The sequence below is a fragment of the Mytilus edulis genome, chromosome 13 (assembly GCF_963676685.1).
Source record: "Mytilus edulis chromosome 13, xbMytEdul2.2, whole genome shotgun sequence".
In the NCBI taxonomy this organism is placed as follows: domain Eukaryota; kingdom Metazoa; phylum Mollusca; class Bivalvia; order Mytilida; family Mytilidae; genus Mytilus; species Mytilus edulis.
The window spans coordinates 39,713,926-39,858,104 of NC_092356.1; the positions used below are offsets into that span (position 1 = coordinate 39,713,926).

Below are 144,179 nucleotides of genomic sequence, written 5' to 3' on the forward strand. Positions count from 1 at the left end.
ATACTGCGCATTGCAGAATACTGCGCAATTGAAAATTTCTTGCTATTGCACAATACTTAGTATAATAATTTTTGACCCCGATTTGGACCAACTTGAAAACTGGGCCCATAATCAAAAATATAAGTACATGTTCAGACTCACCATATCAAAGAACCCCAAAAATTCAATTTTTATTAAAATCAAGCTTATTTTAATTTTGGACCTTTTGTACTTTAATGTAGACCAATTAGAAAACAGGACCTAAAATTAAGAATTTGGACATGGTTAGATTTGGCACATCAAAGAAGCAAAATACCGTAATTCATTTTTTTGATGAAATCAAACAAAGTTTAATTTTGGCCCCTTATTCCTTGGGACCAAAACTCCAAAATTAATCCAAACCTTCCTTTTGTGGTCATAAACCTTTATAGATTTCTATTAACTTATACTAAAGTTATTGTTCAAAAACCAAGAAAAATGCTTATTTGGGGCCTGTTTTTGACCCCTAAATCCTACACTGTTGGAACTAAAATTACCAAAATCTATCCCAACCCTCCTTATGTGGCCATAGACCTTATGTTAAAATATCGTAGATTTCTGTTTACTAATACTTAAGTTATCTTGTGTCTAAATTTCATATATTTCTATTTTACTTTTACTGAAGTTAGAGTGCGAAAACCGAATGTCTTTGGATGAAGACGATGATGCCAACGTGATACCAATGTACAACCAAAAAGTTTTCAATTTTTGCGGTTGTATAAAAATGATCTCAAATCAAATTTTTAATGGAGTTTGCAACAGTAACAGTATTCAACTACTCATTTCAATACATCATAAAGTATTAAAGTGTAAATGTCATACAGTCATGGTGATGATGCCTCCGCTAGCATATAACATTATAAAGGTACATAAATCAAGAACTGTAAAAGTGAAGCTGCTAAAAATTGAACTTAAACCAAGTTTAGAGGTACCGGTAATACATGTAAGCATTGTATACACATTTCACTAAATTTAGTTGAGACAAACTTGAGAAATTTTTCCATTTGTGAAAGGGGATAACCCTAGAATGATAATCAAAGTGCTTGTAATCACTGAATGGCTATTAAAGACTGCTTAAATTTATCAGTTGGTAGTAAAGTGAATTTTGCATTGTATATTGTATATATAGCATTATTTTAAGTCGATTCAACTACTATTCTGGACAGAGAAAGATAACTCCAATTTTCAAAGAAGATTTCATAAAGCAATGGTTTTAGGTAATATTAATTCAACAACCATTCTGGACAAAGAAAGATAACTCCAATTTATTGTCTTGAATCTACAAAAATGTTTGTTTTTGGCCCTAAATTCCTCGACTGTTTGCCCAATAACCCACAAAATTATATAAAAATTTCAAATATGTACAATGAAATATAGTTTTAGAAATTGATAAGCCTAGATAGGCCTTATATTTTTTTCCCCACATAGTTGAAGGACCATATACACTCAGGACAGAGTCATAAGTAGGCAGTAGTCTACAGATGTATTAAAACAACCTAGCATCATATTGCTAGTACAAATATAGTGGGAGTAGCATTCTCGGGTAAATTTGTTCTTTTTTTTAATATAAATATGTTTGGTTCAAATCAAAATAGAATGCTTTTATCTCCCTAATACTTACATTGTAAATAGAGGTGGTACTACTTTGACAAATCCTTGTACATGAGAGTTTTCTGTCAAATCTTTATTTCACAAAGAATGAATTGCATAACAATGAACTGAGCTCAAAGCAAAGTACTTTAATAATACACTTAGACAAAGAGCTAAATCCAGTGATATACTTTGTACTACAGGTCCTTCATTAACATCCATTGACCAAAACCATATCTCAACAACATTCCATACTACATGGTTGGATTTGGAAGTCCTGAAAAAGACATGATTTTTTTTAACATATTTTAAGTATATATACACAGGTTAAAACTTTCTTGTTGTATAATCATTCCGTATCTAGCAACTATCAATTTACTTAATGCACATATTGATATATGTTGAGTGTACCTCTGTTGGAAATAAGAACACACAAACCTCCACCTAGTTTTAGTCAATGGACAAAACATTCAAAACTATAAAATATTATAGATCTAAGACTTGTCAGTGTCTATTTACCATTGCCACTGAATCAGTGATATATGTATTGTACACATAATTATATACATGCAAGACTAAAATTATAAAGTACATACATGTTTGTATATAAGACTAAAACTGACATTCAGTCTTTACAACATCTTCATTCCCAGAGTCATTTTCAAATCTGACTTCATGGTAAAATAAGATTCCATATCTACAACCAATTAAAAGGAAAAATCCTTCTGATAGACTAGCATTTAAATCCAATTTCTGAAATGGAAGCTAGGTCACCTTGGAACTTAGAACTAAAAAAAATCGAACAATATATCTGATATATTTCAAATGCATGTACATGAAATAATATAAATCTCTAAAATTCACCATATTGTTCCCTTTTTCATCTTCTGTTAGATACTGTATATCCAGTGGCGGATCCAGAAATTTTCTTAAGTGGGGGCCCACTGACTGACCTAAGAGGGGGCTCGTCATGATTCAGTAATTCCCTATATAAGCAACCGAATTTTTTCTCAAAAAGCAGGACCCCCCCCCCCCCTAAATCTGCCTCTGATATCAACCTCTAGATGTCTTTCAATTACATTCAGTTTAGTGTGGGTTGATCTTTGATTGTTGTACATGTTACAACCAGATTCCCGGCAGGGGGCAACTTTGTAAGACCGCAGAGGTTCAAGCTTAGATTTTGAAATAAGGGGAAAATGTAACCTTTTCAATTGATAAAACAGGCTCAACATCATTTCTATACATATATAAACATATTCTAAATTGTGGACACACCTTCATTAAATATTCTACTTCAATTAGTGGAGGAGATCAAATTAAAAAGTTGCAATGGTTAAATACTCCAATCACAGTCTTTCCTGCTAAAATCTCATGTGTAGAATGTGATAGACGGTTTTTGGGTCTATATATTGTCCTTGATATTGAGGTTATTTTGACACAGCAAAATATAAAGAAAATGTAAACTATGATCTGGAAATTGACTTCGTTTTCACAAAATAAGCCCACTTAAACTGAACTTTAAATGCAAAAGACCTCTAAATGGCCAACAGATATTGCTATATAAAAGAATAGTCCATGATTATACATGTACATGATATTAAAGAATTCATGAAATTTACACTGATTCTGTCAGTTGAATGGACTAGAATGAGATAAGTTATAAACATGTACATGATAGACATAAAGGTTTTTTCCAACAGTTGTGGTGTAAATCATTGGCTCTTCAACCAATGATATTTTACAATATCGATTATTTGTTTATTTTTCTATTGTTGGTATTTTTCAGCATACTAAAAATGTTTTAACACAACACGAGCGCAAGCTTGATAGGGTGTCCTCACACAGGGTTTCCACTGGCGGTCGCCATTTTCCCAATTTGCGAAAAAATAATACTTGTGGCGGTAAAAATTCGTCATTTGCTGAAGAATTTGGCGAAAGAAATATATAGAAAGATTTATTTTCCTCCTTGTTTATTTACTTTTTTCGAGTTTCTCGGACTTTAACTTATCAGACAATACTCGGAATTCACCTTGACCTCATTAAGATTTTGACAGAAAATCAATTATCAGCTATCGAATGGGGGGGGGGGGGGGGGGGGGGGGGGAATGCTTTCTGGCGTCACAATTTCAAATGACATAGGATAACATATGATCTGTCCATATACATGTATGAGGGTAGAAATGGGGGTATCTTATTGAAGTATTCTTGCCAAATGAAGATTAAACAGTAATTCTTAGACATGACCATAAAAGAGGGGGGATAGGACCTTTATCGGGACTCCGGGATCGGGTGTTTTTAAGCTCGGGATTATCCCCCCTCATAAAATGTACACTTTTTTCCAGACAATTAAAAAATCAGCTGAATTTGACAAATCACACTATTTGTTTTCCAAAAATAACCGTAATTGGATGGGGGTTCTGTGTATTCACATTATATATAATAGACTACTGACATATAGATACGTAGTTGACTACGTATTGACGACAAACAATATTCCTACAACTTTTGCAATTTGGGAAATCTCAACTACTTGTCTTTAGAGATTTTCGGCGATTAAATATTTCATACATTTGTTCTTTGACATCTTAGTAATGTAAATGGACTATAAGTATGACTTTTGAGCAAATTTAAAGGGAAATGACAAATTAGCGTTCAAGGGGAGCAAATGCTTTTTAAATTGGTAAGCGGGTTTTAATATATAGACGGAAAGTGGAGTCATCTTTTTAGACTTTAGTTACATGTAAATATAACTTATGTAGACTTACCTTCTAATTCTATAGGCTATCAAAAAAAAAACAAAAAAAAAACTCGGAACTACAATTCACTTGGACTACTGATATGCAAACCTAAAAACAAAAATATCATAAAATAGTGATTGAAAGAGTCATAACACTTTGAAAGGATAATTCAGACACGTGTTACACGGGGAGCATGTTTGTTTACAAATAATAATGTCACGTGATCGCGCACTGACCTCGCATGCTGCATCGCCCTTACAATTCACTAATACATGTACATAACCATTTTCATGCAAACATGCAACGTGAATGTGATTGGTTATCAAATTATACAAAAATAATGCATGAACCGTTGAAGAAGAAATTATTTCATCATACAGATTGGATTTTTCATTTCGACACGAATAGGTCGAGTTGACATTCCTGTCATCGGACATAGTATTGAGATAAATGGGATAAAACGGACCGTCAAACAGGTCTAGAGAAGCACATCAGTAGAACCTTAACATAAATAAGTAATACTTACCAAAATTTCTCTAATTGATAACCTATCGAACTGAAATTTCACAATAATTTTGTTCATTGTGATGCTGGTTAAATAAATATTCTTACTCCTATTGCTTCATGTAAAAAAAATGTATAGAATTGAATTCGACTACAGTTCAGCATAAAAAAACGTGAATATGTAAAAGCCAGGTAATATGTTAATTATAAAGTGTGTATAAATTTCCGTAAACGAAGTTACCCGTATACTTCACCAAGAATTACATTTGAGCGCAAAGTTCTGTATATGTGTGATTTGGTTGATTTATGTAACATTAATTTAGACTGGGATCCTGGCTAATCTTGACCTTACGACGCGCAGCTAGATTGGGCCGGATCCCAGGCTAATGTAACATCGTAGAACTCAGGATAACGGAATTTTTTGCGTTGCTATTAGATCATTGAGGCCATCTATTTTTATTGCGGGTTCCACATATTTAAATCGGAATTATAGAAAAAATGGAATGTTGTGAGCAGAATCAAAACAGAAATGATGAAAACTGCAACATTTCCAGCAAAATATAAATAGGATGGAGGATCTGTGTATTCACATTATTTGTAAAACTCTCCTTATTCATGTGAAGCGTGTGCTTTACATCGAGGCTTATTCTTTACATCGAGGCTTATTATGCTAATCCTCGACGCCACAGTACTTCAACCAATCAGACAATGTTTATTTGGGGCATTCGATCGATTTTAACTCAGATTTTGGAATATTTCAATCGAAATTATAGAAAAATGGAATGTTGTTAGTACATATAAAATAGAAAATGATGAATACTTTTAGCTAAAGATAATTTGGATGGGAGTTCTGTGTATTCTCATTATTTGCACAACTCTCCTTACTGATGCCATATTTTGGAATTTCCGTGACCTAAATGGTTCGCGAAAAACAACAACTCAAAACCCTTCTGGAAATATGTAAAATCAAGAAAACAGGACAACATAGGAATAGCACCCCTTAAAAGCAATGGACACCTAATCAATGACAGCAAAGGGAAAGCAGAATTACTGATTAAACAATTCAGTTCAGTATTCACAAGAGATAAAGACAAAATCTGCCAACAACATCAAAGCATATAAAAAGCACAATACCTCCTTTAGACATAAAAACAGATGGAGTCGAAAAGCTGCTGAAAAAATTGAATACATCCAAGGCATCAGGTCCAGACGGCATACCAAACCGTATATTGAAAGAATGCTCAAAACAACTAGCACCTGGACTTACAATGATATTCCAGAAATCCATCAACACTGGTACATTACCAAGAGACTGGCTAAATGCAAATATATCAAGTGTCTTCAAAAAGGGAGATAAACATGCACCAGAAAACTACAGACCAGTGTCACTAACATCTGTACCGTGCAGGCTACTGGAACATATTATCTGTAGACATATACTTAAACATCTAGAGAAGCACAGAGTACTTACATCACTAAACCATGGCTTCAGGTCAGGCTATTCCTGTGAAACCCAACTGCTAGTCACACTACATGACTTCATGAAAGCCTTTGACGCAGGAAAACAAATTGATGTAGCTATCCTGGACTTCTCCAAAGCGTTTGACACTGTGCCACACAACAAACTACTGCACAAAATGAATGAATACGGTATAAAAGGACCACTAAACAAATGGTTGGAGATGTTCCTAACCCAAAGGAAAATGAAAGCCGTCGTAGATGGGGAGGAATCAGAAGAAGCTTCAGTTGACTCCGGTGTACCACAAGGTACAGTACTAGGACCCCTTCTCTTCCTCTGCCACATTAACGACCTTCCAGATTCAGTACAATCATCTGTCAGACTTTTCGCAGATGACTGCCTCCTGTACAGGAACATAAATAGTCAACATGACCACACACTCCTACAGAGAGACCTCCAAAACCTAGAAGTATGGGCCAAAAACTGGGGCATGCGCTTCAATGCAAAGAAGTGCTATATACTTAGCATCAAGAACAAAAGCCAGAAGATGTACAGCCTAGACGGACATGTACTACAACAAGTCCAACACAACCCATATCTAGGCTTACAAATATCAGAAGACCTAAAATGGACCACGCACATCTCAAATGTAGCCAAGAAAGCCAATTCGACACTCGGCTTTCTGAGGAGAAATCTACGCTTCTGCCCAAAAGATTGCAAAAAGACCGCATATATATCATTAGTACGATCAACTATGGAATATGGTGCCATAATATGGGACCCATATACACAACATGATATAAATCAATTAGAAAGAATACAACGCAGAGCAGCTAGATTCATTACAGGCGACTATAGGTCTAGAGAGGAGGGGTCAGTCACCAAAATGCTAGCCGAGTTAGAACTAGACAACCTACAAATGAGAAGAACAAGTCAACGGCTGGTATTTCTGTACAAAGTGGTTGAGGGGTTGGTCCCAGCTATTAATCCCGACGATTTTCTTGTTAAAAGTAAACCTAAGAGGAAAATCAAACCCAAAACATTTGACAATTTTGTAAGTGCCAATGTAGTGACAAATTCAGTGAAGAACAATTATAAGGCACTAGAAACTATTCCTAGCAACACCGATCCATATAAGAACTCCTTCTTCGTCAAGAGTATCCTACACTGGAACCAACTGGAAGACCGTATTGTATGCGCAGATACAGTTGAGAGCTTCAAGGCTGCTCTCCAACACCGCCAATAGGTGTCTCTCTCTTCCGTTGAGTAAAAGCCAGAATTGGTATCTTCAACGTATACATACAGATACAGATAAAAATGTTTTCTTCAAAAAAGGTTGACCGGACGGAATTCACATTCGACGATATATACATGCTTTAATTGTATTGAAATGATCGACACAAATGTTAATATCTCTTTCCTTTTACAATATTTGTCCTTGAAATTAAGGAATTTGGGAGATTTATAAATATATGCTATACGAAAATATAAACTTTATAGTAAAAAAAAAAAGTTTTTTCTCAAAATAAGTTGACCGGACGGAATTCACAGTTCTACATCTACATCTACATCGTACGACGATCCATCAGCACGTGCACATTGATCACGATACGTCGGCGCATCGCAAACAGACACTTAATAAAAATATCAATCTAATGAGTGCATTATTCAAAAATTAAATTTGTGCAAAAAAACAAAACAAAATAACTCATTTACATATGTACAAACAGGGTGGATGACTAAATATACTGACTTTTTATTTTATACTGATCCAAAGAGTTTACACTAATGATGTTTTGTGGTAGTGAATTCCAGAGTACAACTGTGTATGGAAAAAGCTGTACTTAAAGTAATCTGTTCTGGTGCTGAAAGTTTGATATTGTAGTGAATTGGTGAATCTGGTGATTTTGACTGGCTGTAGTGAGAGGTAAAGGTTTGGGTCGACTGCTATAAGTTGGTGTGTGATCTTATGCCGATATATGCTTTAAATATATTGAACTGATCGACACATGTTAAATATCTCTCCATGAAATTAAGGAATCTGTGAGATTAATAAATATATTATACAAAAATATATACTTTATATAAAAAAAACTTTGAGCCCAAAATGTTGACTTGAGTATGTTCACCAGCACACTAGAAGACCTGATATTTAAAATATTTATTATTTAATAAGATTACTATCTGTGACATCTGTCGAAATCACCAATCAAGACATTAATCATGTCATTTAAGTTTTCACACCTGAGACATCAAATATATTCAATTGAATTATCTTATATCATCAGTTGGCAATCAGAATCCCATCAAAGATTACAGAGAATTGAACTTTTTATTAAAGAATACTAAACTCAGTCTGGCTGTCTCTTTTTTGTAGATAAAACTAGATAGGTGACATGAATTAAATTAAAGTGAAAAGGAGTAAATTTGCATAAAGTCGTGTTAAGTTCCTTTATAATAGAAAATAAAGGAACATGGAGAAACCTTATACGGGCATCGAACACAAAGTTACTCAACGTGTACATCGTCGAATGTGAACACCGTCCGGTCAAATTTTTTGGCAGAAAACATTTTTGTTTATCATGAAGTTTATATTTTCGTATAATATATTTATTGATCTCATAGATTCCTAAATATTGTAAAGCAAAATAGATATTAACACTTGTGTTGATCATTTCAATATATTTAAAGCATATATCGGCGAATGTGAATACCATCCGGTCAACTTTTTTAGCAATAAAACATTTTTTTTTTACTAAAAATTTATATTTTCGCATAATTCATTTATAAATCTCACAGATTCCTGAATTTCTTGAACAAATATTGTAAAACAAAAGAGATATAAACATTTGTTGCCGTTCATCGTACGCAATTACGACTAAACACAATTACGAACGATTTTCAATTTTTGCTCTCTGAAATCATATTTATCTATATTAATCAATAAATTTTCCTATAAATAAAAACCCTAGTAAAATTCCCTTGTTTTCATGATAATACAATTCATGTGCACTTGGTGAATGTTGATGACAAAATCGTTTTGAAAATATTTTAAGAACAACAATCTGGCCTACAAATTATATTGAAAAAAACATAAAGATAAGCCTTATTTTGTTAATATATAGAAAGAAAAATATCTCCTGGTTCTGTTCTTGTCTTGTAAAACGATGTCACGCAAATCTTACTAAATTATCCTAAAATGAATGGAAAATTGGATGGGGATATGATGCAAAAGGAAAGCCTTCATGCATACAACTTCAATTCTAACGTATAAACATTTCAAGAAAAGTAGTCTACATAAATAAATATTAATCACAGTTCAGAAATCGTTCGTAATTGTGTGCGGTCTGAGGTGTCCGGTAGCGTATAAAGGCGAGTGTGAATATCGTACGGTCAACTTTATTTTCTCCAAAATATATTTTTTTTTTTTTTTTTGATTTTCATTAAACATATTTTAATATCTTTAAGGTCTACACATATTAAACAAATCTACCGAATAACAAAAAAGAAATGACTATTTATATGTAGTCCGGTCTACCGTCCTGTCACTAGTGCAACCCTTTTTTAAATTCGCTTTGTTGAAAGCTCCGCAATATTAGTCCGTCACTTCCGATTTCCAAGGGCACATGTAAACAATGAAATGAAAGAAGGCAAAAAATGAGAAAAAGATGATTATTTACGTTGAAAATAAGGCTTTCCCTGTATGTAAACAAATTTTAATTATATATTTCAATTTAAAGATTAATTATTAGACCTATCCTAATGATTTTAAAGCATTTACGAACTATTTTCATTCCCTTAGATAAATTATTTGCTTCTTTTCCTTTGGCGTTTATCCAAATTTGTATGATATATAATATATTTTTTTCATAGTATTTACTATTATAAAGTCTAAATGACTTGCATGAATAACATTTTATTTGCCAGTCGTCATACTGGAGGGGGAGGGGGTTATCTCTAAAGGTTCCATCATAACAAAGAGACAAATATGGCCGTATTTTCACCTCAAAAACTACTCTGTGTACAGACTTACCTGTGCAATTTGAAAGTTTTAATGTCTAGCATCCACTAGATATATAAAAGTTAAATGCATTTTGTGTTTAAAAAAGATATAATCTCTCTTGGTTTTTGATGGGCATTTTTTTTCCTTTCTGCAGAAGGTGTAAAAAAAAACAAACACCTGAATTACTTTGATACTGTCCACTCATAATGTGAATGGTTGCAATAAAATTAGTATTAGATTATGTAAGCAGAATTGAAAACAAAACATTAATTGAAGAAGTAAAAATATTTTCGGACAGTCAAACAGCAATTGGAATTTTAACATTAAATTGGAAAATTGAAAATAACACCCAGCAGGCACACAACGTTGATTTAACATTGAATCAATGTTTATTTTCTATGTTGAATCAATGTTGAATTATTATTAGATTTTGCAAATTTGTATCAACGTTGAAATCCTATGTTGAATCAACGTTGATGTTCAACATTGAATCTATATAGAATAATAGTTGCTTCAACATTGTTTCAACCAATAGCTTAATTTGAATTCAGATTGAATTCAGGGTGAATACAATACTAGTATTCAACACGGAATCAAAATTGGTTAGTGATTGTGTTCAACTGTGTTTCCACCTAAACTAATGTGTTTCATTCATCCTGTATTTTCTTTGTCTTGCAGTCCATAATTTTATACTGTAGCAATGTTCAAGCTATTGTCTTCTCTAGGCGCTCAATATGCAAACCTGATCCAATAACTGCTCCATTAGACCCAAGTTTGAAAAATAATCTCAAAACAAAATTGATTATCTTTGAATAAAGTCATTGTCTGGTTATATTTGACATGGTGTGTTCTTTAGTTCATTGTTGAAGACTGTATGGTAACGCAAAGATATATAAAAAATGTTCTCTGGTTGATGGTTGTCTTGTTAACAATAGGTACAACAATAAAAAGTGTTTGGGTGCACAAAACTTTTAATACAATGTAGATGCCATTGACTGCCAATTACTTGTAAAATATCAGTAATTTTCAACAATAAAACTGAGTGACCACATTCGTGTGATGAGAGCATGGCTTGACAATGATGATGATAACAACCAATCAGCTGAATAACAAATATGGGTGTTGAGGGATATCCTACGAACCATAATTTAACCACCAAGATTTTTTTAACATTTAACAACATGCTTACAACAACACAAATTATCATCCAAGAGAATTATTGATTTCGAAAGCGCACCACCCTTAATACACAAATTTTGCTCAATGTCTATTTGAAATATCGAGTGGTCAAAATATAAAACAAAGTTTGCTGTTCGGACACTTCCTATCCTATGTATTATAATGTCCAACCACTGATTATAGAGAAATATTCAATACGATAAAATTCAAATAAAATTATTTATTTATACTGAAACTTTTTATTTATTAATAGTGCAACTTCAACTTCTTTTTTCTCACACCTTGTCTTTTTGGAGCCCGTTTTAGAAAGTTTATTGTTTTTTCAGACACTTGAATTGCTGTTCCGTGATTCCATCTAGGTCTTCATGATGACATCTACAAAATCAAAAGTTATAACATTGTAAAGTTGTATTCTGTTCAACACATTTAACTATTTTAACTTCATAATGATATTACTTTAAAGTATAAATAAAAAGCATAAGAACCGGTGAAAACTAAAGTAAATAACAGTTGTCCTTTGAAGTCTCAACTACATTTCCTTTTAGATAGACTAGAAGGACTTAGGTATAATCTGCAAGAAAATCCTAACTACTACATTTTAATTTGAACAAATTGAAGGTTTATCCACTTATGTCTTTTTCTGTATTACTTGTGCTGCGGCATGTATATGTGACTAATTGACATATTCGAGGATGGTAAAGGGGGTTCTTAACACAGAAACATGTGAAATAAAATAAAAAAAAACACTGCACTGAAAATAAAAATTTGGTTAAAGGAAACACGAAAAATTAAATCATGAATTTTATTAAGGAAAAAAGTACTAGAAGTTAATACTCAGTCGTTATTGGAGATCACACAGTCATGATAATGGACACGAAGACCCTGCAGTCACCTTTTCGCTTCCGCTTGTTGCATCCGAATCGTGGAAAAGATAACTTGATCGCAATTAATATCCTGGGAACACATAATTTAAAACAATCTCCCGACTGGACTTCGAATTTAGTCCTGGTTTACTTTTTTTTTTATCTTGAATGTTGGACTAGCACGAGAAATTAAAGAGTACCCAGACGAAACACGGAAAATAAATAAGAGGAAACAAAAATAATGCATGTCGAAACCAATTACGAGAAATAAAACGCTAAAACACGTGAAATAAAAAGGCCATAAATGCAAATAACTTTTTACCACCCTCATATACCCTTTATGTTTAATCACCTTGTCCAAACTCTACCTCAATTTTGACAGTAAAATTAAAGGTTCAACTTGGTGAGTCATATATAGCTTCTGACCTTTCCATCCCAAAGTTGTAAACAAGCCCCCCCTTTTTATGCGATTAAAATTTCTTTTCACTTTTGATTCAATCATATGATTTCAAATAGTCAATGATAAAAATTCAAGAGACGTTGCAAGATATCTTGGGAATGGTAACATGCTATCCTGATCCTGATCCTAAGGTCAATCCATAGATTGTCCTAAACATCCCCCTTTTTCACGTGTAAAATTTCAACTTTTCAGTACTGTACAGTTTCATAACGACATGATATGTTCACATTTCTAAAATACGATAACGTAATCACAACAATTGATATAAATACTTACTATAAAAATGTAAAAGCTGTATAGAGGAAAGATATTGATAAAAACTCTGCACAAATCACTTGTGGTCACGTTGGCGGATATTCAAACTTTGGCAACAAAAACAACTGCGCATGCGCATACCTGAAGTCTTAAAATAGAAATGTTACAATGCCGCGAAAATTTAAATCGTTATTTAAATAGATCTATCCGTTGTTTATATTTCAAGTTGTCAACCATTGTTTATGTACTGATGTATACGTCTTTCTCTTTGAATTAATAAAAAGAATAGAAAAAAAAAGAAATGAAAACAAGATATTTGACATCAGAAGTCAAGGAAAAAGGTGGAGGGATCTTTTAAGGGGAAGGAGTTATTCACAAATATTTAATTTTATATTTACTGTATGATCCTGTATACACGCTGGTTCTTTTGTTATGTTTTGGGGTGGGGTGAATTTTTTAAATTTTGTATTATTTCAATATTTGGGGTGCGAAGTTCATGATTAATTAGTAAATTAATGCTTATATATACACTGCTAATTGTTTTATGTGTTATTCTATAATCACCACAACAATTACTGATAAATCTACTAAATATTTTATTTAATGTGAATATCGTTTTCAATTTGAAAATAATTGTGATGTGTCAAATACTTCTTTTTTGACAATTCTGGTATCCACAACTACTGGGTTTTATATATTGTTTAGCCAACGTTGATTCAGTGTTGGTATTTCAACACAATGTCAATTCAACGTTGAAACAATGTACTAATTTCAACGTTGCATTGTCAACGTTGAATCAATGTTGAATATTTGTTGATCAATGTATAACCTTAAATCAACAAAGATTCAACGTTGATTCAACAAAGTGTGCCTGCAGGGCAGATCCACTTCACATGAAATTATTTCCCTTATTAAATGTATCCAAAAACACCATGGAATAAGAATTAATTTTGATTGGACCCCAGGACATGCAGATGTTAGAGGAAATGAAATAGCTGATAAACTAGCTAAAGAGGCAGCTAAAGAGGCAAATCAAATTCAGAAAGAAGCCCATATTACAGTAACTAAACAAGATATTAAAACAGCAGCAAGAATTTTAGTAAATAAAAAGTGGCAACATAGATGGGATAATAGTGATACAGGAAGATTTTATTATAACTTTCATCAGACTGTCAGCAATAAATCGACATTTAATTATCCAGATCACAAAACAGCAAAAATTATTAGAAATTTAAGATCCGGATACTACCTAAAAAATTATCAAAACAAAATCAATCAAAATATAGACCCCAAGTGTGAATGCGGTCAATTAGAAACTGTGGAACATTATTTACTATTTTGTGAAAATTATGAAGAGGCAAGACAGAAACTTATACACGAGATATACTTCAACACAGGATCGTTACATATTGATTTGGAACTTTTATTGTCAATAGAAAAAAACGACAATGTCTCCGTCTCTAATGAAACACTAATGCGATTGTTGGGTGACTTTATTTGCGAGTCGCGCCGGTTTGATTAATGTATAAATGTTAGATTTTTTTGATTTTTTTTCTTTATTTTTTTTTCTTTCTTTTCCTTTAAATTTTCATGTTAATTAATAAATGTAGATATATTTTTTAATTTTTGGAAAAATATGTTAAGCACAGTTGCCACCTAATAGTATGTATTTTAAAGTACAAGTGAGTTGTTTACCAGAGTGAAATATAAATACACGCGAGATTTAAATAATTACAAGGGAGACAATCCAGTGTCAACAGCGACACCTACAGAATACAGAATACAGAATCTCCCAACGGGAGTACAATAATCCCGTTTTCAGGGGTCTCCTCCCGTCCTCCCGTTTAGGAGAAAATACTCCAGTGTATGAAATATTTTGTGTTTCAGAAAGATAATTTCTCTTGGATTTTGATGGGCATTTTTTTTCCTTCATGCAAAAGGTCTGAAAATTAACTAAGTTGTGGTACAACTATGAGATGCTCCCTCAGGTAAAAAACCGGTTTGTATTGTTTTGATTGTCCTTAATTGACATGGACAAGAGGTATCTTCACAACTACAGGTGAGTTAAAGAGTTCATCTGAGTCAGTGAGTGGACAGTATCAAAGTAATTCAGTTGTTTGTTTATTTTTACACCTTCTGCAGAAAGGAAAAAAAATGCCCATCAAAAACCAAAAAAGATTTTATCTTTTAATACAAAATGCATTTAATTTTTATATATCTGGTGGATGTTAGACATTAAAACTTTCCAAACAGCACAGGTAAGTCTGTACACAGAGTAGTTTTTGAGGTGAAAATACGGCCATATATGTCCATTTGTTATGATGAACTTTAAATAGCAGGCTATTTGGTAGAGAGTTTCAGTTAGCAAAAATCTGTATCATACAGTACGCCCAGAGAGTTTGTAATCGCGAACTTTTATCACCGATTTCCGAGTGTAGCGGTGTGACACCGCGAATCACGGATTCTACTCCCAATTTCCTCCAAAGATTCTCTCCCAACACCGCGTGGCTGTTAATTGGTTTATTGCCCAACTGAAAATTAATGACGCGTGACAACATAATCGGATTAGCCAGATTTATTACCTTTGTACATTTATTCGATCTTGATTGCACCTGTGTACTTTAAAATACGTTATTTAAATGTCCATTCATTGTCAGATAAAAGTGTGACATTTTTATTTAAAATAAGATAATTATTCTTGTATGTATATGCCCATGTCATTGTCATATTAAATAAAACGTAAAAACGTATAAAAATACGAATAAAACACTTATTTAGTATTTTCATTATAGTCCGATCAGGTCATAATTTTTGTTTTTTCAACAAAGTTTCAACAAAGATGATTTTACCACAATTAGAACCTTTTATGACCTACTCAGTGAATATCCGGTTCATTAAAAGTTCAATATTATATAATTAATATCAACTGGCTTAAAACAAAATGATGTTTTACGGTAATTTGTCCAATCTAAATCAAACCCTAGAGTTAATTTATCGGACCAACAAGTGAACTCTGTTACTTTCAATTTATTTTGAAATGTAAAATATTATGTTTCACTACCTCGGTAGATTACCGACTTGAAATATTTGAATTTAAAAAAGAAACTGTAAAGTGACAAATAGTTTTGTATGCAATGTGGCAGCCCTATATTCATAAATACTGAGATAATTCCCCGCCCAGACACAACACAATCATCACAACCTTATTTAATTATATGAAGAAATAAAATCATGTGTTTTTTATCTGTTATGATCTGTTATTGATCTTTTATTATTTAAAATAAAAAATTGGATTGGCGCAATCCGTATTTTACTGCTCGTTAAAAGTCGTCCGCGAAATATAAAAAGAAGTATTTCAACAATTTATACAATAGAATATTAAAATGAAATTATATCGTACAAGAAAGAAATATGTAAAAAAAAATGTGGATCGGATTTTTACGATCGACACATTTTCACAGAGGATCTCTACCAACGCCCATCAGGAACTGAACGACATGCATCCTGTTTTCATCTACCATTAATGTATAGTGTTGACTATGGAAGTATAAATAATGTCCAGGTTTATGTCCTCTGTTGACTGAGAAACGTATAAATAAAAGGCTGATGTTCGTTTATTCAGAAAAGGAATAAAATTTAGAATCCGGTTAATCAATTGTAAAAGGACCTTCTAGAGCCTCAATCTTAACGCACACAAATGTCAATCATTACATGAATTTTCCCACGGTTATCCAGAAAGGTCACCTGAGTTTACTGTTACATGATACTATTTCCCGCCAAATAAAAATCTCGTGGACAAAATTGATGTCACTATTTTTAGCATTCAATATTGTGAGCGAAGTCAAGTTCAAGTTCAACCACGCACTGTTGATCACTGAGATGCGTGTCGTCTTCCCACGGCAATTAATTGTTTTAAAAATATTTAAAGATAACTGTTCTAAATACAACACAAAGGTTTACATTCATTGTGCGTAAATGAATATTATTTAATGCAGCTATAGAAGTATTCCTGTTGTAGCCGAAATGTATTATATCCTAAAGTAATGCTAATCGTGAAGAGAAAATGCCGTAGACTTATTAAGCATAACGAATGGTGAATAGTATTTTCTTTTTTACTTGCATATACAAGTTTTAAGACACGTAATTTTCTTTAAACTCACTGCTCACATTTTATACCTTCAGCGTTAGTTTCCGTTTATTTTCACGCAAGTAAGTCTCTTTTCGTAAGTTATATCAATTACCGATAAATAAAAAACGAGGTCATAATCAAGAATAGATTTTTTTTATAAAACTTTAATGCAATTGAAAGCATTAACAACAACGTTTTGGATTTTAAAACTTTTATTTTGTAATCGTAAAATGGAAATGGCGTAGAATTATTAGCATAACAGATAAGGAATAATATTTTCTTTTTTACTTGTAGAATAAAAAACTTTGAGACGTGGAATTTTTCTTTAAACTGCCCTCATTTATTCAGCGTTAGTCTCCGTTTATTGTTGCACAATTATATCTCTTTTAGTAAATTAAATATTTATTTACTGATAAAAAAACGGAAGTCAAAATCAAATATAGTTGTTTAAAAACTTGATTAAAATGTACAGAGTAATTAATTAACAACAACGTTTTGCTTTTTATTTTAATCTTTCATTTGTTTCAAGCAATCAGATATAACCTAATAATCAATAGACAGGAAATACAATTGTTTAATTACATTAGAAATCTCACATACCTTGACTGTCTCGTGCCGGCATAGATCAGACGGATTAGGGCAATTAATTACCTGGTGTCACACCGCGTCACACCAGACTGGGAGAGATGTCGCTAATACAATAAACAAAAGGTAGCGGATTTACGCGGAAGTCGGAGGGAATACTCCCAAATTTCTCCGAGAATTTTGGGAGGGATGTCGGAGTTTCCTGGTGTTACACCAGGAAAAATATCGGAGTATGGAGTTTGGGATTACAAACTCCTTGGGCGTACTGTAATAAATAATAAAATATGGACGTATTTTTAAATATTCTGTGTAAAGACTTATCTGTGCAGTTTGGAAGTTTTAAGGCCTGGCATCCACTAGATCATTTTGTAGATATAAACGAGTTAAATTTATTTTTCCATTCGTCTCAACTCAGCTGATTCTGTACCCTCGATCTAAACTCATCCGTAATATGTAGGTTTCCATTACTGATTTTCTGTAAAGGAGGGGAATAAAAAAGTATTAAAAATATTAGCACTAGCAGTAAATCGTTCAGCTTCCAGCAAAGAAATGTAAGGCGTAGACACATGTCACATACCGTATTACAGCCAGGGATGGCTCTATGAACACATTCAAGGCCACATAAATAGGTCACCCTTTTGGTTTGTTTATAATAGAATTCAGAAAACTAGTACCATAAATTAACTGCTAGTACATCTGCAAAAAAAATGTACTGGAAATAGAGGCAGGTACATTTTATTACCAAGGAAAAAACTGCTGATGTAGGTACTGCAACCTACTTTTTTATATCGGTCTTTGGGACCGCCACTATCCTAAAAAAAACTTGTCTAACCCTCATTCAAGTATTTTTTTGTTCAAAGTTTAATTACTGTCTAACTGTTTAATTTCCTTTGAAAATTTTCAGCATTGAATTTTTAAAGAACTGTTTAACATGTTTAATGATGTGATTTTTTTCAAGTTTCGCACATTTGTGACTCTAGTGGATCCTACAGATAAGATAGCCAGAGTCAGAGCCCACCTTCTACATTCCCTTCATGAGATTGGACGAGAGGACCATCAGTTCAGACTAAGATTCAAAGGTCAATATCTGCGTGATGCATTTTATCTGGAGGATTATGACATCGGTGAAAATGCTGTCATCAAAATGGTCCCCATGTCAAAGAGGAACGATGTAAGTGATTCATAAAAATGTTATTAACAAAACCATATATGGCAAAATAAGAAATCAACACTTTATCAACTATACAGAACAGAACATATTTTATTTCCAATTAAGGGCCCACAAGGGGCATACAGAGCATACATGAATAAGGCAAAAGAATATTGATTTGCATAGATACATAGATACAAACAATTTTTTTACATACAGTTACAATACAATTACTAACTCATATTCACTTTAATAAATTTACCAACAGCATTAAGGACCTGATTGTCTTCACAGTTTAATAAATAAATAAATTTTTGCTGATTATCAAGTATAGAAATACTATATGAGTCTGAAGACCTTTTCTTGATTTATTTTCATCAGGAATACTCAAAGCCAAATATTTTAATCCAATGATGTTTAAAAACTTAAACAGTTGAAAAGCTATATGATCAAAAAGGACATTAAAAAATTCAACTTTGCCTTATGGAGTTGAATTCATTAGCATTCTATGGCTTTTATTTTTTTTTTAATGGTGTTAATGTTTTTGGAGAACTCACTGTATGTATGAAGTTGCATTAAGCATGTTTAGCAATGTTTAGTAAAACAAATTAGGAAATTTATACCAAAAGACAGAAAAGTAAAGTCTGAACAAGAATTATTTCAAATGTATTTTATAATTTTGCCATATGTGTATGTATATATAATTGTTAATATATAGATTTGCCTCAAGTGTTTTATATTTAAAAAAACATCCAAGTGCATTTGTACTTGAAAGCTGTAATCAATTTGGACATATTTTACTTCACACACTTAGACTATTCTTATCTTTTATCAGTCTGTGTACGATCTTAAATCCTTAACCAGCAGTACAACATTGAATCTTGACCTTGGACCAGGACAAACAGAAGATGTGAAGTCAGCATTATACAGAGAACTGAAAGGCTTCTGTTTTAGAGAAAAGCTTATCAGTGATTTTTCTGTAAGTTTTCCAATAATATCTTATTGTGATGATTAAAACCATGGTACCAATTTTGTAATAAATATAAAAAAGAAGATGTGGTATGATTGCCAATGAGAAAACTATCCACAAAAGACCAAAATGACACAGACATTAACAACTATAGTTCACCGTACAGCCTTCAACAATGAGCAAAGCCCATAGTCAGCTATAAAGCATATCTGTACATACAGTGTATATACATGCATAGCAATCTGAATAAAATATATATAAGTACCACGCCTCAATAACAAGGATCTGACTAAGTTCTGTTCTGCAGTGAACCTTCTTGGTCCTTCTTTTTATGCCCCACCTACTATAGAAGAGGGACATTATGTTTTCTGGTCTTTGTGTTTGTTCATCCTCTGTCCTGCTTCAGGTTAAAGTTTTTGGTCAAGGTAGTTTTTGATGCAGTTAAAGTCAAATCAACTTGAAACTTAGTATACATGTACATGTTCCTTATGATATGATCTTTCTAATTTTAAGTCAGTGAGAGTTTTGACCAAAATTTCAAGGTCCACTGAACATTGAAAATGATATATTTTTTAAATATTGCAATTTTCAACTTCTATGGTAAAGGATGGCATGATTTATTTTTAAGAAGTGTCCTTTTCCATAAAACCACAATTTACTCTGTTTCTAACAAAATAAAGTATCTTCAAAAAATAATATTTACTCAAGTATGGAAACATAGATTTTTAAGTCCACAAATCATTGGGTTGGATGAAATCCAGTACCGGTATTTTTCATATTGTATCCTGGAACAAAAGTACCTAAACTGTATGTATTTTCACCTTAGAGTTGTAACATTTGTTGTCTTGTCGCTGTTGTAACAATACAGTATATATATTTTGAATCAAGCTTCATTTGCTACATGCATTTTTATGGCTACATAATGTGTTTTTAATTACAGGGTTTGATGTACATGCACTTCCTGACAGCCTGTCTAACACTGCTGACAGTTTACTGGTACTCTTTCTCCTGGACCTTTCCACTGTTCCTTATTGGAGTTATCTTCTGTCCACAATTTACCAGGATTGGTGGTTATGTTGGAAACTATACTCACTGGTAAGTACATCTGAACAGTAAAATCAAGATAAAGCTGAACAACATTGAGTTGAGGCATATGTTAACTAGAGGCTCTAAAGAGCCTGTGTCGCTCACCTTGGTCTATGTGAATATTAAACAAAGGAAGAAGATGGATTCATGACAAAATTGTGTTTTGGTGATGATAATGTGTTTGTACATCTTACTTTACTGAACATTCTTGCTGCTTACAATTATCTCTATCTATAATGAACTTGGCCCAGTAGTTTCAGTAAAAAATGTTTGTAAAAATTTACAAATTTTATGAAAATTGTTAAAAATTGACTATAAAGGACAATAACTCCTTAGGGGGTCAATTGACCATTTCAGTCATGTTGACTTATTTGTAAATCTTACTTTGCTGTACATTATTGCTGTTTAAAGTTTATCTCTATCTATAATAATATTCAAGATGACAACCCAAAACAGTAAAATTTCCTTAAAATTACCAATTTAGGGGCAGCAACCCAACAACGGGTTGTCCGATTCATCCAAAATTTCAGGGCAGATAGATTTTGACCTGATAAACAATTCAACCCAATGTCAGATTTGCTCTAAATGCTTTGGTTTTTGAGTTATAAGCCAAAAACTGCATTTTACCCCTATGTTTTATTTTTAGCTATGGCAGCCATCTTGGTTGGATGGCCAGGTCACCGGACACATTTTTTAAACTAGATACCCCAAAGATGATTGTGGCCAAGTTTGGATTAATTTGGCCCAGTAGTTTCAGAGAAGAAGATTTTTGTAATAGATTACTAAGATTTACGAAAAATGGTTAAAAATTGACTATAAAGGGCAATAACTCCATTTCGGTCAAGTTCACTTATTTGTAAATCTTACTTTGCTGAACATTATTGCTGTTTACAGTTTATCTCTATCTATAATAATATTCAAGATAATAACCAAAAACAGTAAAATTTCCTTAAAATTACCAATTTAGGGGCAGCAACCCAACAACGGGTTGTCGGATTCATCTGAAAATTTGAGGGCAGATAGATCTTGACCTGATAAACAATTTTACCCATTGTCAGATTTGCTCTAAATGCTTTGGTTTTTGAGTTATAAGCCAAAAACTGCATTTTACCCCTATGTTCTATTTTTAGCCATGGCGGCCATCTTGGTTGGTTGGCCGGGTCACGCCACACATTTTTTAAACTAGATATCCCAAAGATGATTATGGCCAAGTTTGGATTAATTTGGCCCAGTAGTTTCAGAGGAGAAGATTTTTGTAAAAGATTACTAAGATTTACGAAAAATGGTTAAAAATTGACTATAAAGGTCAATAACTCCTAAAGGGGTCAACTGACCATTTTGGTCATGTTGACTTATTTGTAAATCTTATTTTGTTGAACATTATTGCTGTTTACAGTTTATCTCTATCTATAATAATATTCAAGATAATAGCCAAAAACAGCAAAAATTCCCAAAAATTACCAGTTCAGGGGCAGCAACCCAATAACGGGTTGTCGCATTCATTTGAAAATTTGAGGGCAGATAGATCTTGACCTGATAAACAATTTTACCCCATGTCAGATTTGCTCTAAATGCTTTGGTTTTTGAGTTATAAGCCAAAAACTGCATTTTACCCCTCTGTTCTATTTTTAGCCATGGCGGCCATCTTGGTTGGTTGGCCGGGTCACGCCACACATTTTTTAAACAAGTTACCCCTATGATGATTGTGGCCAAGTTTAGTTTAATTTGGCCCAGTAGTTTCAGAGAAGAAGATTTTTGTAAAAGATTACTAAGATTTACGAAAAAATGGTTAAAAATTGACTATAAAGGGCAATAACTCCTAAAGGGGTCAACTGACCATTTTGGTCATGCTGACTTATTTGTAAATCTTACTTTGCTGAACATTATTGCTGTTTACAGTTTATCTCTATCTATAATAATATTCAAGATAATAACCAAAAACAGCAAAATTTCCTTAAAATTACCAATTCAGGGGCAGCAACCCAACAACAGGTTGTCCGATTCATCTGAAAATTTCAGGACAGATAGATCTTGACCTTATAAACACTTTTACCGCATGTCAGATTTGCTCTAAATGCTTTGGTTTTTGAGTTATAAGCCAAAAACTGCATTTTACCCCTATGTTCTTTTTTTAGCCATGGCGGCCATCTTGGTTGGTTTGCCGGGTCACGCCACACATTTTTTAAACTAGATATCCCAAAGATGATTATGGCCAAGTTTGGATTAATTTGGCCCAGTAGTTTCAGAGGAGAAGATTTTTGTAAAAGATTACTAAGATTTACGAAAAATGGTTAAAAATTGACTATAAAGGTCAATAACTCCTAAAGGGGTCAACTGACCATTTTGGTCATGTTGACTTATTTGTAAATCTTATTTTGTTGAACATTATTGCTGTTTACAGTTTATCTCTATCTATAATAATATTCAAGATAATAGCCAAAAACAGCAAAAATTCCCAAAAATTACCAGTTCAGGGGCAGCAACCCAATAACGGGTTGTCGCATTCATTTGAAAATTTGAGGGCAGATAGATCTTGACCTGATAAACAATTTTACCCCATGTCAGATTTGCTCTAAATGCTTTGGTTTTTGAGTTATAAGCCAAAAACTGCATTTTACCCCTCTGTTCTATTTTTAGCCATGGCGGCCATCTTGGTTGGTTGGCCGGGTCACGCCACACATTTTTTAAACTAGATACCCCAATGATGATTGTAACCACGTTTGGTTTAATTTGGCCCAGTAGTTTCAGAGGAGAAGATTTTTGTAAAAGTTAACGACGACGGACGACGACGGACGACGACGGACGCCGGACGCCAAGTGATGGGAAAAGCTCACTTGGCCCTTCGGGCCAGGTGAGCTAAAAAAGGAAAATTCTTGCTCCTTTACATAATCTTATAATAAATTATAACTTTGATCTACTAAGTATCATTTATTAGATGTGCCAAAACCACATATTTAAATTTGGTTAATCAATTTAGAAATTTCACCAGTTTGACCTCCAACATTTAGTAATGATATATTCATTCTTTTTCAATTGTTGTGCAAACCCAAAGGTGAGAAGAATTAAGTGATCATAGCAAATTGGCAATTTAAATCCTATAATACTGCAATCTTAAAAAATAACATTTGTACTAGCATTTTATACTGTTGCTATTTAGCCTATTCAATAATCTTAACAATACCAATGAATATATTTTTTTTATATTAATTTAGATTCTTTAAAGGGGAGTTACCTGCAATAATGAAGCTTGCTACAAAAGTAATTAAATGTATTTGGTAATGATTTTGGTATATGTTGTTTTAGGAAGTTTGTGTTTTGTGTAGTATATGCAGTAGGAGCCATGGCAACATTAGGAGTCTCTCTGTATTATTCTGCTGTCCAATGGATGAGTATTGTGGTAAGATATAAAACAGATGTACTCTTAGTATCTTCTTCAAATAACAAGAGGTTTACCCGGAATGGGATGACACTTTGTACCATGCCTACATGTTTTAGTTAAATCTATTTGTCTTAAAGCTCCCTATATTTCTTAAGGTAATTTTCTTCAATAGATATTTAATAAAAAAAATTAGTATGTTCTTCTATTAAATAAAAAGATAATTCATTGTTTACAAATTCTCAGGTGACATTAAACTTAGAAATACATTTAAAATATACACAAAAATTAAAAGTACAATGTAGTAAAAACACAAGTATGCTAATTTTTCAAACACACAGAAAGTTACTGCTTATTCAGGGGCAGATCCAAAAGGATCCAAAGGGGGGTTACAACTATATGTCCCCATTCAAATGCATTGATCTGCCAAAAAAAAGGGGGGTTCCAACCCCGGAACCCCCCTGGATCCGCCAATGTTATTACAATATCCACTACTGTGGATACCAATTATTGTGGATTGAGGAAAAATTGTTTTATGGTGGATATTTGAATCTATAGTTTTACTCAATCTATAAAATTTGTTGATCATTTAAATTTGTTGCTTTTCTATACCCACAAAATTCCCTATTTCCCTATATCCAGGAATATTGGTATCCCATGAATAAGAATAAATCCATAGTAAAAATAACTTAAGGTTAAACTGTATATGACATTTATTGATTCAAGTTGAATGAATGTATTTATTTAGATAGATTTAAAATTGTCTCATATTTTTTAATTTTAGAATCATGGTTGTAAAGACTGGGTGTTTGTAGATGAGTGTTCCCACAAACATGTGTTTACAGCAATCTTCTTCAGTTTTAATGCCCTCCTGTTACTTGGAGCTGCCATTATAGTCGCCATTTTGTTCTTTAACTTCAGACTGCAGGTTTGTGAAAGTTTTATTTTGTGTTTGCAGACAATTGCTTATCATCTTAGATATTTCAAAAAAATGTAGGACTTCAAATCGAAACTAGTGATATGTTTTGTTTGAAATTATAACTTGCTTGTAGCAAGAAATTAAAACAAGACAAATTTATGTAATGTAAATGTAAATAAGGAGGTGTGTTATGATTGCCAATGAGATGGATATGAGATGGATATCAACCAGAGTTCTAATGAAGTGGATATAAGCAATGATAAGTTCCTGTACACCTTCAACAATGCAAAAAACATAAATAAAGTTTGCTTTAAAAGGCCCTGACATTAAAAATTTGAATAATTTAAAGCAGAACACTAACAGTTTATATCTGGGATAAACTTGTTATTTTATTTTTACTAGACATTCAAAATCATAATTTTATATGTAAATATATATGAACCGTGGAAGTTAATAGAAAAGAATATATTGACGATGAAAGTATTAAGTAAGTGTTGTTCTATATGTCCTATATGAATATAAAGTTGAGCTTATATTAAAAAAAATCTGTTTTTCTTATTTATGAAAATACTTCCATATTTATCAAAGAAGTGATATGGAACTATTTTTTTTATCCGAAACCAAGAATGTTGTTTAAGTCATATGAAACATGTGACTGGTGAAAAATAATGTTTATCCAATTCTTGAACTTCGCATGTATTTATCATAAAATTAGACTTCTGTGTACGATTTTATCACTTTTTACTCATCCATATCATATATGAAATAAAAAAAAATCTCTAGGACTGTAAGGATATGAAAATATGGCAGCTAATAATTGTGGTATTTTGAAGCCATAGTTTACTGTTTGTCACCCTATAAGGTATATTTAGTATACATCAACAAAGAAACATGGGTATTGAGCATGTGTATAACATGTATACTAAGATAATAGTTTATTTCAATGGCAGATACATGCATATTGCAGTTACCAGATTTTTACAAGAAAGGTCACACTGAGTTCACTGCATACAGAAAACATATCGGCGAATTTCTTAATTTGGACAAATTGAAGAATTTCTTGCAAAAAAGTATATGTTGTTTAATAAAAAGTTACAAAAAACATGTGCATCATATTTTTTATGCCCCACCTACGATAGTAGAGGGGCATTATGTTTTCTCGTCTGTGCGTCCATTCGTCCGTCTGTCCCACTTCAGGTTAAAGTTTTTGGTCAAGGTAGTTTTTGATGAAGATGAAGTCCAATCAACTTGAAACTTAGTTCTAATGATAAAATCTTTCTAATTTTAAAGCCAAATTAAACTTTTAACCCCAATTTCACGGTCCACTGAACATAGAAAATGAAAATGAAAGGTGCAAGTTTCAGGTTAAATTTTTTGATCAAGATAGTTTTTGATGAAGTTGAAGTCCAATCAACTTGAAACTTAGTTCACATGTTCCCTATGGTAGGATCGTTCTAATTTTAATGCCTTATTAGAGATTTTACCCAATTTTACTGTCCATTGAACATGGAAAATGATCGTGCGAATGGAGCATCTGTGTACTTTGGGCACATTCTTGTTTAAGTTTCAAATGATTTTAAATGTTTTTTGCCTAGTTTTTGCTTTAATGAGTTATTTCCTATTCTGTAGATAGGAGATTACATAGAGAAATTCTTGGTACAAGAGAGAGATATTGAAGATGTGATGAAGGCTGCTAGGAATGGAAAGTAAGATTATTATACAAATAAGTATTAATTGCTTAAATAATAGAGGATCAGATTATGATTTTTCAGTGTTTTTCCATGAAATGTTTATGATGTAAAGATATCTTTTTTTACATACCAGACATGACTGATTTACTATGAACTCTGTTTGTCATTCTTTCTATCAATGAAATCATGTAATATGGTTTATTTGTCATGACTGACTCTGGTAAAGTTAAATTGGCATTACAGTTTGTTATGTCTATGATATTGGTATGCATGCATTTGTATTAGCATTTGCACATATCAATAATAAAAAGTCATGAAATTGAAAATATCAATTGAAGTTTGAAGTAAACATATTTTCTGAAGACTTCTATATTATTTGTTTTAAATTAGTAACTGAGAATTTTGATTTTAAAGATTGAAAGAGAAGAGAACAGCAGCTTATGAGCTAGCGGCCATGGCAGCTTCAGGAGATGACAACAAGTTCAGGATTGTTGCTGAAGATGGGTTAGTATAGTATAGATATATTATCCTATTATAACCACTCAAATTAAACAAATAATCCTTTAGATTCACAACCTCAAATTTTTGGGAAATCTATATAAAATTACTGACATTTACTGATATTGTTATATGAGTTGTGTTTATTCAATGAAAGGTTAAAGTTTAAATGAGCCACTGCATCAGTTAAATTATGATGGGGATTTTTAACGACATTGACTACCCATGAGGATTTTGCACAGTTGGATCAGTTAAATAAATGAATAATAATTATTAAGCTTCTCAATGATCAAAATTAGTGTTTGTCAAACTCCTAAATAGCCATTGAAAATTTTGTGATAAAGTGTGTGGTTCAAGATTTTTGAAATTTTATATTTTTGTCAAAGGGTCAAATAAATATTTTGTCAAAATTTTATGAAAATTAAACAAGCCAAATTAATTTAAGTCAATGTGTTTGGGACCACCTTTCTCTGCAAGTATATGAAATAACTTTGTGAGTAAATAATATAATCTAATTAGATATTCTATCCAACTTCAGTTTCAAAAATCTGTCTAGTATTTTCACTTTCATGACCTTTTATTTATGCCATTGTAGACTTGATGTTCTGTTGTCACTGGCTCTAAGCTCTGATGACTCTACACAGGAGCATGCTGTAGAGGCTATTGAAGAACTACTCATTATCCCATCAATACAGGTAAGGATCATGCCAGCAGATAACAGCAGATAAATGTCAACATTTGCATAATCAAAATTACAAAAAGGGCGAGACATATCTTTGTGATAACAGTTTATGAGTCTTAATAGCTGTCCTAAAATGTCATATAATCTAGAAAAATATTCTTAGTATAATATATAAATATAACTTAAAATAGGGCCAAAGTAAGCTAATAAAATATTCAGTGTACCTACTATGATTATTTTTTATTTCTTTAATTAGCACTCAATTTTTTTGATAGGGTGAGGAAAGATCAATGAAAAGACAATAAAACATACAACAATTTTATTATGTATTTCTGAAACAAATTGTTGCTATTTCTTGCTTTTAATGAAGGAAGTCAATATTTAAACTTGCATATTTATTAGTTAGTCACTGAATAGTGTACAATGTGTACATAAGATTGAAATAACAAGGTGTGGTATGATTTGGACAAATTATTATGGACCAATTAAAGTTCATTAGTTGATATTTTATTAATAATGTATTGACTTCAATGTTTCTGCTTTCAGGACAACTTTGTTGAGATGGGTGGAGTTAAAACACTTACTGCCTTGCTACGATCTGAGAATTCCAAAGTGATGCAAGAAGCTGCAAGTGCTCTTTACACAATTGTGTCTGAGTCTGATGAGCACAATGAGCATAAAGGTTCAAACCAAAGTGCTGTGGTTGCTGATCATGGGTAAATTTTCGTAACAAAAAAACAAATGAAAATGCTTAAGTTTATGTAGTATTTATAAAACACTGCTTATTAAATTTTAACAGCCATGAATATTCTTACACAATAGTTAAAATAATTGGAAAGTGGAATTTTGGACCACTTAAATTCTAGGAGAACGGGGTGGGAATCAGGAACCCCAAATCCACCTTTTCAAATCTCCAGAATTAGTATTTTTATACATGTATTTCAGAAAGCTAAAATAGATGTGTTTAGATTATTTTAAAGAACCCTTTGTTGCAAGCTTAACTTAAAAACTTGGTTTTTGAAATATTTTGTTTTAATTAGTATTAAAGCACTCATCAAGGTAAAATATTAAATTTGATGCTTGTTGGTTTTCCAGCATTGATGACCTGGCCTATGCTTCAAACCAAGGAACAATATACTGTCAGAGAACAGTGGCTAGTATCTTCTTAGAACTAGCATTTAACAGAGACATCAGAGCACAACTCGCTTCAAGAAATATTCCAGGTATGTTATAAAGTACAAAAACTAAATCAGGAAATTAAGAAAATGGAATAGATTGAAAAAATCTTTGTACATTTGTTAAATAGTGATTTGTGTTAGATTATTTTTTTCTCCAGTCAAATGGCTTATCAGCTAGCTTAAGCGCTGTTGATTGAAACTTTACATTTCATTGGATTAGTTTGGGAAATTGTAATAAAATAAGCGTTTAAGAATCAATGTGATTATAGAAAGAAAAAAAAATAAGATTCAAGGGAAATAATTCTAACCTATTTTATTATTTTCATAGTTAATTTCTTTGGAATAATATGGATGTGATATTGTTTTTTCAGCTCAAGCCATGACACATTTGTGTCGTAGTAATGATCCAGAAACACAGAGATATGCCCTACAGACACTGGAATTACTTGCAATAGAGAGTTCAGATATGATTTGTGCTCAGGTTTGTCATACTAATGCCACAAAACTTTATTATTTTATCTATATTTTTTTCATTTCTGAGAAACATTTGTTAAAGTTCATTTATTGAATAAATAAAAGTTTATTTGAAAAAAAAGTGTATTATTTCAGACAACCTACACAGTTATTTACTCTCATAGTCACACATCATCTTTTTAAAAATCAAATATATAAAAAGAATGCATCGTATGCATACATGCTTTGTAAATCTTATATTGTTATAAATTGTTCATTGGAGAGAATTGTATAAGCTTGATTAATTTGTGTCTCATCCCTTTTGCATATTTAAATAAATAATAAAATTGAGAATGGAAATGGGGAATATGTCAAGGGAACAACAATCTGACCAACAAGCAGATAACAGTGGATCAACACAGCGAGAAAATCTGGCACCCGATGGTGGTCCTCAGCTGACCCCTAAATAATAATAATAATAATTCCTACTTCAGTGAAAATTGACGTCATATTAAACTCCAAAACATATAAATGTTTGTTTAAACCAAATACAGGCGCGTAGCTGCCTATACGCTAACACGCAGTTGCGTGCACATCGATTCGGCATGCAAAAAAAAAAAAATGGCAAAATAAAAATTTATAGATTGAATGTTAAAGGAAACACCTATGTTGTCACTTTTTGAATTGATGAAATATCATTAAATAACGGCATTTGGTTTCAAAATAAAAGTTTCATTGGAGATTATGACAAAATCGGACAGTAACTTGTATCTTTTACTAGATTTGAATTTGTAATACTCAGTCTAAGACATGTAGTTTTTGGAGCACATATTACAATGCATCATCAGTTTGGAATGAGATGTACCAATCGGCATAAGAGTTATCAGAACCCCTCGATATCGTTGAAAATATGCCGAGGCGTTGTGGTCGACAGACTACCAGATCCAATCACCCTGCAAAGACGCCAAAACAGTATTGGAAAGTCTCATTATTTTTTGCGTTCATAAACCATATGATATGATAAGGGAACTAGAGAGTGGAGTCGCGTCTAGTATTATCAGAAAATCGCACTTTTGCGCTGTATCTGCTCCATCGTGTTGTAAGAAATATAACAAACGAAAAAATCTCAACATTACCTGAGACATACGAAACTGACCTGGCATGTGATTTTGACGAATTTAATTGGGAGGTCGCTCGATGCTGAACACGTACGCTGGTTCTGATGATAACATCTCGCGAGTGCTACCATGGAGATCTATCAGTGTACTAAGTATGTCGAAAACAAATATACGATCAACAATGAACGACAGTTACTAGCATTACTGCATATTCATCGGGATTTCAGTGTGAATATTGACAATTAAAGTAATACAGAAGTTTGTTTCTGCCTAGACCCGAATAGCAGATTTTGGACAATTTTGAGTAAATTCTGTATCACAAATATGTGTTGTTTATGTATTACTCTATTCAGAAGATTTATTAATAGTTTTACATTCATAATTTTTTATAAGTCCTATCTACATATAGCTCCTCTTTTAACAGTCTTATGACCGAAACCCGAAAAAAAACCCCATTTTTCTGCATAAAAGGGTCCCAAAATTTTATCGCCTCGCTCCGCTTGCACATCGTTTCTATCTAGCTACGCCCCTGAAATAACTTGAAAATTTGGCATGAATGTATATTTTTTGTGATTAATTGTTATTTTATTTAACAGGAAGAGCTTTTGGATATACTGCTTGAATTACCACTGAAGACAATGGATGAGAAACTTTATCTTATCGCAGGAAAGATTCTGTTATACTATGCTGAAAATAAAGATGTAAGACTATGTATTAACTCTCTAATATACTTTCTAAAATTCTGCACAAATTTATACCTTGTATTTCCCTTTTTTTTGGGGGTCTGAAATTTTCATTATTTTACATTTCATGTATATGATCTTAGATATTTGGCTTTTGAAATTTCTGCAACATCTTGAAAAAAGAAACCACATCTGATAACATCCTGCAAAAGTCACAACAATTCTATTATAGAAAAGGAAGAAAGTCTTTGACAAATTATTGTGTTAACTGAAATAGAACCATTCTTTAACAAAAATTCATTGAATTTTACTCTTTCATATTTTCATCTTGACACTTTGTAACATAAGATAATGATTATTTTAATAAAGTGTCAGATATTGATCATACAAATAAATGTACCAGTTCAATACACAGAACAGTTAATACAAAGATCAATACCCAGCCTACATAGACTTACAAGACACTAAATATACAATAGTAAGTAGTGAACCAAATGTAAACAGTTATTTATTTTTTATTATCCTTGTTTTTTAAATTCCAATAGGGAACATACTTTTTATAATTGTATAAATAAACCAATTTTTCAAGACGTTTCGGCCATTGACCTTCTTCAGTTTTTTATTTTTCCTCTAAACTACATGGCTGACATTTTTTTTTCAATCATTGAAAAGATGTTATAGATAAATGTCCTTGGAATATTTTTGTTAAGTCTTTAATATCAATATTGAAATAACCAAACTTTGCATAGAAAGGCTTATATATTATTTTGTATATTTTCAGACTTGCAAGCAGTTAGTAGAGAATCCAAGCTTGAAGGAATCTCTGACCATCTTTGCCAGAACACAGAATGCTGTATTACAGAAAGTTGTAGCTAAAGTTATATTCTGTACAACAGAACATAAAGGAATCAAGTTAGTTATTCTTTTAATATCTTATGATCTGTTAGGCATTATTTTGATATGTATTAGATGATTCTTTGAATATTTGCTTTGTTGATAATTTTTGCATTTAAAAAAAAAAGATTACTCTTTGTTATTGCAAACCCTTATTAAGTGTCTAATTTGTGATAGAAATTAAAGGGGTTTGGTTCATAATAAAATCTGAATGAGCTCCACTGTTTAATAGCTGATCCTAAATTTCTTATCATAAATCTTTAGATTAATTTATATGAGGCATTGTTAAGTTATTGAAATGACATTTATAACTACAGGTCAAAATCTCTTTGTTATTTCAAACCCTGAAGTGTCTCATTGGTGAGAGAAATTTTTAAGGGGTTGAGCATGAAATCAAAACTGAATGAGCTCCACTGTTTGATAGCTTTGGTTATCCTAAATCTCTGATCATAAGTTTAAAGATTATTTAATATGAGGTCTTGTTAAGTTATAGAAATAACTTTTATCATTACAGGTCAAAGGCTAAACAGATTCGATTGGATAAAGTACTGGGGTACATCAGGGATAATGCAGCTGACAGAGAAGCATGGGATATGGCTGATCAAGGTTGGTTAATTAAGTTCAAGATTCATGTGGAATCAGCTTAAGCTATATTGAAAGTTTCAAAATTACATATCCGTTTGACAATAGTTTTTTTATACCCCGGCTTTGAAAAAGGAGGGGGGAATGTTTTACCTCTGTGTGTCAGTCCATCCGTCACATGAATGTTTTAGTCACATTTTTCTCAGGAACTACAATACAAGGATTACTGAAATTTGGTTTCAAGGTTTATATAAGTCTGCTATATATACCCTGTGATATGTTTTCAGATTCATCACACGACAACTTCCTGTTAACAGAACACTTGTATTATTTTACACATGATAGCCAAGTTGAAAATTTTCATCACATTTTTCTTAGGAACTACAATACAAGGATTTCTGAAATTTGGTTTTAGTGTTTATATAAGTCAGCTATACCGTGTGATGCATTTTCAGATTCATCACTTGACAACTTCCTGTTTACCGAACACTTGCATATTTTTATACTATTAAAATTATCCACTTATGGCAGGGGTATCATCAAGGAACAAATTTATCAATGTTAAATGTCTTAATGGTCAAAATTCACAAATGCAGTTTTAATGGTTTTTATGTTCTATCTAGATATAGTTTAGAAAAACACCATTGCACTTCATTTGAGAAACAATTTTTTAATATACTGAAATTTCACAAAATTCTTTATAGTGATTGGATTTTAAACAGCCTATAACAAGATAATTTATCATTATTATTTGCATAGTAAACTTGAAGGGATAAAAATCATTAATACAATTCCTATTTTTCATTCCCTGTTTAGGTCTACAAGCAATGAATTGTGATGATGATAACCTGTCTACTCTACCAACACTCAGTACCCTGGAGAAGCTGAACAAGATGGGATCCAAGGAACAGTTTGGTTCTAAAACCTCACTGGGATCTGATGTTAAACCATCTGGTAGTTCATCAGACTGAACACTTAACATTTATACTTATATTTTAGCAATAGACTGTGATTATTCTCTCTTCTTTTGCAATCAAATATTTTGTCCTTGACATTTGTTTTGTTATCTGTATTTACTCCATATCTTATTTCAAACCTCTGTTTAGATAAAGTTCAGGTTTTTATTTTAAGAATTAAGATTTACACATTACCTATACTTTGTTAACACATGAATATTTTTTTCTAATTTGTGGAGAAGATATAAATCAGATCAATATATATATTAACTGTAATAAATATTGTAAATTTTGTGACAAGTTAAAAAAAAATTTTTTTTACGATATTTAAAGTTATGGCTTTTTGATATCATTTGTATTTTTTTTATTTTTTTAGTAGATACTAACATATTAATTTGATTCAAATAAAATCTGGTAATTGTATATAATTATACTTTAAATATAAGTGAATAATTTGTTGAAAATTTAAGTTTTTTATCTAAATTTATGCTATGTCTCATTCCGTCCACTTTTAAGCCTGTTGTGATATACTTGTCTTCATCTATTATTTTTCGTTAAGATTGATCATGTTAAATTAGGTACATTAATGAGTGGAAAAAATCATGTTAATGAATTCTATACTTTTTTTTTATAAAGTGCAATATTATTAAATGATAAACAAAAGACAAAATACAGTATGTGAGTTTCGTATATCAATTATATTAGACAGAAGCTGTTGATCAGCCTTTATATTGTAAGTTCTGAAATATTTTTGAATATGAAAATAACTTCTTGCTGTTAAAAATATTTTATATGTCAGTTTGAATGGAATATTTCAATACCAGTTTTCTCCTATTCTGTGATATCCAAGATATAAAAATTTGTCTTTAATTACAGAACTTTAATACTTTATATTTAATACTTAATATATTATAAAATTTATTTGAAAAGACTTGCTTTAACTACAGTTTACCATTGACTAGGATATTTAGTCATCATTTTTCAAGTAAAATTTGAAGATTTCTTTTTCCTCAACCTGAATATGTTAAATATTTTAAAGGAGTACACTTGAAATAAGGGAAATAACTCATTTATTGCAATATCACAAAGTCACAGAAATGACTCATAAATGAAAAATAAAATAACATCTATTTCAGGTTAATACTTGCAAGATTTTTTTTTATAGATTGACAACACTTTTAAGGCATTCTATCAACATTTAATTATAAAGAAATCTTTTTAATTAGATATACTGGTATTTATTCTGAATAAATTATGGGGATTTTTTTTCTTGGTATTGGAAATTTCTTATTAAGGATGTTCACTGCTGAAAATTTTATTATTTGAAATATAGAGGACAGAACTTTGTTCTTAAAATCTCAATACGGGCACAGAATTAAGCCGTGAAATTTTAATCTGATTATCTTTAAATCACAGGTTTTTGTAGAACAAGGAAATACGTGATCAGTTACCAATTTGTAATATATATATTTTTTATTTTATATAATTAGATTATTAATTTTTTCACATTTTATTGGACCCTTGGAAGGCTGGACCTCCATATTGTTATTTTTATTATATTGAATAAATTCCAATAACCAAATCAAAAGGTTTTATTATTGAAATAATTAAGTATGAGAAATATCATTAGCCTGCTATTCAATCACACTCAATAAGAAATGCCCAAACTATTTTTTTTTTTCCCCCTTTGATAAGCTTTGCTGTGTTAATGTTACAATCAGTGTAGAATTACTTGATTGTCAGGTATTGATGTCTTTCCTCTGCCTCATCAAAGTCTCAATAAGTTTGAAAATATTTGAACTATGTCTTTCTTTAGCTTCATTACAGTCACACCTTAGTTTCATTTATTAAGCCACAAAAGTATGAAATTTCCCAATTGTGTGTGTCCCTTCGTCGCATTAAAGTCACTTTGGCCAGTTTAGGGGCCAGCTAAAGCATGCCTCTGGATGCAGGAGTTTCTAGCTGCATTGAAGACCCATTGATGGCCTTTGGCTGTAATCTGCTGTTTGGTCGGGTTGTTGACTCTTTGACACATTCCTCATTTCCATTCTCAATTTAACAATTGGTCAAATTTCCTATTTGTCTAGGTTGTCTTTTTGACTTCACTATGCCATCATGATAGTATTTTTAATATATTTCCAATGCTTATGATGGTTAAGGAATTTTTTTTTGCTCCTACTGATCATGCAAAGTTTCAGATTTAGTTTCAGAAAGCAGAAAAAGATAGCATACAAGCATCTATACACTTGGCAACAAATGATAGAAATTGTAAGAAGAAATCAAAAGCTATATCCAAACCCCAAGACAAATTTGTGGAGTATATAGGAATCAACCTGTCTGTCAATCTGTCCCTGTCCAACATGTTAAAGGGGAGATAATTGAATTATAAAATATTGTCTCATAAGTGCAACACCTCAAAACAGACAGTGATGAAAAGTTACACAGATCATAGTAAAAACACTACCAGGGGATGTGCATATCAATCCTTGTGGAACATGTTAAACAGAAGACAATTGACTTTTATTTCAATGCTGCAATACATGTTAACGGCTCTCGTAAGCACAACTCCTAAACAGCTAAAACTATGTTCAACTTGTGAGGTCTTAGTCTAGAATATAATTGCGTGTCTGATATTATCTGACTGCGTAGTTTGGTATCATGGAACTATAAGAAAATACATGGATAATAAACAAAGAAAATCTTCATTTTTTTTAATCATTAATACCCCAAACATAACACTAAACAGAATGAGCAATCAAACATGTATATACACTTTCTTTTATAAACAGATGTTCTTGTAGACTTATCATATACAACATGAAGAAATATATTTACTTTCTTACAATGTAACTTTCATCAGTAAGTACACTTGTTATCTAGATTAGTGTTATCAAACAAAAACACATCTCTCCTTTATTTACTAATTTGTAAATGGGGCTGATATGGCAGTGTGAGTAGAATAAGTAGAATAATTGTCACAAGTAATAGGAATAGATTAGGTCATCTGTCTGTCACAACAAATGTAATGTTTCTCTTTAAGGTATGATAATTTAATGTTGGATGTTACGCGTCTTCTGATTGGCTGACGTTATTTTGTTATCAGCCCATAGACATAATTTAGTCATGTGATCGTGACGTCATCAACGTTTTTTCGTGGTTTTTTACGGTTTAAAATGGAATTTAGAATTAAATTATAAGAAATGACTGTAATATTTTTTCTGTCTATTCGAAATAACATAAAAAATGTGGTGCACACTGTTAAATAACTCGCTACATGCATTATTCAGTGTGCATCACATTTTTTATGTTATTTCTTCATAGACAGAAAAAATATTAAAGTCATTCCTTAATTATCAAAATGTAAAATTGAAAAATAACAATTCATGATGTAGATTTAATGCCGGACAAAAGCACAAATAACATGGACTAAAACCAAATACTTTGATCGAAAGATAACAATTTGATTTTAACTTATTGTAGCTTAAATTTCTTACTAATTTAATTTTGGATGTAACACTCCACTCCTGATTGGCTAAAAGTTTTTTGTCAATCAGCTCATTTACATTATATTGTCATGTGACAAATACAACATTAATGTTTTTTCATGAGTTACTCCTTAAAAATGGAATTCAAAATTAAAATATATGGAAGACTTATATTTTTCTGTCTATTAGAAATAATCTTAAAAAATTGATGGACATTATACATAACACTTTAAATGGGTTATACAGTGTTCATCATATATTTGTTGTAATTTATTTATAGACAGAAAAAAATTACAGTCATTCCTTAAATAAAAAATCTTGAACTAAAAAAATTTATACTAAAATACTGTAAAATGATATGTTAATGTTATACAACATGACAAAGACACTATAACCATGCATTAAAGCAACACTAGACCTTTAATTTTACTTAAAGCCATATTTACATGAAAATCCATCAATGTAAGTTCTTTTCCAATTAACAAGTGCAACTATATTTTACATTATTACAATACAATATCAAATTTCCTAACTTTAACAAATATTTTACAATTCGTTATGTTCAGCGTTCACAATATGTGTTAGCATACAACTATTTCCAAGTTAATGTACATTTAAATAAAATAAATTGTGAGAATTAAAATATAAGTGGTATAAATACCTTTTTACAACCTGAAATGAATTTAACTGTGCATTGTTTAAAATGCTGAAAGAAATTAAGTTGTAATGTTGAGGTAATGTGGTACATTAAAGCATTTTGGAATGCATATTATGTTGGCCTATTATATAAATTACAAGTACATATGAAATTAAAGTAAAATTGTCCTTAATCCACAAAAAATATTATCTTTTCATGTCCTTGCAGATTCTATTCATTGCCTTCAACACATATCGGTGTACAATGGGACAACAACAATAAAATAGTAATATAAATATAATACAACAGTTGGCGAGACAGAACAGTCGTAATACAATTTCATACTGTTGTATATATAGATAGCATCTTAAGATATTAACCAAAGTATATATGCCATGCATCATATGAACATTGCTCTATTTACATTTCATCTTAAGTTTAGTCCTTACATTTACACAACAAATTTGTTCAAGATTTATGATTATAATACATATAAGTAAAGATTTTTAAAAAAATGGCTATAAAATCTTTCCAAACATAAAATGAACCCTTGTATAATATGAGACATATGACAAGGTTTGTCATATATTTCTATAACTGTATAGTATTTAATTTGCATCATTCAATCAAAGAGCAGATTGCTCTGAGGGATATGATTGCCATTGTTTTCATTGACACATGAATATATGTAGCTGGATAATATTATTTCCAAATCTTATTCAACTGCACATGTAAAACGTAATTTACATAATCTGAATATTACAAAATAGCCAATGCTGGTTAAAAGTGTATGAACAATGTACAGTGTACTTAGGCCTGTTGTGTTTTATTTTTGTACTATCAATTCCAAGTTTACTTTCCACAGCATTCAGAGACTCAGAGTGAGAGAAGTATTTCACTTCGATTCTTATCACCTATTTTCCACGTTGATTCTAGGAGGAACCCCATTCCTAACTCTTTAAATATTTAATTTCCTTTGGGTCAGTGATCATAACTCCTTTCCGTACACATTCCTCGGTTAAAATTGCAATCATTTTTAATATAATACGACGTTTATCGACAGAACGAGTTAATTTTTCTCAACACCTTGTTTTGATTCAGAATTCACGGAAGTGACTTCCGGAAGGGAGACAACTCGAAACGATAATATGGAAGTCTGAAGGTGTGTTGAAAGAAAACTTTTACGATGTGGACTACAATTATTTTAATTTAAACGATGCATATGATTTAAAATTATGCAACAACAATAACTCTCAATAGCAGACATATATAGAAAGGATCCCTTGAGTTTAAAATTTATCAATTGAGTGGGGAATCCAGAGCAAACATTTAACCTAGTACCCCTTGAAGTCAAGGAAACTATACGCATGCACATAATTACCTAAACAAACCCTGGAGTAAGAACGTATATTACACCTAATTGGTTCTCTATTTTTAATGGAAGTACAATATCAAAAATCAGTTTAATAATGGGACACATTAGTAAAATGCCACTTCAGTTCTTATATGACAGAAATAGATTTATCGGAATTCAGAGATCTCTCGCATTTTTATCACCTCTGACATGTTTCTAAATTTATAAAAAGACTAAATAAAAATACTGCTTGATTCTGATTTTCCGTGTTGTTAAAAACACGCATATAAGTCAAGGGAAATTTCAAACATGAAGATTATGAAAAGAACATTATAGGAAAGTTGTTTAAGTTCAATCCCTTTGTTTGTTTTTACCTTTTAAACCAAGACAATCATAAGAATCTGAGATGGTCCTTAATGTTTAGAATAAAACGTTTGACGTGAGGGCATTGTCCTAAGCCACTGGTATTAGTCTACAGCTTGCTTGAAGGCAATCGTATCCCAAAAACAGCACTTTTATTGTGTCGTAGTTCTCTTATATTTGATTCAGTTTTAGTTTGTAACCCGGATTTGTTTTTTCTCTATCGATTTATGAATTTTGAACAGCGGTATACTACTGTTGTCTTTATTAAACTGACTTTTTTTTTAATAAAAAAAATTAGAAAGGATAATCAAAGCAATTTTAAAGTATATCAATTCTTTTTTCAGTTAATATATACCTTCTAAGATGCCATTACATTTTGGTAATACTATTTCCTGTGAAAACTTAACCTAAAACCTAATTGGTTGTTTTGAAAATCTAAATTTATAATTTGGGGTAAAAATCAACGAATCAACATATGCATGCAAAATGGAAAGATATCAAAAAGTATTATGCATGTTTAGATTTCTGAAATTATGCTTTAATCATCCATTATCAAACATAAATGAGTTGTTTTGTGTTTGTATTGTGTTTGTAATTGGTATTTCAAATGCTTGACCTGAAGTGAACATACAGCACCTTTTTGGGCAGGCCTTATTGGCCTACATTTGATTTTTGGTTAATTTGATTGAGAAATTAGTTCTTTCCCTTAAAAAAAATCAAGAATTCATGACTTGCTTCAATGTTCATTAAAATTGTAAACTAATTTCATAAATCACTCCAATAGAGGTTGGAAAAGGGGTGTAAAATATATGTGTATCAAAGTTATTTGTATCAAAAAGAACATGAAGAAGGTCTTAAACAAACTTGTTTACTGAACAGTTAGTCTGAAAGTCTTAAGTATAAACACAAACAGCAGTCTTTATCTAACATGTCTAAAGTAAAGCAATATTACCAAAAATCACATTTTTAAAGTAAAGCAATATTTCCAACAATCGTATTTTTTAATCATACGAATACTGTATATTTTTTCTTAAAATCTCCACATAAAGAACTGTACTTTGACCTTTAATAGAACGATTATTACATGTACATGACCTCATGTTTATTTTCCTTTTCTGCTTAGATTGTCATACTATAAAGCATAAAAATACCCATCCCAACACACATTACAAATAATTTTGTAAAGCCTACTTCTACAATGCAATGTTCTATGAGTAATGCCCTTGGTAACCAGTAATAAATGGTAAACCAGTTCTTACATTCTTCTTGTAATCTACATAATCTTCTCCAAAAAAGTTCAATAAATAGATTTCTTCTTCTTGAATTCTCTCATTAAAGAATTTCCATGAAACTACTGTATAAGCCACCAAACACAGAGGGTTACATAAAATCAGCTGAAAATATATAATTATTATATATTTAGAATTTTAATATGTTTATTTTCTTTGAGCTATTCTACAATTCATGAAACACAATTAACTTTGCAATTATTTTACATAGAAGGAATGAGAACCATGCATTAATTTCATTTTATCAGTCCATAATTTATAAAATTGAGAATGGAAATGGGGAATGTGTCAAAGAGATCTAGACAAGACAAGCAAAAAGCAGCCAATGCATGATATGATAATTCTAATTCAAATTTTATTTGTTTTCACATTTGACAATCAGATTTCTACAATCATTTGGCCTTTAATGTTCCCATGTGGATATAAGCTTCATTGCCCAATTTCTGTAACTACATGCAACGTACATAATGGTGTTTTAAAAATCATCAAAACTGTGAATAAGTTCCTTATTAAAAGGCTGTTCAATTATAACATACAGGGTATGCATGGTATGGTACCCACGAAAGGCATTTCAAAAAATGGGTTAACCACAGTTAGTGGCAAATTAAAATTTTACTTGAATACAATAAAATCAACTTTGAAAAAAATAAATTTGACTCCCACCCATAGTTGAGATTTGAAAGTGTTCCCTGGGTCCCATGAAACAGACCTAAATTGAAATACCTACAATCAGATTACTGAGGTATTAGATATTTTCTTAATATTGCTCACCTGTGTTCCTATACTCCAATAAAACCAGCCCACATAGGCAGGATGTCTACACCATGAGTATATACCATTAGTAACTAACTCGTGCCCAGGTCTTCTCACATACTGTACGTAATGATTAAAGTTTGATTTGGCTGTGAACATACTTCCTTTACGCACTAATTCACCAAACACCACTAACATTAAACCTATTATGCTTATTACATGGATATGCTTCAAACCTGAAATTTAAAAAAAATCATCTCGTTTTTTCTAAACTATCAACTATACATGTAAGGTAAGAATTTATTTCAGCTGACTATGGGATATATGGGCTTTGCTCATTGTTGAAGGCCATACAGTGACCTATAGCTGTTAATTTCTGTGTCATTTGGTTGCTTGTGGAGAGTTGTCTCATTGGCAATCACACCACACCCTTTTTATATTTAATAGTAAAATTGTTCATTATATTATTAAAATAATTAATGGTAATATTGTGCATATTAATGTAATAATAACACTACTTGTAAGTTTCATTAGAATCTATATTTTTGATTATCTGACAGCAATCGCAAGGCACTGTAATATCATATTTTAGTTCCATATAAAATACGGTATCCGGTCGTTCCGGCCCCAAACCGATCTGGCCCCAAGTCAATCCGGCCCAAAGTCAATCCGGCCCAAAGTCGATCCGGCCCAAGTCGATCCGGCCCACGTCGATCCGGCCCCAAGTCGATCCGGCCCCATAATAAAATATGAATAAACTATATTCACTATATGGATCCACTTGGGCCGGATCGACGTGGGACCGGATCGACCCAAAAGCTAAAATACAACAGCTTTAACTGTATGTGCTTATCTGGAACAATTATAAAACTATGCATAGAAAAACATAGACTATGCTGCATGGCATTTGCTCTTTGTTGTTTGATGTACAGTGCCCTACAGTTGATAATTTCTGTATCATTGTGAAGAGTTGTCTCATTGGCAAACATAACACATGTATCTTCTTTTTTATATTCAAAATATCACAGCACTAGCTGTTTGTAGACTATAACTTAAATCATTATCATTTACCTGGGAAAAAATACAGTTCAATCATAAACTCAACCCAACTAGCAACAGCTGCCATAGTGTATTCCCTGCTATGGTCCAACAAGAATGAGGCTAGAGTAAGTGACTTTGGATTAGCTACTGCTGTTGTAAAATATTCTGAGAAATGGAAAAATGTCAGTGCCATAAAATAATATCCAAAATACATGAACGTCTCACTTGATGTCAGATGGAAACCTATTCCGAAGGCAAACCCCAGTGCTCCTCCTCTTATTGCAACCTGAAAGTAGAATATGTATCATCATTTTTAGCCAACTTTAGTCATCCTGGCTGGGATTAAAAATTAATAAAATATTTTATTGTGTTTTAGAGGAATTTTTGTGGGTGTACATGTTCTTTGTCAATGTTTCTACAAAGAGCTCGCACTAGCAGGTGACTGGGCGACGAAGACGCTTTCCTGTATGTCACTTCGCTTTGCCTGACCGTCAAAAAGCCATATCTAGTTGCCCTGTTGTTCACCAAACTTGATTTCAGTCCCTTTCATCAATGAAACATCACATTTTCATTTATACAAATGTAAGTAAAGAAATTCAAAGAGTTAAAGACATAAACAATTTATTTTCTTTAGAAAAGAGGTTAAAGCATTGAATTCAAAGTTTGTTGCATTTCATTTCATCTTTAAAATTACTTCCGTTACTTGAGAGCATACATGTACATCAAATCATTTCAACTTTTTGAAAAATAAGTTCATAACTTCATTAGAACATGATGGAAGTTGCCTTTAGTAAATGTTTACCATTACATGTATAATCATAACTGTCATATTTCTTTCCAAATAGCTTGTCAAACATTATAGTACGTCATTTTGATCATGTTCATTCTCAACTGAAAAAGTTGGTTTGAAATCTCCAAAGCACATTAATAGTTGGAACATTTCACATTACCTGCTTTTTCCTGATTATTTATAATTATTTCAACTAGTTTGTACCAAATGAATATAAACATTGGAGGCTTTATTCATAAAGTCAAACATTGTGGTAATTGTTTTTATCATGTTTATTAACCCTTTTGGTGAACTTATTTCATATACATTTTTGTAGCTGCACTTAGTGTGACAGACAATAGGATAGCTGGACATCTGGAATGCCCAACAATAGAGCAGTTCCAGGATAGGGTAGTTAGTTGAATCTCTCATGTGCCTTCCATCACCATGTGACAAAAATGCAGGCAACACATGTTTAGCAAACGGGTGAAAAAAATAAGATATTTGGGAAATTTAAATCCAATAAGATGGTCACCCTCCTTTAGTCATTATAACTGGGAATTAAGATTTTGTACCTTCATGTACATTTTTACAGAACATAAACTGTTTCTATACTACATGTACCCTACAGACATTGACAGAATGAACATTCTGAAAGTGCTGGAGACTTTGAATAGTGCAGGGATACAGGCATCCTTTCTATTTGGTGAATGACATCATAAAGGTGTGCGAAATTGATGATCTTGTCCATGTTGTTCAGTGAAAAACATTATTCCAGAAATGACGCATGTCATTCTACATACATGGCATTATATGAATCTAATGACTTTACATTGGGGACCAATTAAAAAAAATAATTACACAGTAAACATGGTAAAATCTATGTTTTTTTAGTTTTTTTTTTTTTATCTAAAACAGACACAACAAAAATTAGAAACTTGCATATAAACATTGGGGGGGGGGGGGTAGGAGTGGTCCTGATCCCAAACTTAAAAACATGAACTCCTGAGGTCCCAAATTTAAATAAACGTAAATGAAATCCCAACATCCCGAAATTCGAAAAAAAGAATTCCTGGATCCCGAAAGGGTCAATCCCTAAATCCCGATAAAGGTCCTATCCCCCCTCAAACATTCTAAGTATCAACAAACAGGAATATATTGTTGGACACATACAATAAACACATGCACTCATCACTGTCAACTTGTCAAGCTGTGACCAAACATGAAGTCATTCTGTTCATCACTGACATTATCTGGAGGAAAAATGAAAGAAACATGAAAGAAATGAATGAAAGGTTTGAACATATGGACCACAGGCACTTGCTTCTATCAATTGGAAGACCCACTATCAAGTAAATGTACGTTGATAGTTGGTCTTCCAATGGATATAAACAAGTGCCTGTGATATGGACATCAGGACAAGATGATTGTTGTTTTGCTTCCCCTCTGGTTTAGGTATTGTATGACTTACATGAAACAGGCTATATAAAGTGTCAAACGTATATGTATCTTTCTATATATCTAAACTAAATTCACCTCAAAATATTTCTTTTCTTTTATTGTTAGATACAGTCCTGTAAAAAACAGAGCGCCGACAATGGAACAGACAAGCAACCATGTTGTTAAGGAAATATTTAGAAATCCAAATATATACACGCACAAAAATTTCAAAAATACTGTGCTTGAACCCAGGGAAAAAGCAAGAATACTGGTTTCGGCATATTTGTTCGTCATTGTTACTTTTTAAGAGGGATTAATACGACAGGGGAAAGGGACGACTATATAAGTAACGAGTATTAGGGTTACACTAATGACTGGACCGAATGACAGGACCGAATGACAGGACCAAATGAAAAATGCTAATAACTTTTCATTTCTCAAAGGATTGAACTCAAATTTGAAATATAATAAGATTTCATCATTTGATAAATAGATTTTAGAAAAAAAAATAAAAAAAATTGTAAGAAACTTTAGAAAACGTGACATGACCAACTCTGATAATGACAGGACCAACATCGAGAATGACAGGACCAAATAAAAATGCTAATAACTTTTTTATTTTTCAAAGGAATTATCTCAGATTTGAAATATAAAATGGTATGTCATATTTTGAAACTAAAATGTTATAAAAAATATAAATTTATTTTCAAAAATTTCGAAAACGTGACATGACCATCGCTGACTGCCAGGACCAATCTCGACAATGACAGGACCAGATGAAATTGCTAATTTCTCTTTTATTTCTCAAAATATTTTTCTGAAATTTGAAATATAATAAGATTTCATCATTTTATACATAGATTTAAGAAAAAAAATTAAAAAAAAATGTAAGAAACTTTAGAAAACGTGACATGACCAACTCTGATAATGACAGGACCAACATCGAGAATGACAGGACCAAATAAAAATGCTAATAACTTTTTTATTTTTCAAAGGAATTATCTCAGATTTGAAACATAAAATGGTATGTCATATTTTGAAACATTTATGTTATAAAAAATAATTTATTTATATCTCTGTCATTGTCGAGATTGGTCCTGGCAGTCAGCGATGGTCATGTCACGTTTTACTGCAGACTGTATGTCATGTTAACTGGAAGAAAATCTAAGTCCATTTAAAAGTAAAATACGGAAAAAATGGATTTATCTTTTTACAAAATTTACTTCTTGATACTATCTTATGATCATAAATAAGCTTCTGTCCAAGTTTGGTACAAACCCAGCATGCCCAGGATAGTTTGAGAAAGTTATTAAAATTCTAAAAACTATAACCACAGAGTAAATGTAATGTTTCCCTGCAGAAAAAAATAAGTCCATTTAAAAGTAAAATACGGAAAAAAATAGAATTTTATTTTTACAAAATTTACTTCTGGATACTATCTTATGATCATTGGTATCTTGTAGAGAGTTGTCTTATTAACAATTATACCACATCTTAAGATCAAATGGTCACTTTTAGAAATTTCTTTATAGTTAACCAACAACATTCAAACTTGATCTCTGTTTTGTGGTAATAAGCATTGTGTATACATGTTTCATAAGATTTGATTGAGGCAAACTATAATTGCAAAATAGAAACCAACTTTGTGACGACTAATGTACTGACAGACATGGATTAAACCTACTACAACGCCCCCTCCCCCCTCCCAAATTGCGGCGCGGCCATAAAAGTGTTTATTTTAGTTTTTGCCATTGTACCTTGAATCGATCAAATGTGTGCACAACGCGTGGGACATCAGAAATTTATTCTTTTTTTACACATGAGACACTAAAGTCTTGTATTCATGAATGATTACAACTTGTTGGGACTAGAAAACATTGATAATTACAAAGAAAAATAACATTGGTATGTACTGCGCTGGTTCTAGTGTTGCATTTAATTAAATAAGACCATGTGTGGAATTTGTCTTCAAATTATTACTGTTATTAATCTTGTATTTATGCAAATATTCTCAGCTTAGTGGTTTCATTCCAAATCTCGGGATCAATGCAGTCTTTTATAAAGGTTACAGAGACAGATACAGAAAATAGGGGCGTAATTCATGTAAAGGTTAAAAAAACGTTGAGAATAGCAAAATATTTTTTTTGAAATTTGAACCTAAAACAAGATGCTCCGCAGGGAGCAGCTTTATACGACCGCAGAGTTCGAACCCTGAACATTGGGGCAAGTATGGACACAACATTCAAGCTTGATACAGCTCTGAATTTGGATTGTGATTAAATAGTTGACACAACAAAGGTTTCTGACACATAATGAATGTGGTCTCAGAACTTAAACTTAAAAGCTTTAAATTTTAAATTGGACATTACCTATTATGGTCCAATATCCAAAATCAAAATACATGGTTAGATTCAGCATATCAAAGAACCCCAAGAATTCATTTTTTTATGAAATCAAATAAAGTTCAATTTTGGACCCTTTAGACCTCAATGTGGACCAATTTGATAACCGGTCCCAAACATCAAAAATCTAAATACATGATTAGATTAAGCATATATCAAAGAACCCCAAATATACAATTTTGTTGAAATCAAACAAAGTTTAATTTTGAACCCCAATTTGGACCAACTTGAAAACTGGGCCTATAATCAAAAATCTAAGTACATGTTTAGATTCAGCATATCAAAGAACCACAAAGATTCAATTTTTGTTGATATCAAACAAAGTTAAATTTTGGACAACAATTTGGACAAATTGGAAAACTGGGCCCATAACGAAAAATCTAAGTACATGTTTAGATTCAGCATAATTATCAAAGAACCCCAAGGATTCAATTTTTGTTAAAATCAAACTTAGTTTAATTTTGGACCCTTTGGACCTTAATGTAGATCAATTTGAAAATGGGACCAAAAATAAGAACCCAAAGGATTCAATTTTTGATGAAATCAAACAAAGTTTAATTTTGGACCCTTTGGGCCCCTTATTCCTAAACCGTTTGGACCAAAACTCCCAAAATCAATCCCAACCTTCCTTTTATGGTCATAAACCTTGTGTTTAAATTTCATAGATTTCTATTTACTTATACAGAAGTTAGGGTGCGAAAACCAAGAAAAATGCTTATTTGGGCCCCTCTTTGGCCCCTTATTCCTAAACTGTTGGGACCTCAACTCCCAAAATCAATCCCAACCTTCCTTTTGTGGTCATAAACCTTGTGTTTAAGTTTTATTGATTTCTATTCACTTAATATACTAATATTATTATGCGAAAACCAAGAATAATGCTTATTTGGGCCCTTTTTTGGCCCCTAATTCCTAAACTGTTGGAACCAAAACTCCCTAAATCAATCCCAACCTTCCTTTTGTAGTCACAAACCTTGTGTAAAAATTTCATAGATTTCTATTTACTTAAACTAAAGTTATAGTGCGAAAACCAAGAAAATGCTTATTTGGGCCCTTTTTGGCCCTTAATTCCTAAACTGTTGTGACCAACACTCCAAAAATCACATACACACACACACACACACACACACACACACACACACACAAGATATAATGTTATCGGAATCTTGAACTTATGAGATGTATGTATATGTTCCGGACCATATGAGTATTTGGACCATACGCGTATGGTCATGACCATATGGGTATATACTCATATGGTCCGACCATATGCGTATGGTCGGACCATACGCGTATGGTCGGGGTAATTAACACTCTGTTACAGTTTACTTTTAATACTTCTAAACTCTTCATATGGTATGACCGTTCATTCAAAATACGCTATCATATAGGTAATTCTATCATTATATTATAATAAAAAGATAAGCTAAATAAAAATAAGAAGTTTCACATAGTTAATTTTACTTAATTGTCAAATTTAAAGTAAACACATTTTATACCGATGGTCATTACCGATTAGTTATTACGAGTGATTGGCAATATGTCGACTAAAAAATTAAATTCCAAAAAATTTCACATAAGAAGTCACTGGAAAGTAGCATACTATTAGTTTATGCAAGTTGGGTTGTGAAGATGGTGTATTGCAGTCATTTTACGATATTTGAGATCTAGAGCTTCTCACTCGCAAACAAAATGTGTAAATGAAAAAGATCGTGCACAAATTTCTTGCAAATGCAAAAAAGCTATGATACCGTGTGGAAGTGAATGTCATCCAAACCTACATGCACGAATGTAACTAGCGATGAAAACTAACTATGTCATCAATATTAAATTTTTACGTAGTTTTTTGGATTATAAAATTTAAAAAAATGTCATGTTTTAAACCATCACTGTTTTTTAAGATGAAGTTTTTGTATTATTGAAACGTTTATAATGTAATTTGAAAAAATATATATACCTATATGGTCCAAATACTCATATGGTCTGGCCCGTTAATAACCAAACGAGTATTATACTCATATGGTCCGACCATACGCGTACGGTCGGACCATATGAGTATACGCATACGGTCATGACCATACGCGTATGGTCCAAATACTCATATGGTCCGGAACACACACACACACACACACACACACACACACACACACACACACACACACACACACACACACACACACACACACACACAAAAAAAACAAGATATAATGTTATCGGAATCTTGAACTTATGAGATGTATGTAGAACGACGCATAGTAAGGAATAATTCATAATTGATACAATTATTTTGCTTGATAATTTTGATATGATATTCTTGCCGATAATAGCATAATTATTTTACCGAGATTAGCACAATTCCAACTTAGCAGATGTATTCTATTTGTCTATCTCAGAGATACTGAATTTTAATTACAGGATAGTAGTACAAAGGAGTTATTAATGATATGTTAATAGCTACATGTATATTTAAAGAGGATTCCATTATACTGGACTTCTGATATTAGCGATCAACAATTGACTATTATTATTTTTTTTAAGTCACCACCAACTTAAAATGTGTTCAATTTGCCTATCCGTCTATCCGTCTGTCCATCACACTTAAGTTTCAGTTTAGAAATGCTTTGACCAAATGATTCTATTATTGGTTTGTTTATATTATGTTACAGGTCAATTTTGTGATTTATGCTGGAATAACATCTTAGACGGGTGTGTGCCATAAAAAAATAAGAATTTTCTTACAATTGTTAGGGCCATATCACAAACAGGCTATTGTTAGGGCCATAAGCCAGGTTGGCCCAGTTATTGTAAACCCATGAAGTTCATCATCTGCTAACTTCCAAAAATTGATAATCAGATGATGAACTCGGAACAAAGTCCGACCAAATGCAATTATCTTTTTAAGTATCTACTTGTATGCAACATTTAAAAAAATCAACATACCCCCTACACCCTCCCCCCCCCTCCATTCCCAATGTTACATTATATATTACATTTATTGAACAATCTGAAGGAAAAAAAAACCGGACAAGACTTTGAGTGAAGCAAAGAATGAAGCCATATTCCAATTTGAAAATAAACACCCTCTACTTATGTATTTTTTTACATAAATTTCTATTTTTGCAGTTTTTAAGTGGATGTTGTTATGGATAATATGTGTTTCCGTGGTAACAATTGAAGTCAACAACACTTGACGATAGTAATTTAAAGTTTGAGTTGGCTTTTATGTATTTTCTTATTGGTTATAAAACAATTCAGGACATTTAAGCTCTAAAACTGCAATATTCTGCAAATAAAACTCTGTTTCCAAGGAAAAAATCGGTTGCTATGGTGATAAAACTAAAAAAAATCCCACGCATTTTTCTATTTAATTTGGTAAAGTAGTATCCAAACTTCATTACTACAGTGCTAACTATTCTGTACACATTTGCACTTTTTTAAAAAACACCTGAGAAAATTTGATAATTTCGAAAAAATCCCAATTTCAGAAATGTTGAAAATATGCATTTTTTCGCAAAATTTTTCAAAAAATATACAAACTTGGTTGACATGCAATCTTCACTAAAATGAAGCTTAAACCAAGTTGTATAAATATTACATATGAACATTAATGATAAATGCATGATTCTATTCATAATCAGGCTCTAAAATGTGGTGATTTAGCTGATTTTTTAATGATTTTACAATGCTTAACAACCCAAAAATAGTGTGTCTGTTACCATGGCAACCACTCATATTTTCACACTCAAAATTATTTTTTGAGCTTTATTCATTTATTGCTTCTATTAGTCCAATTATAGATAAAATCTGGAACCCCCCATATATCACATGTATATGGCACTCTGCCTGGTTCTTATAAAGAGCTGTACTTAAATAGTTACATAGTTTTACTGTCAGAGATTTCGAATGAGCTTGTAATAAATTATCTAACTTGTGCCGATTTGGCCAAGAACAGTAGAATAAAGGTAAAAATTCTATACGCACAGATCTATACGCTGGACATGATAAAACAAAATGATACTCGTCCTCTAAAACATTCATATTACAACACATACAAATTCTGTTTTCTCTTTGAGTATTTAGATAACGACCAACTTCAACATTTAATTTAAGTGTGCCGCTACGTAGTTTTGTTAATATAGATACATTACAATGAAAATCTAAGTATTTTTCAAAACCAAATTCTAGTTTATATCGTTTATAAATACAAAGTTTATTACATTCTTCTAAAGCTGTATTCCAGCTTTGTAAAAGTTGATCTTTAATACGTGTTTTTATACAATCAAATAATAATTTACTAGTATCTTGTGAAATCCATACATCATAAAATCCAAGGTTACATAACAATTTTTTTACGTTAGACGCCCAATTAATTTTACCATTATTTGCATCTTTGTACAAAAGTTTATAAACTTCATATACAATATGAGGTTTATTAGTTACAATATGAATCCAATATTTCAGGATTTTATATTTTCTCAAAATATGCAATGGCAGGTGCCCAAGTTCACCATATAAAAAATTTGTAGGGACTTTTTTACCAAGTTTCAAAATAAATCTACAAAATCTATTATATATAAGCTCTATATCACCAGCACGATGAAAACCCCATATTTCCGACCCATAACTTAAAACGGATCCAACCATACTATCGAATAGGAAAATTTGTTGTTCAGTAGTCACATATATTTGTTTCAATGAATTTATTAGTGAAGATAAAGCTCTTGATCCTTGTTGAGATAAACGCTTTAGTTTGTATAATATTTTTCATTTTTGTTTTATTTATATGAATCAATACTAGTTTATTATTCTGACTTGGTAAATGTTCTTAATGCTAAGTTTGATATGACATGTAATTAATGTCTTTCTTAATGGGTCTTAATCATGTTTATATAGCGGATTTATTTAATATTTCTAATATTAATCCAAATTTGACGCATTTGAGGATCTTTGAAGTTATGCTAAAATCTTATATTTTCAATGACTTGGTGGGATTTTGTTTCAATTCATCGCCCTTAATATTCACGAATTATATGTAATTGCAGGCACGTTAAAAGTAAGATCACAAAAATACTGAACTCCGATGTAAATTCCAAACAGAAAGTCCATAATCAAATGGCAAATTCAAAAGCTGAAACACATCAAACAAATGAATAACTACCGTCATATCCCTAACTTGGTAGTGTCATCAACGCGACAATTTCTAGTTGCTCTAAAATATTATCCTATTTTTAAGCCTGGTTGTATATTGTCCATTTTTTTATGCCGGAATATTTTTTTAACCTCTTATTAGTACTTTCTATTGGAACTAATGTCTAATGAGTCAGGCGTATAATTTTTGAAATCATGATTGTTTTATGATGTCTACCTACTACTATTATGTAAAGATAAATACAACTTTCATTGATGAGAGTATATATGTTTAAATTGTCATTTGTTTCGAGATATCTTATGCAACCTTTTTGTGTTTGTGATATCATATAATGTATATAATTCATCTCTTTTTGATCCTTTTTAATCGGTAGACGATACAGGCGGTATATCTTTATTGACATAATAATACCCGTACACCATGTTTACGTTTAGCCAAGTTTTGGTGATGGTTAATATCATTGGTTGAAGATAGGCGTTGGTATACTAACATTGGTCCAACGTTTGTTTAAAGGTTGAAGTGTAGGTCGAATTTAGGCGTTGACGTATTAACTTTGGCCCAACATTTTCCCCGATACTCGAGCTGATGAATTATCTTTCTGGTGATCTATATTTCAGAGTGGAAACTCTGTAGTCCCACTGTCTGAAGTATTTAATTGCCGAAGATATAAAAACTGTGTGAACATAAAAAAGTAAAAAAATAACAAAAATACCGAAATCCGAGGAAACTTCAAAACGGAATTTTTAAGGTCCGTTATCAAATGGCAAAATCAAAAGCTCAAACACATCAAACGAATAGATAGCAACTATCATATTCCTTACTTGATACATGGATCTTTTTATGAAGAGAACGATGGATTAAACCTAGTTTTGTAGCTAGCTAAACCTCTCACTCACAAATATATATCAGTAGAGCAACGTTACGTGCGATGACATCTTGGACTCAACGATATCATGACATTGCCATACGTCTCTCTTCATGATCTGTTGTTGAAGTTAATTATGGGAAACGCTATGTTAAAGGGGCACTAGCTGCCAAATTCCTGTTCACCGATTTGACTCAAATTCTCATATTTTATTTATAACAATGAATTTTTTTTTTTCCAAACTATCAAAAATATGAAATAAACAATTTACAGGAGATGGTCTCAATAAGATGTAGCTTCGTTTCGTTTGAAATTTAGCCAAGACGCCATCTAATTAACTATCGAGTTGACCTTCTATGACCATATAAGCGATGTTAACATAAACATAGATATAAATAGATTAAGCATCTCGTGCAATTGGAATTTTATAGTTTTATTAAACTTTGTATTATAGATTGAAAATTCATGTTTATCGTCGTGCTTACCTTTAAAAGAATAATTTGTGTGGATCGAATCAGTTAATCAAATTATTCACCTTTGTTTCACTTTCAATGTTGACATTCTTTTCCTTTACATACCAGTACACGGATAATACATGCGTTATTCTATCACTTTCTGCAGGGTTAAATTAGAGTTCACATGCATACGGATTTAATGAGGTCGAATTAGTCACTTGCAAGTGAATAATTCATTTTCAATGTTGATTAGCTTAATTTGACAAAATTGAAAAATTTTAGCTGATAAAAGAAAATTATTATTTCACTATTTCACTTCCATTAATGATTGAACAAAAAAAATCATACTTTTGAATTTTTATATATCTAAAAGCTAGTGACCCTTCAATGTAATAACTATACCAGCTAATTTTTGTTTTGTTAAAATATTTTTTGTTTATTCTATGCATCTCTGTGCTGTTGTTTAACATTTTGCTTTAATTTATTATATCGCTTGAATTTAATTTCCTTAAAGGGACAATGAGATGGAATTTATTTAGTTTCACTTTAAAAACAAGCATATTGAGTGTAGTGTTACAAAGTATTGAACGGAACGGATATGATCTCTGCGCCGGAGATTGGCAATATCATTGATAATGTGACAACGCTCCACCAGATACAAAATGTCCACCAGAGAGACAAACTGTCCTCATATGTTACTCTATTTTTGCTCTATAAAGACAATCGGATTTGTATTACGTTTGAATTATGTCATTGCACCACTTCTTAAGAACACGTTAATGCATTGTAATGTTGCTTTAGTGTTTTTCTTTTGTAAGATTTAAAAGGCAACAAAAAGTAAATTACAAGATGTCAATGAGTGATTTTTTCCAAAACAAAATGTCAATCAGTAGATCCTATACCCATTTGGTATAAAATGTCGTAAACAATGCCAAGATATAAATCTCGATATGATTGAGAACCATTCATGTTTACACCTTCATATTAATTGGTAAATATTAGAATCAAAATGTTAGTACCGATAAAGACAATATTCAATAAGATTTTGCTGCATTGAATAAGTTTACCCTCTAAGATTGTTCCAGGTATTCAAAGAATTTGAATTTGAATTTGATATCCCAATTGCGTTTTAAGGTTTATACAGGTATAGCCAAAGTTCCGAACCCAATCTTTGTAACAGCATTATCGTTGGTTAGAGAATGATGACTGCTTATATTGTTTGTATTCATGTCCAATGGCAAGAGGCTGTAATATTAAGTAATTTTCGGTTGTATCTGTCTGCTTTTTTTGTTGTTGTTGTTGATTATTTTAGCATAAGTTGTTTTTTCGTTTTTTGAATTGTTTCTCATTTTGTTATTCCAATTGTAATTGCTAGAAAACCACTTTGATCTGAAACGATCATTTTGATCTGAACTGACCTTAGTTGACTAAACAATGAAATTATAAGTCTTTATCAACTCATTCAGTCCATTTTCAGACTTTCTACTGCATTAAATTCATGACTATTGAGACTACTGTGGCTTCAATTATTTTTGTAGATTAAGGAAAATAACATGACCTGTTGATACAATTTGTAATGTTTTTTTGTCATTTACTGTTTACTTATTCAATGTTATATGTCGTCTCTCTATTTTTAATACATACCAGCTTTGACAATTGTTTGGCATGACTTTAAATTTCAACTCCTGTTATCGTGTTATGAACACCAAAAAAATATCTTTCATAAAAAATATCTCTGTTCTCCATTACTGTATACAATATTATTCTATTATTATTGTTTTCCCGTTTGAATGGTTTTACACTAGTAATTTTTAGGGCCCTTTATAGCTTGCTGTTCGCTGTGAGTCAAGTCTCCGTGTTGAAGACCGTACTTTGACCTATAATAGTTTACTTTTACAAATTGTGACTTGGATTGAGAGTTGTCTCATTGGCACTCATGCCAATCTTCTTATATCTATGTGCATATTTAATTCGGGGTTTTGACAAACTTTGCACACAAGTATAACGTAAATTTATTGTTCGTTGAACACTTAATTCCGTGTTTCACCTGTTCCCACGAAATCCTTGAAAATTGATATCCAATAGTTTTATCTTGCAACCAATTAAGATCTTATCAGACTATGTTCAGAGTTTTCAGTAGTTGTTATTTACCCGAATACATAAACATCCTAATGAATTGTCTAGAAAGCTACGGAAAGAGTACTGAAATAACCACAAGCAAATTATCTTATCAGAACCAAATTCAATGCTCTGCAACTTTGTAATTGTTTGGCTTTTTAAATATTTTGATCTGAGCGTCACTGATGAGTCTTATGTAAACGAAACGAGTGTCTGGCGTATTAAATTATAAGCCTGGTACCTTTGATAACTATTTACCTCAGTGGATAAGTCAGACAATTGACCAAAAGACTGAACATGACCGTTTGTGGTGGATGGTACTTTTGATGTCTTTCACCTCCTTTTTAAGACTCATTTTGTTTTACTAGTGAACTAATCACCACATGAATGTGTTATAAACATAGTGACCATGACCATGATGACATGTTGACAGGATATATATCCTCTGCTGTGTAAAATATGATGATGGTGAATGACTGAAAATTAAGACAACAATGCACAAAAGACTAACTGACGTAGATACTATATAAGCAACTAAAGGTCACCGGACCGTATTCAACAATAAACGAAATCACAACTAAATTAAAGAACGAACTGTAAATTACTTTACTCATCAGATAACATTCGTATGTATGCATTTGACCCTCAAATTATTTCATGATAATATTCTGTAGGGTAAAAGATTGCAAATTTTGAACCAGGAACATGACAAATCAAGTAAAAATTCAAAGCTGAAGAAGAGAAGAAGTGGAATTTATGACCTAAACGTAATTCTTTTATTCATCTATCTAACTGTATATAACATACGACATGGTGGGATCATCATGAACATGACTGGTGTCATTAAATAAAGGGCATTTCAAATTCCACAAGCTGCGCATTGGTTTGAGTTTATTTCTGCTCCAAGTTATTGTTTTTATATTATATATATATCTAATGTTTTCCCTCACATTGTTTACTTTTTGTTTTGACATTTGTCATTTGTAATGTGTTTTTTTTTATTCGTTTTTATACGACCGCAAAATTTGAAAAAATTTTCGTCGTATATTGCTATCACGTTGGCGTCGTCGTCTGCGTCGTCGTCGTCCGAATACTTTTAGTTTTCGCACTCTAACTTTAGTAAAAGTGAATAGAAATCTATGAAATTTTAACACAAGGTTTATGACCACAAAAGGAAGGTTGGGATTGATTTTGGGAGTTTTGGTTCAAACAGTTTAGGAATTAGGGGCCAAAAAAGGGCCCAAATAAGCATTATTCTTGGTTTTCGCACAATAACTTTAGTTTAAGTATATAGAAACCAATGAAATTTAAACACAATGTTTATGACCACAAAAGGAAGGTTGGTATTGATTTTGGGAGTTTAGGTCCCAACAGTTTAGGAATTAGGGGCCAAAAAGGGACCCAAATAAGCATTTTTTTTGGTTTTCGCACAATAACTTTAGTATAAGTAAATAGAAATCTATGAAATTTAAACACAAGGTTTATGACCATAAAAGGAAGGTTGGTATTGATTTTGGGAGTTTTGGTCCCAACAGTTTAGGAATAAAGGGCCCAAAGGGTCCAGATTTAAACTTTGTTTGATTTTATCAAAAATTGAATAATTGGGGTTCTTTGATATGCCGAATCTAACTGTGTATGTAGATTCTTAATTTTTGGTCCCGTTTTCAAATTGGTCTACATTAAGGTCCAAAGGGTCCAAAATTAAACTTAGTTTGATTTTAACAAAAATTGAATCCTTGGGGTTCTTTGATATGCTGAATCTAAAAATGTACTTAAATTTTTTATTATTGGCCCAGTTTTCAAGTTGGTCCAAATCGGGGTCCAAATTAAACTTTGTTTGATTTCATCAAAAATTGAATAATTGGGGTTCTTTGATATGCCAAATCTAACTGTGTATGTAGATTCTTAATTTTTGGTCCCGTTTTAAAATTGGTTTACATTAACGTCCAAAGGGTCCAAAATTAAACTAAGTTTGATTTTAACAAAAATTGAATTATTGGGCCTCTGTGATATGCTGAATCTAAACATGTACTTAGATTTTTGATTATGGGCCCAGTTTTCAAGTTGGTCCAAATCAGGATCCAAAATTATTATATAAAGTATTGTGCAATAGCAAGAAATTTTCAATTGCACAGTATTCAGCAATAGCAAGAAATCTTCAATTGCACAGTATTGTGCAATAGCAAGAAATCTTCAATTGCACAGTATTGTGCAATAGCAAATATTTTCAATTGCACAGTATTCCACAATAGCAAGAAATATCTAATTGCACAATATTGTGCATTAGCAAGAAATTCCAATTGGATTTCAATTGGAGTTATCTTTCTTTGTCCAGAATAGTAGTTGAATCAACTTAAATCATTGTTTTATACAATATACAATGTATATTCACTTTTACTACCAACTGATAGATTAAAACAATCTTTACCATTCAGTGATAACAAGCACTTTTTTTACATTTTAATATTTTATGATGTATTTAAATGAGTAGTTATTGTTGCAAACTTCATTAGAAATTTGAATTGAGATCAGTTTTGAAATAAGGGAAAGGGGGATGTGAAAAAAAAATTGGAGGGTCAATTTCAGATTTCATAAATAAAAAAATTTTTTTTTGAGAGGATTAATATTCAACAGCATAATGAATTGCTCAAAGGCAAACATTTTTTTTAAGTTCATTAGACCACATTCATTCTGTGTCAGAAACCTATGCTGTGTCAACTATTTAATCACAATCCAAATTTAGAGCTGAATCCAGCTTGAATGTTGTGTCCATACTTGCCCCAACCGTTCAGGGTTCAACCTCTGCGGTCGTATAAAGCTGCGCCCTGCGGAGCATCTGGTTACCAAGATAGATTCACAGCATTTATAACGAATGTAAATTGTTAACCATTTATAAATTATAGAAACGCCATATAACATAAAATGTATCAAACGCAGGTCATCATAAAACATGATTGATGTTTTTACAGCAGTTTTTTAGTTTAACGTATGAAAGATATACCTTAAATGCACACAGCCCTTCAAATTTAACAATGGAACGTGTATGTATGAACGGAACGAAATATCAATATCTTGAAGTTGTACTTCCGTGTTATTTCTACTGTACAGTAAACTAAAACATATCAAGTCTGGTTACTGCGAACTGAGATTTACGTACCTTTGAACTGAAATTATTCATGCATTATGGCAATGATTTCTTTCCATGATTATGATGATAGTAAAAAATGTATAAATAAACTTTAGAGACCAAGCAATCATTGTTATATTGATACACATATGTTTTATTTGACCCATGAAATGCAGTACTTTAAAGCACGTGTATCCATGCCAAACCGTCTAATTTTATATCTTTTGCTGATTTCCTTTTAACTTTCTCGCCTATATCCTTTCCTTTAAAGGCTGCACTGTGATGAGATAATCTTCGCTTTCCAGATTTAACTTCACTGGCAATAATTCTAGATGCTATCATGGATGATTGATACTTAACATCTAGGATGTCTTTATACACAACTTCAACTTTAGAATTAACAGGCGTCTTTGGTCTTACACATATTACAGATGATGATCGACTTGATTGCATATTTATAGGATATGCCGAAGATGGTCTATTTTCCTTGTTCCTTTCATCTTTTGTATATATATTTGTAAATTGCATACGTCCATTCGATGTTTTATTGTTAATGAATGCTGTACTGATCCGTCTGTCTGAATTTTCCTTGTATGATTTGTTAGGTTTTTTTTCAGAAGAGCTTGGTATTCTAAATTTTTCTGTTTGCTCCATTTTTCTTTCGCAGAAATAATTGACATGTCGACTTATTGAAGTCAAGTCTATCAAAAGAATACACACGGGAACTAACACCAATATAGCCAAACCAAACACTCCCAAACCCTTTGCTGAAGGACGTTCATCACTGACAGATATTAATTTTCTTTTACTTTTTGATGTTTTGGTCTTGTCTATTGTCAATTCTTTTTTCATTATTTCAATTTTCTGGTCAATCGTTAGAGGTGGACCTGTAGTGTCCTCTGACCGTTGGCATGGACATTCGCAATTACCTTCCGTTGTTGTCAGAAACATGCCTAAAGTTTTACAAAGAATCAAATTAAATGTGATATAATATACGATCAACATGTAAAATATCTATCATTACTTTTGCACCAAAATGGATAGGTTCAGATTTTCGATGTTGTAGTGTTGACATGGTCCTGAGAATAATGATATATCAAATGCATTATAAAAATTATATAAAGAGATGGCGTTAACGCTAAACAACAGACGAAAGGTGGGATATTTTAAAAAATATATACCGAACACTTTAATCAAAATAAATATTTAGCAGCATAAGTTAAACTATATTGCGGTATTCTTCAAAGGCGACAGAATGGGAAGATACTAGGGCTTGCTGCAAGCAATACTGGCACAAGTGGTTTTTATTTCTACGAGTAGAAACCAGGAAAATGCCCTTATTGGGAGTTTTAACTTCTCGAAACTATCACAACAGTGTCAAAACTACTGTATAACATGTTTTTATGTATATAACTATGATTATCAAATAACAGTACTTCTTCTACTGTAAAATTAGGTTACCTTCTAAATAGAGTTGCATGTCAAATTGAACAGTTTGTACTAACTGGTTAATCGTATAGGGAAAACGGTAGTATTTAATTTTCCCAGCATTAGGTTGGCCTTTTGTGTACCCCAGACAGGTGAAGGAAGTCAAATTAGGAGCGCTGTGATTGGATGTAAGGGTACAATATATTTTTTATTTATCAATGAATAACTGCAGTGTGTATATTTACAATATAAATTTTAAAACCTTTTAAAATATTTTCTAGAGAATTATTCGAAAAGACTTGCAAAATTTCATAAATTTGGTACAAAATGACGGTGGGCATGGATAACATAAACAAGCTCCGTTGGAAGTTGGTCATGATACTATTTGGCTTTAATTTTTAAAACAGAGTAATAAAGTACTAACACAACATATAACTGTTTTATCCAGGTTTTTATCTTAAAAAGTGGTAAATTTAGAAAATGTTAACATTGTCGCCAATGGCAGAATAAATAGTACCGTTTTCCCTATAATCAGTTGGCCTATTAACTAGTTAATCTATAGTTCATTTAATGTTGAAAGACCTTATTTACAATACTCTACAAATGTACGTTTTTATGGTACGATAAAACTTATATTTATCCTTGAACATGATGAGGTTAGGCTTTGAGCATTCCTGTTCATTTTTACTTTAAAATAATCCAATATTACTATATCTACATGTAATATGGCGTTTATAATAGCAATGTCTAAAACCTTTGCTTGTTTAATTTCTCTCATGGCTCAGAAATTTCTGTGGGATTTTAAATTTAAGATGAATATGCGTGTAATACCACCAATTGTAAATTTATATTCCATTCACATAATTTGCATTCACTATTTTTGAGTCGACATTTCGTTTAAAGTATGACACAGTTTTGGTCGATTGATGTGGCATATCAAGATGTAGTTTTACGCGATATTAAACCAAAAATGAATTAATAAAGTGCATCGGAAAATTTATTCAGCTTACAACTGTTTAAAATACATGTTTGCTATTTATGTGTACTTAAAATCTTGCACCGAACTGATAGCCAAGTTGTCTTTGTGCTAATTAAATGTGTAAAATCAGAATGTTTCAAGGTTAACCTTGTTAACAATAATAGCAATCTAAACACTGGTCAATTAATCTGTCATGTCAAATACCACGACGATCATTAAAAAAATGCAATTAGATTTGTTGATGAATTCAATATATATATATCAAATCTATTAAAATTGAAAACGGTCCAGTTTACTGGTTTTCTATGTTTGTATTCGCCATTCGATCCATCCGACAGTTAACAGGTTAACCGTTGACAAAACTACTTCTTACAACTTTTGTATTGATATTTTTATCGCATACGTATTTTGTTTCATTCCAATTAACTATTTGATTGTAATGCATAGGATGTGTTGTCTTACCAGAAAGAGTTGTAGACAGGTTTGGTGACTTACAGGTACTGTTGGGCGTGGTACTTAAATCATTAAATAGTCCCAAATCGAGCGTATCTGAAAAAAAAATCATGTTATTTTTATTTAAAATATGTATTTTAGCCCGATGTTTTCTTAAGTCTCCGTATTTCATTCATTCGGACATCCGTATATTTCATTACGTTCATGGTATTTTCCCAAAATTAATTGTATGTTCTATTGTAAACCAATTTAAAAAAATCCTATCAAGCAGATTAGGGAATATTAAATATTATAAATGAAACCCTCAAACATTTTCTATTAATTGTAGCTGAAATTTTTTTCTAGCATTTTATTTTCATGATTTCTCATGGTTTTAGTGCAGTTTGATGTTATCATTGCTATAAATTTTTCTTTCGGATTTTGGTTGTTTCTTAGTGGTTTTTTTCCCCGTTAAGTTCGTGGCTTTGTCTGAATTATACTAAATTCTACTAAAAAAAGGAATTTAAATGGTATTTGGAGGAAAAGATTAAAAAAAATGACAGTTTAAGATGTTGATTACATATTAAAGTTCGAAATTTACAGCTATTTTATTTATAACATGAATTATGCAGATAAAAGTTATATAACTTATCACAGCGTAATCACTTATTGTATATCTTAAAATAACGTTCTTTTCCGTACGGACATCCCTCGTATAACCGGCTTGCAATTTTAGAGTTATCGTTCAAGTTTTGATCCATGAACAATAATGCCTGATTTATTTTGTTAACATGCAGACATTTACAAACCGTATTCAAATTAAGATTTAATGTTTGGAATCAGAGTAGTGTGCTCTAGAATATAGCAAAATGTTAGTTCACTGATCACTATTGAGTATTTAACATACCGGATATATTTTGACACCGTTTAAGAGGCGCATCTACTGCAGGTTTATAACATATTGAAAAAGACTGTGTAACGAATACAACAGCTGGATCCATATACACGTGGCAAATTGATTGATTCCCAAAGTTTATGGCACGAGCTCTACATGCCGCAAAATCAGTTACTTCTCCAATGGCAAATAAAATTGTACATGCTGTAGTGCATTGAGAGACAGGCATAATAATGAGGAATTCCTCACAGGTCTGATAGATACATTCATTCTCTGAAAAAAAGATAAATAGGTTTACACGACAACATATATTGTATTATTGTTTTTTTTTAAAGAAGGGTTGACTTTAAAATGATTAGGTCGGTACATATGTTTTTTCAAACCATAGTCAAAATCAATTGTGACAAAGTTTTCCACGATAATCAGAAAATATAAACGAAATAATCCTTGTGTCTATGAACATAGTCTATAATAAATGAGCTATTTCATGAAGCCATTTGTTTGGAATTGTTTGACAACACATAGTTAGGTTATACAGTACGATAGTCAGTTAACTATTGTATGTTATTTTGAAAAGACTAAAAGTATGTAGCGTCAACTGGCTATTTGCAATAATTTATGAAACTATGCATGCACACTTCGCAACCATTTAATGTCAAATAAACTATCAATTCACATGTTTGGTATTTCAGCTTCAAGGAAATACATGCGTTGTTGACATTTTTTCCCCAACTCATTTTATTCATTTGATCAAATATCATTATGCATATCGATGAAGAATTTAAAGTCGCTTCACGGCAAAGAAAGTGAAGCATATTTCTATCTTTGATTAATGCGATGCTCAATTCCATATTTATAAGAATTAGCGACTCGCGGATACTTGGGCTCATTTTGAATTTTCTTCCTTTAACCTAAAACAAATTATGTACTTACCCCAAACACAAATAAATCTATTTTGTTCCTGGCATGCTATTGATAGCCATAGTATGTATGTGACTGTTGTTAATGGATGAAAGTCGACATCAAATCCCAAACACTGGTAATATTCAGGAATATATGAAGGTCTGTAGATTGTCCATTCTACCCAATCAGCAACACGACAATCATCCCAATACAGTTCGGAGAGATTTGCAGGGTTAGTTGAATGCAGCCCGAACCAGAATCTTGGATTGTCTCTGTGTGGTACTGTGGTTGTTAAGTCACTAAGAAATTAAATGGAAGTAAAGTGAGAGCTTTAAAAACATGGAGTAATTTTACTAACGTATAATACATTTGTACACGGCGATGAACCTTTTTTTTTCAAGCGTCCTTTGAAGACAAAACGCGGGTCTGATGAAAAAAATATTAGTCAGTATAAGTCAGGTATCTTTGATAATTATTTTTACTTATAGCTCCCTTAAAATGAAAAACCTTTCGAAGAATTGTTAATGTGATAGAAATCGCAAACCAGGCAAAGTCGTATTTTTCGGGAGATGTTTGCCCAATACGATTGTTCTGTAGGAAATTAAAAACATTAGAATGTAAAGTTTACAATGAAATAAAAATGAAGTCGTAATCTTCACTTAATTTAACTTTCTATATGTAAGTTAAAAAAAATAAGTAGCAGAGATAAATGTAGCAAGAAAATGCCTGAACCAAGTCAGGAATAATTATGACAGTTGTTTTCAAATCGTTAAATGTGTTTGAGCTTTTCATTCCATTTAGAATTTTCTTCGGAGTTCAGTATTTTTGTCATTTTGTTGGAACTCATAATTCAAAGTTAAGTCGGATTTTTGTGGTGACCATTATCACCTTTTTTTAATGACACTGTTAATATTGCGCCACGTGCAGCTAAATGTACGCATCTGGCTTCTTCTAATACTACGAAATCCCTTGTAATGAACCCTCATCGAAACTTAAGGTTGTTAAACACCTTCGTAGTTATACTTAAACGAATACAGAAATAAGTTGGCAACACTATTTACAAGATTTGGATACAAACTTTTGTCAAAAATGCCCGCCAAATGTACATATATGTTGTTGGTAAATAAAATAAATTATTATACCTCAGTTATCATTTTCTATATAAAATAAGTACACAATATTTTCACTATTTTGCAAAAAAACAAGCTTTGAACTATTGGACCGGTAAAAAATTTCAAACTAATAGGACCTGGGTGAAACTGTTTAACCGCAAGCGTCATTATATTCGCGGAATTTTAAATGCAGCTACGCGATTGGAGGATTTTGAAAATAACACGAAAGTAACGACGTCGTGTCTACCCATTGTATACGTATCTAGTATAGGGTTGACATCAGTGCAAGACGTAACCTTAGCATTTGAACATATCTATGAAGTAAATGTTATGGTTTGATTTCTTCTTTTTAATATTACGATAGTTGATTTATCACCGCCATTTATTGTCTGTTATCTTTTTCGTTATCATAAAACACTTACTGACTGGATATTCGAGGAATAGTAAGTTTATTGTCCCTCGGATACAACTATTGCCCTCGGCTAACCCTCAGGACAATAGTTGCTCCTAGGGATAATAAACTTACTATCCTACTCATACCCAGTCAATAAGTAAACACCATCACGATGATGTGAGTAACTAAGAAACTATTTTGAATCAAAACAGTTTTTAACAAAGTGTTATTTACCCATTAAAACAGAGATCTTGTATCTATGTAAGTCATTATATCCATATATGCATATATAAAGAAGTTGTAATAAGTGTTTTAAATTGTCTTGAGTCTAGTTTAGAATGGCGAATACCTGTAGAGTGGTATATTCATACTACTATGACTTAGATTGTGCAGATATTCGTCCTTTTTTGTTAGACTGTCCCTCTGGTATCTTTCGTCTCACTTTTACAGGAAATTTGAAGTTTCGATGTCATTAATGATTGAATAGTAATTTAAAACAGTATACGACAACATTTTCTCGTTTTGAGATTTCACTAGAGTGAAAAACACTCATTTAATGCAATAAGAAGCACGGCTGTTTTCCTGTTGCAACCATAAATTGATAGATCATTGCAAAGATTCAGTTCCCAAACTGCCTTCCTACAATTTCTCCAAGATCGTTCATTTGATATTATATACACCATTAATTACAAATCGAGTTTAGTTTTACCATGAGGAGAATATTTTCAGGTGTTAGTTTTGTCCTTTTTTTATGACTTTAAAAGGACAGTCTATATGAGTCATTGGATAAAAGTCCCTTTTATTAATACATCTGATGTTTAAGTGTCAAATCTCATATGTTGTATGTAAAAAAAGATGTGGTATTATTGCCAATGAGTCAAATCTCCACAACAGACAATCATGACACAGAAATTAACAACTATAGGTCACCGTACGGCCTTCAACAATGTATATGATTGACGATTGTTGACCTTCAGCTTTTTGTGTCAAATTGGTAAGGCCGCATAGACGCACGCGGATTCGATCAATTGGTTAGAACCTATATAAAACAGACATTAAGTGTTTGGCGTTCGTTTGTGAGTACAATGGGATGAAGAACATTATTGAAAATTATTTACTGCCAGTAAATAATTTTCAATAATGTTCTTCATTGTCTGCTTTCCAATAATTAAATACTCTGTACGAAAAGAGGGGGGAAACAACAACACATACTGATTACCTAATTATTAATTTGGATTCAAAGTTTTGTTGTCATGTCAGTAGTTAAAATAAGACAAAACAGAATCAGGAAATTTACAGCAATTCAATATCTACTTTGCATATTTGAAATGGTTTTCAATATTGTAGATATTTTGAATTATTTTGTTATCAGATGGGAAAATATGTTTCATTTAACAAATATTTGTCAATTTTATTTTATTTTTCTCTTATTGTAAATGCTTAATGCACAACTGAATTACTACATTAAATTTAATGAGTGTTTAATCACCGTACATTAATTGAAAAAATATTAGTTTGCACTGAATTTTATTTAACAAACTCAAATTAATAGATTTTCTATTTAAGTGCACCAAACAATAACTGCTTCGTGTTTATTTTTTGTAGCAGAGAAATTATAGCAAATAGATATGGAAATCTTTAATATAAGACAAACGTGCTTATCGTAGCATTAAGATCATGCATAATTTAATACTCAGATATGGAAAATCAATATATAGAATTGAAACCTAACAGGAAAATACAGATTATTTTATCATGTTATGGGCCGAAATCGTATTCTTTGATTTAATTAAAGATGTACAATGGTATTAAAATGGTTCGAATTTCAAATTTCTAACAAAACTGACTCCGAACAAAAGATACAATAAGCCGATATGATATCAAATAATAGTTTTGATATCATCATCAGGTTGAACATTTTAGTCCATGTCAATAAGATGCATTTAGTTTGCATTGCTGTTCCAGCTGTTGGTTTTTTATGAATTTCTTCTCTTATGTATTGTTTACATTTATAGTCTTTTTCTTATCCTGATATAACAATGAGAATAATTGGAACTTAGAAGAAATGTATATAAATAAAGGCAACAGTAGTATACCGCTGTTCAAAACTCATAAATCCATGGACAAAAAACAAAATCGGGGTAACAAACTAAAACCGAGGGAAACGCATTAAATATAAGAGGAGAACAACGACATAACACCATATATATTCATACAATGAACGCATCTTGTTCAGTCCCATAAATCATTTAGTTTCTTTTACCAAACGTATGATACGGATCCCCATAGGCAAGGCACATCGAAACATGAAATGAAACGTTTCATACCGATTCCCACCGGTACGAAACGTAAAAACAAGAAGAGAAAACATTTGGGAGCATCAAAAACAATCATACATGCATAAGCTTATCAGTGAACAACAAGGCACCATTTCCTAAGGAAACTAAAGCCTTAGTTAGAGTATATTCATATAAAACAATGCAGCATTCCGTTTCATTATAACAGCAGTATTCGCTGTATAGATTGTATCACAGGTGACGGACATTGCACAAGCTTCAATCAGAATCGACAACATGTTCTAGTTAGACCGATCCAATTCAGCACAACAAGTGTTTATAAAACAGTCGTAAGCGTGGACAGCGGTATCATAATCAACATTGCACAAAGCTTTGACATTTCTTTATGAGTTAGCTGCATTTTCGTAACATACAGCCGAAAGTTTGAAAGGTCAAAAAGAAATCAGAAAAAGATTGTAATAGCAAGATCGTAATAATCATATGGATCAGTTGAAAATCATAGGTAAACTATTGAAAGACATCGGTATATTCATCACATCAAAAATGTTTCAACTTAATAAAAATCGTTTCACTTCCAATACAAATGGCTTACACCCGACTGAATTTTATGCAACAAATTTCTGGGCTTTAATATGATATTTTTAGAATATCAGCCATGTTGTGACCATTTATTTACATAAAAAATTGTATATACTTACAACATTGATATCCAGAACTGCCATACATTGTCATTTGGCATTGACAACATAGTGTTGTTATTAGCGTAGCAGATAGCTTTAGCGTCGTTCCAGGTTTTCTTTTCATTGTAAACAGTGTAAACAACGGGATGCTGAGAACCCCATTCTCCATTACAGCACGGCCATTCTGTACAAATATTTTATTTATTAGTTGTCTGTAAATATCATTTAAAGAATTTAAAAATGGCTTGAGATGGATTTTCTTTTTATCTTTGCTTGGAGAAAGAAAACAAAATTCGGTGACATTAATTTTTCGTTGTATTTTCTTAAAACATGTTATAAAACGTATCTTCTCATATTTTATTTCAAAAATTTATTACATAGATTTCTTTTTATACCCATACATGCTTTTTGGAAAGTTTGCTATAGCTTGCTATTGCTACTTTCCTTAGGCGTCGGCCTCAACTTCCGGTGAGACAGACTATCCCAATGTTCTGCTCCAAGATAATGTAGTACTAGTGCTAGTGTTCGACTTCTGATTCTTGGATACTTTGAGTTGCTACTCTTTTGAAAAGATTACAGCTTGAATAAAATAAGGAATGAATGTTCAACGACAATTCAGATGAATTTAGCTTCATATTGAAAATAAGTATCACAAACACTACTTTGCGGATCGGCCATTGGCTGAAGAGAAAATCAAAGAAATCTACGCGAGACGGCGTTTCATTCATGAATATTTCATGAATGAACATTTTCCCGCACTATTTTTTACTATGTACGATATTTACAACTGTTTATTATTGAATAAGTAAAAGCCCGAGTGCATCGAAAGAGTCCGGTATGCGAGAACAAGTTAATATTTGACAAAATTGTCGGATAATTGACAAGTGATAATGGTTTGATTTATTTTAACAATACACAGGTGATAGAATATAAAATAATCGATAATTATATGGCTTATGTCTCACGCCAAGGACGATTAAAGGTAAATACCGGCTTATAGAAATAAATAGAAAAGTGCATTGTTTTTGTCAAACTGACATGGATCTGAAAGTTTTGATGCCAAAAATCATTTGAAAACTTTTAATTCGTTAAGTACTAACTGTTTCACATTCCAATGTGGATATAAGTACCTTCACTCGTTCAGCATGTTCAACTGGATCATATGGACAACAGAAAAAACATTGTCTTAATGACAATTAGTATCATAGCATCCGTATAATTTAAAAACAACTGAGTCATCAACTACTTCTAAGAATATTATAGTTCAGTGTATCAAGACCGAGATCAAGCTTAAGACAAGTGCTGTAGAAATTATTATAATGATTTAATAACATTTGTCCATGTACTAGCAAAATGACTTTCTTAGTGCTTAACAATGCAGTGGCGGATCCAGAACTTTTTATCCTCACTTTATTCCTGGGGCAGTATGATTTTTTAAGATTGACCTATAATTAATAATGTGTCCCCACAGAGGCAATGATTAAATAAATGGCTTAAAACAAAAATCTCAAATGTCATTGCCTCAATGGCAATTACGCAGCAGCAACTAAAATGTGTTTCAGGGTTATAAGCATGTGTACCTCAGTTCAACATTGTATGAATCTAGTATATATAAACTTTTTTATTCCTGAGGTCATACTACTATTGTTATGCCCCCACCATATTGAGTTTTATCCTTGTTTTTTTCTGTAAGTATGTACGTCTCTTACTTGTACGTACGTCCATACACCCCAAAATTGATTTCTGTTCTCTTACTTTAGTTTGCCTGAACCAAATTTTATGAAACTTATACGCAACCACAAAACACAAGTCAAGTTTGAATTTTGTTGGCGTCACTTTTACCATTCTAGATGTAAAGGGGTGAAATTTTCAGTATGCCCTATCAAGTATATATACCTTTATATATAAAACATACATAAAAACGGTCTTTAGATTTAGAAGTATAGATATATAAGAATGTGTCCCCAGTACACGCATGCCCCATCTGCACTATCATTTTCTATGTTCAGTGGACCGTGAAAATGGAGTAAAAACTCTAATTTGGCATTAAAATTAGAAAGATTATATCATAGGGAACAACTATAATACTAAAATGACGAGGTCCAATTTATCAGCCGTCATGGGGTAAAAACGACAAATCAAAGAATTTAATTTTATATATATCTAATATAGGACAATGGTGTTGATTAAAAAAAATTACAGCACTCTTCCACATAATTAATATTCACCTGTTACCTATTACTTATCGGTACGTTTCTCATCTGACAGGCGCACCACCAAACAGTGTATTTCGGATTTTGCCATGTACACGGGTCATAGTCACAGGGTTGACACTACTAAATTCAATCATTGTCAAATTGGTCCCTATTGTAGTATTTTAAGCAGTAAGACTTTCTAAGATGACAATACGAGTACTAAAAATCTGGACTTAAAATAAGAATCAAATAAGGCGTATAGGTACAGTTTTCAATTTGTTAGCGGGCATGACATTAAACAGCGAATCAAAGAATTCAACTTTATTTATAACTAAATTAATAAATATAGGACCATGCTGTTGATTAAAAAATACTCCATTACCAGGACCTTTTTGTTTTCAATTAATATTACCAATAATTGATAAGTTCCAGGTCGACTGGTTCAAACAGACAGATTTTGAAAGCAGAGAACACTGTGCATCTTATAATCGGCATGACTTTATCAGATGGCAATCCCAATACTAAAATAAGGCGTAGGCATAGTTATATACTTTAATTCAGTCACAGACCCGCGATATCACGGGTGTGTTCTAGTGTGTACTAAGTTTCAAATTAATTGGACTTCAACTTCATCAAAAGGTATCTTGACCAAAAACTTTAACCTGAATGGGACAGACGAACGGACGGAAGGACGGACGGACGAAGGGACGCACAGACCAGAAAACATAATGCCCATAAATGGGGCATAAAAAGTGATTTTTGGAAATTGCTGGCGAGACAATGGTTTAGTTTGAAAAATCAAAACAGGTATTTGAATACATATTTAAAATAATACACGTCAATAACCTATTTGAAATAATACACATATACAGTTGCAAACTTTCCAGAGGTGCTATCCAGCACTTTGATTTTCATGAACTATCTAAGCAAATTAGGGCAATTTTGAACGGTCCGTAGCTTAAAACATTGCACGGTGACTCATACTTTTTTTTATTATATTTAGAAAAAGCATAGACATATTGGCAAAGTATAAGAAAACCCTATCTGAGGAAAAATATACCGATGATAAAATATCAATCACAAAATATTCTAGACTAAAGGCCACGAACATAAAACAAAAGTGAAAAAAGTCAACTGTCTAAATTCAGCCTTTCGTGTATGAGTTGCAGCCTTACATTGTAGTTCGAAAACAATTCCATGTTATATAATCAACTTGAACGTACGAATATATTATATCTTATCATATACAATATAACATATGAATTTTACTGTATAATAATAGCATTAAATTAACGTAAATTCCACATTTTTCGAATTGGTGCTTAGCGAGCTGATGTGAAAAGTTTATCATATGCTTCGATTGTTATAACTTGCCTTTCTGTAACGTTATCGCATGGCATTCCGGTGATACTCGGCAAATTCCGGAAAATACACCTCAATGCTACATTTTGAGGGAAAACACATTAATTTACAAAGTAGTGTACAAAACACTTATTTGGACATTGGAAAGTATATTGTGTAAAATAATTTGAAAATTAAAAATAAAAATAACCAAACAGATTATTAAATAAATGCATCTTTTAAAAGTTTCAAACATAATTTAGAAAGTTACTTTAAAAAAAGTTGACTTTTCTAAACAGTCTTCTTTATGTATATTGTTGAATTATTATATTTTTGTCGATTCGCCCATATTAAAATATTTTTCTTCTCACTTTTCACTCTTTGAACGTCTATTTGAGAACAGCGTAAAAGGATCAAAATGTGAATCTAGCTGGGGTTTTTTTCCATTGTTGAAGCATATGATAAACAGACCATAAGATGTCATTTTTCATATCGCATGTATTATCAGCCCTCTGTCAATATCAGCCCTCGAGCCATGCGGCTCTTGTGCTAATATTAAACCTAGGGCTGATAATACATGCGATATGAAAAATGTCATGTAATGATCTGTTAATATCAATCAATCCAAAATTATAAAACTAAGGCTTTGTTGAAAAAATACCTATTGATATTTAAAATCGAATGATATGAAGACCCTTTTTTGATTTAAAATTTATATGAATTTATATGAAAATGCTTTGACGTTATTACAATGATTGCCTTATATATAAAATCTATCCTGGAACGGGTTAAATTTAAATGATGGTCCGTACCTTTTATTGATTTCTAATTTATTTTATTCGAAATTCAGTCTAATTATGCATTATTGTTTTTTGACTGCAAACATCATTGCATCCAGTTTTGACGATATATCTTTCTACTTTTATACAATCAGTTGGTATTCCAATAGAGATATGGATTCTTATTTCGCACTCATCTGACTGATTTGTTGTTTCATCACAGGGAGCAGAATTCATTTGAAAGAAAATTGCAAATAATATTTTCAAAGACAAAAAGACAAAATCCCTCTATCAAGTTTTCCAATTTAACTTTCTAACATATTGATGGTCCTGTCGCCCAATATCCAAGAATTCATTTAGTGGTTAAATCTAATGTTATTCAATTAATCTGACATCATGACATAAATGGGATCAGCAGTAACCTACATCTCAGCTGATACGTTAGGTGAATGCATATAAACACTATATAGATGATAACATGATAACAGTCGTAAAATCTGCTCCGGTGTGGTTATTAAGAACAACTTAAACCGACACTGCACTGTTTATGTGTGGCAAATTACAACAGATATATTTTCGCACTATTAAACCTTAAAATTAGTTGTGTTTAATCTCTAAATTTACGAATTTTGTCCTACTCCCTATCTTGACGTTTTGAACGCCCCTTTGGTGTATATTTAACTGAGTTGCATATGACGGGTGATGTATACAGCTTTATTACAAGATACGCTCATCCTGTAGCAGACCGGACTCATTACTATTATATTCAAATTGAATAGGAGAAAACTGACGATCGGAACTCTACTGTAATTCTTTTTCAAATATTTCAATTGAAAATTTAAATCTTCAGTAATGAGTCTCACATACAAAATTTTATTCTGGTATTTATGATGAATATTTCTTCAGGGTAGTATTAAATAAGAAAATATTAACATACCTGGGACTATAAAGATAGCAAAAACTGCACACATTTTTGTTTCCATTATTATCTGAAACAATTAAAAAAAACATTAAAGATTAATGTTATTTTGCCTTTTGTGCATGATCAGGGACAGTCGCTTTCATATGGTAATAAAGAATCATTAGTTAACATGAATGAGACTTCCGTCACATCTCATCATGTAGAAACTGGAGGCAAAAATTGGTCATTACATATAATATCTCAAGCGACACAAAGCCACTCATAATTTATTATATATACTTTTGAATCAGTTTAGAGTATTAAAACAGACAAGAGAAAAGAGGTAAATGCATAGTTTTTGTGTGGCTCAAATGCACTTAAAAGTGTTCGCATGCTTTTTATAGTTATCAATTCACTTAATATCCATAAACTGTATACGGTTCTGACATTGATGCTGATGTTTTGTTAATGCAATATTGAAATATTGTGAATATGTTTTTTTAAGGAACGACTTCACTAGAATTAAATTTATAAATCTTTGAAGTTAGCCCCATGGGTTCGAATAACTCATTATGCGGTATTTGGTTACGTTGAAGACCGAACAATTCCTATGTTTGTTTGCTTCCTTAATCATTGATGTTTAATGAATTGTTTTCTAATACACAATCATGCCATATCTTATTTTTTATCAATATAACTGCAAGTAAACTGAATAAAAAGCGCGTTACACATTAAAAGATAGACTGGAATATGAATAGCTGGCAATTAATTAACCAGACAAAATATCAATCAAAACAGATTTTTTGGGGCAAATAGTTCTTCATATATATTTAGTCTCTGGCCTTTGTTAGTTTTGAATGATTTTTCATTTTTTTTCTTTAATATATTTCGGAGTTGAGTATGACTTCCATTATAACTGAACTAGTACACATTTTTGGTAAGGAGTCAGCTGTAGAACGCCTCCGGGTGCGGGATTTTCCCGCTATTTTCTGCTTTTTGGTCGGTTTGTTGTCTCTTTGACACATTCCCCATTCCCATTCTTGATTTCATATACAATATTTGCAATCATCTTGTAATGCTTTCAGTTATGAAAAACAGAATATCAATCATGATATAATCGTCACAGAGTATTCAGAAAGAATTTATAATACATGTAATCTTAAATTACCTACACTTCAAAGTGAAATGATTGGAGAAACAAATGTCAATACAATATGATCAGATTGAACTATTACTTCCTGGTTTTCTTCTCATACGATAAAGGGATTAGTTGTAGTCTCTGTAAGATTTCTGAAAATATTGGATGGTTTAAAAAGATTGTTTTTTTATATAACATATCAGGAAATACGAAAATCGTTAGACTTTTCTTTTGTTTAGTATATTAAGGAAACCGTAAGATCTCTATAGAATTTAACGAAGTTTTGCATGCATCTTAATTGATTACTATTTACAACTTCTATTTGATCATGTTTTACAAGTAATGACATTCTTTTTTAATCCATCCACATCTTGTTATGTTCTATATCGATTACATAATGCATCAACCACATAAGCTTAAATTAAACAAATGTAATCATATAAGCTATGTACTAACACAAAAAGTACACCATTCATTATACTTTTGTTGATATATTTAGTTTTATTCATTCTTGTAATCTTAATTGAACTTATGCAATATGTATGTGTAAGAAGTGACTTCTCAGTCAAGAAATGAAATCTTGAAAAAATATTTGCTCGTCGACTTAAAACAATTGAATACTTTATATTTTATATTCAGAAGTAGAATAAAGATAAGAAGATATTCTTCAATAAGTAGAAAGTGAATTTAATAATGAAATAAATAGGGAACATTACTTTTCTATTCTTGGAATAATTACTTGAACTGTGTTGGCAAAACATTTTGGAATTTTTGGTCCTTAATGCCCTTCAATTTCGTACTTTATTTGACCATTTTAACTTCTTTTTTTTTTAGCGTCACTGCTGAGACTTTTGTAGAAGAAAAACGTGTCTGATGCAAGTACAAAATTTCAATCCTCATATATTATATATGATGAGTTTAATTATATGGATGAATAATCATCATCACACCCGTATCAACCCGAGACACTAATAAAATCCTATGAGTGTGTGTTCTTTGGATGCTTACATTTTACTTCTAAAAAAGTGTTTTCCTCGAAAGCCAATAAATAAATTGAAAAGATGTTATTTCCGTTAAAGGTGTTATAATAGAACAAACTTTATTTATTAAGAGGAATGTTGTTAAAGTTGTTAACTCGAAAAATATCTTTTTGCTCCTTTAAACGTTTTCGTTCAATAAAAATCATATTGAAGTTGAATGAGAACTTATAAGTACATGAAATGGATATTTTATAGATAAACAAGTTGCATCGGAAGATTTGAAATTAAATTACCTTTAAGTGAGTTTTGATGTTTTTTTTTCCTTCATGTAAGCTAAAACTGTCACTTAAGAATACTTGATAATTCCTTTTATCATTTCATATATATGTTCATTTGAACATTATCCAATATCCGTCACAGTTCCTTGAATGAAACAGTTTTTGAAATAGAGATAGTATTTTAATTTCGTGTTCAAAATTGTTCCTGCGTTTAACAAGTCATAGAATAAATAATGATATTTTATCAGTACTTCTATGCTGTATATATAGTTTTTAAGTCAAGCAAATATGCAAAATTGTATGTAATTCAATAATGTTTGTCCCGGAAGTGAAAGAGTAAAGGCAGTGCAATAAAACGATGCCCTCGGGAAATTTAAATTGTTTTTGAATGTTTTGGTTGGCTAATCTTCACATATCCCTTAAACAAAAAAACTATGTTATAATAATTTTCAATTTATGAACTCATGAAATATATATTTTGCATTTAACGTACAAAATTACATTATAGTTCAACATTTTTTTTTATTTTGTATTTCGTGTTATTTCTAAATTAGTCAATGGATTATTGATGAAAAATCAGGTTTCTGTTGCAACAAGTGGAACAGGGTTGCTTACCTCTCTAGTGCCCTTGAGTTTTCCCCCAAGGGTTCGGTTCATGGTTTTTTGGTTCGTCGTTTGCATTCTTTAGTAATCTGTGAACTTGTGATTTTCGATCGAGTTATTGTCTGTTAGTGTTTAATATAAAGTCATGGTTTAATATAAAGTCAGACTCCGTGTTGAAGGCCGTACCTTGACCTATGATGGTTTACTTTTATAAATTGTTATTAGGATGGAGAGTTGTCTCATTGGTACTCACACCACATCTTACTATATCTATTATGTCTGTTTTACGTCTCGACTTATTTGGTTGCATCCTTTCATTATCTTCTACCCTTTTTCATTTTATCAATTTTACACTTGTAATGATATTTTCATGATATACTTGTAGTACTATATATGACTAAAACTTATGAAATAAAAATTATTTGTAAAGGAAATAGGTTTTTTGTTAATTTCAAGAGTCAATGTTAAGTAACTTTGCCTTGATAGTACCGACTTATAAATTCCTCTTGCCGAAAAGAACTACAACCTGTAGTATTTAAGAGTAGAGGGCAATTTGCCCTCGATCTTCTGTTAAAAAACCTTAAGATACAAAAAGACCCAAAATGGATAGGCTCAAGAGAATCTGACAAAATAAAAAAGGAAAAGCGACGACAAGCCAAACAACATTAAAACTACAACTATAAAAAAAAACTTAAGTCTTACAAACAATAACCCCGCCAAATCAATTCACAAAACAATCTCAGGGTATCAAAATATTGCCAAATCATGTTTTACTTAATAGGATTGTTATATAAATCTCAGTAAATAAATCATACATAATTGTGTTGGCGCACATACAGTATGCATATTTCTGATCACTCTTATCAAAATCAACAAGACATTGCATCACAACTCTGTATAATTCTAAACCCCAGTTGCATAAGAGATTAAAAAAATTGCAGGACTGGAGGTCTCATGAAGAAATCACAAAAAAAACTACTACATATTGCACCAGTATCAAGTACAAACATACTCATCATAGATACCAGTTGAACACTCGATACGTCAAACAAGTGTTTTGTCTACAGCAGACTCATCAGTGATGCTCTAATAAAGTATAAAAAAATAAAGAAAGAACAAAGAAAGTTGAAGAGCACTGAGGACCTTGGTTATTGTGTCATTTATAGGTTGTTAAACGTAATACTTATATTTAAGAAGAAGTTTGGTTTTGATGATTATAGGTGAAGCAATTTTTATATCCTGATTTCGTCCAGGTATTATGCACTAAGATTTTCGTTACTAACAAAACGAAAGATTCAAAATACAATATTCGATAAATCTTAAATTGCAAAATTAAACTAATAAATGAATTCAGTCAAAGAAAGCTTGTTACTTAATGAAATGTCAATTAGACTATTCATTCCTATAAACTGTAATTAGACGATCATTACATGCAAATCTTTGAATAAGCTGTTATAAATCGATGGAAAAGTTAGAAATGAAAAGATGGATCAATATAGTAATTTTACGCTGTTCACAGTCCCATTGCTTCATACATGTAGCAGGCTGTTGATATAAAAAGTCTGATACATTGCACTAGTATATAGACATAGGCATGACATGTATAATGGGTCTTAAAAACTGATTTAGGGGTGTAATATGTACATCTTAGTAGGAAATGCTTAGATAACGAAACAGTAAAAGGTATCTCATTATGATTGCGATATGTTTTTTTTTGTCATAACCCTATGTGATTTAAATACTTTACTTTTTAAAACTGATTTTGGCAGTTGTTATTTAAAAATAGTCCGTTTCTATGAATGTTTGCATTTGTTTTTGTAACAGTTCAGTGTTTCTGTTGTATGTCGTTTTCATCTTACAGTTGATGTGCATCCCTCAGTTTTGGGTGGTGACACGGATTTGTTTCAGTTTAATCTATTTATGACTAAACAGTTGTAAACTACTATTGCCTTTATTTGGCTATATGACGAATGATGACGATGATGGATTGATGCTTAAAGTTTAGTGAAAACTATAGCATGGATAGCAGGACGTCTATGATAAAAATATGAATGCGACTTTGAACAAGTTATGGCTAGTTGATTTGTAACAAAGATAGTTCAAAAGGCAATATTAGTAAGAGAAGACTCTTCTTCCTGCACCAAATAACGTGACTGCAAGCAGACCACTCTTGGTGACTCATAAATTGCCAAGAGACGTACATGAAGTAGCAAACATCAGTTTTTAAAACTTTGTCTTGAGTCTTGCAAAAGCAAAACCAAACAGAACAAAATTTATTACTGCATAAGATGAATAAAACACTTTAAACTTGATACGTCCTGAACGAAATTCTGTATTTACCTTCATCAAGAAAACCCGAGAGCCAAACAATATGGTTAACGGAACACGTGAAAAGCTTTATGAACAAAAGGGACATAAAATAATTGAAAATAGATATCGAAAGTTGTGGTACAAATATATGAGTGCCAATGAAACAACTCTCTCAATCAAGTCACAATTTGTATAGGTAAACCATTATAGGTCAAATTATGGTCTTCAACACGTAGCCTTGGCTCACACCGAACAGCAACCTATTATATATATATATATGTATATTAAATCCATTTAAGGTCAACTTCATCTTAGGACGTTGGAACCTGGTTTATCATAATTCCTTAATATACACAAGGAAGATTTGAGAAAGGTAGTGATTACAGAAGCACTTATTGCTGAAAAAGTAAAATTACAAAAATACTTTACACCGAGGAAAATTCAAAACGGATATATCTTTAATGCGTTTCCCTCGGTTTTAGTTTGTTACCCCGATTTTGTTTTTTGTCCCTGGATTTATGAGTTTTGAACAGCGGTATACTACTGTTGCCTTTATATAGCCCCTAATCAAATGGCAAAATCAAACGCTTAAACACATCAAACAAATGGATAACAACTGTCATATTTCTGACATCATACAGGTATTTTTTTATGTAGAAATGGTGGATTATATCTGGTTTTATAGGTAGCTAAACCTCTAACTGGTATAACAGTTGCATACAATTCCATTATATTGACAACGATTTGTGAGAAAAAAAACAGACACAATAGGTAAACATGTCAATAAAAGGGGCACTGCAGTCAGCATTGTGTTATCATCTTAATCACTTACAAACAAACAAATATATTAACAAACATTAGCCATGGCAAAATAACCCAATGACGGAATGTATAAGTACAGAGCCACGTCATATGTAATAAAGAAACACAAAAAGTCAATTAGACAAAGCATATTACAACTGTATTAGCAAAAATTAAAGACAAGAATACAAAAATAACCATAGAACAATAACAGAATAAAGGGATGTTTAAGTACAGAACCACATCAAATGGACAGTAACAGTAATAGCAATAAAGACAAATAAAAGAATATTATACGCGTTAAAAAGATGACAAACAACGTCAGTACCCAAATGCTATACTTCAAGACCATCCTGTATTATTTGTGAAGTTGATACCGAATATTTATCAACAAGGTCTTGGTAACTTCAGATGAACAATTAGAAGAAGAAAAAAACAAGACGTTCGTTGACATACCCCTAGTTCATCAAGTTTCTGGTCAGACATATAATTGAGGCGGATTTTAAGCTGAAGATACCCTCGGAGCCTATAGTCCAATAGCCAACTTTTTATCAAGTCTGACATATTGTGATATCAAAGAATAAGTATATGCATAATAAATCTAAAAAACTTATATAGAGCCTTTGTCATACGTCTTTTCATCCTTTATCAATAGCCCCTCAGTTTACCTGTACTTGTATTGAATTATATTTTAAAATACAATGTCTTTATTCTTTTATAGTAATTCACAAAAAAACTAATCTAGAAACCAACGTGTCTTATTATCCGGATCCTTTTCAAACTGAGGAAATTAAACATCCGTTGTATTACGAAAGACATATTCATACAGAGACAAGCTGACCTCTTTCAAAAGTAAAAAGAATGTTGCAAGATATCTACAATGTCTTCATATAAGCATAATAAATTTATGCAATCGATTTAAATATTCTCTGTGTAAAACAAAAGTACTATTCTTTAATCCTTTTCAAAGCAGTGCATGTGACTACAATAGACGTGCCATAATACGAAAACACATGCCAAGAAACATTGCAAAGAATAGATTAAGCAAATGTACTACAAAACAAAGTACGATAAGGATCAACAGGTTTAAGATGTATTTTGTATATGTGTCAATTCATTCAAATATTTTATAAAGCCTTGGCGCATACCTATTTGCCCACAAAATAGCTTAAAGTAGTCATTTACTCATTAAGTTAAATATGTCATCATCATAGTGACATCACATGTAACCTTTTTTCCCTAAAGTTTCCAGAAAACTTTATCATGCTAATTTACCAATAATATTAACATACTCTTGAAGGCGTTAATAATTTTATTTAAGTACAATCTCAAGGGGTAATAATGACTCTTATCGTACATTCTTTTTTGTGTTCAAATCTTTTGTCCAGTTTTATCCCAATTTCTTTTTTAATTCAATGCAATCATCAATTATTCGCAAATAGTGAAAGTAATTACTTTTATGATATCTTTTCAGAGAATGAAATGTATTGTTCTTAGTTTATTTCCTTTACAATCATTATCTCTTTTTTTTTATTTGTATAAGATATATTTTATACATTTAAAAACTATAAAAATGTACTGTTTTTGCTGAACCAATTAGATGAACAGAACGCATCACAAAACAAAGGGTAACGTTGACTGCTTAATATTTTTGTTATCAATATTGATTAAACATTAAACTTATTTGTGTCCGAATAGCAGATATTATTATTGTCTCAAAACAATATATGAAACAAATTTCAGAGATGAATATGCATGTGACCCAAACAATGTACTGTAAATTATATTAGAACACTATACAGATGTTTGTTGAGCTTGATTTGCAATAACCTTCAATTATATTTCTTATACATTAATAAACCTGCAAATAAAATTGAGAAAGGAAATGGTGAATATGTCAAAGCGACAACCACCCGACCATAGAGCAAACAACAGCCGAAGGCAACCAATGGGTCTTCAATGTAGCGAGAATTCCCGCACCCGTGTATGGTTATTGTCTGTAATTTCTTTTTATTTCAATTTAAACACAATTTGTTTTTTTTTAGATATTTACAAATAATACTGTAGTACAAGAATGCCTTGATCAAATACTAATTTTAGGCTTACAATTGAGTACTCCAATCATGCGTTTTATATTCTTGAAACACATTATTGGCGTTCCAATCAAAATTGTAACTAAACCAAATCAAAAACTGAAGAGAACTGAAAACTCAAAATTATAATAGAAAAAGTTATGCTAAATCTTGCATCTATGTCTGATATAAAAAGAAGTCATATAGGTTTTGATTGATTTATGAGTTTTGATATAATAGTCACCATATATGTCAGCACAGGGATAGTACCTATGTCGACGAGACGAATCGACCATCAGTTAATATGTTAATAGCTACATGTATATATTCAGAGGATTCCATTATGCTGGCCTTTTGATATAAGCGATCACCAATTGACTATTATAAATGGACTTTTTTTGACAGTAATTACTTCTTAATTATCGTATTTCGCAATATAAAACAGTAACAAAATGTAAATATTTGCATAGTTCGATAACAAAGAGAATATAGCTTGTGTTCTTTTAACTAATGTTTATTTTTGATGAGCGTTCTTGAAATGCCAATATTATTCTAAAGGTTCATACAGGTACCAGGTTACTTAAATGTCAATCTGTCTTTTTACCTAAACATGCCAATAAAATAATGACAAATAAGTGAAAAGAAAAAAAGGCTTATCCTATACTTAAATTTACTAGTATATTTGAAATGAATTATTAATCAAACTTTGCGATCTTTCCCCCAAACATTTATAAAAACAGATAATACATAAACAAAAAAATGCTAAAAGTCAATCTTTCTTAAATATTTTACTTTCATAAATTGTGTTATATCTTTGGTTTTTTTTTTTTTTAATTATCATTCAAATGATGACTTTATGTCATTGTATATTTTTCACAGCAATAATTGAAAAATCTGTCTAAAATTTAGTTTCGTTAAATTTGCCAAACATTCGGAAACAAATATCATGGGCATTAGTTTGCGAAACGCGCGTTTTTATTATCCAATTGAAAGCCTGGTATATTTGTTATTTTTTTTCAAAATTTACGAACAAATTGTCGATGTAAGTGAAATAAAAGTTTCAAAGATTATAAGCAATATCATAAATCAACTATTGACGAACCTAACTTAAATATAGGCAACAGTAGTATACCGCTGTTCGAAAGTTATAAATCGATTGAGAGAAAACAAATCCGGGTTTATACAAGCTAAAACTGAGGGAAGCACATACACTATAAGAGGAAAACAACAGAAACACTGAAAATCAGAAAATTAAGCACTGTTACTGCTAGTTTTGTGCAAACTGATTTAATGAATTACATACAAGATACCAGACGACGCTTGTTGGTACAAACCAACGACTTTTAGTTGCTAACTCAGAAACTGCGGCACAAATGTATTACGTGCAAATGGACGGACGGATATTAAACAATATTCTTAATCCTTCATAATGTGTTGAAAAGATATTCAGTTTAATTAATATTTGGTCTCAGTAAGTTATATCTATGAGATCGATCCTGTTTATGGTTGGTTTTGGTTAGCTCAATTTTTAGTTTGTTTCTTTGTAATGTTTTGTAAACTGTTATTTGTCTTCTAGAAGTGGCAGTATTGTCCATGTTTCCTCTTCTAATAGTTTTAAAGTGCCATCTTATGTGTCCTCCATCTTTAAAAAAATATTCATTAATAATAACGTTTGGCGGAGAATCTTTTTTTTTAAACAACATTACTTTCATTGAAAATGGTCTGTGTGAATTTAACATTTAAATATTACTGTTGGTACAAATTATTGATAAAAATGATTGTTTTACATGTCATGATATCTATTAACTTTATTGTGCTATATTACATTGAATATATTCACAGATTTTGATAAATTTGCAACTGATCATTTACTAATATAGCTTTTCTACCCATCTTGTTTTCGTTTAATAAGATCTGAGATTAAATATTTGTTAAATTGCTTACTCATTTAGTGAGCCACAGTCTTCCTTGAGAGACTTATTAAGGTAGGTGCATGTGAATTAACGCAACCCAACACTGTTCTATAACAGTCTACTATATAGCTTTTACATACAGAAAGCTTGCTGGTCTTGCACAAATCTCACCAGTTACTGAAAGATGACATTGTTACATATAGAACAAAATGTCTATCTTCAGTCTTGCTGGTCTTGGACAGACCTCATCTTTTACTTAAAGTAATTATATTTTGTCACTTTTATGTGAGTTTTAACTTATTTACATTTGAATGCTTTTATCTTTACAATATTGATGATATTTGCTAAATTGTAATTTTTATTTATTAATAAACTATCAAAACTTGCTAGTGTTAAGTTTTACAATGCCACATATGAAGGATCAGATACTTAGGATTCCGATACCTAATCTTTATACAGACAGGGGTAAAAAGTTGACACAGAAAATACACAACGTAAAAAACCCTCCGGTTACAAACGTATCATTATCTTATATATCAAGAAATAACAGAAATGTTAGTTGTCTTCACCGTCTTTTTTAAACTCCTTATCTTAATGTTATGAAATTGATCGATCATGGTTTAAAAAGATCTTTTTTATATGGTACAATAATATCCCATTAATTTTCTGGTAAACAGTTTCATAATAGTTACATCTAACAAATCGATTTACTATCAATACTTAACTAAAAGGTTATTTCAAAAAGGAAAAGTTCATTAAAAACAGACAATATCAAACACTCGACCTTATACACTGGACAACAACTGCCTTATTCATGACAAATGGCAGGCATTTTCCGACGAATATAGTGGGTTAAACCTGTTTGATAGCGAACTGTATTATGGTAAATTGGTGTTTAATAGTTACGTATATGCTACTTCTATATGCCGTTTTATGTTTCTTTGTTAAATATTTGTTTGTTTTATAGTGATTAAAATTATAACACAATGTTGACTGCTGTACCATTATTTTTCACTTTTTACCTATTATGTCTGTTTGTTTTGTTCACACATCGTTGTCAATGTAATGGAATTTGATGCGACTTTCATACAAGTCAAAGGTTTAGCTAGCTTTTAAACAAGGTTTAATTCACCATTTTGTACATAGGAAAATGCATATACCAAGACAGGGATCTGACAGTTATTATCCATTCATTTGATGTGTTTGGGCTTTTGATTTTGCTATTTGATTAGCGACTTTCCTTTTTTAATTTTCCTCGGCGTTCAGTATTTTTGTGATTTTACTTTTAACTAAACGTTCAACTTGTACGACAGCAGTATGTTGTTCCGTAAACAAAGTTGTGGGAGCTACCCAAATAAACAGAACTCGTTGGAAGTACTTGATAAATTGCATGCTTATATTGGTGATTTTAAATCTGTGCAAAGTTTTGATTTTTCTACTCTGTATACCACATTGCCTCACATTCTCATTAAGAAAAAATTCACACACCTAATTAAATGGGCATTTAAAAAGTCAGAATGTGAATATATATGTTCAAACTCTTTTAGGTCATTTTTTAGTAGCAATAAACAAAAAAAACTATGTCAATTGGACATGCTTTGATACTATATATGCCCTTGAATTTTTACTAGATAACATTTTTGTTCGCTTTGGGGATTCCGTATATCGTCAGATTATCGGAATTCCAATGGGGACTAACTGTGCACCACTTATTGCGGACCTGTTTTTGTATTGCTATGAGTTACAATTTATGACAAAAAAAAGGAAAGACCCATCGAAACAACATCTGATAAACAAATTTAATAATACTTTTAGATATTTGGATGATATTTTGGCTCTCAATAATGACGACTTCAGTATGTATATTTAAGACATTTATCCTGTTGAACTTACTTTAAATAAAGCTAATACTAACAATGACCACTGTCCTTTCCTCGATCTTGATATCTATATCACTAACGGAAAGCTGAATACTAAAATTTATGATAAAAGAGATGATTTTTCATTTCCTATCGTTAATTATCCATTTTTAGATGGTGAAGTTCCCTTGTCACCATCTTACGGTGTTTATATATCTCAACTTGTACGATTCGCTCGTGTATGTAACAATGTTTTAGATTTTAACGAGAGAAATTTATGTATTACCGAAAAATTATTACACCAGGGTTTTCGATATCACAAACTAGTCAAAACATTTACTAAATTTTATCATCGGTATAAGGACATCATTCGTAAATATAGCTCAACATGCAGACTTCTTATACGTTCAGGTATTTCACATCCAATTTTTTATGGAAATATTTTTTATAAAGCACAAAGGTGTCAGTATTCACCTCAAAAACTAACAAAACCTTTGAATAGACTTATTAAGAAGGGATATAGTTACGATACTGTTGTCAGGTCATTAAAGATTGCATATTTTGGCGTTAATATTGATTCACTTATAGGGTCTATGCATCGGAACTAAACACATTTATTCAAAAACCAGTTGTTGGCATGACACGGGTTATGTTCTTCTCATATATGTTATGATGGTATGATACTAAACCCCTAACGGGAAGGATTGTGCCTGATGTTCATATGATGAAATCATAATCTTTCAGTCAGTTTAATTGAAGTCTGGAGCTGGCATGTCAGTTAACTGCTAGTAGTCTGTTGTTATTTATGTATTATTGTCATTTTGTTTATTTTCTTTGGTTACATCTTCTGACATCAGACTCGGACTTCTCTTGAACTGAATTTTAATGTGCGTATTGTTATGCGTTTACTTTTCTACATTGTCTAGAGGTATAGGGGGAGGGTTGAGATCTCACTAACGTGTTTAACCCCGCCGCATTTTTGCGCCTGTCCCAAGTCAGGAGCCTCTGGCCTTTGTTAGTCTTGTATTATTTTAATTTTAGTTTCTTGTGTACAATTTGGAAATACGTATGGCGTTCTTTATCACTGAACTAGTATATATTTGTTTAGGGGCCAGTTGAAGGACGCCTCCGGGTGCGGGAATTTCTCGCTACATTAAAGACCTGTTGGTGACCTTCTGCTGTTGTTTTTTTCTATGGTCGGGTTGTTGTCTCTTTGGCACATTCCCCATTTCAATTCTCAATTTTATACGTTGGTTAACCTGACTATAATCTGGATCCAGCAGCCAAAATTGTGTAAACATCGCACAGTCATACAACACAAATATTAGAAAAAGTATAGAACAAAGATAAATAAAAACAAAACCTGTTAAAACCAAAACATATATAAGTTTAACAAGAAAAATGAAATGACCTTATCAGTTGAAATTAAAATAACGCTTTATTTTCGGGCGTCCGAAGAGATTTTCTTGATTTTTTTTTACCAGTAATGATCTTTTATTGGTCCTTAAAACTATGAACTAAATATATACATACATATAATACATGAATAATACATGAATAATGTATACCTATATATAATACATGAATAAGATATACATATATATAATACATGAATAATATAATTAAGTATGTTTACGTTTTAGATATATTTTGATAACTTTCAGGGAAGTTAAAAAGTTATTATTGTAAACCATTATATCTTATGCACAATATACCATTTACTCGTCACAGATACCAGACGTATTATTTAGGACGAAAAGGAATGATTCGTTTACACCAAACTCAAATGTGGCACTCAGATAGATTTAAACACTCGATAGTCTAAATCAATAAAGGAGTTGAAGAGCAATTAAAAAATATTCATGACATTTTAGGAACACAATATTAAAAAAAATTATTGCTTCAACTATATATCATATAAGAGCACTATCGGATAGTGATATAGGAAGGAACAAAACTTATCAGGAAGTGACATTGCCCCACTGGTTATAAAGGTTCATCAAATGTGTCCCACAAATTATGTCTTATACATAAGATTCGTCAGTGGCGCTTTAATCAAAACACTTGAAAGGATATGTCAGTAACAAACATTAAGAGCGTTGATAATTAAAAATCATTTTATAAAAATGTTAGCTACTACCTTTACATAAGGGTGTAAACATTAGTCAGTATTTCGCATGTTGTTATCATTTTATGAATAGTAAATTTATGAAAATGACTAAATTCAAAAAGCTTTACAAAGTAAGTAGACTATCAATAGTCGATTTTTTTCCGCACACCAGCCTAACCTACTAGCACGCAAAAATTCTATTAATTTAATATATCAAAGTACTGAAATCAAAGAAAGTAGTATTTGACGAAGCTCGTTAAATCAGCGGATATAATATTCACCTTTTATACAAGTTAGGGTTGCCAGGCGAATAATGTTCGTATGTTCAAGTCTATCCCTTTAATATTGGGACAAAGCAAAATGTATGCTTAGATTGCATAAAGGAAATAAGCCAGTATATTGATAACCATGACATGGAATAGCTTTCTGTCATACTGTACCACAAGTTGTTGGCACAATTGTAATTCTAATTTTAATCCATACAATATGAAATAGAAAAACCACTTCTAATTTACATAACTTTGTGCTGAACTGAAATGTATTATAGTCATTTAGTATGAATCCATAGTGGGTCACTAATTTTTTTAATGATTAACTCGTATAAATAAACTTCGCTTCAATAGCACAAGTTTCAAGGCTATCAATCTTATAAATATATATGGTTTGACACAGTTAAAGATAGTTGAAACGACCCTTTACTCTTGAAAACATCGCTTGAAAAGTTCCAGCCGTAATCCGTTTGATCAATAACTTTTCATTACAATTACTTAGATGAAACATATGTAGCGAGAAGATAGACACATTCAGTGAATTCTTATAAATTAAATTATACTTTCCATATTAATTTCCCCGCTCCGCTGATAAAGCCCCTACCAACATTGTGTTTGTGTGTAAATAACATGATATAAACTGCCTGATAAAGGAATCAGTAAGAATCATATATGGTTGCTATAAAAGTCCATATATATATATATATATATAACAGTATATACAATATAAATCTCTTTCATCCTAAAACCGCATTTACACAAGTATTCACCATCTCGAACACAAAGACAAACTCAAAGAATTGGTCTTGCTAAGCTTCACAGAACAGACAGGCCAACCTAGATACCAGAATCTTGTATAGGGATAGATAAATCTTACTTTATAAAAAATAACTTTAAGAATTCTTAAGAAACTATCAGACACCGACATTATCAAGATGTTTGCTTTCTTGATTGACAAAATTCTTGTTTGGAGAACTCGTTTTAAACAAGTAATCGACATTCTTATGGGAACCAACATCTTTAAGCTATTAAATTTTAATATTTGTAATTTCATATCGAGAATAGTTGCGTCTATCCTTTGTCATAGAAATACTTAAAATTTTCACAGTCGGTCAAGTTTCGCATTTTCTTAGCCAATGGTATTTTAGTAATTTCTTATAATTATTTAAGAGACAATTACCAATCCATGATTTGGGGGATACCTAATCACTTGGTAAACTCAACAACGTGTTTATTAGAGAAATACGACTGTGGTAACACGGATGTGTCTTTATTCTTCATCCTTATCAAAGTTAAATCTAAAAGTACAATGATGCCAGTTGTTTAATTTAAAAATGTAATGTATAACATACCATACTACACTTTAAAGACATCAATATGAAAACACAAAATTGATTAGAACTATACAGGAGATGTCTTTTCCCGGATAAAATTTAATTTAGTTATTTTATATTTAAGGCATGCTTTTTCGGATCACACGAAAGAGATATCACAAAACTTTGCATGCAATAATTCTTGTTTTTTTTATCAACTTAGTTTGTAACAACTGACAGTTTTCACCTCGCCTCGATTTTTTATGAATTGTATTTTACTTTTATATCTAGATTCAAATATTTCAAATACGTCTTCTTGGTCCTAGTATCTAATAGAAACATACAACGGAGCGTTGTGTAGATATAAGAAGATGTGGTATGAGTACCAATGAAATAACAACTCTCAATCCAAGTCACAATTTGTAAAAACATTACATTACATTACGGACTTAAACACTGAGCATTAGCTCATACCGAACAGCATGCATGCTATAATTGGCACAGAAATGACTAGTGTAAAACCATCCAAACAGGAAAACCAACGGTCTTATCTATATAAAAAACGAGAAACTAGAAACACAAATGAAACACATCAACAAACGACGAACCACTGAACAACAGGTTCCTGATATAAGGACATACAAATGCAGCGAGTTTTAATATGTTAACAGACGACAACCTTCAATCTAACCTGAACAAGTTGTATAAAATAACAAGTTGAACACAGAAAGACAAAATTGCTTAAAACCTTTACTAACTTTGTCCGATACGATCCGGGTAAAATTATTGATCCTTTAAATAAACTTCCAAAAGGTTACCATATCAACAATGTAAATAGATAATTGAATATTGTTTTTATTGGACAATTTTGTTATACACATGTACACATGCATGGTATTGCAATCCGTCCCGTCGTTACATATATATCAGCATTCTATAGGATCGGGTTTTTCTCTGAATTTAAATGGCATCTTTACACTAAATTCATTGAATGGTGGATAAGAAAAAAAGGCAAAAAATAAAATTCAAAACGGAGAGTCCCTATTTAAATGGCAAAATCAAAAGTTTAAACATACCAAACGAATGGACAACAATTGTCATATTTCTGACTTGGAACAGGTATTTTCTTAAGTATAAAATTGTGTATTTAAGATATTCAGTTAGTTTTTTTGGCTTTGAACTAGCTGCTAGTATGTCATTTGGAAAGTATATGTCCGGTATATGTTTTCGTTCGATGTTTTCTGCTTTGTATCGATTTGAGTCCAGCCCTTGTCAAATTTTTTTCTTTATTTTTTTTTCTTGTGTTGTACTAATACACCACTCTCCTAAATTAGGGGAAGGTTGGCTCTTTTAAACAGGTTTGACCAAAAGTTGCATGTGCCTATCGTTGGATCATATCTGTCAAACTCGTTGTTCGTCAATTATCTTGTTAATATGAAGCAGGCATCACCTGTGAAAGGGGACGAAGTCTGTATACATTTTTTTTTAAATCAATAAAATTGAGAAAGGAAATGGGGAATGTGTCAAAGCGACAACAGCCCGACCATAGAGCAGACAACAGTCGAAGGCCACCAATGGGTCTTCAATGTAGCGAAAATTCCCACACCCGTAGGTGTCCTTCAGCTGGCCCCTAAAAATATGTATACCAGTACAGTTATAATGGACGTCATACTAAACTCCGAATTATACACAAGAAACTAAAATAAAAAATCATACAAGACTAACAAAGGCCAGAGGCTCCTGACTTGGGACAGGCGCAAAATTGCGGCGGAGTTAAATATGTTTATGATATCTCAACCCTCCCCCTATGTAGAAAAGTAAACGCATAACAATACGCACATTAAAATTCAGTTCAAGAGAAGTCCGAGTCCGATGTCAAAAGATGTAACAAAAGAAAATAAATAAAATGAAAATAATACATAAATAACAACAGACTACTAGCAGTTAAATGACATACCAGCTCCAGACCTCAATTAAACTGATTGAAAGATTATGTCTTCATCATATGAATATCAAGGACAATCCCTCCCGTAAGGGGTTTAGTATCATACTATCGTAACATATATGAGAAGAACATAACCCGTGTCATGCCAATAACTGTTTTTAAAAGAAATAAATGTTTAGTTCCGATACAAAGACCCTATAAGTGAATCAATATTAAAGCCAAAATATGCAAACTTTAATGACCTTACAACAGTATCGTAACTATATCCCTTCTTAATAAGTCTGTTTAAAGGTTTTGTAAGCTTTTGAGGTGAATACCGACATTTTTGTGCTTTGTAAAAAATATTACCATAAAAGATTAAATGTGAAATACCTGAACGTATAAGATGTCTGCATGTTGAGTTATATTTACGAATTATTTCCTTATACCGGTGATAAAATTTAGTAAATGTTTTGACCAGTTTGTGATATCGAAAACCATGGTGTAATAATTTTTCAGTAATACATAAATTTTTCTCGCTAAAATCTAATACGTTTTTACATACACGAGCGAACCGCACAAGTTGAGATATATAAACACCTTAAGATAACATATTTAAAGATCTAAATCTGTTAAAAAAGAAACGGAAATGACGTAACGTTTCCGATTTTGGGTCTGTTATTAGGGATTTCAGTTGTGACGTTATTCTAGTTATGAAGTCATATTCACTGTAAACAAAGAAACGCTATCACCAGGTAACGTTTTTTCATATCAAAGAATAATTAGATATGAAATTATTGTTGTGTTCCTTCCTATATTCACTGGGGTAAAGCTGATGACCGTAACTACATTCACGGTCATCCCAAGATGTCGGATGAAAAATTAGGTCAGTTTCTGTATTGTCTGTTAAAGTGTTTCTATATCATTTTCTTTACAAATCATACATTGAAACGATGAAAATTTATAAAAGATTCACACGGAAATCACTAATTACTACAGAGAAATGTGCATGAAACAGGAATTTTGATTTGAAAAAATCGTGAAGATGACCGTAAATCACAATCGAGATGACCGTAACAGAAACAGCGATTAATAACAAGAGTGACCGTAATTGGTTTTAAGATGACCGTAATTTGTAAATGATGACCGTGACTTTTAAAGGATGACCCTCAATTATAAGAAATATCCGTATTTATATAACTACCTTTTTGTATCAAATGATAAATCGTGTTGGTATAAATATATTAATATGAGAGTATTATCCTATAGGTAGAAGAAAATAAGACGTGCTTCAAATGCAAAGTTTACCATATGCATCTTTTTTACGGTAGAGGCCTAGGGTTTAATTTTTAAAATGAATTTGCAAAAAGACATGCAAATAAACAGGTAGGGAAAACATGCTTTCAAAAGCGCGATAAAATGACACCTTACAAGTATAATGAAAAAAATGCGGTGCACAGCCTCCAACTGCACGACAAAAGATTTTTTTTTATTTCTGGGATTCCTTTTAATGCATTATAATAAATACACATTTTTAAAAATGCCAATGCATGTACACCCATTGATATTATATCGTCTTCCATTTTGTCGTGCAAATAAAATCACAGAAAATATTTTGAAAATATCATACGACTAAACTAGTGAAGGTGAGCTCCAGCAAAGTAGATCCTTAAAATAGTCTTGTACGAATAGCGTATCACAAGGCGGAACGTTGTCAATTTGTATATACACAGAACTGTTATTAATACAGTTAGGATTATACTTCGTCAAAATTATCTCCCCATTACGCCAGTTCATGCTCACAATCGTAGAAATGGAAGCCATTGTAGGGATGACGCTCTGCCAATTTTGCTCTTGAAAACTGACAAATTTATCCACATAGCACCATTATGATCCTTATATGTCAGTTGTATTTTAAAAGACAAATGTATCTACTAGCTAATGAGCATCAGTTAATGATCTTGTCTGCATTGATTCAACTTAAAAATATTGTCTGATCGGATGTCAGGTGGAAATTTCGAAAATTCTTAAGCATTTTAAAACAAATTCTAATTAAATATTTCGTGGAAGGGCAGACTTAATATTTTCAGTGGTTGAAGATTATAAACCCTAGTTATCACGCACAAGAAAATCATATTTTTTCGAAGATATTCATTTTCATCATCCAAATTAAAAGACTGTCGTCAAGAACTTTTAGAAAAAATAGCTATTCGAACACACCTACTGTTTTTGTGATTCATTAGATAGGTATTTCACTTGCAGGTGGCAGTTAGGTCCGCTGCTGTATGCCCTGAGGTAATCGGTGCCCTGAGGTAATCGTGGTAATGCGTCATTGATTAAATACGCACGAAAATATAGTTCTTATTTAGATAGATCTTAATACCAAATTATAATGTGACCAAATACCAAAGATGTCAACAAACTTCCCAAATGATTTTATTATTTGTTTTCACCGATCATTCATTTCATATGTACGTGTAGGGTGGGGATGGCTGGTAAAATTATAAACTTTTTTTTTATTTTTTTTTATAAAAGTTCAATTAATGATCTGAAGTATTCATTCATGACAGGGTTACCTGAGGTAACCCCAATTATAACAACAAATACAACCATTAAACTCAAGTCAACTGAGGTAACTTTATATATACATCACATAAATAAAGGCAACAGTAGTATACCGCTGTTCAAAACTCATAAATCCATGGACAAAAAACAAAATCGGGATAACAAACTAAAACCGAGGGAAACGCATTAAATATAAGAGGAGAACAACGACATAACACTAAAATGTAACACACATAGACAAAATCCCACGAGAATAACAAATATAACATATATATATAACATCAAAACCAAATACATGAATTTGGGATAGACAAGTACCGTGACACGTCTTATCGCAATGTGAATTTACACTCAAAAATAAGAGAAAACAAACGACACAACGTTATAATGTAATACACACAGAAACGACCTATAATATAACAATGACCATATTCCTGACTTGGTACAGGGCATTTTTAAAGGAAAAAATGGTGGGTTGAACCTGGTTTTGTGGCATGCCAAACCTCGCACTTTTATGGCCATGTGAAATATAACATCAAAATGACAACACAGGACTACAATATAAATAAATAAAGACCTATGTGTGACGCACAGATACAAAAGTTTGAAAGCCGAAACGAGTACAAAGTTGAACAGCATCGAAGACCAAAAGATCAAAAAGGTTGTGCCAAAGACGGCAAGGGTTTTCTGTTAAGTTACCAGAAAATCCCTATAATTTAGAGTAATTTATACTTTTGCAAACAGTAAATTTAATAAAATGAATATACAAAAGATGTACATGATAAAGCTGAAGTATTAACTAATTACAGGAAACAACTGAAATACATTTACATAACCAGACATTTGAAACACAAAAGTAGACACATCCGAATACGTTTAAACCTCTACGCCAAGTGACGTCCTATTTGAAACTGAAAAATGACGAAAAAATGACGTCATTTGAATTAGTAAAACAGAGCATAAAAAAATGAAAAATGACGTCACATAAGAATGAATAAGATAGAATTAGGATTAATTTAAGATTATATATTTGAACTAAATACTGATATTGCATTTAATAACAAAGCACATTTTAATTCTTATTAATATAAAACTGAGGTAGCAATTAACTATATTATAAAACATACATACAAATATAAACAATACAAATCTATGAACTCCTACATTCTATTATAAAATTAAGAAATTGTGTAATTAAAATATAAATGTATACACTAGCAAAGTATGTACTAAAAATTATTTCATAACAGGGTAACCTGCGGTAACCCAAACAATAACAGCAAATACAACCTATTTAACTCAAGTTAATTCAGATCACCTTTACATATACATCACATAAACAATATAATTTTAATGAATTCCTACATAACAAAAGAAGAAAGTGGTTTATTACAGCATAAATGCATATACTAGCAAAGTATCTACTAAGTATTTTGTTATGACAGGGTTACCTCAGGTAACCCATAAAATAGCAACAAGTATTATCCATTGATATCAAGTTAACTAAAGTCGCTTTTCCGATATATCACATAAACAATACACATCTATGAGGCGTACATGTAAAATAAAGAAATTGTTTGATTACAACATAAATGTTTTCGCTAGCAAACCATCTAATAAGATTCTTTATAACATGGGTACCTGAGGTAACCCCAGATATAATTACAATTATAACCCACTTAACTTAACTAAAGTAAACTGAGATCACCTTTACATGTAAATCAAATAAACAATACAACTTTCATGAAGTCCTACATTTGAAATAAAGAAGTTTGTTTATTACAATAAATGTAAACACTACCAAAGTATTACGAAGTATTCATTCACGACAGGGTTACATGAGGTAACCCCAATAATTACAATAAATACAACCCATTCAACTCAAGTTAACTCAGGTTACATTTATATAGACCTCGCATACACAATACAAATCTATGAAGTCCTACATTTTAGATTAAGAAATTGTGTCATTACAGCATAAATGCATATACCAACAAATTATCTACGCAGTATTCTTTCATAACAGAGATACCTCATGTTATTTCAAAAATAACAACAAATATAATCCATTCAAATTAAGTTAACTAAAGTCGCCTTTCCTGAATATCATATAAACAATACTTATCTATGAAATCCAAAATGATAAAGTAAATGGTTAATTAGAAGTTAAATGTATACTCTGGAAAACTATCTACGACGTATTTTTACGTGACAGGGTTACCTCAGATAACCAAAACAATCACAACAAAGATAACCCATCTAACTCAAGTTCACTCAGGTTACCTTTAAATATATATACATCACATAAACAATACAAATCTCTGAAGTCCTACATTTCAAATTAAAAAATTGTGGAATAATAATATGAATGTATACACTAGCAAAGTATCAACTAAGAATTCTTTCATAGCTGGGTTACCTGAGGTAACCAAAACAATAACAGCAAATACAACCTATTTAACTCAAGTTAATTCAGATCACCTTTACATATACATCACATAAACAATATAACTTCAAAGAATTCCTACATTAAAAATTAAGAGGTTGGTTTATTACACCATAAATGCATATACTAGCAAAGTATCTACTAACTATTCTGTCATGCACGGTTACCTCAGGTAACTCATAAAATAGAAACAAGTATTATCCATTCATATCAAGTTAACTTAAGTCGCCTTTCCAATATATCACATAAACAATACCCATCTATGAAGTCCTTCATTTAAAATAAAGAAATTGTTTGATTACAACATAAATGTTTACACTAGCAAACTATCTAAAAAGCATTCTTTATAACATGGGTACCTGAGGTAACCCCAGACATAATTACAAGTATAACCCACATAACTGAAGTTAACTGAGGTCACCTTCACATGTGCATCACATAAACAATACAACTTTCATGAAGTCCTACATTTAAAATAAAGAAGTTTGTTTATAACAATTAATGTAAACACTAGCAAAGTGTCTACGAAGGATTCATTCATTACAGGGTTACCTCAGGTAACCATAACAATAATAGCAAAGATAACCCATCTAACTCAAGTTAACTGAGGTCACCTTTATATATATACATCACATAAACAATACAACTTTCATGAAGTCCTACATTTGAAATAAAGAAGTTTGTTTATTACAATTAATGTAAACAATAGCAAAGTATCTACAAAGAATTCATTCATTACAGGGTTATCTCAGGTAACCATAACAATAACAACAAATACAACCCATATAACTCAAGTAAACTCAGGTATCACCTTTAAATATATATTCATCACATAAACCATACCAATCTATGAAGTCCTACATTTTTGAATTAAGAAATTTTGTAATTAAAATATAAATGTATACACTTACAAAGTATATACTAAGAATTCTTTCATAGCAGGGTTACCTGAGGTAACCAATACAAAAACAACAAAAACAACCTATTTAACTCAAGTTAATTCAGATCACCTTTACATATACATCACATAAACAATATAACTTTAATGAATTCCTACATGAAAAATGAAGAAGTTGATTTATTACACCATAAATAGATATACTAGCAAAGTATCTACTAAATATTCTGTCATGACAGGTTACCTCAGGTAACCCATGAAATAGAAACAAGTATTATCCATTCATATCAAGTTAACTTAAGTCGCCTTTCAGAAATATCACATAAACAATACACATCTATGCAGTCCTACATTTAAAATAAAGAAATTGTCCGATTACAACATAAATGTTTACACTAGCAAACTATCTCAAAAGCATTCTTCATAACATGGGTACCGCAGGTAATCCCAGACATAATTACAAATATAACCCACTTAACTGAAGTAAACTGAGGTCACCTTTACATGTGCATCACATAAACAATACAACTTTCATGAAGTCCTACATTTAAAATAAAGAATTTTGTTTATTACAATTAATGTAAACACTAGCAAAGTTTCTACGAAGGATTCATTCATTACAGGGTTACCTCAGGTAACCATAACAATAACAACAAAGATAACCCATCTAACTCAAGTTCACTGAGGTCACCTTTTAATATATATACATCACATAAACAATACAAATCTATGAAGTCCTACATTTCAAATTAAACAATTGTGGAGTTACAATACAAAGGTATACACTAGCAAAGTATCTACTAAGAATTCTTTCATAGCAGGGTTATCTCAGGTAACCAATACAATAACAACAATACAACCTATTTAACTCAAGTTAATTCAAATCACCTTTACATATACATCACATAAACAATATAACTTTAATGAATTCCTACATTTAAAAAGAAGAAGTTGGTTTTTTTACACCATAAATGGATATACTAGCAAAGTATCTACTAAATATTCGGTCATGACAGGGCTACCTCAGGTAACCCATGAAATAGAAACATATTATTCATTCATATCAAGTTAACTTAAGTCGCCTTTCAGAAATATCACATAAACAATACACATCTATGAAGTCCTACATTTAAAATAAAGAAATTGTCCGATTACAACATAAATGTTTACACTAGCAAACTATCTCAAAAGCATTCTTCATAACATGGGTACCTGAGGTAACCCCAGACATAATTACAAATATAACCCACCTAACTGAGGTTAATTGAGGTCACCTTAACATGTGCATCACATAACAATACAAGTTTCTTGAAGTCCTACATTTGAAGTAAAGAAGTTTGTTTATTACAATTAATGTAAAAAATAGCAAAGTATCTACAGAGAATTCATTCATTACAGGGTTACCTCAGGTAACCATAACAATAACAACAAAGATAACCCATCTAACTCAAGTTCACTGAGGTCACCTTTTAATATATATACATCACATAAACCATACAAATCTATGAAGTCCTACATTTCAAATTAAACAATTATGGAGATACAATACAAAGGTATACACTAGCAAAGTATCTACTAAGAATTCTTTCATAGCAGGGTTACCTCAGGTAACCAAAACAATAACAACAATACAACCTATTTAACTCAAGTTAATTCAAATCACCTTTACATATACATCACATAAACAATATAACTTTAATGAATTCCTACATTTAAAAAGAAGAAGTTGGTTTTTTTACACCATAAATGGATATACTAGCAAAGTATCTACTAAATATTCGGTCATGACAGGGTTACCTCAGGTAACCCATGAAATAGAAGCATATTATTCATTCATATCAAGTTAACTTAAGTCGCCTTTCAGAAATATCACATAAACAATACACATCTATGAAGTCCTACATTTAAAATAAAGAAATTGTCCGATTACAACATAAATGTTTACACTAGCAAACTATCTCAAAAGCATTCTTCATAACATGGGTACCTGAGGTAACCCCACACATAATTACAAATATAACCCACCTAACTGAGGTTAATTGAGGTCACCTTAACATGTGCATCACATAACAATACAAGTTTCATGAAGTCCAACATTTGAAGTAAAGAAGTTTGTTTATTACAATTAAAGTAAACAATAGCAAAGTATCTAAAGAGAATTCATTCATTACAGGGTTACCTCAGGTAACCCAATAATAACAACAAATACAACCCATATAACTCAAGTTTACTCAGGTATCACCTTTAAAAAAAATATATGTATCACATAAACAATACAAATCTATGAAGTCCTACATTTTTAAATTAAGAAATTGTGTAATTAGAATATAAATGTATACACTTACAAAGTATATACTAAGAATTCTTTCATAGCAGGGTTACCTGAGGTAACCAATACAAAAACAACAAAAACAAACTATTTAACTCAAGTTAATTTAGATCACCTTTACATATACATGACATAAACAATATAACTTTAATGAATTCCTAAATTAAAAATAAAGAAGATGATTTATTACACCATAAATCGATATACTAGCAAAGTATCTACTAATTATTCTGTCATGACAGGGTTACCTTAGATAACCCATGAAATAAAAACAAGTATTATCCATTCACATCAAGTTAACTTAAGTCGCCTTTCAGAAATATCACATAAACAATACACATCTATGAAGTCCTACATTTAAAATAAAGAAATTGTCCGATTACAACATAAATGTTTACACTAGCAAACTATCTCAAAAGCATTCTTCATAACATGGGTACCTGAGGTAACCCCAGACATAATTACAAATATAACCCACCTAACTGAAGTTAACTGAGGTCACCTTTACATGTGCATCACATAAACAATATAACTTTCATGAAGTCCTTCATTTAAAATAAAGAAGTTTGTTTATTACAATTAATGTAAACACTAGCAAAGTGTCTACGAAGGATTCATTCATTACAGGGTTACCTTAGGTAACCATAACAATAACAACAAAGATAACCCATCTAACTCAAGTTAACTGAGGTCACCTTTAAATATATATGCATCACATAAACAATACAAATCTATGAAGTCCTACATTTCAAATTAAAAAATTGTGGAATTACAATACAAATGTATACACTAGCAAAGTATCTACTAAGAATTCTTTCATAGCAGGGTTACCTGAGGTAACCAATACAGTAACAACAAAAACAACCTATTTAACTCAAGTAAAATCATATCACCTTTACATATACATCACATAAACAATATAACTTTAATGAATTCCTATATTGAAAATGAAGAAGTTGGTTTATTAGACCATAAATACATATACTAATAAAGTATCTACTAAGTATTCTGTCATGACAGGGTTACCTCAGGTAACCCATAAAATAGTAACAAGTATTATCCATTCATATCAAGTTAACTTAAGTCGCCTTTCCTAAATATCATATAAACAATACACATCTATGAAGTTCAAATTTATAAAAAAGTAAATCGTTTATTACAACTTAAATGTATATTCTGGAAAACTATCTACAAAGTATTCTTACATGACAGGATAACCTCGGGTAACCATACCAATAACATCAAATAAAAAATACAAATCTATGAAGCCCTACATTTATAAATTAAGAAATTGTGTGATTAAAATACAAATGTATACACTAGCATAGTATCTACTAATATTTTTTTCATAACGGGGTTACCTGAGGTAACCCAAGCAATAATAGCAATTACAACCAATTTAACTCAAGTTAATTCAGATCACCTTTACATTTACATCACATAAACAATATAACTTCAATGAATTCCTACATTGAAAATGAAGAAGTTGGTTTATTAGACCATAAATACATATACTAATAAAGTATCTACTAAGTATTCTGTCATGACAGGGTTACCTCAGGTAACCCATAAAATAGCTACAAGTATAATCCATTTAAATCGAGTTAAGACAGATCGCATTTTCTAAATATCGCGTAAGCAATTTACATCTGTGAAGTCCTACATGTAAAATAAAGAAATTCTTTCATTACAACATAAATGTTTACACTAACAAACTATCTAATAAGCATTCTTTCATAACAGGGGTACCTGAGGTAACCCCAAATATAATTGCAAATATAACCCACTTAACTGAAGTTATTTGAGATCACCTTTACATATGGATCCCATAAAGAATATAACTTCAATGACAACCTACATTCAAAATGAATAAGTTGGTTTTTTCTACAATTAATGTAAAGACTAGCAAAGTAACTACGAAGTATTCATTCATGACAGGGTTACCTCAGGTAACCCCAACTATAACACCAAATACAACCCATTTAACTCAGGTGAACTCGTTTAACATTTACATATAATCGCATAAACAATACAAATCTATGAAGTCCTACATTTTAAATTAAGAAATTGTGTAATTACAGCATAAATGCATATACCAGCAAAGTATCTACGAAGTATTCTTTCATAACAGGATTACCTCAGGTAACCCAAAAAATAACAACAAATATAATCAATTCAAATCAAATTAACATAATGTTTCAGTCTTGTTATTGACTGCTCCATAGGCTTACATGCAAAACAGCTGATCTTAAAAAAAATCATGTTCATATCATGGATGTACCAAAACGAAATGGTGATTTAATTGAAAAAAGGGGGTCTTGCCACGAAGAATAAAACGTTACGCAATCCTGAAGTCAACTATTTTTTTTCTACTTTCTGTTTGCTATTTTTACTAGACCTCACCACTTCAAGTAAACATTATATCCTTCCACTTTCCTGGAATGATATCCCCAAAAGATGCAAGATTTTTTTAAAAGTCTATATTTATGTTTCCATTCACCATAAACCTATAAACAAACAGAAAAAAAAATGAGTTCAGAAAAAAATTCAGTCTACTAAATTATCTGTAAATCTCATTCTTGTCTATCTTTATGAATAACCCGACCATGCACAGTTGTACAGTGGTTCACTGAGGTAACCTGACCATGCACACGAGTACAATGTTTCCCTGAGGTAACCTGACCATGCACAGTTGTACAGTGGTTCCCTAAGGTAACCTGACCATGCACATTAGTACAATGGTTCCCTGAGGAAACCTACCATGCACAGTAGTACAATGGTTCCTGAAGTAATCTGACCAGGCACAGTAGTGCAATTGTTTCCTGAGGTAACTTGACCATGCACAGAAGTACAATGGTTCCCTGAGGAAACTTGACCATGCACAGAAGTACAATGGTTCCCTGAAGTAATCTGACCATGCACAGTAGTTCAATGGTTCCCTGAGGTAACATGACAATGCACAGTATTACAATGGTTCCCTGAGGTAACCTGGCCATGCACAGTAGTACAGTGGTTCCCTGAGGTAACATGACCATGTACAGTAGTGCAATGGTTCCCTAAGGAAACCTGACAATGCACAGTAGTACAATGGTTCCCTGAGGTAACCTGACCATGCACAGTAGTACAATGGTTCCCTGAGATAAACTTACCATGCACAGTAGTACATTGGTTCCTTGAGGTAACCTGGCAATGCACAGAAGTACAATGGTTCCCTGCAGTAACCTGACCATGTACAGAAGTACAATGATTCCCTTGGGAAACCTGACCATGCACAGTAGTACAATGGTCACCTGAGGTAACATGACAATGCACAGTTGTACAATGGTTCCCTGAGGTAACCTGACCATGCACAGAAGTACTGTGGTTCCCTGAGGTAACATGACCATGTACAGTAGTACAAAGGTTCCCTGAGGTAACATGACCATGTACAGTAGTACAATGGTTCCCTGAGGAAACCTGACAATGCACAGAAGCACAATGGTTCCATCGGTAACCTGACCATGCACAGTAGTACAATGGTTCCCTGAGATAAACTGACCATGCACAGTAGTGCAATGGTTCCCTGAGGTAACATGACCATGTACAGTAGTTCAATGGTTCCCTGAAGTAACCTGATCATGCACAGTAGTGCAAGGGTTCTCTGAAGTAACCTGACCATGCACGGTAGTGCATTGATTCCCTAATTACTTACCATGCACAGTAGTACAATTGTTCCCTGAAGTAACCTGACCATGCAGAGAAGTACAATGATTCCCTGAGGTTACCTACCATGCACAGTAGTACGATGGTTCCCTGAAGAAACCTGACCACGCACAGTAGTGCAATGGTTCCCTGAGGTAACCTGACCATGCACAGTAGTATAATGATTCCTTGAGGTAAACTCACAATACACAACAGTACAATGGTTCCATGAGGTACCATGACCATGCACAGTAGAACAACGTTTCCCTGAGGAGACTTGAACATGCACAATAGTACAATGGTTCCCTGAGGTTACCTGACAATGCCCAGTTGTGTAGTGGTTACCTGTTGTAACATGACCATGCACAGTAGTACAATGATTCCCTGAGGTTACCTACCATGCACAGTAGTACAATGGTTCACTTAAGTAACCTGACCATACACAGTACAATGGTTCCCTGCATATTAGTATAACGGTTCCCTGGGGTTACCTGACGTTGCCCAGTTGTACAGTGGTTCCCTGAGGTAACATGACCATGCACAGTAGTATAATGGTTCCCTGAGGTAACCTGACCATGCACAGTAGTACAATGGTTCCCTGAGGTAACCTAGCAATGCACAGTAGTACGATTTATTCCTGAGGTAACCTGACCATGCATAGTTGAACAGTGGTTCCCTGAGTAACCTGACAATGCATAGTTGAACAGTGGTTCCCTGAGTAACCTGACAATGCATAGTATTACAATGGTTTCCTGAGGTAACCTAACCATGCACAGTAGTACAATGGTTCCCTGAGGTACCATGACAATGCACAGTAGTACAATAGTTCCCTGAGGTGAAATAACCATGCACAGTAGAACAATGACAATGCAGAGTAGTACAATGATTCCCTGAGGTACCTTACCATGCACAGTAGTAGAATGGTTCCCTGAGGTAACCTGACCATGCACAGTAGTAGAGTGGTTCCCTAAGGAGACATGCCAATGCACAGAAGTACAATGGTTCCCTGAAGTAACCTGGCAATGCACAGTAGTACAATGGTTCCTTGAAGTAACATGACAATGCACAGTAGTACAATGGTTCCCTGGGGTAACCTGACCATACACAGTAGTCCAGTGGTTCCCTGAGGTAACCTGACCATGCACAGTAGTGCAATGGTTCCCTCGGTAACATGACCATGCACAGTAGTACAATGAATCCCTGAGGTAACCAGGCCATGCACAGTAGTACAATGGTTCCCTGAGGTAACCTGGTCATGTATAGTAATTTACATATGACCTGAGGTAACCTTGTCATGTACAGTAATTTACAGATGACCTGAGGTAACCTGGTCATGTACAGTAATTTACAGATGACCTGAGGTAGCCTGTCCGTGAAAAAAAAAACATAGATGTAATCTGTACTGACTAAGCTGACGAAGGGAGTTATGAACATTCAATTGTGGTAACCTGAGGTTTGTAGAAAATTAGCGTTTTGCAAAGTTTATCTGTGGTAACATGCAGCTGGTACAATGACCATGAAGTTGTGACCTTAGGTAACCTCACCATATTCTAACATACAGAGGTATTCTGAGGTTACATATTTATATACAGTAGTTAAGAAATGACATTAGTTAACATGTGCACTTGGCCATGTATAGAAATGCAGAAGTGCCTTGAGGAAAACTAAAAAAATACTGTTTTGTAAAGTTTATACAAAGTGTGGTAATACGAGTATGTGCAGTAATACAGAGTAACCTCACCATGTACAGCAATACAGGGTAATATTAGGTAACTCACACTGTTCAATCATACAGAGGTGACCTGAGGTAACCTCACCATGTGAGCAATCATAGATATGATCTGAGATACAGGAAATACACAGTAATTTAGAGATGACCTAAGGTTATCAGAACATGTACAAAAGTCCACTGGAGAAGTGAGGTTTTTCCTTGAAAATATCCAACATCTCTCAAATAAGATTGATTAAGACAATTAACATTTTAAAAAAGCAGTTATATACTATATAACCCGTGCTTGTAACTACGTTACTTTCAAAGTGATGTCAAATGAAAAAAAAATAGATTACTGTTCGTACTGCAATGTTTTTCTTTTATAATACTGGTGAATAAAATCCTTACAGTGTGTACTGGCTGGTCATCATCGCGTATGATACGATTTTGATACTCATACACAGCTAATGAATATTATGCATGAATATAGATAAGATCAGCACGTGTAACCATAGACTGAGAGTTGTAGATTTGTAGTGTAAATATATAGATGCCGTTTATAGAATACAAAATTAGATCAGAAACATAGTTATTAAAATTGAGAAAGGAAATGGTGAATATGTCAAAGCGACAACCACCCGACCATAGAGCAGACAACAGCCGAAGACAACCAAAGGGTCTCCAATGTAGCGAGAATTCCCGCAGTTGTGGGTGTCCTTCAGATGGCCCCTAAAAATATGCATAATAGTTCAGTGATAATGGACGTCATACTAAACTCCGAATTATACACAAGAAACTAAAATTTAAAATCATACAAGCCTAACAAAGGCCAGAGGCTCCTGACTTGGGACATGCGCAAAATTGCGGCGGGGTTAAACATGTTTATGAGATCTCAACCCTCCCCCTATACATCTAGCCAGTGTAGAAAAGTAAAAGCATAACAATACGCACATTATAATTCAGTTCAAGAGAAGTCCGAGTCCGATGTCAAAAGATGTAACAAAAGAAAATAAATAAAATGACAAAAGTACATAAATAACAACAGACTACTAGCAGTTAACTTACATGCCAGCTCCAGACCTCAATTAAACTGATTGAAAGATTATGTGTTCATCATATGAATATCAGGCACAATCCCTCCCGTTAGGGGTTTAGTATCATACTATCATAAAATATATGAGAAGAACATAACCCGTGTCATGCCAACAACTGTTTTTTAGAAATAGATGTGTTTAGTTCCGATTCGAAGATTCTATCAGTGAATCAATATTAAAGCCAAAATATGCAATCTTTAATGACCTGACAACAGTTTCGTAACTATATCCCTTTTTAATAAGTCTATTTAAAGGTTTTGTTAGTTTCTGAGGAGAATACTGACATTTTTGTTCTTTATATAGAATACTTCCATAAAAAATTGGATGTGAAATACCTGAACGTATAAATGTCTGCATGTTGAGTTATATTTACGAATTATTTCCTTATACCGATGATAAAATTTAGTAAATGTTTTGACAAGTTTGTGATATCGAAAACCCTGGTGTAATAAGTTTTTAATAATACATAAATTTCTCTCGCTAAAATCTAATACGTTGTTACATACACGAGAGAATCGTACAAGTTGAGATATAAAAACACCATAAGATGATGACAAGGGAACGTCACCATCTACAAATGGATAATTAACAATAGGAAATGAAAAAAACATTTCTCTTATCAACAATTTTTGTATTAATCTTCCCGTTTATGATATGGATATCAAGATCGAGGAAAGGGCAGTGGTCATTGTTATCATTAGCTTTAATTAAAGTAAGTTCTACAGGATAAATTTCTTTAGTATACATACGGAAGTCGTTATTATTGAGAGCCAATACATCATCCAAATATCTAAAAGTATTGTTAAATTTTTGTATCAAATATTGTTTTGATGGGTCTTAGCTAATTTAAGTCATAAATTGTAACTCATAACAATACAAAAACAGGTCCGCAATAATTGGTTCACAGTAAGTCCCCATTGGAATTCCAATAACTTGACGATATACGGAATCTCTAAAGCGAACAAAAATGTTATCAAATAAAAATTCAAGCGCATAAATAGTATCAAAGCATGTCCAATTGACATAGTTCTTTTGTTTATTGCTACTAAAAAATGATCGCAAAGAGTTTGAACATATGTACTCGCATTCCGACTTTTTAAATGCCCAGTTAAATAGGGATGTGAATTCTTTCTTAATAAGAATATGAGGCAAAGTGGTATATAGGGTAGAAAAATCAAAACTTTGAAAATCACCAATATATGCATGCAATTTATCAAGTACTACCAACGAGTTTTTGACACTCCAAAAGTAATTAATTCCACTATTTTCAAAGGCCTTATTTGAACAATTTATTATGAGGTTTTTTATTGTACCAAGTGTACTAGTAAGTAAAACAGACAATTTAGTAGTTGAACAATGGACAGTGGCGGGTCCAGGGGTGTTCTGGGTATAGGAACCCTTTTTTGGAGATCAATGCATTTGAATGGAAACATATAGTTGGAACCCCCTCCTTGTGTCCTGGATTGGGAACCCCCCTTTTTGAAATGGATGGATCCGCCACTGCCCCTCATGCAGTCGGACAAGATGGACTAATTTTCAATAACCTATCTATTAAATGTTATCATTTTCTACTTATGTTACTTTAAAGAAGTAACCAAAATCAATATATGCGTAATCTGTCCATATGTAAGTGTTATATATTATTAACTATTTTAAAGCCAATCGAGTAAAATACGGATCTATAAATGTATGCTTTGCTTAAATGATAAAGATTTATGATTATTTATACTTTGATATAATTGATGGAATACTTTTCACATATCGATTGTTTGTACAACTTTTATAAGAAAAAAAAAACGTATGTGCCTGCCCCAAGTCAGGAGCCTGTAATTTAGTGGTTGTCGTTTGTTTACTAGTATGTGCTACATATTTGTTTTTGTTCATTTATTTTATATAATTAAGGCCGTTAGTTTTCTCGTTTGAATCGGATTTCATTGTTATTTCTGAACCTTTTATAGATGACAATGCGATATGGACTTTGCTCATTGTTGAAGGCCGTATGGTGACCTACAGTTGTTAATTTCTGTGTCCTTTTGTGGACATGTTGTCTCATTGGGATTTATACCACAGCTTCTTTTTTATATGTATCATTATTGAACGCATACATATCGTTATCTAGGTTCTTCTATTTTAATTGTATATATATATATATCTACTACCCCTTTCGAATAAACAAAGAATGGTACACAAAGAAGCTTTAAATAAAATACATTTCAAATAAAGATAAGAAAAAACCAACGAAAGTGGTAATTATTTAACAATTTTGCATTAGTGTTAATGCTAATCTTACAGTGCAAGATGCATGCAGTACACTTAAATTCAAATAATGCCGTGACAGTTTATAGCGATATTTTTTGTAACAGCTCAGTGGTGGGTCCAGGGGTGTTCTGGGGATAGGAACCCTTTTTTTGGAGTTGGAGATCAATGCATTTGAATGGGAACATATAGTTGGAACCCCCTCCTTGTGTCCTGGATTGGGGACTCCTCCATTTTTAAAAATAATGAATGGATCCGCCATTGCCCCTCATGCAGTCGAACAAGATGGACTGATTTTAATAACCTATCTATTAAATGTTATCATTTTCACTTATGTTACTTTAAAAGAAGTAACCAAAATCAATATATGCGTAATCTGTCCATATGTAAGTGTCATATATTACCAAACACAATGATAGTCAAAGTTTCAACAGGACATTCACGAAACTTAGGCAGCAATCATTTCATTTTCAGGGGGGGGGGGGGGGCTATGGTTGTTTTTAAAGTTTGTTTCTAATTGTTCTGCCACTATATATGTAATGCTAAAATTGAAATGAAAGAAAAGAAATGTTTTCGACCTGTCTCCAAAAAATATTGTCTTTCGCCGAAGGAAAAAAATCCATAGCCCCCCCCCCCCCCCCCCCCACCCCCGAAAATCAAATGTTTGCTGCCTTAGGCATGTGTGGATAACTTTTATTCTTTAATAGTTAGTTTAAATAATTGTATATACATTTATTTACATAAATCTCTATGAAACCAGTTTTTGACAACTATTATTATAAAAGTTTAAATCGCCATTCAAAAAGTGTTTTCTATTTAATTATTTTAAGTCATTTACGTTTCACTAAATAAATATCTGTTCACGTTGCAAAGATCACAAATAAACCAAATATTTGGATTTTTTTCGTGAATTATTTGTCGTAACTTATTGTAAAAAATTGTATGTGTTCCTGTTTTCTCCTATTTTTCGCACATATACTGTCAGTCGAAATAGAAAGTACAATGATGTATTTTTAGTTTATTCTATTTTTAGATCATGTTATTACTACGCATATGGGCACTATTGCCACGATTACCTGAGGGCACCGATTACCTCAGGGCATACAGCAGCGGACCTAACTGCCATCTGCATTTCACTTGACCCATATATTCAATTTTCATCTTTTCGTACTGTCATTTTTTTACGTTATAAAGTCAACCTGTAGCTTTGATATATAAAAATGATAGAATCTGAAGCGAAATGCTATATCAAATACTCTTGCTTTATACGTTTTAAAGACAAAATATACACCTCAAACATGCCCTAACATAAAAAGGTGCACTCGATTTTCTCTTTTCGATACAATCGTTACCTATTTTGGGGATTTTTTTCTTGATTCACATAATGGAAGGGCAGACACGAAAATTTCTAAGCTAAAAGATTGATATGTTCTCCGTTCCTCCTTAAAAAAATAAAATAAATCGGAGGTTACGCATTTTCTACATCCAACTTATAGATACCCATGTCGTCGACTTGATATCTTATTGTTTTGCATTACTATGTAATAGATAAATTGATAACTTATGTAAATGGTGTTTTTAAAATAAAACACTTCGTAATTGAGAAGAAAATTGTTGTTGTATTTGTTTCTATTAACTTTTAAAAATTTTGTCACTATAGTACTAGTAAACATTACAGTAAACATTTATCGCCTTCTCTAACAAAGAGCTTCGATTCTTTTGTTCTATTTCAAGAGTGTTTCCGCCTGCATATATCAAGAAAAAATAAGATTTTAATCTGCTTGCTCTGGAACCATACCCATGGGCTCGATTACCGAATATCCATATGTATTATTAATGTTTTTTATGCTCCATTAATTGGCATAATGTTTTTCTGGTCTGTGCGTACGTTCGTCCGTTCGTCTGTTTGTTTGTCCGTTTGTCCAGCTTCAAGTTAAATCAACTTGAAACTTAGTACATATTTTCCCTATGGTATGATCTTTTTAATTCTAATGCCAAATAAAAGTTTTATCCCATTTTCACAGTCCACTAAACATAGAAAATGATAGTTTAGATGAGGCATCCGTGTACCAGGGACACATTCATGTTTCTTCAAATTTTCGTCGTATCGCTGTCAATTTGTGTTAAAATGTTAACGTCGTTGTCAATAAATATTTCATTGTTTACGAGAAATATGCAATTTACTATCATTGTCATAAATCCCAAATACGGCAAATTATATTATAGTTTAAAAAAAGAAATTTATGAAACTTATTTATATCCGCCAACCGAGCCCCTATTGAGATCGACAAACTCAACAAAAAGCTTTCAATACAAATACGGATATTTCTTAGAATTGACGGTCATCCTATAAAAATTACGGTCGTCCTATATTATAAATTACAGTCAGTCTTTACAAATTACGGTCATCCTTTACAAGTTACGGTCATCTTTTTACCAATCACGGTCATCCTTGTTATACGGTCATCTTGAAAATATTTTGATTATGATTTACGGTCATCTTCACGATTTTTTCAAATCGAATTTCCCGTTCTATGCACATTTCTCAGAAGTAATTAGTGATTTCCGAGTGATTCTTTTATTAATTTTCATCGTTTCAATGTATGATTTGTAAAGAAAATGATATAGAAACACTTTAACAGACAATACAGAAACTGACCTAATTTTTCATCCGACATCTTGGGATGACCGTGAATGCAGTTACGGTCATCAGCTTTACCCCAGTGATATTTTACTGGACTGATAAATATATATTTCACTTAAGGAAGCAATAAACAGTTAGGAAAAAATACTAAAATTTGCCCTTATGAATTTTACCATCCCCTTTTCATTGCTTTCTTGCAATATCAAGCTTACTGTTTGTGTCATATATGGGCATATGGATGTAATCAGAATCTTCCATAGATTTTATATCCAGTATACAAAATGGTAAAATATAATTTCTTTTTGGTGTATTCATGACAACAATCTGCATTTATTTGTTATAAAAAATTGCAAAAAGGGGGGAAAGATGTCAGATATTTCCCCAAAATTTGACTTAAAGTAGAATTTCAATTGAAGTAATACCTTTTCTGAAACTGTACATATATCATTCAGCAAATCCAATGAAAATCATATGTCTTTCATCTCATTTTTTTGTAAAATTGCGTCAAAAACTTCGTGTAGAAAAATAGTGTTTCTAAACAGTACATTAATTTCTGGATCGATGGACGGTCTAGCTGTGAAAATACGTATTGTCAAACAGAGAACAGCCCATAAAACATGTAAAAAATAATCTTGATGCACTTATAAACCATCTTTGAAGGCTAAATTAGCAATCATCTGTCTAAAAATGAATTTTATTACACAGTAACTTTCCTATTTGAAAAATCCACAGGGGCCAAAATACGAAACTAAACTCCTAACTGTGTCTTGCTACCTAAAGTCTAATGACAAGGAAACCGGAAGAAGGAAGTTGATTTTTGCGCAAATGCGGAATTAAAAAGTGACAAAAAAAGTTAACGATTTTGAGTTCAATAGTACAATGAAAATTTCGGGATATTTTCCCGATTTTTTAATTTTTTTTTATTGATTTTTCAACTGTATTAGGCCGTTGATTTTCTCTTTTGAGTTCATTCATATTTTTGATATTGGTCCTTTTATAGACGAATAAATGGTACGGGGATTTATCATTATTGAAAGCCGTTCTGCTGTGATCATATATGTACAACTACATCTCCCTATATTTATAATGGTAATATAACTTAACTTTGATATTGATGACAACTTGTATGGTCTACCTGTTGTAAAACTCCGGGCATCTTTCCTCGATTATTATTTTACATGCTTGAGGGTTAATTCAGTGGATCGAGAACTGCTCACCTTTCTGGAACCATTGAGAGGAACTTTCGTTTTGTTTAAAAGAAATGTGTGTTTCTGTAACTAAACCGTGTTTACATTCAAAAGTTATATTCAGTCATATTCTATGATTATGTACTTGTGGCGGTGGGCTATGCATTTGGTGAAGTCTCAGGGTTGGATAATAGACATTCACCAATATTAATTTATATACGACGCATACGAAATGTATGATATGACTAATCAACGCATTTTAAAGTGCATAATGAAACGCGTCGGAAGCCATATGTCAAACAGAAAATGCAATGCCTTTCGGATAAACTAGGGTTTTTTTTACGGTTTTTGGTGGAAGTCGTGTTTGTTGGTTTTAAATCTTCTGTTTATGGTTAGTGGACTGATTTTTGGTTTTTTTAATTAAATTTATGATTTAGTGTTTCACCAGCTTTAAAAAAAAAAAAAAAAAAAAAAAGATGAATGTCTGATAAAAAGAGAAGGTATGTTTGCAATATCATTGAGGTTATACATTTGGAAAGTGTTCGATTTTTTAGGACAAAAGGATAATAATGAAGAAATTATCAATCAGGTTATGGATCGAATTATGAAAAAAGCTATTTTCAAGATTCAATCAAATAAATTAAATATCTGGATAGATATGTAACGAATGATAAATGGTATTTCTAGATTTCATCAACATATTAATGAACAATTTTGATTTGTATATTGATGAATTTTAAGCATAATAGACATTAATTTAAAATTTTAAAATTTAAAAAAATAGAAATCTTTATCAAAAGCCTCAGATTCATTTTTATCGCATAATGAACGAATGCAATTAAAATGATCGTCAATATATATTAATTCATGTCAAAGTTTAATAACAAATTCTCCATGTTTGATTCAATGCATTTAACTTGAACGTAATGACATTGCATCCGTACTGACTATACTAACCAGTAAATCAACATTATCAAATACAATTATAGCATATCTATATACTTTAAGATATTTCTTCGCCTACGTTCAACACAAAGACACTTCTATAATGAAAAACTTTATTGAAAGTACGACTAGATTATTGTCATTATCACATATTTCATCATCAGTTAATATCAGGAGTGGTAATGACATAAAACAAAATCTCGGAAAGCATTATTTTTACATGTTGAATGGTCGGGTAAATATTACAAATTCTTACATACCTATCCAAACTTAATCAAAACGAGGAAAGTACCGAGTATTTGTAACATTAAGTACTTACACTATATTGAACTCGAAAATATGAAGAAAAAAACAAGTTACAGGATCAATAATGTGGTTATTTTATAAATTTCCTATTTACAAAACTTTGAATTTTTCGAAAAACTAAGGATTTTTTTATTCCAGGCATAGATTACCTTAGCCGTATTTGGCACAACTTTTTGGAATTTTGGATCCTCAATGCTCTTCAACTTTGTACATGTTTGGCTTTATCAATATTTCGATTTGAGCGTCACTGATGAGTCTTATGTAGACGAAACGCGCGTCTGGCGTACTAAATTATCATCCTGGTACTTTTGATAACTAATCAACACAAGGAATGTATAAACGACGACACATGCTCTATAAAATTCAATCAGATAGCTTACTACTTATATTTAGTTATTTGTATACTTCGTACAATAACTTAGATTATATGTTGTTTCTAATGTTAACCAATTAAAAAGATGAACATATACATAAATAGTGAAATTCTTCTTCTGAATGTTAATTGCCTGTCATTTTTATTCTTTCGGTTTTTGGAATCTTTATAAAAATAGTTTCATTTTTTCTTTCTTAATATACTACCTGAGTTAAATATTTCCTGATAGAATTATTGATATTTTTGATGCACATAACCCAGTGTAGGGGTTAGGTAATTTTTTGCTTTAAATCTATTTTTTGGGAAACAACCGCATACTCTTATCGTGTAAACTTAAATATTGAGGCTACGAATTTTAATCGTTTGATTATTTGACTATCATTTTCATATTAAACTAAGTAGTAATCTATTCATTCAACTACCCCCAAAATCTCCAAATCTTACAAATAAAATAAACATTGCAATGTTAGTCTAATGAATTGGAAATAGTTCTTATAATTCTGATTTCGTTCCATGCACAATTCTTTCAAATTGGATGATCAAAGAAAAATATATATAACATGTCTAAGCGAAATATTGTTTTCTAATTTTTGGTAAATTTAAATCTAGTAAAATAGACTAATTTATTTTTTGTAATAGTAATTATAATCTTACCTCAAATGTTTGTCAGAAAGCAGTTTGTAGTTCCAAGAAATATATGATTAGGTTTGAACTCATTTTATATCGTCCATCAATCAATCTGATTGCGCCTGTCTAATATCTGTGAATACCTAGCATGTAATCACGCCAATTGTCAACAAACATTGATCACAGACCTTTAATATACCCGGCGTGTCAACTAAATCATAATCGTTATTTCTTTAATGAATTTATTGCCAAATTCTAATAAATACATATAGTTAATTAAATGTTAGTTACATATTGACAACTGATGTGTTGTTTATTGGCAGGAGGGAGTTAAAATGCATACAATTTGGAGCATTTTATACTAAAGAAGTACAAAAATAGGAGTTTCAATCTTTAAAATTTTAATTAACCTCTCAATACTCGAGTTTGAGTAAAAACTTTTAAATGATATATTCAATCAATTGTTAATCATTGTTAATGTAGGAAGATTATTCCAAAAATATGCAAACATAGAAATTTATGATGATGTGTTGATGTAAATTATATAAAGCACTACAAATGGGTTACTATTAAGCAATAAATGTGTATTGATAATTTATCAGGTTAGTTTTCGAACTTTCCTTCTTAAAAAGTAGGCTGATAATAAGAACGTAAGTGTCGATCGACTATCTGGCTTGGAATGAAAACTACTAGCATTTAAAGATACCAGGCCTACGATTAATTAAGGAGGCGAAAGTTTATTCTGATTTAGGCTTATCAGAAGCGTTTAAATGGTCCATTCAAATACGAAGTCGAAAAACATATAAAACCGAAATTTCGAAAAGTCGTGCAAAGTTGACTGTATCATCGATCTTTTATTTCAACACAAATGTTCTGACTACTTGGCGGGAAATTCCCTTGGATAGAGGGGGTCAGGTTACGTCTACCAGCTGTGACATATATCGAGAAGTACAAATTATTAAAGATACCAAGCCTACAATTTGTAACGAAGGACGTGCTTTCAGTTCACATCACAGTCATGAGTAGCGCTAAATCAATTATAAAGTTGAAGAGTATTGTAAACTGAAAAGCTTGGCCAAAAAATGAGTAAACTATGAATGGAGTTCGAGCAGGTACGTCGACAGAGTAAACGTCTCCTATTCTTCAAGCATAATCAGCCATGCAAATCCACATTCATTCAGAATATCTGAATTAGGAATAGGACACAAGTGGTAAAATTACAGAATATACGACATTTCTGGTATCTTAAAATGTAATATTAAAGTGTTATGAATAGATTCAAGGTTAGTTATATTTAAACAGAGACTAAAGAGTCGAGGGCCAATACAGCTGGTCGAAAATTTATGACAGGGCCAATACAGAAACAGCCATTTCATAACACTTTTATTAAATGATTCTACATAAACTACGAAACTTACTGTTAGAAAGAAACAGAATTTCATATCTGAACAAGTCTGCCAATTGATATTTTATCGTATGTTTTTCTTTGTTGAGATGTTATGCTATTGTTTCAGAAAAAGGGAGAAGGTTTGGATTCATTAAAACGTTTGCACCTGTCCTAAGTCAGGAATCTGATGTACAGTAGTTGTCATTTGTTTATGTAATATATACGTGTTTCTCGTTTCTCGTTTTGTTTATATAGATTAGACCGTTGGTTGTCCCGTTTGAATGGTTTTACACTAGTAATTTTGGGGTCCTTTATAGCTTGTTGTTCGGTGTGAGCCAAGGCTCCGTGTTGAAGGCCGTACTTTAACCTATAATGGTTTACTTTTTTAATTGTTATTTGTATGGAGAGTTGTCTCATTGGCACTCACACCACATCTTCCTATATCTATTGTCTTTTTGTATCCACGTCCATGGATTTTTTGTAAACATTGTCAGATGTAATTTCAGATTTCTTGTCAAAGTACTTAATGATATGCTTTTGAAATTCACTAAACATAATTTAATCTTTTTATTTTATGATTATGATTGCAAATATAATACAAATGTTTTTTTACATAACGATACGTCCAAATTTAATTAAGTCGTCAGAAAATTGAAACTAGAAGTGAACGTCATCTTTTAGCTCATTGGCCAATACAGTTTGTTTCCGTATTGGCCCTGTCTGAATAAAAATATGAACTCTAGATTTATATCGAAAGGGCAGCGTCATCAGTATTGAGCATGCTTATTAATCCGTATTAGGACTGATTGGTTTGTTCTTATCATTTAATGATTTGGTAAATGTCGCAAGCGAGTTGAGACACAGATATACAATTATATGTAAACCAATTCATTGTGGTGATGGTAATCTTATGGATTGTCAATTTCAGTTGTTTGTCCTCAAACCTCTGAAGGACCAGTTTTTATGTAATTTTAAAAATCCTATAGTATGAACATGCACGATCGTAAAGTTTGAATTGAGATATAAAGACCCCACACGATAGGGCAATGGTTATATTACGACAATTGGAAAGACGAAAGCGTCACATTTGTCCTAGATTCTTGTTAGAAGTCGTCCATTTGTGACAATACCGAGAATAAACTTTCCAGTTTCAATAGTATCCTTTATCTCAAGGGATACTGGAATATGTGAGATGCAAGTAATAATTGAAGTTGTGTGTGATCAAATGACAGGACATCATCAATATATCTCAAAGCGATATTATAGATCTTTGAACGACGTTTTGTTTGTCTTTGCACACATTCAGTACGTATTTTGTAAGCTTAAACAATACACATTAGTCGTAAAAGAATACAAAGCATGCACATCTCGTGATTCTTTCCATGTGCTTATTGTAAGTCATAGATTTTTCATATAGAAAAAATGTCCAACTTTGGTTCATCTGGGTCGCGCTTTATCCATTTTATAGTTTATTCCTAAACTTCATCAGGAGCCTCTATAAAATTTCTTTCATTTGATGAGCTGTGGAGTTCAATATTTCTGGCATTTAGCTAACTACTCTCTAAAAGAGGGGCGAAAGATACTAGAGTGACATTCAATTTTATTTTTTACAGAAAATGTACATGAATTGGCAGGATCGTAGATATTGCATGTCAACACAGAGAGGCTGATTACTAGCCTGGTTGTGCCCTGGGATAAAACATTATCTATAAGTGACATTGGTCCAGTGCTTATAAAAACTCATACCTGGATAACAATATAAAACGAAAGACGCGTGTTATGTACCAAGTCAGGAATATGGCAGTAGTTATCAAATGGTTCGTTTATATGTCTGTTGGCGTTCGTTTTTGTTCCACTTCGGTAATCCTGTTGTTTCTTTGTTTTCCTCTTATAATTGATGTGTTAACATTGGTTTTGGTTTGTAACCCGGATTAGTTTTCTCGCAATTAATTGACTTTTGTACACTGGTATACTATTGTTGTCTTTATTATTTGACAACATAAGTGTCATCAGTGACGCTTAAATCAAATCAGTTGGAAGGTCACATTAAATACGAATATCGGGGAAACTGGAGGACAAAACTTTCATCAGCAGAGATATTCACCCAGTGGATGTTAAGATTATAACTATCGAAAGCTTGTGATTGATTACCCGAGTTTCATTTCTTAAGACTCATCAGTAGAACAGGAGTACAAAAAATGGAAGTCCATATCATGGATTAATTTAAATCTTTTCAAAACTAAAGATTTGAAACACAAGAGAACAATCACTTTAGATGTGTCGAATTCCTGAGGTAGAAATGCCTTAGTATTTCAAAAAAATCCAAAATTTTGTAAACAGTAAATTGACAAATATAACCATATCAATGACAATTCACGTCAGCACATAAAGTGCTGACTACTGGGCTTGTGATACCCTTGGGGAAATAAATCTCCACCAGCAGTGGCATTGACCCAGTGCTTGTAAATAAACTCATCATAGATACCAGGACTAAATTTAGTATACGCCAGACGCGTCTACAAAAGACTCATCAGTGACGCTCGAATCCAAAAACGTTAAAAAGGCCAAATAAAGTACAAAGTTGAAGAGCATCGAGGACCAAAATTCCTAAACGTTTTGCCAAATACAGAAAAAATTATAGAAAATTATTATATGGAACACAAAACAACTCACAATAGAACATTCAAAACGCAGAAGTCAATAGAAACTTATTTGATTAAACAATCAATTGTTAGCTGAATATATCCACTATATAATTGTTATCTGTTTAACTATTAAAAAAACATAAACGTATATACCTAGAGAGGGAGGCATGCCCGTATTAAGTGTTTCAATGTTGGCAGTATCTAAACAATGGTGTATGCGGTCATATGAAGTTCATGGTTCAAATGCATTGTTTACTATGAATTAAAATGAAATCACTCAGTTATTGCGTTCCTGTAAAGGCTATACCAAAACATAATAAATCCTAATGGAATATTAATTTTGTGTCATTGGTTTCCTGTTTATATCGTTTAACTTAACTGAAATGTTTTGTTTCTCCTAGTATAATGATTTTTTTTAATTTTGAAATTGGAACTTCGCCATTTTAATCTTTAATCTGTCTTATTTCTTATTTGTTTGGTGTTTGTTTGACAAAATAAATTGAATGATTTTGATCAATACTAAAATAAAATTCTGTACGTACTGTTTAATCGGTTATTAAATTATTAAACGACATATTGATATAAGTTTTCTTGAAATATAAATAATGAAACCATTGAAAACATAGGCTTCATACTAAAGTCCCTGAATCTGTTCCTTTTTACAGTATTAACGAGCTCGCTTGTTAAATTGAAGAAGAAAACCGGTCTTAATATCTTTGCCTAACCAATAATTGCAAATCAGGAATTATAAAGACGTTCCTCGTTACTTACACTGAAAAGGATAATTTGTTCCGACAAATCAAGGTAAAAGATTCCGCGAAACCCGGTAATAAAATTAACGTTACCAATTTTGTTGCGCCAGATGCGCATTTCGACAATACATGTCTCTTCAGTGATGCTCGTGGCCAAAATATTTGAAATCCAAAGCTTATATAAAAGATGAAGAGCTGTAATCAAAAAGGTCCAAAAAGTATAGCCAAATCCGTGAAAGGAATCAGAGCTTTGCATGAGGGAGATACATTCCTTAATTTATAATAATTTCTATCATTTTGTAACAGTAAATTTTAATAACACAAAAAATCCGTATTTTCATGCCAGTACCGAAGTACTGGCTACTGGGGTGGTGATACCCTCGGGGACTGTAACTGGCTTGATAGTGCTGCTGTAAAAGCGTATTGTTGATTGTAATAAGAGAGTCCATTTATCAGTAAAATACAGAATTTTGAAAACATAAACGTTTTCTTTCGATGCATTTTATTCTATTGTCATCAACTTTCATAACAATCTCTGTAAAAAAACTATAAAAAAATTAAGTCAATTTTTCAGACACAAAAAAAAATGAAAATATAACAATAAATATATTTACATAAAGTTTACCTCCGTCATTATCTATTCATTATTAAAAGAAGTTTCTTCCCAAGTCCATTAAATTCTATGAAATATTAACCATTTAATTCATGTGTAACAAATTTTTATCCCTAACTGTATCTACTTGCGTAATGCAAATTAATCTTAGTAAATCGGGAAAAATGAAAATAAACATTTCTAATTTTGCTCTGGATTCTCTTATGAAGCATAGATACCTTCTGTCCAAATTTCATAAAATTAAATGAAGGTTTGACAAAGTTACAGTTTATTTTCGATTTTCGAGTTTGACTGTCCCTCTGGTATATTTCGTCCCTCTTTTATTGAAGTCTTAATACACTATGTCAACAGACTGAACCTAAATATTAACGACGACAATTGCAGACGCCAACGAAGGATAAGAATCGCTATTTTTAGCTTTCTTGACATAACTATCGCAGGCTGTATAATCAATTTCTATAAAAACAAAAATCTGACTTTACCAAATCATACTAAACAGCCAATAAATTTTCAAAAAAAAAGGTTTCTTTTCGATATAACTTATTTAAAAACAACTCTGTATATATATTTAAAGTCTTGTAATTATTTACGGGTAGCTATAAATACTAGTACTAGTAATAATATTTTGCCTCTTTCCTACTGTTGTTTCTTTCGATTTGCAACGGTGACCAAATTGTAATGTGGTTGGTATTATAGGATACACTTTCGAAAATCACTTAGAATACAACGTAGGTTTAATCAATTTCATTGCAAAGGATAATACAACTATTTACAACAACGACTGTACTAAAGGGTGTTTATCGGCATCAACATTTTAAAACAAGAAAAAGAGAAAAAAACATTTTATCAGACCGTTTGATGAGCAAAGTGTCTAGTGGTTCTTCGCTAAAACGTAGGCAAAAGGAATCAATTGGTCTCTTGTGGAGAGTTGTCATTCAAATGAACAAATAGAAAATGTAGATTGTGAAAAACTTCTTGGTTTATATATTGACAAAAACCTAAGTTGGAATCAGCAGATAGATAAAATGTCATGTACTATATCAAACAGAATCAATTTATTACAAAAGATAAGAAAATATTTACCTATGCATATACGTATTATCTATTTTAATGCTTATATTCTGCCATTATTTGATTATTGTTGCAATATATGGGGAAGCTGTTGTGAAAGTGGAATAAATAAACTTAATAAGTTATTAAAGAAATCTGCTAGGGTTATAGTAGAAGCTGACATAATGACATCATCCAGTTTATTGTTTAATAGTTTACACTGGTTAAATATGAAAAAACGCATTCAATATCAAAAGGCAATACTTGTATTTAAATCATTAAATGGTATGGTTCCTAACTATTTACAAGAAAATTTTCATTTTACTGATAATCAAAATTATAACTTACGTTCAGCTGATGAAAAACTATTAAATCTTCCAAAACCAAAAACAAATTTTTTAAAGAAAACATTTACATATTCAGGTTCTCAAATATGGAACAGTTTACCAAATGAAATAAAAATGAGTAATACACTTGTATCTTTTAAAACAAAATGTTACAAATTTTTCATCAATTGTGCAAATTAATATGCTTTTTCATTATTATTTAAATACAATTGTATATTGTGTATAATATAACTTTATAATACTCTATGTACTTATAAATATGTTATTATTATTTTGAGGACGTTCAGGAAGATTAGTTTTAACTAATGGGATCATCCTCTTGAAATAAAGATTATTTATTTTTATTTATTTATTTTATTGGCAATCATACCACATCTCATTCTTTTAATACACACAGAAATTATCTGCCTATATCTCCATTAATAAAGTCAATTATTTAATTATAGATTTTTCATTAATGGAGATATTTTCCAGTCAACGGGATAAAGCAAAACTGCTATAAAATGAAAATGAAATATCAAACAATTTAATAAGTCATTATTTTCAGGTGAAGGGTAATGATTTAAACATAATCAATCATAGATCTTATCGTAGACACAACCTCAGATTTTCAGGAATTTAGGGTTTTTTTTTGTAGATAATATCGTTAGTTATTATTTCAAGCTGATATTATTATTTAAAACTTTGTAAATGAATATTACTTTCGTATCGATTTTAAACGATTTAATCTTAGTTTGCAGATAATGGACAACAAGTGACAATAAAAATACGTACGTATTGTTTACGAATAGTTAATAAGTTGAATACAATTGAGCTTGAAAGGCCGAACAGTTGTAACAATAATAATATCTACTGATATATTATTTTGTTATCCTCGCATGTAAGGCTTCAATTTTTTAAGGCAATAGGTTTTTGATAATTCGCTTCGGAACTTAACAGATCCCCAAGCGACACGAACTTTAGAAGAATACCTACACAAATAAATGTTTATTCTACTTTGTAAAATTAAGAGAAAAGAACTGGATCTTTCTACATTGAATTAGATATTAGAATGTATTAGAGTGTCCGTAGAAAAACGTCATATTTCAAGGATATACCATTTTTAGCACAAAACTTTTCTAAAATCAATTAAAATTTCTCTATAGACACAAGGCTTCAAAAATAATTAAAATCCTCAATTTTTCCGGCTGGTGTAAATAAGGTACAGATTTTTAAAAATAAATCCAAAGTATTGTTATAGAACACTAAGTCTCTCTCTTTGTGATTGTCTTCATCACTCTTAATTAACATATATTTTTCTCATTTCTAAACATATCAAATATTACTTTGGAAATTGCAAGATGCCAAGGGCATACAATTTATAGTAATGACGATTTGAATGACTACCCATAGGCTTACTATCATGCAAGGACCAACGAAGAAGGACAACTTGAGTTGCTAATAAACATGTTTTTTTTTATATATATACAAACATGTTTATCAACAACGCTGAAGTTTAATCATCACCGATAAAAATCGATTTGTGAAATAAAATTAACGATTGACGTCATCAATTATGAAAATATAAAAGGGTAATTCCTTAATGTGTACTTTTTTATTGACTACTTATCTGCTATTATCATTTTTCATGAGCATATTTGTAATTGTTAGTTAGTACTCCAATCGGAATCAATTTCTCTCCCACTTGTTCCTTTGCTTTCTAAAGAGTAATCGAAAGAAGCTAGCATCTTTTTTTCTTCAGCTGATTGTTCTATTCTAAAGTTGATATTTATCAACAGAATTTAAAAAAAAAAAGAACAGTTAAGATACACCTCAATCTGTTAAATACTTGAACAACCATAAGGGTCGAATGTGATTTATGCTTTTTCGAAGAAATTGATTACTACAATCTGAGACAACGTTAACAGTGTGATAGAGAAGTTTCAGATATAGCCAAATATTGGATTTTTAAGAATTAAAAGACTATTATTTATTGTATTTGTTTTCCTTTCACTAAAATGAGAAAAAGTGATTTCATTGATTGAATTTCATTTTTTATAGAGATTACTGTTAAACTGTTTGTTTTGCCATTGAGAAAAATTGTCTATGCATATTCTATCATTTTTAACAACACACATATTTTTTGGTATTATATTGTTTAAATAAATCATGGGTCGTTGAACTTTCTAATAGCGGCAAATTCACTTCATTATCGATTTTTTTACATAGCATCTAACGAAACAGTACAGGAAGACTAGTCCGAGATTTCTGTCTCATTTGCGGCGATCATGCCACATCTCCCTTTTTACATACAGTAATAAAAAAAAGACAGTCTGAAAAATCTCGGAGTGCAGGAAGACACGATCTAATTCAATACCCGAAAACAAACAGCACACAGTATAATAGTGGAAAATCGAAAGAACCATGCAATTCGGTATTGCTTCAAGAAATACAGTTGCGAACTATATGTGTATATTAAATAACATACCAGTGCAGTGGCATAATTTTACATTTTATTAATAAGTTCATTAAACCAGAGAGAAATATTTAAGTACAACTTTTAGAACCTTTATCTTATACCTGAAGGTCATAGTTGTGCAATAAATCTATATAATTTTGATGAAAAAGTTGTTTGAAATTCGAGACGTCCTTGAAGAAGAATCTACAAATTGAATATCAAGAGTCAAGACCGACCTTTTTAATTGCTTACTTACAAATGAAAGCAACCAATTAACACATTTGTATACCCAAGGTATCATTATTAGTCAGTATCAAAAGGACAAACAATTATAAACACAAACAAAGGAATACAAAGCTGTTGATGAATTGCTCTATAATGTGTACATAATTAAGAGTCTCATCGGTGGATAGCTCAACTGTAACATATTTCTTTGCTGATTGTTAAAATTTGTTTAAAAAGAAATCAACTGCCGCAGAATTTTCATAGACAAACAAGTGCCGCCTCCCCCGCCCCCATTTTAAAAACCTTAGATTTGTCAATCATCACTGCTCCTTGCTCTCTTGTGGCCTACATACATATATAATTCATCAAAAACAACTAATTGAAACCTCGTCATCTGATACTCGTGTCATATGAGAGAGAATTTAGGTCCCAACGAAAGCCTAATGTATTAGCTTTTCTTAAGATTTTTATAATGTATTTTTAAACCTATAGTGATCTTTTCTACAATTATTATTTTAATGATAATAATTTCAAGCATGTAGCCTATAGAATATACATTAGTTCAATTAAACGATTCAAAATTGCATGCAATATTTGCCACTTGACGTCAAAAACCAACTATCAATCAATTATTACAATTGATATGCAGTGCATCAGTATCAAATTATTAAAAATCATTTTACAACATTCTCATATGACGGAGAATGGCAATTATTATTAAGAAATAAGAAATAAGAAATAAAACTACGTATTACGGATTTTTTTTTATATTAAACATAAACATATTAATTATAGTCTTGATGAATAATAATACTATGTTTGTTCAGAAATTATAGTATATACTGATCGTTCAATAGATAAATAATTATTTTATCTACAATCGTACTCCGATGATTTTGTGAGCATATATTCTAGATGAGGGTGTGTCTGCATAGGGTTTTTTCATTGGTTTGTGTTTGAGATCGTCGATTTTTTTTAGCAATAAAACAAAACTTCAGGTTTAACTTTTATCAAGACGGACAATGCGATTAAATTTTCAACGAATAGACCACGCTGATGGCATTGCAGCTAGTACAAAAGTTCAGGTAGAAGAAACTTAAAAAATATATAGTATATATATGTTGTGTACAAATTATAATTTTTACAGATTTTATTGTACAAGTAACCAGTATTTTATGAACCGCTTAACACAAATGGATAGTGTAAGCACACAGTCTTTTGTTTCCCATAGACATAAAGACATAAGACATAAAGCTTTATTTAAAGTCGGTATATGCAATACAAATACAAACATAAGCTCTGATGAGCTTTTAAAACCCATATTTCTGTCATATTTCCATGACTACATGATACAGTTTAATACTGAACATTGAAACAAAAAAACTTATAAGAACACAAACAAACTTTTTATGGATAAGATTTTGGTATAAGGAGAAAAATAAAAATAAATTTCAAACCATTCAGGAGATCATTTAGGTATTGTTATTTCCAGTATGAAGACAAGGATAATAACACTAAATGTTAGGTTAATGTATAAGGGTTAGACTTATGATTGTTCTTTTCGGTGGGATTGGTGGCTGCGTTAACAATTTGCTAAAGTTTGTGAATAGTTCAGCATATAAGGGAATCATTGTAGGGTCAATATATGGAAAGCATTTGTATAAGCCTCGAAACATCTCATTTGCAGATTATTTGACACTACCTCCTCGGCTATAGTTGATTGACTTTGTAACTTAATCATAGTATACATGTTATAGTTTGTGATTATATCACTTTAAAATAAATCGTCTAATACGAGTCAGTGATATTTGGTATGCTGCTGGTTGTATTAGCAGTAAAACTATTTATTTTTAAAGTGTTTAATCGAACCATATTTAACCTGGTTATTTCAAATATTGGCTTGTTAAGAAGAGTTAAGAGCAGAAATGTTAAGTACAATGCGATCTTAGAATAAGTCAGCATGGCCAATCTGTCAACCCACTCAATGCACTAATTGCTATAATTATTGTCAATATAATGGAATTTGATGCGACTGTCATACAAGTGAGAGGTTTGGCTAGCTATAAAACCAGATTCAATCCACCATTTTCTACATAAGAAAATGCCCGTACCAAGTCAGGAATATGACAGTTGTTATCCATTCGTTTGATCTGTTTGAGCTTCTGATTTTGCCATTTGATTAGGGACTTTCCGTTTTGAATATTCCTCGGAGTTCAGTTTTTTTTTAAACAATTCGAAAACTATAATACAATATCAATAATATCAGCAATGTCTAGGTTGAGTTCGAAAATCGCGCTGTTTGGGTACAATTACAGGGAGCTATGTCCATATTTACTGACATTGATTTAAATGTTAGTTCATCTTATCCATTGAAAAGGTTCAAATCTTTCTAAAAAAATGCAGAAAATGCAACTTTATACAATAGAACTCTATTAAGTGTTTTGTTTTCCATATCATAACTCCATTGTAGTCTAGTAAATCTTTTAATTTGTTCATCAGCCATAATTTGTATTTTTAGTAAGAATCATAGTTTTCTTTATAAGAGGCGGAGAAGATTTATCAGAGGAACTGTCAAACGCAAGATCAATTTAACATACTTTTGACAGCGAATACAATTAGTACATTGACATGATATTTAGGTTTCCATTGACGTTTCCCTACTCACAGTACTCTTGCCATACTTCAATGATTTGTGTTCAAAATTTGGAATTTACGTCTTCTTTAGTAAAATTTGCGTATTGAACATACTTTTGTCATAAGAATAGTCACGTCAGCCCCCTTCCCCCCCCCCCCCAACCCCTCCCCCCCCAAAAAAAAGAATAACCCAGGGCTATAAAATATTGGGAATCGTTGAGATAGCTGATTATGAAGTCCAGAATAAAAATCTACCGACAGAACAAAGCAAAAATGACTATATTCAGTTAATACACTTCCGATTTTGCATTTTTAATAACAATGTCCGTAAATCATGCCAGAGATGAACAAATGTACGATACATGTATATACAAAAATCAATTTTATTAGAGAAACAGACAAAATTTATTAAATACAAGCATTTGACAAGGCATACTAAGGGAGTATGCTGTGTAAAAGGTTATTGCAAATATGTGTCCACTGACGATTGTAAAATATATCTTTATTACACAGTCAGGGTAATAGTTTGTGTGATGTGTTTGCCATTTAATCCAATAGCTGTTATTGTAATATAGATATCCATTCCACTGTAGAACTTAACCCGAAGTGGGACATGCATCACAAGAAATTCATTTGTCGTCTCCTGCCACTGTACAATATCTGCTCCATTTAAAGCTGTCCCTACAGACACTTCATAGTACAAGGTAAAAGCAAAGGTAAAATACGCATCCCAGCTTATGGTTAACGTTCTGTTCTTTTCAGACATTGTGATGGACTTTGTTCCTGAACATAAATGATACATTCATTTAACATTTTATGATTGAAAGTAATTGAAGTTTTGACAAAATATTCTGAAATGAGCCTACGATGGAAACGTTTATAACTTATAGATCATTCTTGAAACTTAAGAATAAAAAAACTTTCTCCTGATGTGATCCTGAATGCTTGATCAGAACGGCACTTTTTGTTGTTGATTGTTTTGGTTTTTTTGGGTATAACTTGAATTGTTTTTATTGGATGTCTTCATTGATAATTTTCCTATTGATGAAGGAAAGTTACGCTTTAATTTTTATTTAAATTTGAGTATAAATGTCGCTGTATTCTGTATAAATTTGTTCGGTTTACCTTTTGTGTGTTTTTCTATCTTTCTATATTGATAATTTAATTGTTCATTTTTATAAATATTAAATGCTCTCTCGTATAAAGAAAAGGTTATACATGTTGAACACCACAAAGTGTGTTCGATTCCTTTGTTTGATTAGTGCAATCAAACGATACAAGGCTTATAATGAAATAAAAAAGGAAGTGGAAATTTCCAAATATTTTTTTTATGAAATACTTACAGTCTTGTATTATGATACTTGGTGGTAACATACACATATAAGCCACATACGTATCAGTTTTTATAAGATAATCAGGCCAATCTGTTTCTCTTTTGAAATGTTGTTATAGTATTTATATTGTCGAATAACATGTACGGTGACCTAAACTCGTTTCTTTTCATTTGTGATTTGAATGGAAATCGTACCACATGTATGTGTATAAGCATTTTAAGAAATGAAATGATAATCATACCTGATACTTTCGGAGTTATTGTTGACACAGACAGATGTGTTGATACAGGTTGACTGGATAGGAATGCATTATTTATGGCTGAAACTCTCACTTCATGTTGTCCATCATGCAAGTCTAAACCAGTCATGCTATAGTACATAGCACCGTCGAGGTCATAAAGGATTGTCTTCGATAAAGAAACCGTCTTGTTTTGGTTTTCAATTTCAACCTTCAATATATGATATATTTTGTGAGAACATGTGATGATGTTTATTTTGGCATAATGGGCTAATGTATATGCTGAGTTCCTTTTGTTGACAATATTATCCTTACTTTTGTACTTTTTTGTAAAATTTTGGTCTATAACTACATTATGATGTTATCCATTCGTTTGATGTGTTTGAGCTTTTGATTTGGAATTTTCCTCGGAGTTCGTAATTTTTGTTATGTACTTTTTTGTTGGAAATCTTTTGTACATTAATATGGGATCTTCGTATGATCAGTAACAAAATAAAATATAGAAATGGCATTCTATATGACAGGTGCACAACATGCATAATATGTCTTTTGATTGAGTTAAGCCATTTCAATTGATAATGTTGTGATGTATCACTAATATTTCAGCTAAGTTTGAAGGTTGGCGCCTGTTAAAACATTTTACAATGTTTTTTACAAATAGTGACTTAGATGGAGGATTGCCTCATTGGTACTCATACACCATCTTTTTATATTTATATAATGATATACGACGAGTGGCAGATGAAAGATGCCTTATTCCATTTGTGTGTCTGAAGGCTAGTGCACCCCACAAACACTCAAGTAAAACGATAAAAGAATTGTTTCAAATTGTAGAATGTGAGAGTAAAACTATGAATCTGACACAGTTTGTAAATTAATGGGATGTTCGATGCCAACATGTTAACTTTCGACTGTCAGAATGACGAAATTCGTTTTTAAGTAAAATATTGCTACAATGCGCACGATATATGTTTTATTACAAAATATTCATTAGGTGCACTCGAAACAAAATGGAAAAGAAACAAAAAACATAAAATGATCGGTAGCATCAACACCAAATAGAACTGTATATCTTGATATCTTGGCCGACGGGAAAATTGTTTTTATGTTTAGCTGAAGTTTTCAAACGGAAGAAAGTATTCACTTACATGAAATGAATCTAAGCCTGATTTATCTTCAAAACCCATCCACTTCAGTCTCACAATAGAAGTGTTTCCATGGAAGTTTTGTTTACTTCCATATTCCGTCATTGGTTGGTCTAAAATTTGAATTTGAGCATTTTGTATACTTGGAGGACTGTCTGAAATTGTAACTCCATCGGAAGATTTCTTGCTGTGTAAACCTGCCTTATTGTGACACCGTAGTGTAACATAGACCGTCTTTGATGACAACAAACTATGTTCAAACACTTTAGATACATATGACAGTTCTGTAGGTATTCGGACAAACGCCTGGATCTCATTACCAAATTTGCTAAGACCTATGAATAAATGTTATTATATCAGAATATATCTAAAATCTTCAAACTTAATGTTGAAATAATATAAACGTATAACTGTATATAAAATGCAAATCAAACATAACTGACATTAACACTTCTGTATTGACGGTCTTCATAGATTTTGATTTGATGCGTTATGCCCATAGAATAATAGTAAATGAATGGTAAGAAAGGAATGCAGAATCACAAGTTAACTGTAAATTCCATGGAAAGGGATATAAATACTTCGTCTTACCTATGGGTTGCAATGGTAAGATTATGTCACGATTGTGCGGCTACCCTAAAAAGGTTTAATGACTGGGATAAAAAAAAACAATAGTCTGAAGAATAAATGTTACTGAACATCTGGTACGGAATTACTGCATCTGAAATAAAATCCCACTATGCTCATCTATGTTGCTACTGATGTTAATTGAAGAGCATACTACGTCTATGAATTTTTTTAAAATAAAATAGCTATATTGTGTTTGAGAATGTTATTTGTTACAAATATGATGTAGTTTTGGTGATCTTTAATCAGCCGAAAGTCTTACCAACAGCCCATTCACAATGCGATAATCCAGACTCCAAATCTTCAACCTTCCAGTTAACAATGATTTCATCTGTTATTTGACTGTCTATATCATAGCCTAAATGAAGTGACAAGAATAAGAATATTAGTTCTGATCCAAAAATTTGGACAATGCGCTTGTAAAAACCCTCTCCATGTTTTACTTGATTTCTTGAGAAACATATCTATGTATATTAGTCTGAGATCGACTTCCAGCCTCTTATCGACGTCTATTCCTTGATTTGACGTCTAAATCTGACGTCACATTGTCAAATCGACGTCTTATATTTTGATACTATAATCGACGTCCAATGTGACGTCATGTATTGTCAAAACGACGTCTTCTCTTATCGACGTCTAATATCAATCGACTTACACTTGTACATATACATATTTTGTAGGGTTCTTATGACAAGTAAATTTTCAAAAAAATATACATGCACTCCATATAGAATTTCTTAACCCACAATAGGTAACATGCATATTAATAAATATCTTGATAAAAAGTTTATCACCTCGATCTACATTGTAATGCGTAATTCCTAATCATATTAATAAATGACATGCATGTAAGTGTAAGTCAATGATAAAACAACCCAATAACAACAAAAAAACTAAACGACATCTAGAGGGCGTTATTCAGTCTTCAACAATAGACAAAATAAAGAAGTGCAAACAATTGTTTTGAGGGTAATATAATTCAGATTCTGTAAGATATTTTTTAACAATTGTTTTACATCTGGAGTGAAACATATACGTAAGAAATTGGCAATATGTTTTTATGTTGTGCTGTTACACAACCGTTCCAGGTAAGGATAGAGTTAAGTGCTCACACTCATGGTTAATCCTGTCACATGCTTTATATGCCTATAGTCCAGTGGTTTTCGTAGCCTTAATTCATAAAATTGGCCGTCGAGTAGAGGATATTTTATTGTGACATCATATTTGGACGTCGATTTGAGGAACATATGTCGATTAGAGAACGGACGTCGATATGAGTCTTAATGTAATATAATGTATGGCGCAAAAAGAAATTTTTAATCCTGGTATCTATGATGTGTTTTTTTTTTACACATATTTAAATAAATAGCACAAACTATTATAAACAATTGGGTAAGTCTTGTTCATTTATGCTGTTCAAATAATTCATACTACTCATTTGTCACATATCGCTTCGATAATACCAACCCTGGTAATAAATGTTAGCACTTTGCAGAAATGTTAATTGTGTCAAACTTTTGGATTGAGCCCTTCGTATTGTTTGTTTTTCAGGCTTTCTTGAATATGATTTGATTGTTGTATGTACATCTATTTCGTCGGATTGATCTTATGTTTTCTTATCGATTGCTTTGTTGTTCTTTCAATTATTTTATGATTTTTTTTTCTTTAATACAAACTATATTAAGATATGTGGTACGATTGCCAACGTGACAATATTGTATTAACTTTATATATACATAAAAAGAAAAAAATAACAATAACACCTAACTCCGCGGAAAATTCATAACGGAAAGTCCCTAAATAACAAATGTCATATTCCAGACCTGGCACAGGCATGTCTGATGTAAGAAAATGGTTGATTAAACTTGGTTTTATAGTTAGCTTCTATTTAAGTAATGGCCATTATTGCATTTACTGGAATTATGCTCCCGTACAACATAAGCTTTTAAAAATACCATTCGTTCTGTTGGTATGTTTTGTAACTTATTATTAAAAGTACATGTACATACCAATTCCATCATAAACGAATTCTATATCAGGAGGTGTAAGATCAATAAAAAGGGATTCTGCTGTGGCTACTGCCGACAACCCAGCACCATTGATAGCAACAACTGTTATGTGCTAATGTAATATTATAATTGTAGGCGAAAGTGTTCAGCCCAACACTTGTATATCTCTGTATTTCTGTGCTCCCTTCTTTATAACCTTTCAAATAATGAAGTCATTATCAATAACAAATAAATAAAAACGGACAATGTGACTCCGAGTCACCAAAATTAGCAGACAAAACAACGGTATTCAGATTAATATTTAAATAAACGCTATTTAGTATAACTAATATTTAATCATCTGATTAAAATACATATACCTGTTAAACTGCCATTGTCTTTATTCATAGCTATTCCTGGTTTTATTATTTTAATTGCTAGTAGATATTTTTTTTAAATGCTTTCAAAAAAAATTATTCTTGCTTCAAAAGATCAGAACAAACATAATACAAAAATATAAACTTACCAATTGCCCATAGATATTCAACAATAGGACTTTCCTTATCAACAAAATACCAAAATGCGTGTATTGATGACCATTTATGTAGCCATACTGCGTGAGATAAAACGGGATAAGGATGCGTCCCAACATCAACAACTTCAACCTTAGAAAATTGAATGTTATCAATTAAAATTCCTGTTGTGTCGTCCATGCTTCCATATGTAATATTAACATCTTTATTCTTTGCGGTAAAGTAAAATGTATGAGAATGCCAGGATACTTCAATGTCTGAACCATGTTTGTCTTGCTTTTGGTACACAAGAAACACGTGTCTTTCATTGCCAAATTCAATGTAGCCTTCTTTTGTAGAAAGAACTGAATCTTCAAAGGGGACATGAGCAGTAAAGAATTTGACACTATAAAAGATGTCTATTTCTAAGTTATGTAATGTCTGCAATACACTTCCTCTGAGAAAAAGAAATGATCGACCATCCATAGCAATAGATTTTGATGAACCCAGGACGCAAATACAATCCTGATCAGAAGAATTCCAGTGATATGGTTTTGTATATCCACAAATATTAGCTGCGGAAATGTTTGAAATGTCTACAAAGTCATTATCACCGTCTTCAAATGATGGATTAAGTATCAAACTGTTTTCGGTAAAAACTAGCTGTACTGGTGTTGGAGGGGTTTCATCAATGACAAAACCGTTAGAAGTTGCAGTATCTGATATGTGACCGACAAAATCAACAGCATATACTTTACTTAAAACCTTTGCCCCTAACAAATAAAAAAGTAATACTAATATATATGCAATTTGTATATGACAGAAATTTTAATTCATTGTGAAAATTTAATCAACTACTTTACAAATTTTTCAAGATGACAGATTATTATATTTTCATTTAAACTAATAATAAGAATAAGTTTATTCTAATGTTGATGTCTTTTAAAATAATTTTGTTCCTTAATAACTAAAGGAAGACATCCTCATATCGTGAAAGAAAGTAAAACTGCTTTCTAGATACCAACGTTGGCATGGAATATTTTAAGAAAAAACACCGAATCAGAGTTATTTCTTGTTAATGTTACCTGAGTGTATTATAGAAGAGTTGATGGACTTTGATACTGATCTATGAATACCAACATGTTGATAAGGCAGAACATCGCATCCCGTTTCGGAGTTTTCCAATTGAACGCACCAGTAATAATTCCTAATCCCCGAGTCTTGGTCACTAAAACCATTCCAGGAAGCACTAACAGAGTGTGAACTGTTTTGAAAATCTATTTCTGTGTATCCTACATATGCAAATGATTTTTAAATGATTGAAAGCAGAAAATCAACAAATTTGATATAATGACACATAAAATATTTCTCTTAGCATTGATAAAATAGTAAATATTTTCAAAAAGTGAAATATGGAAAAACCTTCTTTTTTTCTATCTCAAGAAAAAAATTCTATGAGAACATAAAGAAAACAGTACTCCTATATTTGAACCTTTTTTTACCATTTACTGAATGGAGTAATTGCACGTGACCATACAAAATAGTTCTCTTAATGAAACCATTATTTTTAAGATTAAAATATCTGGTGTATACAAAATGTATTATTATTATATTTCTTTCTTTTAACATGCAAAGATGAACAAACCTATTCCGTCATTTACAACTCCGACTAAAGGTTTATCAATATCTACAGTAAACCCATCGGATGACAGTGTCACATGCTGTCCGGCATAACTGTAACCAACCACATTAGAATAATATCTTACACCGGGTACCCGGGGAACTCGGCTTATATTAACAGTTGGTACTGATCCTGGAATGTCAATTTCAACTTTGTGCATGTCATGACCTGAAAAAAATGTGGACATCATGGAATTTATCACAATTACTTGTAGATATATACCGTATTATAAAAGCACAAACTATGCAAATGTTATCCGTTTTCAACATGTACATTTACTATGAAAACAGGTGGTTGACTTTGAGAGAAAATGTTCAGTTTAATGTTGTCCATGAGTGTTGTTATTACTCCAAGTTCGTGAGAAATTTGAATGTTTTTCTCAACATAATAATTGGAAATATATGATAGCTGTTTGTTACAAAAACTATTGTGAGACAATTGCATTAAAGACAGAGATGCTAATGCTATGGTAAAAATTAAAACAAAGAGATACGGTTATTTTATTGAGAGAACTACATGTATGTCGGTGACGCTTCTGATCGAAAGTTATTTCTAAACAACAATCACACATTTTAAAGACAGTATTTTGTTAAAATGCGAAACATACATGGACATAAACGATGTTCATGATTTACAGAAATAAATGTATGAGAAGCTGGTTGACTGAAATTTAAAAATCAATCTTTGCCGCATATAGATAAAAATGGGGAAATAAACATGAACATATAAAACCAGAAAATCTGGCAAGTCAACAATTGTCTGAGTCTTCCACATAGTCCTTAGCATATAACAATTTCTAAAAATGTACATAACTTCACGTCTTATGTTTTTGAGTACACCAGTCTTTTCTTGTCGTGTTAACTTTCCTTATAGAATATTGCCTTTTTGTTAATATAACAAATTAAAAGTAATGTCTGTGCAGGCTCAGTTTAAATATTTTTTCTATGTTTTATCCAGTTCTAAGAATAGGTTGTCTTAATTTCTGTACATGTATTTGTGTCTTCTCGATCCATTCACTTTCAATTGTACATCGGATTAAAGTCTTCGAATTTGCTAAGTACTTTAATCTAAAAAGTATTTATATTTGCTTCACGTCGATCTATTCCATTGGATGTCCCCCTGATCTTCTCTGGTCTAGTTACATACATAAACAAATTTTACCCAAAGTTCATATAGCCTGCTGTACACGTTGTTTGCTACTTAAGGAGGGAATGATATCAAAATTTTAAACATTTCATTTTTATTTCAATTACATTTTATCGTAAGTATGTACCAAAAAGTTTTCCTGTGAATTAATAACTAATAGCTTTCTTGCTAAATCGAGACAAACATTGAAACGATCAAATTGTCTGTGTTTACAGGGGAGGCAATATTTAGTCACTAGATTTCTAAGTGATTACATTAGATGTAACTAATCATAATGTAGCATCGTTTTAGTTTAATATTGCCAAAAATAAAGGTTAATACATACCACCAGGATTTGTACTCAAATAAACATGAAACTTCTCTATAACAGTGCTAGCTTTCAAAAATATTCCATGCCACGAAACTGTAAATAGCCCCCCACGTAGCATATAATCGATATCCTTCTTCCAGTTGTCAGGCAAATGTTCCATTACCTGAATGCATTAGTTACTGTATTACGTATTTTATATTATGTTTGAACATGAAATATTTTCAAAATAAATCTGTTTACATGGAACTTAAATAGATAAATTGGTCATAATTATATACAGTGAAATGGACATATAAAAAGAATAAAAATACCAGCGTTCTTATGTACCGTGTATCTAAGGTATATTGAAAAATATTCTTTTGATTCTTATAAACTCTTTCTTAAATTCTATTAAAAAAGTATGAACAATATCGCAACAATGGTATTTTTCAAATAATACCTTTCCGAAAAGCATAACTCCTGTAAAACAGTTGGTTGGTGTTGGTTACCGGAATCTTTAATGATCCTGTTGCGATAAAACTTTTGATTTATATTTGATTACAACTAGTCAAGAATCGTTGGCTTGATCGTGGTAAAAATGCAAATTTCAGTATATTTTATCTTTCTAAGGGTGGTACTTCTTTACAAATAATTGATCATCACTGAATTAGTAACTCGTCTGAGACATTGCTGATATAAACCTTTGAAATAAACGTCATCAGAACTGTACACTAAAAATTCATATAAACAAAACTGACGCACAACCTAAATTGCATTGTCCACCACATCGCCTAAATTGCACAGCGGAACGAAAAATGTTTAAAAAAATAGGTGTCAATGGTGAGACAACAATACAGCCAAATCCAAATGAAGCAGATTTTAGCATCTTTACGTCACATATATCAAAGAAGTGCGAGTAATATTTTTATTCTTAATAAACAGGTGATTAGTTTCTTACCCCTACGCCAAAAACTTTTGTTGTTGTCAGTGGTTTTGACATAACTGTCACACCATCAGATTTAAAATCAGCAAAAGTGTTGCTATCATACCATACTCTCACAAAGAATGAGTATACTTAGTTATCATTTTAAACATTTCCTGAAAAACCATTATGATATATGATAAATGAGTATTACTTAAAATATTTGTCACTGAATGTTTAACAGACTATAATTAATCAATCAGTTTTTCCAAATTTATAAGAAGGCAAATAATAGACTGTACAGTCACAGTAAACAACTAACATGCAATTATTTTACCTTTTAAAAATTATTCAAGTTGCTGTTTAAAAACTAAATGATCCTCGTACATGTAGTTCTGCTAGATTACCACTCCAAAAAAATCTTTTTGACAAATAACATTTTTCCAATCTATAAGATAGCTCTGTGTGCAAAAATAATTAAGAAAAAAGTTATGGTTGCTGTCTGTCATATTTTTTCTTATTGTTTTGTGAAAAACAGCTATTGTCATTTCTTTATTTGAATTGTTTTACACTTGGCAAGTGCGGGACTTCTACAACTGACATTAATGTATGAGCTTTGCTCCTTTTTTATATGACCTTCAGTTGCTTAAATCGACTTAATTTTGATTTTGTTGGATATTTGTATCATTTGCAATCATAAAACATTTCCTTATTCAACACCATACATGTATATTACTTTCATTAGAGGGAATTGCAGAACTGATGGATCTGACCTTTTTTTTAACATCTTATTTTCATGAAATGAGTGTTGGCTTTTGATTGGTAAAGCCGTTTCCATTGCATTGTCTTATTTCGAATAGCCATTTCAGGCTATTTGACAGTTTACTAACTTTTACTTTTTCTTCAAAAGACTACAAAGAAAACAATCCCTTAACATTTGGAATGTAAATATCCCATTGACTATATTGGTCATATGTGCACATTCTCACTATAATCAGCAGCCAACATATACCCAAACTAACATGGCAATTTGGACCACAAAAAATACGTAAATAATAAATGCATAATGTAAAAATTATTTATTGGTAAAAAACAATGAATAACAACAATAATTGAGTATTAAAAATTATTTATACAATGTTCAGCAAATTTACCTCGAGGCAACGTGTATATGGCATTATCTATTTGACCACAAGGATGCCAAACATTTTCAACAGAACTGTCAATTATCCCTTCTGGTTCATTAGAGTCTGTTATTCCTACACTCCATTCATACCTGTTGTCAACATACAATTTATAGTAAATGTATTTTGAATTTTACCACGATACTAATTTATCATGTTAAAAGTTGATTATTGGCAAATTTACTATGCGTCAGAAATATATATCGGAAAGAAAAAGCATGCATTGCCAGTACTTGTGTAACTATTAAAACATCAAGTAAAATATGGATATATGTGTCCATGACAATGCGTCGTGTGCGTGATATTTGCTTAATAGGTATCATGAATCATCAATTTACCGAACTATTCAAGGGATTACAAACTAAAAAAATAAATGCGCAAGCAATTACATTTATTGCATACATTCGCGTTCATGTGATAAAGCTAAAGATAAAGCTTCATAATGTCCTTGCGCTTTTTTTAAACCTAATTTTGTGGTAAAGGTTTTTGATCGGTACAAAAAATGTTCTTCGAGAAAAACAATTAGTTATGAATGAAGTATATTTTTATAGACATATCTTATAGATTTTCTTATTCCAGGCATAGATTACCTTAGCCGTATTTGGCACAATTTTTAGGAATTTTGGATCCTCAATGCTCTTCAACTTTTTACTTGTTTGGCTTTAAAAATATTTTGATATGAGCGTCACTGATGAGTCTTATGTAGACGAAACGCGCGTCTGGCGTACTAAATTATAATCCTGGTACCTTTGATAACTATTTACACCACTGGGTCGATGCCACTGCTGGTGGACGTTTCGTCCCCGAGGGTATCACCAGCCCAGTAGTCAACACTTCGGTGTTGACATGAATATCAATAATGTGGTCATTTTTATAAATTTCCTGTTTACAAAACTTTGAATTTTTCGAAAAACTAAGGATTTTCTTATTCTAGGCATAGATTACCTTAGCCGTATTTGGCACAATTTTTAGGAATTTTGGATCCTCAATGCTCTTCAACTTTTTACTTGTTTGGCTTTAAAAATATTTTGATATGAGCGTCACTGATGAGTCTTATGTAGACGAAACGCGCGTCTGGCGTACTAAATTATAATCCTGGTACCTTTGATAACTAATTATACCAAACAGTCTATTTTGCCTGATCTTTTCAAAACACGTAACTCAATGGCCATTGCAATTTTGTGTACCTACCACTGTGGCATTAAACCCTGAATTTGAACTATTCTCCATCTAGCTGCTAGTGTGTCATGTGATGGCGTAAAACTAATATCATCTGCTTCTAATTGTCGTATATCAGTCACATCATATATAGCAATTAAGGTGTTGGTATTGTCTGAAAATGTCATTACTTTTTTTTAAAAATATTACTTGAAATAAGTAGTGATTCTTTTCAGTAAAAAAAAAACCAGATGCATAATTCAAATTGAAAATCCCAAAACAAAGACATTTTGCCCTCAATTGTAATATCAGTAGATCATGTAGTGGATATAATCAATAGATTTTATTGAACAGAGGTTTTACAGGAAAACAGTGCATTGCTATCCATGAAACTGTTCTGAGAAACTGGTGAGAAAAAAAATTACAACTGCAGATGCAGGTTATTTGAAACCGTTTACACTACATTGGCTGATTTATCAAATATGTAGACAACATTGAAGACCTGTGGGTAACCTTCTGCTGTTGTGTTTTCTATGGTTGGGTTGTTGTCTCTTTGACACATTCCCCATTTCCCTTAAACTTTTGTTATTTTGTTATATGTAGTTCTGTGTATCCATCTGATGAGTTTTTCAACTGATTTCCATGGTTCGTTCTTATGTTGTACTGTTACACTACTGTCCCTTTGCTCATTATCGAAGACCGTATAGTGACCAATAGTTGTTATTTAGTCTCTTATGGAGAGTTTTCAGTCTATAACTCTCAAATCGTACTTTTTGTTAATTTGATCTCTAAACACATTTTTTTATATTTTTTTCCCTAATATTCTATGTTCATATATTTTTTGATATATATTCGATTTTTTTGTTATATATTCTATTTTCAATATGTGCAGCCTTTGAACAAATGTCCGTACTCCATGCATGTACTCCTTCCAACAACATTATCATATTTACCTGTGAACGTTATTTAACTAACGCCGTTTTGTCCAAGGCTATAGTTGTCATTATCATATTGTTTTAAATCATTCCGTTTGTTCATCAATATTGTATTTATATGGTGAAATATGTCAAGTTTATTCGTTCAATGTATGTTTACGTTCAAACACGCTGCATTTGTTTGCGCGGGTTCTAAAATCCTGAGGTTGTAAACATTCATTTCCATATAAATACAAACTAAGTGAATGCAGAAAAGATAAGGGATAGACATTTACAAAACAGAACTGAAAAGTCACTAAAAGTAGGACGATGTTTCAGCTTTGGTTTAATTTTTTGTTAACCTCAGACAGACTTACTCAAAACATATATAACATTTGTATGAGAAATACCAATATTCAAATAAAACCTTATGATTGGACACTCTAAAATACTGTCTCACTTTGTGTATTGTCTACACATGGCAGTCCTTTATTTGGACATCTATGATCTTTTAGAGCACACAGTCAGTGTCATAGACATGTATCAGAAGAACATTGTCGTATCAACTCTAGGGAGCCACCAGGAATCAAACGAAATTGACTGTGAATCATATCACTTTGAAGTCCAACCTAAATAAAATGTATAACATAGAACCTAGCGAATCACATTTTATGGTAGCAGAGTCCCTAATTGTTTACCGAATTATTTATCGCGACAGTATCATTTCTCTGTTGTATTCATTTGACGTGGCTCGGTACTTATACATCCCGTCAATATGTTTGTGTTATCTTTCATTTTTGCTGGTGTGTTTTGTATATGCGACTTTTTGTGTTTCTTTGGTTCTTATAACGTGACTCTGTACTTTAAAAGATCCCGTCAGTATGTTATTGTTCTATTATATGTAATAATGTTATTTCTATTATAAATTGAAAAATACGTTGAACCACAAACGTCAACATTATTTAATCTGGAAGTGGTATTAACAATTTGTGGATTTTTAACAAATTCTAAAGAACTTCTGGACAATTTTAAATCTCAGTCTATTTCTAAAATTACATTTGATTTTTAAACCCTGTATGCCAACATTGCCCATGTGAAATTATAAAATTGTTTTTTATAAACATTGAACGACAAAATTTCTTCCTATGTGACTTATAAAATTTTCTGACGTCAGACATGCGAAGCAATAAATGTGCTTTTTTATTTGATAGATGCTTTTGTGTTTTTTGTAAAATTGTAACACGGCGATGACTGATGTACCCATATTTTATTCATTATGTCTGTTTAGTTCACGCATCGTTGTAAATATAACGGAATTTGATGAGACTGTCGTACAAAGTGAGAGGTTTAGCGCTATAAAACCAGGTTCAATCCAACATTTTCTGCATTTGAAAATGCCTGTACCAAGTCAGGAATACGACAGTTCTTGTCCATTCGTTTTTTATGTGAGTTGTCATTTGATTTTGCCATGTGATTAGGGACTTTCCGATTTTACTTTTCTCGGAGTTTAGTATTTTTGTTAAAACTGTTTACCATTTTATGCACATACATTGAACGGAATACATTTTGATGAAACAAATTAACACAGGGTACCTTGTATAAGGCCAACATTTCCAAACCATTATAGCATTGTCTTTATTCAAGTGAAAACGTATTATCAAGCAAACGAACACAAATGTCGTAAACATTATTCAAACCAAGTTTTACAATGTTTGGAAGTGTAACATTTGTCACATTTTTTTACAGTTAATTTGTATATGCATACTATTAATGCTAGGTTTTATTTAAACATTTATATGTACTGAAATAGTTATAGAACCATCTTCCCTATGGGGTTATGCCTATTTATAGTTTAGTAAAATAATATGTCGGATCACGTAATTTGCTGTTATACATACAAAAGTATTTTTTTTATTGATAAGAAATGAGACATTATTACGTGTGATTATCCTTGATTGAATTGTTTAGATATGTTATCAATTCAAAACCATTTAAAAGAAACAAACAAACATTCCGTCAAGACAAAAAAATGATGACCATTTATTCACTTGCAAAATGAAAACACAGTTCAAACATGTCACCTAATTTTGAATTATCAAGTTTTAGACCATTATCTATATAGCGGGTAGTAAAGTTAAAGGATACTGATAACTTCTCTTTTTCTTCCTTAGAAGTTCCTGTATGAATCCGGCCTAATATAGATAGAGGAACATGTCGGCAAGTAAGAGGGATTGTTTGTTCTCGAAACATTACAAATATTTTAATCAAGAAATAAAGCATCTCGATAATGTCAGTGCCATAGAATGTTTTGTTTGAATCAGAGTGTTGAGTGTAGGTAGTTTATATTCTTAAAATAATCATTAGTACAACACATTTCAACGAACTTTTTAAATAAAGACATATTTGTTGGAATTCTAGAGTAGACATATTAGTTTCAGTTCTGTTTTATTTCTGTTAAAATTTATAAGGAAAATTTCTTTGACTGTAAAGGAAATACAGGTGTGTTCACCATTGTTGTTTTAAATATTTTAAAAGGTAAACTACGCTTATAAATGTAGTTTTAAAGAACCCGAGCTTGGAGTTAAACTTGTTAAAACAAACAACTACATGAAATATAAATTTTATATGTGATATTACCATTCTGGTAAATGTGCCGTATTCGTATTTGATATACATCGGTATAAAGACATCATTCGTAAATATAGCTCAACATGCAGACTTCTAATACGTTCAGGTATTTCACATCCAATTTTATATGGAAATATTCTTTTTAAAGCACAAAGGTGTCAGTATTCACCTCAGAAACTTACAAAACCTTTGAATAGACTTATTAAGAAGGGATATAATTACGATACTGTTGTCAAGTCATTAAAGATTGCATATTGTGGCGTTAATATTGAGTCACTGATAAGGTCTTTGCATCGGAACTAAACACATTTATTCTAAAAACAGTTGTTGGCATGACACGGGTTATGTTCTTCTCATATATGTTATGATGGTATGATACTAAACCCCTAACGGGAAGGATTGTGCCTGATGTTCATATGATGAAATCATAATCTTTCAGTCAGTTTAATTGAAGTCTGGAGCTGGCATGCTAGTAGTCTGTTGTTATTTATGTATTATTGTCATTTTGTTTATTTTCTTTGGTTACATCTTCTGACATCAGACTCGGACCTCTCTTGAACTGAATTTTAATGTGCGTATTGTTATGCGTTTACTTTTCTACATTGGTTAGAGGTATAGGGGGAGGGTTGAGATCTCACAAACATGTTTAACCCCGCCGCATTTTTGCGCCTGTCCCAAGTCAGGAGCCTCTGGCCTTTGGTAGTCTTGTATTATTTTAATTTTAGTTTCTTGTGTACAATTTGGAAATAAGTATGGCGTTCATTATCACTGGACTAGTATATATTTGTTTAGGGGCCAACTGAAGGACGCCTCCGGGTGCGGGAATTTCTCGCTACATTGAAGACTTGTTGGTGACCTTCTACTGTTGTTTTTTATTTGGTCGGGTTGTTGTCTCTTTGACACATTCCCCATTTCCATTCTCAAATTTATGTATCTAAATTGTCATCATGAATAATATGACAGTTTTGGAATGGAACGATACCTGATACCAAATATTGTTGTGCTTTCTGTTTATCTATTGGTTGGAATAAGCGGAAACGTCCTTGTTTTGTTGGTTTATGCTTGCCAGATGAAAAACTCTTCTGACGAAAGATATTTTATACCAATTTTAGCCGCTTGTGATTTGATAGCTACTGTGTATCTTGGGTCGTTTGGAATATACAACTCGATTCACCAAGTCACCTATTCAAACTATGTTTTATATAAAATAACATCTTTCTTTCGTGGCTTGGCAACTTTTATCCCAATATGTGTGTTACTTATCATTGCAATTCAACGATACTTCAAAATATGTATGAAGCTGAATCATTCAACAACACTTGTATTTAAGAGAGTTTCATTGGTTTTAGCAAATTTGCGTTCAATTATGGCTGCGATGCCATTGCCGTTTGTAAGTGAATTAATTCCGGTTCACAGTTCTACATACAGAATTACCGGATGGCGATGGGGATCGTCTTCCAAAGGGAATAATTTTGCAAGAAATGTATACTTTATTGTGGTTGGTTTGTTTGTTTTTGTTACAGTAACAACGTTTATCGTTTTATATGCATGAATTACATATACAATCTTTGGTCATTTAAAAAAAAGAAGACATCAGAAAGATAAAAAGGGGAACAAATCCAACATAGAAGAAAAAAATGTAGAAAATATCAAAATAAATCAAGAAGAATTAACGATGAGTGATTTTTCCACGAATTCACATGAAACTGAAAGCAATGAAAACAACCAAACGACAGCTGTTTCTAAACAATCGGAATCTGTAAAACGACAACGAAAGGATCGTGACTTGACGTATAAAATGGCAATCATGTTTTTCATCATTACTTTGGTGTTTTTTATTTGTTATACACCAAAACTAATAATGATAATCTTAGCTGGAATCTACAAAGATTTTGTGGGAAAACTTTCGAATTCAGAAAGATCGGCTATGTTGTTTGTTTATGATATGCAGATAATCGATTAATAACATCGTGAATCATTTTATTTACGCTTTTATGGACATCATGTTTCGTGAAGAAGCCAAGACATTGTTAAAGGGCGTGTTTACTTTTAATTGACAATCAACTTATTTCAATTTTTATCTGCATCATAC

The 144,179-nt window shown here is 31.7% G+C and overlaps 4 protein-coding genes across 5 annotated transcripts; 1 reads left to right on the forward strand and 3 right to left on the reverse strand.

Moving 5' to 3' along the window:
* Positions 1–9,906: 9,906 nt before the first annotated feature.
* On the forward strand, positions 9,907–35,607 carry LOC139502169 (uncharacterized). Its single transcript, XM_071291547.1, has 16 exons — positions 9,907–10,010; positions 18,742–18,954; positions 19,769–19,912; positions 20,844–20,998; positions 24,293–24,386; positions 25,150–25,293; positions 26,914–26,990; positions 27,390–27,479; positions 28,069–28,168; positions 28,702–28,871; positions 29,251–29,378; positions 29,705–29,814; positions 31,501–31,605; positions 32,369–32,499; positions 32,996–33,087; positions 33,880–35,607. Exons 1-16 carry the CDS (start codon positions 9,978–9,980, stop codon positions 34,032–34,034), a joined length of 1,941 nt encoding a protein of 646 aa, XP_071147648.1. The 5' UTR covers positions 9,907–9,977; the 3' UTR covers positions 34,035–35,607.
* Positions 35,608–36,715: 1,108 nt separating this feature from the next.
* LOC139500058 (protein-S-isoprenylcysteine O-methyltransferase-like) lies at positions 36,716–45,476 on the reverse strand. Its single transcript, XM_071288777.1, has 4 exons — positions 45,247–45,476; positions 42,972–43,227; positions 41,919–42,136; positions 36,716–41,252 (listed from the first exon to the last, which is right to left on the reverse strand). The coding sequence occupies exons 1-4, from the start codon at positions 45,442–45,444 to the stop codon at positions 41,067–41,069; spliced, it is 858 nt and encodes a 285-aa protein (XP_071144878.1). The 5' UTR covers positions 45,445–45,476; the 3' UTR covers positions 36,716–41,066.
* Positions 45,477–58,976: 13,500 nt separating this feature from the next.
* On the reverse strand, positions 58,977–114,409 carry LOC139501257 (uncharacterized). 2 transcript variants are annotated; one of them, XM_071290277.1, is made up of 8 exons: positions 114,259–114,409; positions 74,772–74,889; positions 73,636–73,687; positions 68,402–68,567; positions 63,931–64,199; positions 63,010–63,270; positions 62,133–62,219; positions 58,977–60,216 (listed from the first exon to the last, which is right to left on the reverse strand). In XM_071290277.1, exons 3-8 carry the CDS (start codon positions 73,679–73,681, stop codon positions 59,444–59,446), a joined length of 1,602 nt encoding a protein of 533 aa, XP_071146378.1. In that variant the 5' UTR covers positions 73,682–73,687; positions 74,772–74,889; positions 114,259–114,409; the 3' UTR covers positions 58,977–59,443. The 2 variants fall into 2 exon arrangements, with proteins under 2 accessions (XP_071146378.1, XP_071146380.1); XM_071290279.1 differs by lacking the exon at positions 74,772–74,889 and having other exon boundaries at positions 114,259–114,379.
* A 12,417-nt stretch (positions 114,410–126,826) lies between these two features.
* On the reverse strand, positions 126,827–137,451 carry LOC139500300 (uncharacterized). The gene is made up of 11 exons (XM_071289044.1): positions 137,358–137,451; positions 136,240–136,379; positions 135,318–135,465; positions 133,811–134,014; positions 133,251–133,457; positions 132,180–132,938; positions 131,745–131,870; positions 129,928–130,023; positions 129,042–129,373; positions 127,897–128,104; positions 126,827–127,104 (listed from the first exon to the last, which is right to left on the reverse strand). The coding sequence occupies exons 2-11, from the start codon at positions 136,279–136,281 to the stop codon at positions 126,827–126,829; spliced, it is 2,400 nt and encodes a 799-aa protein (XP_071145145.1). The 5' UTR covers positions 136,282–136,379; positions 137,358–137,451.
* Between the last annotated feature and the right edge of the window lie 6,728 nt (positions 137,452–144,179).

Bases quoted from the DNA above. Each gene is read 5' to 3' on its own strand.
- LOC139502169 (XM_071291547.1), top strand. From the start codon at position 9,978: ATGATTATTTACGTTGAAAATAAGGCTTTCCCT. The intron at 28,872-29,250 runs GTAAATTTTCGT...TTGGTTTTCCAG, and splicing joins GCTGTGGTTGCTGATCATGG to CATTGATGACCTGGCCTATG. The intron at 31,606-32,368 runs GTAAGACTATGT...GTATATTTTCAG, and splicing joins ACTATGCTGAAAATAAAGAT to ACTTGCAAGCAGTTAGTAGA.
- LOC139500058 (XM_071288777.1), bottom strand. From the start codon at position 45,444: ATGACGAACAAATATGCCGAAACCAGTATTCTTGCTTTTTCCCTGGGT. The intron at 42,137-42,971 runs GTAAATGATAAT...TTTAAATTTCAG, and splicing joins TGAACTGTATTTTTTCCCAG to GTTTGAAGCATATCCATGTA. The intron at 41,253-41,918 runs GTGAGCAATATT...ATATATTTTCAG, and splicing joins ATTGGAGTATAGGAACACAG to CTGATTTTATGTAACCCTCT.
- LOC139501257 (XM_071290277.1), bottom strand. From the start codon at position 73,681: ATGGAAACAAAAATGTGTGCAGTTTTTGCTATCTTTATAGTCCCAG. The intron at 62,220-63,009 runs GTATGTTAAATA...TTTTTTTTTCAG, and splicing joins ACGGTGTCAAAATATATCCG to ATACGCTCGATTTGGGACTA. The intron at 60,217-62,132 runs GTAAGACAACAC...GTAAAACTTTAG, and splicing joins CCTGTCTACAACTCTTTCTG to GCATGTTTCTGACAACAACG.
- LOC139500300 (XM_071289044.1), bottom strand. From the start codon at position 136,281: ATGTCAAAACCACTGACAACAACAAAAGTTTTTGGCGTAGGG. The intron at 130,024-131,744 runs GTAGCCACAGCA...CACTTCATTTAG, and splicing joins ATGGTGCTGGGTTGTCGGCA to GCTATGATATAGACAGTCAA. The intron at 129,374-129,927 runs GTAAGACTTTCG...ATTTATTCATAG, and splicing joins GCATTGTGAATGGGCTGTTG to GTCTTAGCAAATTTGGTAAT.